The following is a 142,221-nucleotide window of genomic DNA, read 5'->3' on the forward strand; positions in this document are numbered from 1 at the left end:
CAATCTCATTCGCATGGCTAAACTGTTCAAGTTGGGATAGGCATTCTGTGGACAGGAACAAAACCTACTTAAGTGTATTGATGCATCCATTTCCCATATTTACTCATCTAAAAGAAGATTGGTGTGCCTTCAGCCTTGCCCAGAACATTCAGAGCATTCCCAGGACAGAAGCTCTGTCCATCACAGACACACACACACACACACACACACACATACATACAAAGACACACCAAGAGCCTTTGGGTGGTGGGAGGACCTGAAAGACAGACACGCGTATACAGGAAAAATACGCAAACTCCATACATATGCAAAGCCCTGGCAGAAAACACACCAACTCCCAAACTGAGCCAAAGCTGATCCGAGAGCCGATTTCCGAAAATGTCCCCGTTCACATACAGCTGAGGTTCATCCTTGTCGTAGAACATGAATTCCAGGCATTCTCTCTTCTGAAAGTAATTTCACGAATTGCGAGATCCCCCCGGGGAGCAGTGACACCAGTCTAGCTTTCACTGAAAATAACACATACGCGTATTTATATGCAAAATTAACATCCATTCATCTCCGAATATCTGAGACCCCAAAACAATGTGAGAGAGTAACTGTACCCTATTTACAAACCTTATGCATGGTCTTGCTGTCTGAGCTATTTTACTAACAATCGAGGAGCTGGTGGAGAGGCACAGCAAGCTCGGCTGACAGACTGAAGGAAGACGACTCCTCAGAAAGCAGCGGGATCAATCGGCTGAGATGGTGAAACATCTCTTCTGCCGCGTTTCTGGAAGTCCAACGAGTCATTCTGATCAAACGTGGTAAATACAGAGGCGTGCTGTTCCATCTCTACAAAAGAGAAAGCAATCTCCTATCATGAGCATGTGGAGATGAGGCCATCCTCATCAGTAAAGTCCATCTCCAGACAAATATTGCTGGGATTTGAGAATCAAGGTGGGCTGTTGTGGTTCCTCTCGTGAGATCATTTGAACACGAGCTGAATGTGACAGATCCAGAAAGGTAATCTCTTTGGAACAAAAACAGCTGCTGTGCAGCACAGCACAACTTGCAGCAACAGCACTGGGCTTTTTCATAGTTTCAGGATTTAAATACCTTTACATGCAGCAGTGTGATGTAAACAGGGTGAATTAAAGGAACACGCGACGAGTGTGGCTAATATGGTCAAGAGAAAAGACATTTAATTGTGTGGGGCCAATCCCTAAGACGGCATTTAAACCTGAGTACACAGTAGAACTGAAAATGGTTTAATCAGAGATGTCAGTTTAAACTAAAAATTACAGTAGAGGTCATTTAAAACTACACAGATCAGTCCCTAGTGGACAAAATATATTAAACTTTAAAAACTTAAACATAAAAATAATATATATATATAAACTTTATAGTAACTTCTAGTACTTTGGTAATCCACACAGACAAGACAAAATTAAACTGAAACCATAATGAATATTTCCTGTATTTACCATATTGTCCATGACATTTACTTCCATGTGGGAAAAGCAATTTATTCAGAAAGATAATGATGGAACTAAATGGCTAAATGTAAGATATTGTTTTTAAATGAAAGAGGATTATTAGCAAAGTGAAATTTTATTCTGCTTTTCTCTTGGGCCTATAAATGAGGGAGTTTTTTGGGAACATATTTAAAATTATGTTGCTATTTAACTAGTGGCCCTGAATTTCCCATAACTGTATGATCCTGCGTTCTATATTACTCACATTTCATGCAAACAGGTCATGGAATACATTGTCTTAATAATAGTTGCTCTTTGCTTTATCATCATCATCCTATCAGGTGAATGTAGGACCAATAAAAGAACGCTTTCATATTTTAAACAACATCCAACGATGCACAGCAGTGGATCACGAAGCTCATTCTTTAATCCCTTTTCATACCATTAATTCATCCTGCCTCCTTGCTAGTCTTGCAGCAATAAGTCAAAAAGAAGAATAGATTATAAGGAATTCCATGACTCGGCTCCACCCCTCCATAAAAGTATAGTAGCTACCTCTGCCCAAACATACAGAAGGATGAGCAGCAGACTGCAGAGTTAGACTAACACTGCAAATGTCACACATTTTATGGGTTAGGGTATGCCTGGCATTTTCACTATTCCTACTTAAAATGCTAAACATTTTTTAAGGACGACGACAACTGCTTCCTTCGAGAGAAGCAATCCTGGCTATATTTTTTTGTACTCTCCCCTTTCCTTTTAAAAGTTGAGTCAGTGCCGTTGTGTTCAAAAAGAAAGCTAATTTGTGCACAATCTTTTGTGTCTTTTGAATTCACAACATGCTTCAAAGAACCGAAGAAACTCTGGAAATATCAATTACCGAAATACAAATCTGGATGGCATCTTCTCCTTAGCTGAGGCAAAAAGAAGGAAACAGATGTAAGACCCATTAAAATATTCTGTCTGAGTACCAATTTCAGCAAGTCAAAAGAGCCCAGAAATAGGACTGATCGTATAGCAGAGAAATAGAAAAAATGGTATGCATCTAAAGCAGGAAACCACAATACCATTATCAATATTTTCTAGACCTTTTCAATCCCAGTTCCTAATGAACTGGTTGCCGGTATTTTCTGCCTGAGGCACCCACCAAATTCTACACACCAGATTCTCGTCAGTAAACCAGACTGAAGTTTAAAAAAACAAGCCCAGGTTATCTTATCAGGCCTTTTAGATAATGAGCAACAGTAAACCAATCTATAAATCATTCTTGCTTGTCTCCTTGAGGGAATATAGAAGTGTATACGTTTACACTATCAATAAATCATTAGCTTGTTATGTATAAAGACACTTGCATCTTAATGAAGGATCTGTTACAATTCTGTGCAGAAACACATGTGGATTGTTAAAGGGAAACCGGCTCAGTGACACCAGGAGAAACCCTTTCCTTTGATTCCATTTTTCATCCCATCCTTTCTGTTCTTGCATTATCTCACCAATACCGCAGCCAAGGCTCCTGAAGCAGAAAAGGTTATGGGATTGGGACTCGGAGGTGGTTTTAGGAATGTTACACTCATCAAAAGCACATCAGAGTGAGATGCACCTACAATCTCTGCAAGAGATCGGTTTTATTATAACATTTTGACTGACTCCTGAACAACTTTCACTGGGGAAAAAAAAGGCATTTTCTTCCTTAAAATCGTATGTTTTCCAAAACCACTTATGCAGCACAGGGTCATTGTGAGCCTGCAGCGCATCTCAGGAAAGCTCAGGGCAGAAGGCAGGGAATATCCTAAATGGAGTGACAAATCATTGCAGGACACACACTATGGGACATGGAGAGACCCCAGCTCAGTTAAAGCACTTTTGACTGTGGGAGAAAACTGGAGCACCCAAAAGAGACGTATACAAACAGACAGGATATGCTAATTCCACACACAAAACCAGGAACAGACATTAAACCCACAACCCTAGATATGTGAGGCCACCATTTAAGATTTCAGAGTTATGAATTATTTGTTCATTTTGTACTCTGATATATTCCTCAGTGGTATCGTGCCTAGGAAGGTACTGGAGTATGTTACTTCATAAGTATTTTGCATATGATATTAACACTTCATAAAAAGACAATTCTATTCAGCAAAAGGTGAAACAAAAATACTTTAGATTGCAAATGTTACAGTATCACTAGCATCAAATTTCTCCAGAGTCTGTAACTCACCGACTTCTAGCAGCTACCTTTCGGGTATTTTGTCAACCTATATTATACTATACCTTTTAGATTCTGTCTTGGGGTGTTTGTATCACGGCTAAGCTGGCTGCTGGTCACCTGTGTGCTTCCTTTGGCGTTTCTCCTGGTGTCACTGATCTGTCTTCCCTTTAACAATCCACATCCTTATACATCTATAGATATAGATTACAAAAATGTCCTAAGCCAGTCCCAACTGTGGTCACAGCTACATAATGGTTTGGCTCACCTAGCACCCTGGTTCACACATAACATGGTGCGCACACTTGCGCTGTATTGGTCCAATCAATTACTTGATGGTTGAGATTTCTCATGAATTTATTAAACTTTTCGGTCAGACTTTACAGGTAGGCCACAGCAGACATGAATTACACCACCCTAGCTATGCATGGTATCAATGACAATTTTAAAATTCCTTTTAGGGAAACATTTTTCCTGGATAATCAGAACAATTATTTCTTTTTGTAATAGAGCTCAGATGCAGTATTCTTTTCAGCATTCAGATTGTCAGAACACAAAGGCACACTAAGACAGATTAAACAGACAGCTCCTTCAAGCATGCACAAGCAGCAGCAGTATGCCATATCTGATAGCTTAGCAACTGGACCTTGTCAAAATATCCAGAAAAAGTGACATTATACTTCTTAACTTTTCATGTGTACATGGTCCCGCTTTTTAAATGAATGAGGTTGCAAAAATTTACGTCATTTTAAATACTATGTAAAAACTTTAACAGATATTAAACATGAGATAAGCTAATTGTCAACCAGATTAATCTCTGATAAAAGTAAAGGAACAGAATCCCCACACCCATCTGTGACTAACTAATGAACTATCCTTCCCCTAATGACACAAAAAGTAAAATGTTTCCTTTTATTGAGAAAAAAAGATAGTTTCAACAATTACAGTTCTTTTAGTACATTCTTTTAAACTTCTTTTTACAAGAAAAAGGCACTAAAAAGTATCACAGGACAAGTAAATTGTAGAAATAATTGAGTGTCTAACATAAGTGCAACTGATTCAGAATGTATGTCAACACAAAACTCAGGAAAGACAATTACGATGCAACTTGAAGATAAATGTGTATTTACATATAAATAGCTTGAATGGACAATTCAGCTTTTAAAAATATTCAAAAATAAATAAGCAATGCTACACGAGGTCATCCCAACCTGTTTTACAAAAGATGTGGCAACCAGCAAATTATAAAATATTATTCATTATATTTTAAAATATTATAAGATTAGCCACAATTCTTTATGGCTAAACTGACTCTGCGTTCTTGGTCAGAAGTACAAACTCAAGAGCTTTATAAAAGCTGGCCATTCTCTATTCTACATTAAACTAGCAGCCTAAAGACAACAAAGTTGATGGTTCAATTATGATCCTTTATGAAAGACATATTATATTTGACTATTAAGTATTTCAGGGAATACATGAATATATACGAGTACAGTATCTAAACAAGAATCCTTCAATTTAAAAAGACAAAATGTAACTAGTGTTATATTTACAAGTTAACTTCAGTACCAGTGAAAGAAGGTTAATAGCAGTGCTAGTTGTGAAACAACATGTTTAAAGACCAGTAGGATTTCGTTATATCAGGTGAGTTGTAGATCGACTGAACGTGTGGTATTTTCTCTCAAACAGGGATGGCAGGTTGACCATGGACGGCGAATGGACAGCCTACAAAGGGAAACGGAAGCAGGGTCAGTTCATCAGCTGACACAGCTTCACCAAAATACTAATACACAAAATTCCTACACTAATACCAAAGTTAAATGTATACCAGCTTGCATTTAACGTCATATGATCGATTTACCAAATGTCACCAAATACATAAAAACTACCATTAATAAATGGAAAATTCAACTAAAACCTGATCACTTTGTATTCCAATATACACTGGGTGATGCCTTTAACGGAATGCATAATTTAAGATCCTGTGTTTGTATAATAAGAAAATCACAATGTGACTAACATTGTCAGTATCATTTTGGGTCAAAGTGCCATCTAATGTGGCATCCTCCCTTCAGCCCTGCGCTCTGCTGTAGTCAGAAGTCTTGAAATAAAGCCTTGATTACATGCATATGTAGGAACGACTTGAGATGCACATAAAAGGCTATGAATAATGCATGGTGATTATGCAGCGTGCACAAGGTCACTGGCTTAAAATGTTTGCAGTTTTTGAACTTCATTATGTCTGTTTAGCTCAGTTACAAGCTTTAAAGGACGATGAATAAATGTCATCAATTTGGCTCTTCCTCCCCACATGCATCCTTACAGAATGCGAAGGTGAGAATGCCGACAAAAGGTCATTTACTTTGCTCCTATGGTCTAAACTGCCAGGGACCTGGCAAAAACATTCTTGTGAAGTGAATTCTGCCTTTACAGGATTGTGTGATATAACTATTCTTAGAGTCTTGAAATACTAGTACAAATGACCATAGAAAATAGCTCTTAAAGGCAAAGGGCAATCTAGGGGCCAGCTCCGCCACCTGAAACCAGACATACATCCACAAGGAGTACTGTGGTATCACAGTACTTTTCACTCATCTGTTTGAAGTTGATTTAGCCAAGCATCAGATAGCAATATACAGTGATCCCCCACCTATCACAGAAGTTACATTCCAGACCCATCAGCGATAGGTGAAAATCCACAATATACAAATATAAAACTTTTTTTTTTTTTATAGCTTAAGCCTTAAAATACCCCTGCCACACGCTTTAAACACATGTAAACTCATTAAAACACACGTTGTAAACACATATGATATGTGGATGTCATGCTAAGGATATGAGTAACATAAATCACAAAAAGTTTGCTCACAACAACCAGACCACAAGCAAGGTACGCGATACGCAGAGAACTGTGTGGAAAAATCTGGGATATAGCGGGGGCGCGATAGCTGAACTTCGATACAGCGGGGGATCACTGTACATCAGTGCACCCACCCTAAAGATGTGAAAATGCTCCCCGTGCAGAAACCAAGGCACCAGTGCACATCATTCTACACGAGTGCATTCCACAACCAGTCCCAGACCAGGAGCAAGCGGCCAAAACAGTAAGGCTCACGTCAGCTGTGGTGGCTACAGCATCGTTTCTCTGTGGAGGACAGTGCCAGGCTTTTGGGAGTAAGGCCGGAGCAGGTCCTCGGGAGCTCCAGTAGGAGGCGCTGCTGCTGCTGCTGCTACTATTGCTGCTAAGTCTGGGCTGGCGTGAGCACAGTGGGCCTGGCCCCACTGCGCATGAGTGGACGTGCCGTCCGGGCTGCTAGCAGTGCGGATACAGACGGGGACTCGCGGGCGGGGGTTATACTCCAGGGAGTTGGAGCGCTGCACGATGCTGCTCCGGGACGAACTAGCGAGACTAAACGTGGAGGTGGAGCGAGACATCTACAGCAGGGATGAGGGAGAGAGAGAGTTACCTGGCAGGAGGGAGAGACCCTCTGTCCCATGAAGCTTAAGAGCCTTTTAGTGCAGGAACACCGTAAAAATTTACAATGGTGTTTTTTTTTTTTTTTTGACAGCAGGAAAAGACTGCCTGTCCTATGACAGCAGCATAAAAGACTTCAGAGGAATACGAAAAGAAAAAAAAAAACTTGCAATAGTTCTTCTGTAGCAATATGTAAACATTTAAACTCTAGAAATGGGTTTAGCATGGAACATGCATACATCTAAAAGGTCTTCAAACCATGACTGAGAAAATCCCTAACTGTGATATAAAGTGACACGAAAGTACAACATAGGTACTTTATCCCTGCAGCACAACAGGGTAGTGTTTACATCCTCTATCTTTTTCCCCCCATTAGATAAGTACACTTATGCACTGGTGGGACCTTGGGGTTCGTCAGATCCCCTGCATAGGTTGGGGTCCAGGCCCTCATTCAAAGGCCTAATGCTGATATGACTATTATGGCAGCCGTGAGATCTGAACCCCCAATCTTCCAGAAACGAGCACCTGCTGAGATTCTGCCCATTTGCTAAAGCTAGTCCATCTAGGCTGCGAGAGGCGACATTAGGGGGGAGAGATAAGCAAGGTCCCAAGGTCCACCTACCCCAATAGGCACCACACCGATAGCAGTTTGCAGTCTCATTCACGTCACACTTTTTAACCAGATAATATATCATAATAACAGACACCTGAGTACAACAAACTATAAAAACCCAGGCCTTTCATCAGACGGCGAACATTCAGTGGCACGCGCACGCATGCACACACACAGGTCTTACAGACAGCGTAGAGGAGCCCCCCAGGCGGCCCCTGGACTCTGGGGCCACAGCAGGACTCCTGTCATCTGGGGTACTGCTGGCCACAAAAGCCCTCTGTATTACTCGCCGGGGGGTCTTACTGAAGGAAAACGCCCTTGTTACCTGAAAGAGACACAAACCAACATCTTAAAGCCCACACCATGGCAGCAGTGATACCGCGTTAAAAGTTACTCCATTAAAAATAACGGTAACACTTCACTTGATGGGGGGCAAATAATACAGTATCACACTATTAGTAATAATAATAATAGTAATAATTAAGCACAAACACAGTCTTAGTTACATACAGATGTCATGTTAATTCATCATTAATGAATCGTGAGACGTTTTATCACATCACGTTTGTTACTAAATGTTATTTCTGTGAACGTGTGACCTACTGACAGAACAAGTCATGAATAACACATGACATACTGATCTCCTATTTGTTCATCATTAATGAATCAATTATATTTGTTATTTTTGTATATTACAGCTGTTAAGGGATGTTACGGTATACATACATGATGTTTATGAATGTTTTATGAATACTTAATGATTACTTGTATGAAGGAGTACTGAACTTGTTATGAATGCAATATAAAAGCATTATGAATGTGCAGTTAATGTAAAGCGTTACCTATGATTCTATATATAGATATTAGGTTTTGGATTCCACGAAGGGGCGGGCACTTTGGCAGCACACTTTACCTTCTTCGATGTTTTTTTGATGACCCTAGAAGCTCGACTCAACGTGCTGTCCATATCCTTCGTGTTCACTTGAACGGAGTCTGGGTGCGTGCACTGAATTAGATCTTCCTGTTTAAAATAGAGATAGAAATAAATAAATACAGCAAGCTTTTGCTGAGCTGCTGAAATGCAAAGGAGCGAAGCTCTGCTGTCTGGTTTTACAAGCACTGGGGGCTTGTTGGTATTCCAAGAGACAAGCCAAACGAACAGACCGGGGGTTACAGGAGTCATACATTGCCACCGTGTGGATTCATGCAACTGATGCATATACTGTTCTATCCTCTTATTACAATCCTTCCAAATTATCAAGAAAAATATGTAAGACTGAGATAAGGATTTCCTCATTTAAACTCGGACCCCCCAAGAAAGAGATCCACAGCAGTGGGGAGTACAGATAAGCTTGAGAGTATCTAAAACATCAGGCCAATATATAATTCAGGCCTGTTTACTTTCCGCTTCAGCACAACCAGCCAAATAAGACTAAAATGTACCAAAATTACATGCATCTTACTATACTATTTATTTACAGGCATGTTTCGGTATCAAAAACACAATCAACAGCATGTGAAGAAACAGCTATATAAAATAAGCCTTCCAGGGCATTGCTCCTGATATTCTGAGTTGGGCCTGGCGTAGAGGTCATGACCTCGCGCTTCCGCGGAGCCGTAACAGAAGGATAGTCACCGCGTCTGCCTTGCATATGGTGTTGGCCACGTGTCGACACAGCATCTTCAACCAGGTTGACTTGACGGTGTCCTCGGCCACTAGCTGGAAGCTGAAGAGCAGGTTGTCCTGCTCGGTGGGAGGGTGTACAACCAGAGCGAAGGCGTTGTGGCAGTCTGTGCCAGGAGAGAGCGTGCAGGATGGTGAGCGTGGGGCGACGGGCACAGTACTGCACCTTCACAAGAGCTAACCAGCACGTGCTGAGGAGAGCCATAAACACTCAGGGGCATACTGCAAGGGGCGGAGGGCACATATGCACGGCACGTTAACCGAACGCCATTACATAAAATATCTATATTTCCGCCATGACAAATTGCTTTTCTTTGGAGGCAGCTATATCGGCCTGCTCAATATTCAACCAGGACGCTACAGTCGCAGGTCTGTCAAGAAAATCTGAAAGTCATTCATCTCACCGTGTAATTAAATAATCCAGCTCAAGGCTGCATATCCCTTTTTGTGGTTCCATCATTATTATTTATAAACAAACCTCAGCATCTTTATCAGTAAAAAAAAAAAAAAGCAGCTTACAGATGTCGGGAAGCAAAGCAAAATGTTTTTAAACTGGGGATTTCTTGATGAGATCACTGTATCACAGCAGTTAAGTTACTAGAAATTGCAAGAATAAAAAGGAACTAAAAATTTTATTTTAAACCTCAAAGGTTTTGTAGAGAACATAAATTATTATAGACAGGTCTTACTTCTTTGACTGTTACTGAAACATCTTTTAGTCGGGTCCGTATTTCATCATTCTGAATAAAAACAGTTTTGTGCTCTAAGTGTATGTAACAGTGTAGCAGAGTGCAGTGGGGGAAAGGTCTTCACCATCAGTCTCCTGCAGGTCCAGAACCCTCCTGATCTGGGACAGAGGCATAAGAGTGATGTGTTTGAGCTGGGCAGGAGGGCGAGTCTGCCCGACGGGGCTCCTGAATGTGCTGATCACTTTGTGTCGCTTCCTGGCGATCTGCAGGTGAGAGGCAGCAGTGTGATCAGACTCATCCGAATGCACGGCGTACCCCACTCAGGGAAATCCGGTAGGGTCCTGGCAATCAATAGGGCCCTAATAAATGTAAATGATCCCGATCATTAGCTGATCTCTGTCTGGTTCTGGCCCGGACCCGACGTATGACAGAATAGCAGGAGTGAGATGTGAAAGGCGAATACTGCAGAGTTAATGAGCAGCAGGAGCATGACGTCCACCTTTGCGGTGCTCATTACCAATGAGTAGCAGGAGTGTGACGTCCACCTTTGCGGTGCTCATTACCAATGAGTAGCAGGAGTGTGACGTCCACCTTTGCGGTGCTCATTACCAATGAGTAGCAGGAGTGTGACGTCCACCTTTGCGGCGCTCATTACCATGTGAGAGCCACACTCTTGAATCAGGAGACTAAGAATTCGCATTCGACTTAACTCCATTCTAATGAAGCACTCCACTAATTAGGAAAAAGATAAGCAGTGTCAGCAGCTATAGATTGCACATAAATAATTCACACTTAACAGTGCTGCTCCCTGAATTTGCACTTTTAAGATTTTAAGCTCAAAGTCCAAGGTTTTTTTTTTTTTCTTTTAGAGGAACAACACAGGTGGGATTAAATCATTCCATCCTTGTCAGCATCTGAAGCAATATTAAAACATTACACTAAAATACAGAGCAGCATCTGAAGAACAGAAGAGAAGAGAAGGGCGCTTACCTCAAGGCAATCATTGAAGAGAAACAGGGTAACATGTTCCCCTCGATCGCAGGGTTTGTCTCCTAAAGCAATGGTCTCTACTCTGTGGACGAGGCTGCGATGCGAGGACAACAGATTGGCCTGCAAAAAGCAACATTTTTTTGTTTCATTCAAATATTGGACGCATCTTGATTCAGTTAATTCAACAACGCTGCTTCTACATTGCATGGTAGGGCAGCACAATATCACATCACAATACGTGACATTTATAAAACAAGAGATTAAATTTACCCAAAATAATATCTATTTGGCTAAAGTTTATCGATCAATAGAATCTGTCAAACAAGCTGGTAGTGTTGCCATGAGTTGTGTCATGACACAAAGAAGGCTGACAAATTATTACGAACACGCGCATGACAATACCCTGTGCAGCCCTATTGCATGGAAATCACATTTTTGCTTGATTCATTCATGAATACTGTTGCAATACACACTCATATAACGACCTAAATTATCCACAAAACAGCTTATCATAGTAGAAAACATACTTACAGGACAACCGTCAACTTCATAAACGACATCAAAGATCTGTTTTTGGCCTTCAGTCTTTCTCTTGTCTTCATTTATGTGACTAAACAAAATTAATTTAAAAATGCATTAATCTCACCGAAACGGCCAGGCTAATTCCCTTTTACTGCGGGGGGCAGGCATTTGGGGGCTAGTTTAATGTCTCCAACCTTGGCTACTGCAACTTACGTCATAACTTCCTTGAGTGATTCAATTGCCTTTTCCAAAGTGACTTTGTCTGGATTATCATCTGATGTGTGCTTCTTAATATCTGAAAGAAATGCACAACAAATGTGTAACATAATCCATCATCAATAGAATGCAGGTTCTCACTTCATGGAGACGTTAGCCAGGCTAAACCTTGAGTGCCCACCCGGCGTTTCCTACACCCTACGTGCGCTTACCGTTTAACAGGAGAGCCACGCTTGGCAGCCTCTGGACAGGGCGGATGAGAAGCTCCACCAGAGTCTGACGGCCACATTCAGGCTTCGCCTGGTTAATCTGATAAACGGCCATTCGGTAAGATCACAAGCAACCTGGTTGGTATCGGTCTCTCTCTCTCTCCAGATGTACTGAAGTACTGACCTTCAGGAAAGCATGAAACCTTGGCTTCTGCTTCTCACACCTCACTATGGTCTCTTTGCTCATCTCAAAGAAGTTGACAAATGGAGGGTATGCTTTCACCAAATCTTTGGACTATTTTTGCAATGGAAAAAAGAACAGGTATTACTTAAGAAATAGCGTGTATATTTACATACAAGCATACAATAACTACACAGAGTTCATGAGAATCCTTTATACTTACATATTTCAAAATAATGTCTCCAACACTTCTATTCTCAGACCAGTCCATCACAAGGTCTTCTAGGTCAGCCTATAAAAGACAATGGACCTCAATGCCTATTTAATTGTTCCTCATTTGCCTTTGACATTAGGGTAGAAAGTACCAACCTTTATTCTGGTATGCACTTCATATATATCAGGGATACTGCCAAAGATGGTCTTTATCTCTTCCTGGGCCAAAATTGGACCTCCAACTTGACCCTCTTTTTCCAGGGGATGTTTAAACAGCTGGGGGGAAAAAGGTTCCGAGCACATGAAATAACAACATTAATATTTAAAAGCCACTCCTCGTTCCATTTGGCAGGTTATGCATCCTGAGAAATGTACTCCGATAGGGGACGTTCTTTAACTGGAGTATTCCAGCCCAACAAGCCAACACACAGCAGATCATAAACAGAGGAGATGTTCTCCAAAAAAAAAAAAGTGCGATATGGATGCCTCAACCACCAATGATCAAAACCAGAAAGTGGAAGCTATATGGATGTATTCTGGAAGCTGTACCCAACCTCCAACCCGCTGGTCAAAACCCCCAGCGGGACAGCTAGTCGAGGGAAAAGTCTGACAGCTATTGTTCCAGGAACCCCGCCATACATTTATTTTCACGGCTTCTCCGCCAGCTCCATGAGCCCCACTGGCGCACCGACCTGCAAGACTGTAGCCAGGATATCCACATAGTTGCTCTCCGTTTGGTACAGCTCCTTGGAGACCTGCCATCTTGCAGACTGCTTCAGGGCGGTAGAGGCGGAGCCTTTTGAAAGCTTGGAGTTTTCTGCCAACCGATCATCAAATCAAGCAATGTGAACAAATAGCATGTCATTACCCCCCCCCCCCCACCCCCAAGAGCCAATACTTAGAAAAGCACAGCAGTCTCCTCTTAGCAGAACCGCATGTCATTCCAGTTGCCAGGGCACACGGCTTACACAGGTACACACTTGTATTAAATGTACAACCTACACGAGATGTGTTTCCTCAGCTAGTCCACCTGTCACACTGCAGGGAAAGCCTGACTATTGAGTAATCTGACAGTCTCATGCTCCCGTCTCTTAGGAACAATTTAGACAGCGCGGCGCTGCTCTGTTGAATAGGCAGGGCGCATCTCTGCATGGGTACATATTGCCTTAAAGCACAAGGGGGCTCTTGAACACATCCAATACTTTTCCCAAATAAAAAGTATATGGCATATTTTTTATTTTTTTTTAAAAAGTATCAAATCAATGATAACTATACTTAAGCAGATCTTCCTGGCAAATATTTCTCTCCCCCTTTAGATTTTGAGTGACACGCTTTTAGCTTATTTAAAAGTGTTGGGAAACAGCAAATTTAAAGTGACCTGCACAGACGCACCATGCTCACCTCACGTCTAAACAGGAAGCCCTCATGACAAAAATAAAAACCCTACCTGGTGATACCGTGGTTCTCTCTGACAGACAGCTATCAGACTTTGAGGTGCTAGCACGACAATATGTCCGCCCTCTTTCTAATCTGCCCTTGTGCTCTCAGGCGTTCCTCCCCGCTTTGTGCGGGATCACCTGCCCTGTCCTGCCATCTGCACTCAGCTGTAACATGGGCTCTGCAAACAGGCAGAGTTCCTGCTCTCAATTTTTAGCTGCGACTATCGACAGTGACAGGCTGAAGCAGACTGCTGAGTATTACCCATCGGAGATTTCGTGCTACCAAAGTTGACGAGCACCAAGTCAAAATTCTGTAGGCACATGGGGTACCTAGGTGATATGTTCGTCCTGTTGTACCCTCACCTAACATGGCCCTGCATGTCTCTGGGGTGTTAGAGATGTCCAGCAGAGAGCCCATGGACAGCGAGTGCTCTGCAGACGGCCTCTTGCGGGGCGGTAAGGGCGAGATCTCGGACTCCTTAGCCAGCTGGGCGAGGGCATCTTTCAGGCGACGTCTCTTTCGGTTGCTGTTGGGCGTGTTGAGCGACAGCAAGGACACCGTTTTCTTCATGATGGGACTCTCAGGCTGATAGACAAACCAACAAGAGGCCAATTCAATTCTGGCACTCAGGGGAAACATTTAGTACTGTTAAACTATTACACAATTTATAAAAACTAGAACACTGAGCATCTCACGCAGTATCAAGGCTGGCTCCATAAGCGCCTACACACAATGTAATGAAGATGGAATCGCTGAATCAAAGTCAAGGAGGGCACAATATTCATACTGAATATGAATTCAGTACTGAATACTGTGCATTAAAAAGTTAACATACCTTCTCATAGAAATACATGGATTCCTCTGCCCTGGCATCCATCTGTATGCTTCCCCAGAACCACTTCAATAAGGAGACTTACATCAGTAAAGACGTCAGCTTAGTAAAAACCACCAATTTTATTCTGGCTTAGGTTAAACATAAGTTACTGATAATGTAAACTCCAAAACAGATAAACATTCCCATCCGGCAATTTTTGGACAGGCAAACTCATTTTTATATAAATTCTGGCAGGTATTTCAGAGAAACTAAGTATCACTAAGAACAAACACAATATTTGCAATTCAGAGCATTTACCTCCTGTTTCACAACGCATAATTTTTTTGATGGCAGAACTGGCAGATCCTTGATTGAGTTCTCCTCTACGACCATGTGAGTACAATTTTCAGCCCCAACCTCCAAGTAACGGCCACCTTTAAGGACAGATGGGGAGCCGGTTCGGAAACGGATACAAAACTGGCGAAGTTAAACTAAAAGGTCACGCTCTATTAGGCCTTCCTGAAAATTAGGTACTTGGCATGCTGTGACTGATGCAGATTCAACAGACAGGAATCAAAACGGAATGAAATGCACGAGTTAATACCGTATTTTAGTGTCATCTCCTCCATACTCCTCTTCTCCTCCTCAGAAAAACCCAAGAAGCTCAGCACACAGTCTTGAAAAGGTGAAACCTTGAACTCAGTGCGGAAATGCTCATCCCCTGCGTTGAAATGCCTATTAAAAAACAAACAATAAAAAAAATATAAACAAAAATAACATGTGAAAGTACAATAAATAATCACAAAAAGAGGCTGCAGGATGTATAATCCTTGAAGTTGAAGGTGGTCAGTCCCAAGGAACTTAGCAGAGCTACTCTCATGCGGTACTTACACCTCATTTCTCCGTTCCCAGGCCTGGTAGATCCAAACTGGGGTTAGGATCGGTGTCCCCATGCACACAGCCAGCTGCCATTGATAGGAACAGTACAGCACAGCAGTCAGAGGAGAACGCTCCTTTTGCTTTTTCTCGACTACTCAGAATAACTCTTAATTGCCGAGTCCCCAGTATATTTTGTGATCTGCACGTAACGACCTCCCATAAATACAAACCCTGTACTTCTCGCCATGGGTCGAGTTTGCAATGAGGTGAGTGACTTTGGAACTGAAATCCTTGCGGATGGTGCCTCCCATGTAGTGAACGAGGTTGACCAGATGTACCTGAAAAAATGTAATACAGATTCAAGCGTACTGCACACCATTAACAGCTTACGGCTGGTTAAGACGTTTGCGTAGGATCTACGCCGTACGTAGCCGCATAGCTGCGTAACTTGCGCCATTGTCTGACGCATGATTCCCCAGAAATGTAACTACAGACTTCGGGCTACGGCATAAGCTATGTGGTTACCTATGGAGTAGAGTCTATGCAGACGTATTAATCAGCAGTAAGAGCGACAGGGAACTGGAGTAAGTCACATTTTCATTACTTACGACTTCTTCTTTCCTGCGGAAGCCAGTGAAGCACAGTGTCAGATTCATCATGGTGGTAGAAAATAATGGGCGGGAGGAGAACATCAAGGGCTGGGAAACGAGAGGCAACAAATGACATTTTTGTATACCCTCTCCTTGTATCCTGTTTCTCATCACTCAGAATCATCATATAATCCATGATAAAACACTCAACTTACGGGAACCATTCATGAATGAAGATCTAAAACTACACAACATGAAACATAATAGAGCAATAGCACCCAATTATAACACACCTCCTTCCTCTGAGCACAATGCAGCACGACTGGCGGACCCACAATTCTGTTGTCATTTTTATGCAGGTAACTGTAATCCGGAGACTTAAAATCGGCCAACACGAAAACGGTCTCAAACTCGGCATTTTCGCCATCTCCAAACTCCCTCACGTCATCTGTCTTTACACAAGGCATGTTGATATCCTGTATGAGAATGAGAGAAATCCTTCTGTTAAACAAGAGCATGTGACACGCATGAATGTCAATAGATGGAATGAATTCATTTTTTTAAAAATCATACATGCAATGATGGCAAAGAAAGAGCATTATGCCAGTAGCAAAGACCACTTACTCATGACACCAAAAATACATGATTTCACCATTTGGAAAAGGAAACAAAACTCACAGAAAGAAAACAGAGACAAGTAAAAAGTGATAACAGATAGCCGGTAGTTACCACAAAGGACAAATTTAACACATTTGAAGAAATAAGCCCCAGTTTTGTGACGCAAGCACCCGGACCAGTAGTGTGTTAAATGACATCATTAGACAAATTCATCTCCAGGTGTTAAGAAAGGGAACCTTGCCTTCAGTGGTGATGTCCCACAGATTTCCACAACCACCATTTTTGTCATTTTTGAAGTTTCCATGCAAAGTGTTACGTGATGAAATGGGATTTAAGCATGCAATGCTCCAATTCAGACATACCATATTGACTATAGATTTTATCAACTTCTCGCCAGACTCATTGCCCGGTTCACCTTCTTTAATCTTTACCACTGGAACTTCCATTATTTTGATGGCCTGTGAAAATGAAGGGCTGACATAACCTACAGCACTAAGCTCACATTCACTCGATGCAGTGCCTTCAGTGCAATACAGGAACTAAAAATGGCCAGAAACCATTTTCCTGAATTTTGTGAATTAATACAGGTGAGAGCAAAAAAAAAAAAAAAAACATTTGTGCAGAATTGTGCTCTCTGAGCTGGTCAGTGGTACTGTTGTAGAATCAGGGGGAAAGACAGTCATAGTCCTTATCAGAAGCTTAAGGCTCTCAAATATGTTTTAATTTATGGGTTAAGAACAGCATTGTTCCTCTTTCCCACCCATCAGACCCTCAAGTGCATAATTACTGTATCACTGTCTCTAGGTTTGCAAGGGTCAATAATTCACAAAAAAACATATCTTTCAATATCCAACCGATGAGTCTCTCTGGCTGTTATACATATTCTTCTGACATAAAAGAGGTAAAGAGTGTTAAATTCACACCAGTCCAAAGGAAAGGAAGCCATTTCAGTTCTCTTATCTCCAAAACAAAAAAATGAAAATTAAATCAAATCTGTCCAGCACAATATTACATTCAGTGTTCGAGGGCAAAAGTAAAGTGGTGTATTTGTGCTGAACTGCCAGGTAATACTCAGATAATACATCAATTGCCTGTCGCTGTTACTTCTGTCAATCCGTCTTCAATAACCCAGAAGTTAACTTGCTGACATACACAATTTTCAAACAAGTCCTCACACTTTGACATCATCATTTGCAGTAGGTCTAATATGATGTAAAAATCCTATCATGGCCTCATTCTACAAAGGAAGAGACATTTCAGCACCTCTTTACCATTCTGCACACCACTCAAAAATGGCATGACAGCAGTAAAGACCAGCTTGAGAAATACAGGTGACTACAATTATTACCTTCACTGCTTGCAGAAGTTCATCACTGTTGCCTGTATCTCCTACAAGTACAACTCTGGTTTCAACGTGAGGCAGCACATCTGTAAGACAAATGAAATGAAGATTTCATCATTTCTGATAAGACGGCAAGCAACCGGGCTGACGTCACATACCACACATCCTCTAATGCAGCCCACCAAATAGCTGAATCGTTACTCCGACAAACCATGCAAGACACAAGCAGTAATTACCTTTGGCGTCCTCTGCAGAAAGACCAAGAAATACATGATCCTTCGAGAGTTCAGCCATCCTGGAGTCATACACACTGGAATCCACCAGCAAACTGCGGGTTGTCCCCAGGGTCTCTGTACTACTGTCAGCCATGGCCTTGGGACAAGTCCAATAACCTGCTCTTATAAAAGGGTGGGGTGCGCTAGTTACTGGAAACAGGCCCAGAAAACAAACATCTTTGCTGCAAAGTCTTAAAAAAAAAATTAAATGTTTGAAATTTTTTGATCCATTCAAAATTAATATATTACAAATTATAAACATATATTTAAAAAGTATACCTTCTATAAAACTAATAATCAAATCAGAACCTTACACCGAGCTTTCAATTGATTCGTTAAAATTTTCTATTGATTACATTTCGATATATGAAAATCACACGGATTTAAACTGTGCACTTAATCTGTATTCATATAGACTGGCTTTTTGTATAGTGCACTATCAACAGACATAAATGGGAAAGACAAGCCAGTAATCTATAACGAAAAAGCTAAACTTGCCCTCATACCCATCAACATCCCGTAATACCGAATATGTCTGACTACCAGTGCAGCTACTTAAAACGTTACAGTGCCGACAAAATATACCGATAAGGCGAATGGCAGCCAAGAAACTAACAGGTGAAAGGCTTACCAGAAGAGAACTAATAAACTAGTGTCCGGTTTAGTCGACAATACTGGCCAATCAGGACAGGCTGTTGGTTAACCAGAAGTTGAAATGCTAGTCAGCTTTTTGTTTTGCTCCATTGCGATATCAACAATAAAGTAACTCATACGTTTAAAAAGGATAAATGAATATGTAAAAAGGTTAAACTCACCAGCGGCAATTGTCTAGATGCACTCTTCCCCAGGACAGCAAAACCACTGCTAGACTTTAGCAACTAACGTTACCTACAATAGGCACTTGTTAGCCAAGTAAACACCAGAGACACTTTCTTTTTTAGCCAAAATGATAAAAAAAATTACAAGAAAGATGTCAAGAAACGTTGAAATTAAGACTCTGTTTAAAAAGCAACCGCGACATATATGCATTTAGGTATTTTTTTAACTAGCTAAAAGTACACCATATTACTGTCCGATAGCCTTAGCACTACCACCTTCTCTAACATAAATTCAAAATTCAAGACGCTCACGATTGGCGGACGCTGATTGGTCGAGACGGTCAGCATGGCGGAAATTTGCTGAACTGGGACGCTGATTGGTGATCTTCAAACTGAAATGGTGACGTCTTGCCTGGCTGTTTGAAATTGCGGCGCTGTGTAGTGTCCGATCGCATTGAATGCTTGTTGTTAGGGTATTTCCTTATTTTGTATGGATTATGAGCCGTTTTTAGTTTCATTCTTTACTAATTTTAGATCTGTAAAGTCAGCATGTCTTTTAGATAACAACAACCACAGATATGATCTCAGCTGTATCTTTACTGGTTTAGAAAAATATCGGATGCTGCCATAGATATATCTGGACAAGGCACAAATAATAGACTTTAATATTATTATTAGAATACCGATAAAGAACTAAGACATTGTTTTATAAGTTCAACATTGAATTGATTTCCCCTTTCGTTTTTATCAATACCGGTGGGTAGCCTTGGGTTAACATGATTAAAACCTCAGCGGTTACTGACAAAAGGAGACGTAAACACTGGTATTAATAAAACATGTATTTCCTTGCATGTTTCAAAATGTACAGGAAAAAAATAATTGACATGTTTTTATTTCAATGTGTTTTCGTTAAAAATCAGTCTAAACAGTCTGAGACAAAGTTCAAGGAGGGCTGAATATACGGTGGGTCTACTTTGACCTGTGCTTTTAAAATTTTACTTCAGTAATATATGCAATTTGACTCCCAGAATAGTATGAAATCTGAATGAGTTGTACATTTATTTTCTGACTTCTATGGAATTGTAGGTATACATGAATGCCAGTTATTAAATTAAATATGGAGCAATTGATGAAATTGGGGTAGTATACTTTCAGCCCACTGGGAAATTTTTGGCACAAGTGGTCTGGTATTAGGTACACTGCAATTTTACTTACACTTATAATGATAGACCAGGTAAAAGATCTAATGAAACAAAGTAGACTGCACTCTTCCTCAATATGAATTTGAAATCAAGTTCTCAAAAATCATTTACATAACCGTTTTCATGTGTGCATTACAATCTATCATCATTTGTTGCGATAAGGAAAACTTACATTCCACCAAAATATCAAAAGTAAATCACAGAAACATCGTTTGCGGAACAAGAGCAAGATTGAGCAACAAATTCAAGTAATTGTTTTGTCTGTGTCCTGGCATCCTGTGGTAATAAGTATACCTGCAGCGATTTTTAATATGAATAGTAATTTCTTACTGTGGTGTTCGTCTTTATCATGCCTTAAGGAAAATGTCTTTTCTTTTTTAAGAGAACATTCATTATAAAATACAGCATACAAAAAGACAAGGTACATTTAAAGTAAATGCCCACTATTAAAAAAGGTAACCAGTGATTTTTTTTTGTTATTAAACATGGGATGAACAGTATGTCTTTGAACATTGAACTTGAATACATGTATTCTTTAACCGTTATCAGACAATATATGCATATCAATGTAATACAGTATCTTGATTATTGAATAATATTTATTATGTGCCATAATCATTGTTTAAAGACACGTTCAAACCTCTGCATGTTCAAAGACTTAGAAACCTTGAAACACACTACTAGGAAAGAGCGTGACAGCAGTTTCAGAACAATGTTGAGCCTTTCCATGCATCAGTTCTGCTGAAACAGACATGTGCTTTCTTCACTTTTAACAATGCCTTCATCCTGTGTAATTACAGTATATTCCGTCTGACGTTGATGAGTGCATTTCAACCGGGGGCTTGCGTGGCAAAGGCACGGCGACATTGCTTGTGAAAGCATAAAGCACCAGTTCGGTTCATTGGTTGTTTCCTAGGGGATGCAGTAGCCTAGTGTGCTCTGCTCACGCCAGGAGTTCAAGCAGAGTTTGGAGGAATCACTCACACTGCAGCAGCTCAGATCAGAGAGTGGCCCGATGCACAACCTCAGGAGGGGTCGTGTGACGCTGACCTTCCACACCGGAGGTCAGAATGGAAGGCATCTCATATAATCTCCAAGTGCATGCCATAATACAGTCATAAGCAGATGTATAAATATGTCCGTAATGTTATTTTTTCCAGTCCCTGGATGCGTTCTCCTATGTCAACGTTGATGTTAATAAATTATTGAGGATATCTGAAACGCAGTGGAATGGAAGATCCGTTACTCAAACATTGTCATGACTCCCAGCTAGTACCAACTTTTAATTACTGACAGCACGGGGAAAATATTTTGGTCACTGTAGTGAAAGAATGCATTACCAGAGGGCAGAATACAACACAAGCAATGGGACAGCTGCAGGACTCAAATGATGCTTTTCAATCTGTTTCATTCAGTGTTATAAAGGTACAACAGCTCTAAGGTAAAATGATGTTCACAAACAACAATTAGTAATGTTCTGGGGAAACTGTGTTAAATTTGTTCCTTTTCAGCTCTCAAAAAGCTGTATGATTCTAATACAATATGACCACCTTGTGGCAGTTTTTGTTGTCTACAATGGAAAAATTAGCAGTTAGCAGAAGTGACTGTGAATATGAACTTCTGCTGACTGTGATCCAGACAACCAGTTATTAATTCTTTATTAGGAAGACATGAAAATATGAATGTGTACGTTCATGACAGCACTACATGGCTATAGATCAGAATGCAGACCTTCTGGGAAGACATTACAAGACCGTAAGACTCTCTCTCTTAAATTCATGATCATCATTTCTAACATCAGCGATCTTCTCAAATCCTGGACACAACTGCTCTCACTTACATATGTGTCTTTGTGTCATGGAGATGAGATGATGAGGTAGGAGAGAAGAGAATTTCCTCACAGGGATTAATAAAGTATCACTAGTATAAGTATCACAAGTATATTAATATATAATTGTTCTGCCTTAATTTTTATCCCATACAATCACCATAAAAGTATTATTTGGATTTTAGTTGAATCAGAATACAAATGTTGTGAATTGAAACTGGTCAAAGCATGCAATTTAAAAACTTAAAATCAATGATAAATGAAAAAAACACCTAAATAAATACAACCCCATTTTCAAAAAAGTTGTCATACTGTATAAATAGAAACAATGCAGTGATTTGCAAATCATATAAACCCATTTTAATTGAAAATAGAACAAAGAATGTTGAAACAGAGAAATTTTACTGTTTTGTGACATATACGAGTGTATGTTCAGTTTGAATTTGATGCAATAAACGTTTAAAAAAAAAAACGTTGGACCAGGGGCAACAAAAGACTGGAAAAGTTGTGTAATGCTAAAACAAAACATTTGATTGAATATCTCATAACTAATTAAGTAAATCAGCAACAGGTCAGTAAGATGATTGGGTATAAAAAGAGCCCCCCAGTGCAGTGAAGATGGGGAGAAGTTTATTACTCTGTGAAAGACTGTGTGGGCAAATAGTGCAAGAATTTAATAATAATGTTCATCAACCTAATATTACAAAGAATTTGGGAATTTCATCATCTACGGTACATAATATCATTAAAAGATTCAGAGAATCTGGAGAAATCTCTGTCCACAAGGGACAAGGCCAAAAACCTCAGGCAGCACTGCATTAAAAACAGACACAATTCTATAGTGGAAATCATTGCATGGATTCAGGAATGCTTCCTGAACACCATTGTATGTTGCTGCATCCACAGATGCAGGATGAAACTCTACAATGCGAAGAAGAAACCAACCTAAACACAATCCAGAAACGCTGTCGAGCTCATTTATGACGGACTGAGGCAAAACGGAAAACTGTCCTGTGGTCTGCCGAATGAAAATTTCAAATTCATGTTGGAAATCACGGATGCTGCGTCCTCTGGGCTAAAGAGGAGAGGGACCATCCAGCTTGTTATCAGCGGACAGTTCAAAAGCCAGCATCCGTGATGGTATGGGGGTGCATTAGTGCCCATGGCTTGGGTAGCTTGCACATCTGGGAAGGCACCATTAACGCTGAACAATATATACAGTACAGGTTTTGGAGCAGCATAGCAATCATCCAGACAACATCTTTTTCGGAGAAGGCCTTGTACATTTTAGTAAGACAATGCCAAACCACATATTGCGTGTATTGGGCATGGCTCCGTAGTAGAAGAGTCTGGGTGCCTGCAGTCCAGACCTGTCACCCACTGAAAACATTTAGAGCATCATGAACAAAAACTATGACAAAGGAGACCCTGAACTGCTGAGCAGTTAAAAATCCTCTATCAGGCAAGAGTGGGACAACTTTCAAAACTCCAGCAACAGGTCTTCCCAAACATTTACAGAGTGTTGTTAAAAGAAGAGGTAATGCAACACACTGGTCAACATGCCCCTGACTTTTTGAAACGTGTTGCTGGCATCAAGCTCAAATTGAGCATATATGTGTTCTAAAACAACACTTTCTCAGTTTCAGCAGTTGATTTATTGTCTTTGTTCTATTTTCAACTAAATATGGGTTTATACGATTTGTGAATCAATGCATTCTGTTTTTCTTTACATTTTACACAGTGTCCCAACTCCTTTGAAAATGGGCCTGTAACCGTGCAATAAAAACAACTCTCTAGAATACCTTTTCTACATGTCCTCGGTAAATAAATAGCATGCAGAATAAATTCCAAATGAGTTCAATCATATGACATGCATTTGCCTCATTTTGCACTTCAGTAGCCAAACCAAATGATAATTTACATGATATTACACTGTCAGAAAAAAGGGTACAGCCTTGCTATAGTTTTGCAAAGGTACAAAGAACATTATTGTTCCACCAATGGTACAAAAACATTCCTGAGTATATTTCTGTACTTTAAATTAGACTAAAAGGTATATTTACCTACAGCTACAGTAGGGTACATGTGGAAGATCCATTAGGGTACAGCACCAGTGACAACTAATTGTACTCTCAAAGGTACAAATTGGTACCTTTTTTCTGAAGCTGTATGGAATTGGAAGTCCCCATTTTCTTGCAAGGAATATCAATATAGTTATTGTCGTTAGTTTTTTTTTACTGTTCACTTATTGCTGGTTGGGCTTGTTTATTGGGCACTCTGTCACTTGAAAATAATCAAATAAGCACGCCTGAACAAAAGCTTTCCTGTATCTTGGGAAAGGGCTCAGCATAGAACTTTAGGCAGTCTTTCCCCACTGCTTAAAGCAGGTCACTTGTTTTCACAGCATACATCATATTATTATATATAGTAACAATCCAGCCCTTTGTGGAAAATGTATTTGAAATTGCAGTCGATATAAACCGGTTTTGACAAATTTTTACAATATATAAAGTGCATTATAGGCACAATGTATATCATACTCACCATAAATATAATTTTTAAAAAGAAAATCAATAATTCTATTTTTTTTCTTACCAGCATTCTAATTAGATAGTCAGACAAACTGTAAAGTATGGGAACAGTACAGCATATATCTTGTATTTTCATCAAAAGAATGTGGCTCACAATGATTTTGGGGGGAAAAAAAAAGTATGTTGTAAAAAGTTTGCTTTCTTTATGTATCATCAGCTTGGAAATGTGTCATAAAGCTGTGTAGACAGCCAGTGTGCTCAGTGCGACGAATAAAAGCTGAATGTGCCATCCTTCTTCGCTGGCGAATCCCTGAGGCCTGTGTTTTTATACAGCTTAGTGAATAGGATGTGTGGCCTGTACAAAGCTGGAATGAATGAGTCCGTCTTGCCATTACTCACCAATGCCCATTTTCAGCTTCTTCTAGAAAATGCTCTAAATCTCCCGACTCCATAGATAGATCTGGCGCTCTTTTCTCATCATACGTCAGCTGAACTGGAAACTGATCCCGATCCCCCTAACAGGTAGGAAAAAGGGAGGAGAGTACAGCACGGAGTGGGTGAAAGACGAAGAGGCCCTGCTCTGTTTTCCCTCCCTTGAGATCTAAAATCATCCATCTCCACCACTAATGTTGTGGATTCCTAGGGTTGCACTTCCATTAAAACTGATTCTAGGCTCTCTCATATATCAAAGTGATTATAATTAAAGACAAAATCCTGTCCCATGAATTGCTCAGCACACCCATGCCAGCTTAAGTCTTTTAAATGTCAAGTAGTCACTCTGTATTAACTGGGACCAGCAGTGGTGTGAAATAATTAACAGGAAAGTCTTTTCAAGGGGATTTTGGTGACTAAATGAGATGAAGGCAGAAAAATGGTGAATATACCTGTCAGGTTTTATTTAAGAGAACTTACATTTTTATTATGAGATTCCTCCTCTGGCTCTGAGGAGTTTGAAAGCTCCTCAGCACTAGAAAGAATGGTTTCAAAGTCTTCAGTGTCCATTGAGGGTAAACACCTATGATTCCACCCTAAAACAATCACAGCAACACCTGTAAAGTTTGTCTTAGTAAAAAAAATAAATTAAAGATCCTTGCCTGCAACAGGTAGACATTCTTAATTGTTATGTTTGTTTACATGACCGTAAAGGTAATTTTTGGAGCATATACTACAGAAGCATACTGTATGTAGAACTTGCTTCGACAATGATGAGAATCACATGATGCAGGAATAAATAAAGAGTGGAGGTGGGTTTCACAAAGAATGCAGATGGGGGGGGGGGGGGGGGCAGGACAAAAATAGAAGACAGCTGTTTCAGTTTCACATCTTGGGTATGAAAGGGGATCAGGCTCAGGGTCTGGGAGTATTTTCTGGGGCCAAGAAAAAATGCAACTCAGTCTCAGAGGTGGAAAGTTCAGGTCCAGGAACTAAAAATCCAGACCAAGATTTTGTTTCAACCACCCAGTTAAGTTATCTTTGATTGTGACTCTATATTCAGGTTGTTGGTTGAAACAAAACCTTGGTCTGGATTTGTACTCTCTGGACCTGAACTTTCCACCTCTGCTCAGTCATATAGGACTGGTAACAAGGCACAGGTAAAGTGAATGAATGAGTTCATCAGTCAACCCCAGGATGTACGGCATACTACAAAAATAAGACTCGACGATGAGAACCCTCACCCCCAAGGGAACAAAAGGAACACATTTGCTGTTTCTGTCTCCGATTACCTGTTTGAGAAGTAGATCTAGGTACCCCTGAATTCGAATCTGCAGCACTATTACGTTTGCTTTCCACTGCGATTGCCCCCTTTAAAGTGTCTAAGAGGAAAAATAAATGACTCACTTTGCTGACAACTGTTAAGTTAAATTTAAAATTCTGGCAAAAGCACACAGATCCACAGAAAATAGAAGCATGCCCACTTCTGCCACATTGTGCGAGTTTAATCAGGAGATATAAAACCACTTTCAACTTGCGCATATCCAATATATACTTACGTCATGCATGACATAGTAAAATATAAAAACATACCATTGCCCAGATTCCACCATTAATCACAAGGACACGATCATGCAAACATGGCCAAGAAGTACAGTATATATACCTTCATATCCTAGTGGTGTGGGATCACTCTTAATTTCATGTCTCTTGGATTTAAGGTTACCAGAGAGTGAACCTGCGTGAAGTAATGCATCCATGTAAAAAAGTGGGGAAAATTGAAGAATGGGTTATGTTAGGTTAGTGAACATTTTAATTGAAAATACTTAAGAACGCACTAGTAATTTGCCATTATTTCTTACAAGTTACTGAAATGTTTGACAGGATGAGAGAGCTCAAGGAAAACAATAAAGCATTTAAATAAAGTGATTCTCATTAAAATTCCAGCAACTGCACATGCAATTTGGCTGTGAATGTCATCGTGCATTCCAAATGTCAGCTCATCAAAATTCACCGTTCGTTCTTCAACGAAGGTATTTACTGTTACATTCCATGGTCATTTTTTTCCGATTGTAGAAAGATTTTTTTTCCATCGTTTCCATTTAATGAATTTTTAAAAGGTGTTAAATGTGGTTTGCTTTGATGGAGAACAGATCTAAAAAAATTTGCGAAACCTTTTTTTTCCTTTTAACAAACCATTTATGTCTTAGAAACTAAAAAAGGAAGGTGTCTAAAAGAAGAAAGGGGTCGAGTTGCAGGCAATCAGGTACCTTTTGTGCGCCTAGTAGCAGAGGCACTGATAGAGGAAGCTAAAGAGAAGCGACGTGTCACATCGACCTCCTTAGCTTGAGGTTCTAAAGTAAAAGCAGGGTAGAGTTAGTAATTAGTCAATGTTATACGTATATGAGATGAGTTGCAGTGGCACAAACACCCCCAGTCCAAAACATACATTTATTTTGGCTAACATGTCTTTTGAAGAAACTGATTTTGTAAAGTGTGATATTCGCTTGTAAATCTTATCACATGCCCAGTTGTCTTATTTTCCAAGCAAACCACAAGGAGCCATACCAGAGGAAGTGCTCTCTTGTCATCTCTTGCAGGAAACCGACAATGAGGGAGATGTTAACTTAACCAGTGACACCCCTGATGGAGATGCTAACTTAACCAGTGGCACCCCTGATGGAGATGATGGAGATGCTAACTTAACCAGTGGCACCCCTGATGGAGATGATGGAGATGATAACTTAACCAGTGGCACCCTTAGAATTTATTTGTAGGGGTGGCCAGATGGGACCACTGAAAATCTTGGCACACCAAAACCGAAAACCACAACTGAATTTCAGAAATTCTAGTCAATGCGAGAGTTAAGGAATCACATACTGATATATTTTGGTTTCTTATTTTACAGTTAATTTATTTTACATGTAGTCATTTTGTAGTCACTTCAGGGGGGCACTGGGGGACCATCGATTGTATCAGAGTGCCCGTGTCCACTCCTGTCCCACCTCTTGATGGTGCCCTTGAACTTAACCTCTCAGCCTATGAGCTACTACAAAATAATACCAGGTATGCTGCATAACTCTGAGAAATGGGCGTTTAGTGGCAGCCCAAATTTAATGCACACCTGTAATGTAAGTTTTTGAACATCCTGACAACCAATTTTGATATTGATGAGAATTTTTGATAAATACAGCCAAGATTTTTACTTGACTTCGTGTATGCATTTCAGTCCTCCATCACCAAAAGTTCAATAGACCCTCTATTACAAAGCATTTATTCATTAATCGTTCAACTGCAGCAGTTTCCTCAATGAATTGTTCAATTACTGGTAATAGTTGATCCATCGAACTCATGAAATGATTGCCAGAAGTATGTGTTTCCCTTAACATTCATCACTCAATACATGTTACAAAATCCAGCAAAAATATTAAATGTCCAATAGATATACGCAATAGCTATGATTATATCTTGCTTTGTTTGGGATAAATCCATATTACAGTCCACCATTACACTGGAACATTTCACTATGTTTTCTGTGACCAAAGAATACCTTGTTAAACTCAAGTTGTCAATATCCCACATGACTATGTTGCGCTACTTAGAATGAATGCAGGGACACCATGTCACAAATTACAGTTTGAGAGCTTTCAAAAAACACATAGTCAAGAAAACATCTGGGCTGATGACATGGTACTGGAATGCTGTGTGGAGGAGGTTTATAAACTAACAGATATCAGATGAGCTATCAATGAGCAAAATTCAACCGTGATAAAAGTGATGATTAACCACCAGTGTTCAAAGATGAGTGTCACTTCAGTAGATCACTCAGAGAAATAGCGTTGCTCCCATTGTTTATATAATAGCCTTGACATATTCTTACATCGAAGCTTGCTGAATCACAGTGCATTTTTACTTTGGTCTGGTATTGTGCGTTCAAAGTCAGCACTTGATGAGAGGTGGAAAATGCCTTGCACGACACTCATTTTGAGATGGCTGGATGTCAGATGCAGCGAGGGAAGAAATGGGATGAGATGCAGCCATGACAATGAAGATAACGATGTTATCACCAGTCACAAAGAGAGGGCCAGCTAGGTTTTACCTTGGGGTAGAGACCTGCGGTTGGACAGACCCTGCAATGTGAACCGTTTTTTAGCCAGTGCGGCCCGCTCTGCGTTATGGCTGCTAGTAGCATCAGCTAAGGAGGGAAAGGGAGAGGTGGAGGAAAAGGCAGGAAGAGGGTTAAGCCAGCAAGCCGGAGTTTCTCCAAGAGCCACTTCCAAAGCCAAGCCTAGAAGAACTCGCATGTTTTTTTTCTTTTTTAATATATATATATATATATATATATATATATATATATATATATATATATATATATATATATAGAAAAAAACTTCCAACAGAACTGGAAAATTATTAGTTTATTAGTTATTAATAGTTAATTATTAGATACTTCAAGGTATAATGGCGTTTAATGACAGCCCAAATTTAATGCACCCTGTGCCTTCTTAGGTGTAGACGGCATCTTAAATGCAGATGGGATGCATGAAATCACGCATGTCCTTTCAGGCTTGGTTTTAGGAAAAGCATGCATCAATTCGGCCTCCTGTGTGCTGTGAGCGAGGTGCCCTCATCAGGATAGCAAGAGCAGTGCAGATGATTTCTTATAAAGGAGGCAGAAGGGACAGTAAGGTGAGTCACAGCTGCCAGTCAGCTGCAAGTGATGATACCTGAGAAACACTCAAGACTTCATTCCTCCTCCCACAAACAGTAAGAATTCAAGGAGCACCATCATGCTCCCATACCTCCCCCTGCTGGCAGCTTTGTATATTACTACCTACAGGACTTGGTTTCTTTTTTAAAATATTCGTTTAGATCTTTTTGCAACTGAATGTCGACAATTCTTTATCTCTTTACTTCACAAATATAAATATTCTCTGTATCTCTTTAAACATGATGTTTGCTATAGTTCATACTATGCAGTAACTCAATATATTCCTCATCCCATTTCTCACATGCAATCAATGTCAGAAGTAATAAGCATAATTATAATGAAATCTCGCATCATTAACAGAAATTCAAGCTATGTAATATTGTAAAGCTATGTTGTGCCTGGGGCATTTCTGAACGACACCTACTGTATCCCACCTAAACATCTCAAGGTATGTTAGACACCGTGTTCACTGTGCCGTGTGACGTCTGCATGTTCATCCTGTTTGCATAGAGACACCCGTGACCCAAAGACCGCATGTCCTCAGGCCCTTCGTCAGTGACTATGTGACTGCAACATGCTGATGTCCTGCTTTCAGCCTAATGGTTCCCACATGACTGTGATCAAGTGGATAAGAACTTATTGATTATACCCGGAATCCGTTGAACATATTCTGCTTCCTAACAGATAAGGGTAAAGATGAATTTTGACCAAGATGACGCAACACACCTCAGAAGTTTTATTTCCTTCCCTGACCTCGCAGACAGATAGCTTCTTTGGCTGTTCTTTAATAAACAGATATGTCGTTTTGCTCATCTGGGCCGGGGAATGTGTGTTGGTGGCAAAGGTTCAGACAGACTCTCTGAACATAGCTTATAACAGTTGCCGAAAATATGTAGAACAGGTGGCTGGGGGAGCCTCGGTGGGCTAGGACGGGAACCATCTTTTGAGGTCAGCGTTATGGGTCTTGACCTCATTATAAAACCTCGAACACTGTGCGCTCTAGTTGGGCTTTTGGTTCTTTACCATGCTTGTACTAGTTACCATTAAAAAAAGCGTATTTAAGATGGCAAAGGACAAAATGGGCAGCATCTCCGGGACCTGTCTACAGCATGTGGAACAAAAGCTCTGGACATTGCAAGTGTGCACAATCAAAGACGAGGTTACCTCATTGACAGGAGAAACTGTTTGCAAAAAGTAAACATATCTGCCTTAATATGTTAATAGGTTGCCAATGGAACTTCAGTACGTTACACAGCCATATAATGAATCTAAGGTCACTTTTTCAAGATTTTTTATTTCAGTTTGTACACAGAACACCATACAGAGGCCAAGGGGCATAATACCCTGACAGATTCAGGGGGGGCAGCACTTCATTGGGGTATATATATATATAAATAACATAACATTTGGGTAGGGGGGCCCATGGCGGCATATTGTCAATGGGCGGAGAATTTCCAGCTACACCCCAGACATCAAGTGAGGTTATTACCTAAACGAAAGCTTCAATTAAGCATATCAGAGGCACACGAAAATATGTTTGTGTCAGACCTCTAGTACTAACTTTTCCCCCTTTCCTGTAAAAGTGTTCCAATCACTGTATTATTCTCTATGAAAAGTGAAATAAAAGAATGAATATATTTAATACTGTCATGGAAAATAAAATGATATCTTAGCTAAATGCCTCCGGGCAGTCACTCTCCTGTACTGCAATTGGGGCAACTGTCAAAAAAGCTTAAATTATTGCCACTGCTAACTTTAAGATTACGTGACGGATTTTCTTCACAAAAAAGGAGACTTTTGTTTTTTTAAAAACCAATGGTGCAATAATTAATTTCTATTACACAAAGTAACTCCAAGGAGGTTACGGATCTGTTTTTATTTCAGAGTAATCTGATTTAATTGTTTTAATTGTCAGTGATAAAAGATATGCTGTTACCAGCAAAACAATTTAGAACATTCCATTAACCCTATTTGATAAGAAGCTCTTATTAGTGATGCTGGAAGGCTACAGCATTTGTGTGGCTTTCATGAAGGTCAATAGCCTCTTCACTGAATGTAAGTCTGGACCTGGTAAAATAGTCAGTAGCCCTGCAAAGTATAGTGCATACAGACCATCTGTCGCAGCCTCCATAACTCAGCATCTCTATAATTCAGTAAGTTACATGTGCAGTCTGAAATTTAAACTTGTGACATTTGAGATTATTGTTGCTCTGATTTACTCAAGGAAATAGAAAAACTCATGGGAGTATTAAAAGCCAACACACAAAAAAATGTATGTGTATATATATATATTAATAGACCTATATTGTCATCCTCAAAAATATCCCCTGTTAATAAACTTAGATATGACCAACTAAACTCCAGATGACATAAGTGGCTAGTTTTCCTTCACCAGGTATAATCCTTGTGATTAGTTTGGAATAAAGAAATATGATGCAGTCTCAACAGTAGGCAATGAGAAACTTTCATAAGATCCCTGTCATACTGTTGTGGAAGGGCGCAGATCACTTGATGAGTACATGTTCATTTCAACCGCTCACAATATTTTTATGACACTTGGACCATCATTAAAAAGGGCACAGGCATCTGGAATCAACATGACCTTGTCAAGGTCAGGTCCTCCCACTAAACAGGGTGTGAAACCACGTGTAAAGTAGTCAGAGAGACCACCGATGAAGCTGCAGGCATATTCTTTTTTCAAACATGTACATTTCAGCATGAAGTAAAATCACAGGGGTTACATGGGAGGAACTAAGTCGATGTGCCATATTAATATCAACATTTGAGATCATGCTTGGGCGGTATTTAATTTTTTATATCGTTAAACCGTCCACACATTATACCATGGCACATGGAAAGTTATTTAGCGATACAGTTCTGGTATTATGAAATTTTGTCCAGCCAAGCAGAGGGAATAGGATTCAACAGAAGGAGATAATCAGTAAGTTCTGATAAAAGAATAAAAAAAACTTAGCCAAAAAAACTTGTTCCTCCATCCATCCATTTTCCAAACTGCCTATCCTACTGGGTCGCAGGGGGTCCGGAGCCTATCCCAGAAGCAATGGGCACGAGGCAGGGAAGAACCCAGGATGGGGGGCCAGCCCATCGCAGGGCACACTCACACACCATTCACTCACACATGCACACCTAGGGGCAATTTAGCAACTCCAATTAGCCTCGATATGTTTTTGGACCGTGGGGGGAAACCAGAGTACCCGGAGGAAACCCCACGACGACATGGGGAGAACATGCAAACTCCGCACACATGTGACCCAGGCGGAGACTCGAACCCGGGTCCCAGAGGTGTGAGGCAACAGTGCTAACCACTGCACCACCATGCCGCCCCATGATTGTTCCTTTTCAAGATTATCTAGTATGTGTTAAAAAAAAAAAAATCAGTGTAAAGTTTACCACCACTGCTTTTGCAAGAGCTCTACAGGCATCATAATCATATTCATTCTTGTTGTTAGACTCACTCATAGACAGTGTGGCACATTTGTGAGAAATTTAACAAAATAAGTGAGGTGAATAGTGAAGAAGAACTGGTCACTGAAAGACATTAGCCTTCTGCTATATGAAAATGATTTGGATTTCAAGAGCGAGGCTTGTGTAAGCTATGCAAGAAAAAAGATAAAATGTGTACTCGATCAGTATGAAAAAAGAGGTCTTGTGATTTGTTGAAACAAGAATTTCTTGGTCTCACTGCAAAATATTATGCAATCATAACTCAAACACAGGCATTTCTAAAAGAACACCAACCCTATTGTAAGCAAGGTGGCCTTGGCATTATTTAATGAGGGCATTCCTTTTGTGGGGGCGCTGGAGCACTTGAAGAAAGCGCTAGAAGGGAACCTAGGTGACAGCTTCTTAAACAAACCCTTGTGACCTCTGCCAGACAACTGAAATTGGAGAAAGTGTTTACCTTTCAGCACAATAATGACTCAAAGCAGAAAAACAACGGTGAAGAGGATAAAGGACAAAAAGGTAAACTGAGTGCAGTGGCCCAGGCAGAGGCCTGCCTTCAATCTGATTGAAAACCAGTGAAGTCACTGGAAAAGGGCAGCAAAACAGCAGGTCCTCTGAAATTTGACTGAGCTGCAGCCATTTCATAAACCTTGCTGTGCTATGTTGGGGCTTTAGCAACTCAGAACGACTCATGGCACTAAGAGAAACAGAATATGCTTCTACCAAGTAAATGTACACTATTAGCCTTCTCTGGCATCCTGTTTAGAGTGCACCTTGCTTCATGCCCTATGCCAATATTTCCCAATCCCATTCCTCAGGGATTCTTCGACGGTCCATGTTTTTGCTGCCTTGCAGCTCCCAGTAGGACTCTCTGGCAAGGAGCTGGGAGGGAGCAAAAATGAAGACCGTCTGAAGGTCCCTAAGGACCGGGCTGGGAAACACTGCCCTACGCTCCCTGGAATAGGATCCAGGTTCCCTTGTGACTCTGCCCAGGATAAACAGTTAGAAGACAGATGGACATAAGCACTGTACATGCTGTGTATGGCCTATCTGTCATGTATGGCCTAGTCACAACTTCGTTTTGGAAAATTATAGTTTGCTCATACCGGAAGTTTCAGAGTGGAAAAATGAAAGGCGTATGCCAAGGACATCCAACTATTTACCAGGAAAATGCTTGGTAACACTTTACTTGAGGGGGCACAAGGAACTTAGTTACTCAGTTACTACTCAAATACAAATCATGAACTAACATAGTAACTGCATGATATACATGAACCATTATGATTGATTAATGATCAACAAACATGTGATCAGTGCATGATGAACACGTAGTTTCTGGTTAATTAATACATTAAGTAAGAGTGTACTACTACAGTACTTGTACCTTAAGTAAAGTGTTATCAAAAGCTCTGGTTTTAACTTTATAATCTGTAACATCAATGTGCTACCAACAAATGAACAAAATATCTACTGTAAATCACTTCTCTTCCAATGAACAATTTCACCTTTCTGCTGTATTAGGATTGGGGGTGGGGGAGTCATGAGGTTGCTCTTTCATGTACATTTGGTTTCAGACAGAACCAGGCGACACCCCCAGTTTTGCAGGAGAGCCCAATATTGCGCACAATCCATTTAACCAATCCTCGGGACAGTTACAAGTGATGGGGAATCAGCCATTGCTGCTGTATTTGTATTCAGGGAAGGCAACTCAATGACCAAAAAGTCGGAATGTGATCATAATTGAAGTGCATTGCAGTGGCGACGTTGTTATGTAGTCTGAATGTCTCACCGCTGAACAAAAGATCTCTGGCAAAGCTTGCATGGGCAACTCACTGTCAGCTGAGTGTCTGCGAGCCATACAGTACGTGACGGCTGATTATGAAAGTCCTGCCACGCTGGCCAAGGTGCAGCCTGATCTAAGTCAGGCTCCCCCAGGCAGTGCTATCCTATCATTAATTAACACCTGTCACATCTTCTGTAAAACCATGGTCATTATCAAGCCCTCTGCAAGGTGAGTGGCTCAGAGGGCCACAGTACCCCAAATGCTACAGGTCAGTAATGTCCTAGGGAAATATGAACCAGCAAAACAGAATATTTAACCCTGTGTCTGAGTCGTGAGCCTGGAAACCGCATGGTAGACATTAATATCAACTGAGCGATAACTGCACGTCCATCCTGTGATAAACAGTAAGCAACATTCGGGGCAGATTTGAGGATATCTTACCTCGCTTCTGTCTCATTGTAGGAGTGGGATTGCTACTTCTGAACCCTGCCTCCGAGCTGGAGGAATCGGACTGCTTGAGGGCGGCTTTTCTCATGTTTCTGAGGAATGGACAGCCAGCAAAATGCCATTATCGCCGCCTGCATCTCTGCACATTCGCCGTTCAATTACTGCATATAATGAAAACGTCTGGCTGGGGGGGGGAAACGGCGTACCGTGTGCCAGGCGTCATCGCGGAAGCTGGGTGCACATTCTCTGTGATCCTCTGATGCAGCTGACTGGCCTCTGACAAGAAGAGAAAATGTTATTGGAGCAAGGAAATAAGATTGAGGATGATGACTTTCACTTCAGACCTAGTGTCAGTGTGGGAATTCTGCCTAAAACACGCGGCGGTTTTGTTATGGAAATAGCTGTGAGGCAATGAAGCATAAAGAAACAGAGAAGCAATTTGCCGGCTTGTTTAAGACAATATGGATAAAATTTTAGATATATACTTACACTACCAGTCAAAATTTTTTGCACACACTGAGATTTTCTACATTTGCATGTTACTCACTTAACATTAACTAAAAATACACTTTATATTCTTTGCAAAAAAATTACAGTATGTTCACCATTGGAGTATCTTGTAGTAACTTGAGTACCTTACAGTATAGTACAGTACCTTACAGTGAGTATAGTTTATATATATATAAATAAATAACACTTTTAGGCAGTGACAGAGGCCGTATTTTGTATTGCTGAATGCCTAAATATACATGATTCATGGTATATTTACACTCCTTATACCAAATATCCAAGGTCAAGCTGACTCTCTTTCGCAATGATTCTGTTGAAAAAAAGCCATAGTGTACAAGCAATGATTGAGGCTATAAGAAAAAAAACCCAGGGAAGGGGAGAAATCAGGCTCAAGACCCGTCTGATGGGTGAAAATCTACCGTTGTGATTAAAATGTTTCTTATTGAAGTCTATGATGCAGTTTGTCGTAACGTCAAGGTGGGAATTTAACCGCAACTGAAACCATCGGCACCACAACCACGGAGAAATGATGGATGGAATATTGTGTAAACTCCGAGTTGGCTTGCTCCGATAGACGATGCTACTGCTGACATCAGATTTTTAAAATGAAATGTGGCTCTTTAATAATGAGCAGCAGATAACAAAATGAATTAAAAATGAAGTACCTCGGCATGCCTCAAGCTGCCCTGTCAGAACCTTCCTGATCTCGGACACCCACATGTTTTTCACGTCCACGGAGGATGCCTGGGAAGAGACACACAGCTGTGACTGCTTCTCCATTATATAAGAGGCACAGCTGCTCTGTGCTGCTGCTTCCCATGAGCTAACAGCGCCCCACAATGGCCAGATGTATTAGTACAAGATGCTATTTAAGTGCCAAACAATCATAGAAGTGAGTGGTGGTTGAGTGGCGATTCAAAGCAAAAACTGCCTCATCCTTCCCAAAATTAAGACAACAATAACAATATTAATAATAATATTAATAATAATTTCAGCTTATTATTCTTCAGCCCAGGGATGGGTAACTGGGGGCCTGTGGGGCGCATCCAACCCCCTCCGCTTTCCCCCAGCCTGCTCGCTCTGCACAGATATTAAATACACGTTTTATAAAAGAACAACAAAAAAACATTTTTAAAATAAATAATAGCACATCATGCTGCCTGACCGCTAGGAGCACCTGGAAACAGTGACCGGGAGAAACGTAAAACACTAGGCGTTAGTCAGCTATCCAGCTGAAATGACAATTCAGCGTGAATCTGTTCTTTCTTAAGTTGATTGCCATCCGAAAGTTACTGACAAATATCTTTATCTGTCTTCACCGCTTCAGTTTTCTGTTGTGCATTACATTATGTGCTCTTTAAAATCGCTTGGTTAGACGTAAGCTTGGCCGGTATTATGGCAGCATAATTAGATCCCTCCCAAGGCTACCTAGTTTTGTACTTTGCATAATTCCCGATGCACTTATCCTTCCTCCTTTGTATACATTTTACATTATACTGTGGTATACGGTGTTTTGGCGGGATTTTCAAACAATATGTCGATTTCCTATTAAAGTACAGACCTATGTGTGCCTATATATTTGACTGATTTTATGCTGATTTCAGATGTTTTGCAGCCTAGCTACAGAAAGCTCTAAGATTCAATGTTAAATATATTACATCACAAAATAAATACATTTAAAAATGGTTGCAGTACAATTTTTTATTCCTTACATGTGCTGGCCTAATATCAAAGTGGCTGATCTTTCAACCAATCTGACTGGCCCATCATAGCTGTTAATAAATTTTATGGAGTGAAGACTATAGTTGCCCATCCCCGCTTTAGGCCCTTGAGTCTCGTGGGGTACAGTCAGATTACATCTGAAACTCTCTTCCATCTGGCAGCAGACGTCATACCTGAATTATGTAGACTTCCTCCCGGCCATTATACCACACCTCGAACTTCCTGATATCACCTTTGACATTTTCAGTGATTCCAACGGCACTCATCTGAAATGAAATGCAGAATCAAAGCCACACTAATGCAGAGATGCCACAGTGAATTATGTTGTCATACAATTATGTTTCATATATGTTAAATTCATTGTTTTGAAAACTAGACACATGCAGTGCAGTGATAAGTTTAGAAGCAGCTTAAAAGGTGGGGTGGGGGGTATGCAGGACAATCCCAAGGGCCCTTGAGTAATAGGGGCCCTAACAAATTTGAAACGCAGTTCAGTTGGTCTGGGTTGGCGGCCCATTATGGTATGCTTAACTCACCAGGCTTTATGGTATGTCAAGATCTCTACCGGCACCCCCAGTTAAAGTGATTTAAAGGCACAGTCATTGTTTTTTTTATATAAAAATTAGAATAATCATAGGTGCTCTTCTCCAGATATGCAGCAGTAAAATGTGGTCATAAGCTGGCTTTACCTTGAGTGAGTGCTTAAAGCCATAGGAGGGAGATTTCTCATGGCTTTCTGAGGTCTCCTCCCGCTTCTTGCAGAAAAGCAGCATCTTGTTGTAGAGGAACAGGTGCCGCTGCATCGGTTTGAAGCGGGCCAGGTCCTTCACCTTGCTGTGACCCTTTTTGTGGTCCGTCCATACGTTGAAGGAGCCCTGCATCAGCAGCTTGCCCAGATCATAGATGTTCCCCTGGGATCAAAGGCCACATCTTACTTAAATATTTAAACATTGAGCTTCACTAACACCCAAAAGGATAACAGAAACACATCAGCACAGAAAACCCCATAACAAACATCAAAGCGAATGCTTTCTTCACACGACTCTCGGTTCCCCGTCTCCGGTGTGTGACCTTGTCACTAGCACGCACCTCAAAACCCGTGATGGCGATCTGGTGCATGGAATCGTTGACCGACTTGACGATGTCGAGCATCGTTGCCAGGGCCTCCTCCAGCTCCGCTGTGCCTGCTGAGTTTTTACTGCACTTGAGCATTTCCTGATTGAGGCAGCAGAGAACTCAAGCTTTACTCACATTATGTGCACACAGCAAAATGCCCTTTTCCAGCTTGTGTGATTTGTGCATGATCTTTCATGTAGAACACATGCCATATATTCAGTAAACCAGGAAAACTGCTGACCTTACACACACACACACACACCCTTAGGCAGCTAAAGAGATGTTTGTTAAAATGATTTCAAGCTGGTGTAAAACCATGTTATTAAGGCTGTCAAAATGTGTTAGCTTAGCCATTTCAAAACTTCTGCTAAAATCATCCCAGAGTTTGCAGCAGCCATCCAATACTCCCACGTAGTTTTTGACTCGACCACTAGCAAACCTCATATAGCCAATCAATACCTCATTGACTTTAACTAGTAAAATGTATTAATTACGTGAGCTGGCAGTGAAATGTGTGTGTGTGTGTGTGTGTGTGTGTGTGTGTGTGTGTGTGTATGTATATTATATATATATATTACATTTCAATACGTTCTTTGACTAATTGCACATAATTTTTTTACTGAAGGGAATTTCAGTATATATTTCTGCACCGTAAAACACTGCATTGTGACAGTTAATGTTATACATCAGCTTTTGAGCTGCAAAAGCAAATTTATACACAATACCTCCATAATGATGAGCGCAAAAAATTAACCAAATAATCCATTACTCAGCTTCCTATAGTCAAATTACTACAGTCACATTATTATAGTCAAATTCAGATTGTAGGATTTGGCTACATTGAACATATGTGTAATATTAGTTATATAACGAATTAGTTATATAATTAATATTAGTCAGATTAGTAATTATATTAGTAATTAGTAATTTTTTATAATGAACACATTCAGTACACTTAAACCTGATTGCAACACTCAAACCTCTTATAGCATGTTTTCATGTCTTTTTAAAGGAAGCTTTTAAAAGAAACCTAATTATTTTGTATTAACTGCTCAGCTATTTCAGTTCCTGTTTATCATATACTCTATGCAAACTGCAAGCGGATGCCTTGACCTTAACCACAAAAACTGTAGATCCACATGCCTTGAGCATGAGTTGGTACTTGGTGATTCTCTGCACGGGTTTCAGCAGGTAGGCGTCCAGCGAAAGCTTATGGTCCAGCTTCTTCTGGCATTCCTGCAATGACAGCTAAATGTAACTTCTGTTACATTCACACTCTTTATCACCAGTATCATCATCATCCTCACTTCATCACCATTGTCTTCAACACATTGTCATCACCATCACATCCCCATTATCATCTCCACCACATTACTCACATCACCAGAGTATTAACATCATCATCACCATCATCACCATCATTATCACCATCATCATTGCTATTGCTGTGATGCAACAAAGGAAAGCAAATGGTGACCTGGAAGAACGTGCTATCCCCACACTGCCTCCACAGAGCTTCAGAGCGTGGCTTGTTTTGACAGTACTTTTCATAGATCTGCAGGTCTTCCTTCTAGAGAAAGAGGCAAATGGAAGCAAATGGAGCTTCACCCTTCATCCCACTCAGCCTCTATTTGTAGGCAAGCAGTTTTTCTCATGTCTGACTCACTCACCTGTTTCAAAAAACATGTTCCCACCATTTCCGGATTTTCCATGCAGTTTTCAAGCTCTTTCAGAAATGTCCTATTAAGACAACGACAATAATAATAATAGGGGGCGGCATGGTGGTACAGTGGTTAGCTCTGTTGCCTCACACCTCTGGGACCCGGGTTCGAGTCTCCGCCTGGGTCACATGTGTGTGGAGTTTGCATGTTCTCCCCATGTCGTCGTGGGGTTTCCTCCAGGTACTCCGGTTTCCCCCCCACAGCCCAAAAACATGCTGAGGCTAATTGGAGTTACTAAATTGCCAGTAGGTGTGTATGTGTGCGTGAATGGTGTGTGAGTGTGCCCTGCGATGGGCTGGCCCCCCATTCTGGGTTGTTCCCTGCCTCGTGCCCATTGCTTCTGGGATAGGCTCCGGACCCCCCACGACCCAGTAGGATAAGTGGTTTGGAAAATGGATGGATGGATGGATGGATGGATAAATGAAAAGCAGCGAAGATATTTACTGGAGCTGTAAAAATTTGTATGCTGGGGTAACACTAGGTTACATGTCAATTCATTATCATATAAGTATATATATATAATTAACGCCTTTAAGTGCACTGTTTCTGTATATTGTTAAATATCACTAAAACTATTCAGGACAAAAAGTGATAAATAAATATTTAAGCTATACATTGAAGAGCAAAATGACAATCTGTTTCAGGACTAAAGGATTAAATATTATTCAGACGGAACACAAAATGAGCCCTATACAGATTTACATGAAGTATGGTGCTTTGAGGATAATGCAGGTTTTGGTGTAAAGGTTAAAATTCAAGATAAACCTAAATCACATGGTCAGATGTCTGGAGCATTTCCATGTTGTATAGCGTTAGCTTAGATAATTATTCCATAGCAGAAACTCAATAAACACACCTGAAGCATAATGGGTTGGACTTTAATCGAGCTTGAATGAGATATGCATGTGAAAGTGACAAGGATGTGTCAGGTGCTGCAGATATCAAATACGACACCCTTTAGTGTCACGTATGAGGCCTTTTTGTGACTCTGCCGCTGACTGTAACCCAATACAACCTGTGATCAAATGACCATGGGAAATATAATATCGATGTGGAGGTCATGAAATAGACTGATCTGTCTCCAAGAACCCTCTAGAACATGGTCGGCCTTGTCCAAGGTGAGTCCTCCACCATGTAATTTACTTTGATTAGGCGTTACCAACTGGCAGCAGATCGATCGGTAGGATACATGCAATAAGTTTAATGAGTTTAACTGTTCCAATTTTTTTCCAGGCGTGAAAAATACACACAGTCATCAGGTGTCTCAAATAATGCGTGGCTTTGAAATGTACAGTCTATTTTTTTTAAATAAACCAACCCTGCTGAACACCCCCAGCATTCCACGGTCTGGTAAAATACTCGCTGTGATCCAGCACTGGGGGGTTGAAAACCCTTAGCTTAGATGCTCATTTTTTTATACTTTTAGACTATTACAATCATGCAGATGAACTTTGTTAATTACAAGTGAAACTGGAACCTGTACAAACCATTTTTACGAGTGAGATTCCTTACCTCTTGTGAAACTCGTAGATTTCTGGAAGGTTACCAAACAGGACTTCTTTTTTGTTTTCAAGAGCTGCTGGCACTAGGTGGGATAGCTCAGAGTTATCCAGTTCAGCAGCATACCCCTACAAAGAAAAGCATTACATCCTTAACCCCTAAGCCTGGGAATGCCTACATGTGGGTAACTTCATCACTCAAATAACAACCAAATAAAATATGCTTAAGAAAGGCATCGGAAAATAACACTGCTGTACCACATAAGATCCTTCTCATCGAAAATGACAAGGATTTCACTTTTATTCTTTTCTTTATTTCTTTGAGGTGTGATTGCTATTGAACTACCACTATTTTTTGTCTAAATACAGGTAAAAGTAGTTTCTTCCCAATTAAATGAAAAAATGTACCTGTCCGGCCACATACCTTTTTGCGTTTCATAAAGTAGCATGTAAAAATATTTCACATTTTATCTCACAGGGCCCAGGTAACAAGCCAGTATTTTGTATACAAGTAGTACAGATACATATGTATGGTTCGGGTGCCACTGAGGAGAAGTTTAGGAACTGAAGTGGTGTTCATCTAGATATCCAAGTAGATATCAGTAACTTTTTGGAGAACAGAAGACATTTTTACTAGTTTTTATTGTGTTACTCGTAATTTTCATATGTTCTTATGTTAAATGATATTTTTTGTTCTAAGAAAATGTGTGCTTACTACCCAGATACATAGCATTAAACATTTCTTTTCAGTGACTAAGACTTTTGCACAGTACTGTATAATCTGAAAAATGCCAGGGGAGGGTTTGAATAATTGTCATGACAATGTCGAAATTAAATATTCAATTCACATACCTCTATGATGCTTTGCAACTCTTCAACATACAGTCTTTCTGTTTCAATCAGCTCATTCATGATGTGTCTAGGAAGAAAAATATTTAGTTCATTAGCTACAAATATAGTTACTATAATGATACCTGATACTGGAGAAACATCTGAAAAGGAAGTGGTTGGTGTTTTCAATATGAATCAAACTATGTACAGTGTAGTGTGTGTGTGTGTGTGTGTGTGTCTTTGTTTGTGGTCCAGGTAAACATGACATTGTGGGGACCAAATGTCTCCACAATGCGATGACAATCTATTTTGGCTTTGGAGTATATTTTTTTCAGTGTCCCCAAGGAGAAACTGATTTAAAAAAAAATAATCTGTAAATGCAAGTGTTTTGTATTTTGATTGGTTACTGATGGTTAGGGTGGGGTAGAGATGAAGTTTGTCATAGTTGAGATTGGGGTTATGCCCTTAGAAATAAATACAGTCCCCACAAAGATATAGATACCTAATCTGTATGTGGTTTCTTTAATAATAACTATAAACATCTAGCTTAACATCTAAACTTGTAGCTTTGGGCAGTTGTTGAACTAAATATAAATACAACAGAACTATCCTAGAACTTAAAACGTTAAAGTCATGAAAAGGGCTCTAGCAAAGCAAACACTTCTTAATTGCGAATTGTATAATTTTTATACCTAAAGTCCATCGAGGTGGTCAGCACTATTTAAGGTGCAATCACTATTTGTTGTTCAATTGACGAAAACAAAGCCTGAAAGCAAAAGCTGTGCACTTCTACATTCTTACTACGTTAGTGTGTATATAAGCTATATTATATATATATATATATATATATATATATATATATATATATATATACACACACAAAAAGGTCCAGCATTAGGTGAACCCATCACTGGCCTTACAGAAACCGTAAAGCAATGACGTTTCCAGTAAGTACAACTTTTGCATTTAAAATGCAAGCTAAACGTATGCTGGATAACTAGAATATGTTTGCCATACATAAGAGCTATATGTCGAATGCCCTCTTGTTATCCAGCATATCACGAGCACACAGAAGGCATTCGACTGAACAGCGAGTGAACAAGTTAAACACTATTTACACTATAATGAAATTACGCACAGAATAAAACGCTTATGGGATTCAGGTGACACAAACTCTAGGGTGACTGCTGCTCATAGAGCTAAAGGACAGCTAGTCACTCCACTCCTTGAAAGCAAGAGACAGGACAAATATTTTTAAGGGAACCGGTTATAGGTGTAGGCAACCAAAGATCTCGAACCGAAAAGTATCTCCTCCTTCAGGCTCAGGCAGATGAAGTGGAGGCAGCCCAGGCAACAGCCAGAAACACTAAACGCAGCGATAAGAAAAGCTGCTGCCTCTTCGTGACTCGTCTGTGTCCGTGGTAGAAAAAAAAAAAAAAACTACGCTACGTTTCTAAATTGGATTTTGATCACTACGTCCATCATATAAATCGGGGAAAAAATAACGAAATACCTGTTTACGCAAGATTCCACCCTATGGCTACAAGTTTGCTTTATTGGTAAGTGTCAATTTAAATCAACATTAAGTGCCTAAATGCATAAGTCAGTGGTTTCAATAGCTGATCATAAGTTTAGCTGAAAGTGTTTTATGTATTACCACATCTTAAGGGGGCACAAATAATGTAGTAGTACACGCATATTTAATGTCTAATGGAACGGTAACTGTTAGTTACGTGCTGATATCGTGCTTGCATGTTCATCAGTAATCGATGACAGTTCATGTATTTAATGCAGGAACTGTATTAGTTCATTATTTATTCTTCAGTAGTAACTCTTATTTGCGCTCCCTAAAGTAAGGTGTAATCGAAGATTATTATATGGTTATTCATTAATGTTCAACTTCGAAAACATGCTTTCTGTCAATGATTATGACATTTCCGATGTTACGCTTTGTAGGATCAACTTTTGTTTCTGTGGTAAACAAAAGGGTTACCTGTTTATGTACTGTCATTAAATTGAACGAATCATAATTTTTATTAATCATATATGAAATTTCAGTTAATTCAATAAAGGGTTTCAAGAAAGATTTCGCATAAATATCACATTGATATTACAAAAAACGTCATTGAACAATATTCAATACACATACTAATTAAGGAAAATAATGAGCTGAATAATAAATCTGTCTGTTACTCAGTTTAAAAAGATTTTTAGTTACATTGAGAAATATTTTAAGATTCACACACAATAAGATCAGAATTATGTGGAAACCGCTATTGATGTGTAATTTCCTAAATGAAGCCACACCCATTTCTGACGCAGGTTTTTTTGACCACACAGTCGCAGTCTTCACGCATCCTACACAGTATGGAAAAGTATGGAATATGATCAAGGTGTTTTCCATGTCTGGATAATTATGGAAATATTTTGGTTTTTCCTTACTATTTCAACAAAATGGCCTAATATATATTTAAAAAAAGGAATATTGTCTACGTCCACCTGAGCGTCCTGTCTCCTCCATAGCATGACCCTGACAAATTTAGACTATTAATCGTTTGTCTTACCTCTCATTCCTGCCCTCATTTTAATCACTCCCAAATGCCTCTAGTTAGCTACCTCATTAGTCTCGTTTATATGTGCTACCCAATTTTGTGTTCCTCAGTCCAGTCATGTTTAATTAATTAATGTGGCTTGATAGCTATACGTCTTATCGATTGCAACTGCATTTTTTGCTGCATATGAACCTGTTTTATTGATTACTTACATAAAATACCTTTCCAAATGTTTTAAGAGATTTTTAACAAAAATCATTTACATTTAACTTCATAATATAACCAACATGTATTATTAGATTAGAAATGCATATTCAGATTGATAATTTCATTAACTTAACCCAGTGGTTCTCAAACTCGGTCCTCGGGCCCCCACTGCCCTGCCCTTGTTTTCCAGCTATCCCTGCCCTACACGCTGCTGATTACCTGGATCAAGTGTGTTCAGTCAATCAGAAGCTGAAAGACAGCTGGGACTTGTTGATTATTCACTGATGCACTCATCTGCCAAGATTCATTTGAATTGAAATATTTGTAAAAATATTTCATAATATAAAAAATTGGTGTTTGTGATGAATTTATATTAATTAATCATAGAAAATGTAATTAGATATTTTTTTATTGCTTGACAACCATACTTTTTATGCACAGTCCATTCCATTTTAGAGCACCATAATATTTGGAACCATGGAGTTTAAATTAAAGTAGTTGTTAAAAGTTACCTACCATTTGGGTTAAATGTCACCTGATTTGAATTTCAACAACTGAATTAACACCCCAGATGTGAATTGTTCAACCTGAAATATTTATAAAGTGAGCCACACCCTGCAAACAATTTTTAAGGCTGCTACATGGATTTGTACAAATATTTGGGGTCAATTCTGATTGTGCTTGAACTAGACTAACTAGTGTGCATAAAAATATGAAAAGTTATGGGAACACCTTTAAACAGTAAATATGTTCCACATATTGTCTGAAGGGGGTAAATCAAAATGAAAATGGGGGGGGGGGGTCAAAACTGTTACAAATATTTACTTTTGTATTGTGGGACGTTGGTCAACATTCTCAAACTTAAACCTATACACCGAGACAAAACAAAGAAACAAGCCAGTCAATGTACAGAAAGGACAATTAAAATGCCCTATTACTCTGAATGAGGACAAGTAGAACAAGGGACTTCTATATTTAGAGATAATAAATATTGTGTGTGTGGTCTTTGTCTGCAATCTAATTTTTTGTTGTGACAGTCTAAATGAAAGGTTGATTTTTTTCTACTTACAGGTTGCTGTTCATTCCACCAGACAACCGGGGAGATATAGAATAAAGATATAGACAGCCTGCGATGCATGATCCAGCTATGTTTGGAATATGCAGGTTTGTACTGGGAAGTCATCTGGAAGAGTGAGGAGGCAAGGTGTTTTAGATATCACCCATGGTCATGAGGATGTACAATGTCACCTGTGATATTTTTTTTTACTTCCTTTAATCTCAGCCAGGAGTTTCTGAAAAAGAGCATAAGTGAACCAGTGGCTGCCATACAAGCCCAGTCTATAGCACCCCCACCTCTGTGCTTTGGATTTTCGACATTTCCTTTTCATCTTCACACTTTGCTCTTGCCACCACTCTGATGCAAGTTGATCTTAAGCCCCTTTCAGGCAGGCATTGCCACCCTGAACTTCTCTAGATATTAGCTGGAGGGGCTGTATGTGTCAACGCAAATGTCTGAATCAATCAGGGATTTTACCCTGCTAGCTCCGTAGTACCAAGTCCGTGGTTATTTCCAATAGATCCTATTTGTGAATGGAGCAGGAAATTATCTGCAGAATTCACTGCATGCAAGTGGGCGTGCTGATGACATTTCTGTCGTGCAACTGGCATGAAAACTGAAGAGTACAAACATCCGGAACATCCGAGTGTGAAGAAGAAGAGTCATTTATACGAAAATGGATAACTGGTAAGATGATGGGAATCGGGAATTTTTGTCAGTAAACAAAAGGCTGAGATTTCCACAGCACACTTTTTGTACCATGTCCTGCCTCCTGCATGCACTACCCAAGCGCCACCCCTCGCCTAAAACAAACGGAGTACTTCTGGTAGGTGTAAACACATCTGACATAGATAATCTCTAGTTGTGTGCCACATGTGTGAAAGGGCAACTCCAGAAAATGTCTGGAGATCATGTGAGAGAACAGCTTTGGTCTCATCTGTCCACAACACCTTTTTCCGAAACTCCACTTGTTATTTCAATATGTCTTGGAAACCTGTAGGGTTGAACTGACCATCTGCCCTACCCATCATTTTTCCAGTGTGCCAATGGGTATGTGGCCAGAAAAACTCCCTCTCCCCACTGGCAAAAGTAATCACTCACCTAAAGTTTTCATGGTGGGGGGGGCATCCCTGTTTGGAAAAGTACATTTTGGTGGACCCCAAAGTCCAGTGCTGATTGCGAATCCCAGTCCAGCATAACTTTTGTCCTCAAGTTGACAAGTGGAAATACCAGCTTCCAAAGGTTATCGAAAGCCTAGAATACAGGCTAGATGCTGAAAGATGCTGTACCACTTAAAAAACCTGGAAACAATGTGTCCCAAACATTATGGTGGCCTGAAATCGGGGGCTGCGTATAAAAACTGATGTAATTTCTACCATTTTATTAAATCTGATAACCAGATTTTTGAGTTGAGTGAGTTGATTACAGATCTAAACGTGTGGAGTCCAGAGGCAAATAAAAAAAATTAGGTCCTTGTCCCAAACGTTATGAAGGGAGCTATATGTACTGTTTAGCCCTGACAACATTTACTCATTTATCTGATTCTTTTATCCAAAACAACTTACAGCAGAGGGAAGGGTGTGCTCCCTGGGAAACCTGTGTGTTGCTAATGTAGTGCTCTACTTGTTGAGCTATAAAAGCTATACACTGTATTATATATATACTGTACACTGGATAAGTGGTTAGAAGTCAGATGGTTGAAGGACAGATGGGCAGTGTGATGGTTTTCTGACTTCTCATCCAGTCTTTACTCTTCTTCAGAAATCAAGACAGCATGACATAACCTCAGAAAAACATAAAGTCATCCACAGCCAATTCAAGCACTTCAAGAGCCAAATCTGAACACTGGAATAGCTGTTTGAAAATGGCATTTTTGATGAACCCACGGTATTCAGAAAGTATGTGTATGCGCTGCATAGAACGAATAAGATGAAAGCAATCTCAGTTCAACCTTTTTTCTATTGGACTTGACAAGGAAGCAGGAGGAGGATTTCAGAATGTTTTTAAAATTAAGAAAATTTAGGAAATGTAAAATATTCCAACTGACAGTCATATTGTTTGTTTTGTCTATTACAAATGTCTGTTGGGAGGACCTGGATCAACGTGTAGTCAGCCACCTAAAGTCGTACTTATACCGTTACTTGATCAACAATTACAGTTTCATAAACAGCAGCTTCTTCACTAGTCAGGAGAAGGCCCAGAGCATCAACACCTACCCCTACTTGATCAACAATGAGCACAAATGTGAAAAACAGGACGTGCTACTTCTCCTATTCGTGAAGTCATCTCCTAATAATGTATATAGGAGGCATTCTATTCGCTCAACCTGGGGCAATGAGATGTACATCTTGCAGACTCTGGGCGTCAGAATGAGAGTGCTGTTTGTATTGGGCGTGCACAAGCAGCACCAGCAAAGGCACTACATCCAGCGAGAGCTCATCAGAGAGGCTCGCAGGTATAAAGACCTTGTCCAGCAGGACTTTGCTGACACGTTCCACAATCTTACTGTCAAGCTGGTCCTCCAGTTCCAATGGGCTTACACCTACTGCAGACAAGCCAGGTTCGTCATGTCAACCGACGACGATATGTTCATACACATGCCCAACTTAGTGCGCTATCTGCAGGGCCTGAGCAGAAGGGATGTGCAAGATCTCTGGGTGGGTCATGTGCACAAGGGATCCCCCCCTGTCCGTCACAGAAAGAGCAAGTACTATGTGCCTTATGAGCTGTATCCATGGATTTCCTACCCAGACTACACAGCGGGGGCAGCATACGTGGTGTCCAGGGACATGATGCACAAAATCTACCAAGCAACCATGACTCTGCACACTATGCTGCCCATTGATGATGTTTTCATGGGCATCTTTGCCAGTACAATAGGGATTTCGCCCCAAGATCATGCTTACTTCTCAGGTGAAGGAAAAGCCCCATATCACCCTTGTATCTATGACAAGATGATAACTTCTCATGGACATGTTTCAGACATCCACTACCTCTGGAAGATAGCAACTGGTCCGCAAAATGTGAATGTGTCCACTGGACTCATGGGGAAGCTGTACTGTACAGTTATGAAAGCAGTGCTTCTGTGTAAACCGTACAGCACCTACTCCTGTATAGCAGCCTTTTCATAGCATTCACTGCCCTTTCACTCCGTGACAAAAAGGGTTTTTGTAAAGTTTTAGGTTTACATCTCTAGTAACTAACCCACCTTTATACCAGCAACCCATAAATAACTTGTTCTCAGGCAGTAGCAAAGGTTTGAGTCTGTAGCATTTCTGTTAAAATGTCTACCTGATCTCAAGATAAGAAGGACAGGATATCAGGGGTAACTATTAGGTTAGAGAGTTGTGCTCACACACACCTTGAGTTTTAAATTCTATGACTTAAGGCATGTAAACTCAAAGTTTCATTCAGAAAGATCAGATAGAAGCAGCCCAGTACATAAAGCTATATATTTTATTACAGATCTAAAGCATAAAATTGGGTCTTCAAAAATGTGTCATTTAATAGAAAAATAATCAGCCAGGCCCTAGAGCAGCAGGGGTTACGGGCCTTACTGAGGACCCAGCAGTTAAATCACTCTGCCAACCACAGGATTTGAACCAGCAAGCTTCTGCTCACAGGCAGAGTGTCTGAACCTGCTGAGCTACACATGGTGTGAAAAGGACCCCCTTCCCTAGTTGGCAAAATATACCGTTGCTCCTCGGTAGCTGCCCAGATTATTTCCTTTGTAAAAGTAGCTCTCACTGTGAAAAAAAGCTGGAGGCACTGCTTGGGAGTTTACATCCCATCCACACTGTAATATACCGCAAGCTAAATATCAGTTGAAGGAGATACAGACAGTAATAACGTAGCAGATGCTTTAGCAAATATTATTGACCAAGGCTTTGTGAATTCATGCTAATTGTTTTAATAAAACATTTAATGAAAACATAAGGTAAATGTAAATTAACCTACTGGTTAAAATGGTGCAATCTTTTTTCTAATTATTTGTGTGTAATTAGAACTGATTCAGTGCTCAGCTACAATTAAGGCCATTTCAATATATTTTGTGCAAAGCTGATGAACTGTTTTAAGATTAAGATTGTTGTATGATTGCACATTTTCCATTAAATGGGTGCGTGATTATTTAATAATTCATCTGGTTCATCTGCAAAACGCAAGTTGAATATGTTAACTAGCTAGTTAACAAGGGTGCTACTGCTTCTATGGAGAGTTCAGCCATAATTGACTTTTGATTATTGATTGATTGTTGAAAGCATTCATAAAAATATATAATATACAAATGCAATATCCTTGTGAAAACAATTTTTTCTAGAAATCTAACTTCAAGTCAATTATGTGAGTATATGAAAGACACTATAGAAGTGTACAGGTACATTCAACAAGAGAAAACACACAGAATGAATGTCAGTGTCACAAATGAGACTGACACCATGCCTGTAAAGAGTTAGTTTTTACCTTCTTCTGCTTGACAAAGTTTCTTCTGTCTCGTTGGACACTAGTGCGTGACTCGTACCTCCCTGGCTGGCTTCGTGCATGACTTCAATCTGCAAACAAGTGGCAAAAAACCGGCCAATTTAAATGATCAAGGACTTTACTGTCTATCAGTCAGACTAAGAGAGAGAATATGACAGGGAGGACAGATTAACTAAGCCAGACACATTGCTGACTTTTGTTTATCATATTTATCTGTAAAGTTGTTCTGATAGATCACCGAAAAACATTTAATGCCACACTTTAGCTGTCATGTCCACATCAGTAATGAACTTTAAAACACCAGCTGCACTCTTACACCAGGAGAGTGACATTTCAAAGTAAGGTCCTCAAAGGCTGCATCTGCTATCTCGTTTATACAGAAGGCCTGAATTACAAAACAAATAAATGAATCAAAAAGCACAATGGCAATTAAGAAAGCACAATGGCATGTCACAAAGAAGTCATCAGAAATTGCTACTACAATTAGAAATCACAATGGTAACTCAGAAAATACACCGAAATAGTAAATAATTACTGAATCTCTCGGTCTTGCACTGATTGGACCCTTACTATACCTATCATAAAGAGAACTCTGAAATTGTTTTCTGAATTGCCATTGGGTTTTCTGAATTGTTGTTCAGTTTTCTGATTTGCTGTTATGTTTTCTAAATTGTTGTTCAGTTTTCTGATTTGTTCATTTGTTTTTGCCTTTGAGGGCTTCCATATGTGTATCCTTAAACTTATACAATGAAGACATACAATGAAGTATTCCTCCTTGGAAAGGCCCGATCAATAACGGCTGCAATGAAACCAAATCTGACTCGTCTTATAAAAGGAGAGCAGTAGTATGAATGAATCATATCCAATCCAACGGAGCCACTTTTCTAACGACTGCCAGTCTTTAAGCTGGGTACCGTACTTTACCTTAATGCCTTTGGATTTGCGGATGTTTTTCTTTTTTGCCAAATCTGTATCGGCAAGCTGCTTTGGGGGGCTGGCCTTCTCTGTAACCCTGTGGTTTGGTGCTGAAAGAAAACAGATCAGAACGTGAACAAATATGTAAAGCAGGCAACATTCTACCCCACAGTCTAGATAATTAATAATTGTGTTATGCCTGAGCAGCTATGGTTTGATTAACCTGTGGTCTGTCTTACCTGCAATCACGTGCTGATTGCTACTACCTGTCGGTTACCTGTAAAGGACCTGGCCTGATCAGGCTGGATATCATTAGCGAAATGTCTGTAGGCTGTGGTCTCCCTGGATTCCAGGAGATCATTAAAAGGAAGGTGTGATCATCAGCGATATTCAGGGAAGGAGGAGGACCCCATGGTTTCACCAGGACTGCCCACTCTATCCCCCACTAGAAGCCCTGGATTAATACCACCTAGTGCTGAGGGAGTGGACTGCCAGACTTGAGCTATGAAGGACTATTCCAGCCGGAAAAAAACAGTACAGACAGAAGCTGGAGAGCAACTTTGGCAGCTCTGACCTGCGACGCTTGTTGAAAGAACTGCATGCGATAATGGATTACAGAAGCTCGACAGCTGCATCTACAGACATCTCCGCCTCACTCCCAGATGAGCGGAACAGCTTGAGTATCAGTGTGTGCCAACATCTTCAACTGGTCCCTGTCTTTGTACACTATACCACTCTGCCTAAAAGATGACCACAGTTGTGTATGTGGCAAAGAAATGTACTGTTACAGTATCTGCTTGAACAACTACCGTCCCATTGCTTTAACCTCCATAGTTATGAAGTGCCTGGAAAGCGCAACCTCAACATCCCCTCAACCCTGGCTCCACTCCTCTCCGACATGAGATCCCTGGATAATGCTGTCTCCCTCACCCTGCACACTGCTCTGGGACATTTTGATTAAAGCAATCCTACATCAGGACGCTATTTGTTGACAACTCAGTTTTGAACAGCATTATACCTCCCAAACTGTTATAGCTGAGAGCTCCATCTGCGACTGGGTGTTTTCACACTGGCACTTTTTAGCCCTGACTCTGGTTGGATTCCCCCCTTGGTTTGAGCAGATGTAAACATAGTAATCGCACTCAGGTGTGACCCAAAACAACCACACTGATACCCTTGAGAGGAGGTGGTCTCAGTCTGGTCACAAGGAGAAGGAGAAAGGAACCAAGGTCTTGGTCTAGCAGCGAGGTACATTGCCTTCTTGAAATCTGGGCAGATGGCTACATCTGTCAGCTCCTGAAAACAACTCACAAAGTTTTCAAAATGCTCAGTCAATGGCTGAAGTAGAGAGGATTTGACCAGTCCACTGAGCAGTGCAGTGTGAAAGTGTAAAATAAAAACTGAGGCAACAACATATAAAAAAATATAATAAAAATAAAAATAGATATTCAGCTGCATAGCCCAGGACCCTTATTTACTTTCTTGCTCCTGCCACTGACACATCTGACCAATAAGCAGAATGAACGTTCTCACATGGTTTGTAGTGGTGCATTGTTGCTTCACATGGATCTTCCTCTGATGGAAAGCAAACCAAACTGAGGGAAAAAACCCCAAGTTTACAAATTCATCAACTAAATCGGACCCGAGAAAACCGGTGTGAAAACGCCTAATCAGACTTCTGCATAACTAATCTTCTGCATTGATTCCACATCAACACTGGTGTCTCACAAGGCTGCTGCCTCATCCAGCTGCTATACAGTGTATTCACTGTGTAGCAAAGCATGAAGGAAATAGCATCATCTAATTTGCAGACATCATCACTGTGACTAACCTCATCAGTGATGGTGGCAAGGCTGCCTACAAGAAGGAGGCAACAGACCTGACCACCAACACTGACACTATAAAGGAGATCATAGTCAACTTCAGAAAGATCGGAGGTGTTGATTCCTCAGTAATCACCAATGGATCTTCCACTGAGACAGTCAGCAGCTTCCGGTTCCTGGACGTCCTGATTGTTGACCCTGGTGACCTTCTACCACTACACCACTGAGAGCATCCTGACTGGATGCATCATGATTGGTAATACAACTGCTCAGGACCTCAAACTGCTACAAAGAACCGTCTATACTGCCTCAAAGATCATCGGAATAGATCTTCATTTTCTGGAAAAGGACTTTGCTTATACAGTAGTGTAAAGCTTATTTAGCCAGCAAGAAAAGGGTGAAGATTACAGGTTTTATCATGGGGGTAACTTACGATGGCCGGTTGTCCGAGGAGTCTTGGGTGAGGACCGTTTTGGGGAAGACTCTGGCCGAGGGGCAACCGGCTGCACGGGCCTGGTCTGCTTGGCAGACAACTTTTTCAGACTGACATGTCTTTTCTCGAACATCTCCTGTACATCCTCGAGCCTCTGCAAGGACTTCCGCACATTGCTCTAGAAGAATACCATCCAAGGAAAAAAGAATCAAAGAGAGACTGAACATGAAGCTTAAGTTATCCATCTAATTGTACTTACATCACCTACTTCTAGTCTTCTCCCTGCTCTTCAGCCTACATGCACTGAATTTTTATCTTCAAATCTAAGTAATGGTTCTGACATCTGGCATTGGTGCACATTTCACACGAAGTTTCCAGCAGATATACCTTGACCTCGGTCGTGAGTACAATCTCATACTGGTTGTAGAGGTCCTTCAGGTATGTCAGCTGGTGTTCCTTCGCGGTTTCCAGGAACCTCTCGATGTCCTGAAGGGCAGCCTCAGCGCCCTCCTGAGACTGACACTTGTCCACAGCCTGGGACGCCAGCAGGTATACGCCAGACTCACACCAGTGGTTCACCTGCAGCAGACGACAGGTTGTAGATCACAATAAACCACACAATTTCATAAAATGCGCACGCACCATAATCCTCATTAAACCTTAAGGCCAAAATACATTATCACGGACATCAGCTATGTACCTTGAATCCTCCATTCATGATAAATATAAAAATTCATGTTTACCCATCTTCTTTACCACTAACCCTAGGGGAACAAGGCCACAATGCTGTGCACTTAGCTACTTTGCTATCCCTATTTCAGCCAAGAGAATCAAAATAATGCAATGCCATCTTGTTCAAGAGAATAATGAACAATAGGCACTGGTTTGCAAGTTATAGGCTGCTACGAGCTGTAATTCATTGGTTAGAGGTTTCAGTGCTCTTTTGAAGTCATTCTATTTAGCTAGCTGTACTCTGGCATAAAATTTCTCAAAGGAGTCAGTACTTTGTATTATAAAACATGAACAAAACAGAGGTGACACCTGATTGTTTTTTGTTGTTACCTTATCCATCAGTTTATGGATTTCATGGGATTTCGCTAGTATGTCGTATTTCCGTTTGGCCTCATTGGTAAAGTCATCGTAGATTCGCCTCAGCTCCACGCATTTGGGCCGGATGGAGTCAACGGCATAGTGATTGCTCTGTATCAGCTGGTCACCATGCAGAGCATGCCTCTGTGCCCTCTCTAAGGATTCCTGCAACACAGAGGGGACAGCATCACCATCACCAGCTACAGACAAAGGGGGAATGGAAGCGTGTATTATGTTACACACACAGCACTGCAGCACTACATATTTGTTTGTTTGTTGGTGGCGAGCTATTGTGCTAGGACTTAATTAAATTATGTTATGCTGCTCGACGACATCAATAAAAATGTGATCAATAAAGCATTATCTTATCTTGAATAGGTGCTTTGACCATATACTTTGTATAAAAAGTGTGAGAGAGAAATTGCCTAGAGGGATATTGTTGTAAACGGCTTTGGAATGTATTTTTATACTAATGCAAGAGTACCTGTGTGTTAAAGAGTTGACACCCAAGAATGTAAGCTAAAGATAATTAAGAGTTAACCTTAGTCTGACAGTTCGCTGGAACCTTAATCTACGTAGAATTCGCAGAAATGTAGGTTGGGGAGTACAGGTGTCAGTCTGGAGCGCATTTATCAGACAGCAACAGGGAGACACTCACGAGATAAGGGGGGGGGGGGGGGGGGGGGGCGGCGAGGATCGTACACAAGTGACACATGAAGATACATGCTGCATAAAGTATATACATGCTTGCAAGATACAAACTGCAAAAGAGATATATGTTTGAGTGCATGTGTCCCACCCCAGCTGGAATAATCTGGTTCGAGGAGGGGCTGCGAACTATCTGTGTCCCACTATAAAAGGTATGTTATCCAAAAAGTTATTTGAGCATAACCACAGAACTGACAGTGAAGTGGCTGCTCCCTGAATTCAGACAATAAAACAATGTCATACTCTGCCACACCAAGTGTCATAAATTTCAACAGTGCTAACCACTGCACCACCATGCTGCCCCTTAGAAATACATATTTTATCGTTTTTACTACACTGAATCGGGTAACCAGTTCAGAAACTAGGTCAAAAATTATTTATATACAGGTGATCAAAGCAGTCATGCAGTTAGATTACATCGTAGTATTCACTGTTCGTTATACACTGCTTTTAAAAATCAATAAAATATTAATGTGGCTTTGGTTGGAACAATATGATGCAATAAACAATGGCAAAATCTGCAGGTTCTTTAAAAGGATCAAACACCTAAGACAATATTACACTGACTTCAAATAAGGACTATGTGACAAAGAAAGGGTAGTACAGGGTGTACAACACATCAATGTTTTCAAAAAGCTTCATTCATGTGTTGAAAGTTTAATAAAGTCAACCTGAGCTTTCTCTTCCAAGGACTTGAGGTCCTTCAGCAGCTGTTCCACACGCGTGACACAGTCCCCGATGTCACTGAGGGCAGCCTGCGTCGCCATGAGACCGTCCAGTGACACTTTGACCTGCCGAAGAACAGAGTGAGGTGATGCGGACAGACGAGATCATTGCCCCCTATGATCCTCAAGGACGTCCCGGTGGTTCTCGGTGATAACGTACATCTCGGAAGTCCTGCTCAAAGTGTCGTAACTGCAAGCACTGTTCAAGCTTCAGGTGATGTTTGGACCAAAACTCCTCAAAGGCATTTTCTGTCTCGTCCAGCTGTGCCAGCAACCTGAAACATTCATGAACACATTAATGGGAGCAGCTGATGGAAAAATAGTGAATTAAGCTTATTTCAGTAATTGAGACTAATTGAATAATAGGTACAAAATCATGCATACAATAACAACACTAATTATAATCACAGTAACAGACCCATTCCATAATGAGCTATAGGGTTTAACCAACCTCTCCACGGTTATTACATTCTCAGTCTCATCGGGGTTGAGTTTATTGTTTGGGTTCTTCTTTGCTTGTTCTCTAATACAGGACAGCAGGGTCATTCCTTCCTTTAGAGCGTGTTCAAGCTCTTCCTGTTGCAACGAAAGAGGAAAACTGTAAATGTTATTTAAAACGACAAATGAGTCATGTGCGTTAAGCAGTGTTTCAATTGTGTGAATAACTTAAGATGAAATTATATGACTTTAGATTTGCAGAGAAAAACACTACCAGTTACATGCCTTTTTTACATATTAACAGTCTTTCTGATAATGATGACAATGTTAAGAATAATTTATACTGTATCATGCAATACCAATTGCTTTTAGCAGCAGCAATGAATGTAGTGACTTATAAGTCACCTTTATGTTGGTTGTAGAGTGAAGGGGGTCTGTTCTTCCATTGCTTAAGTGAAGCATCAACACACCTTTTTGACTTAAACACACATTGACGCCCAGGTGTATAATCTAAACGTCTCAAATATTATCCGGCTCTATAAATTAGCTAAGGCTTTTATCCAAAAGGATTTCCTCAGGAAGCTATAGTCGAGGTTCTCCTGGGATGTGACCCTAATTATCAGTCGTATTTACCACTACATATTTTGCATTTATAAATGTAATACTGCTTGAAAGCATAGGAGACTGACTGAAGCTCTTACCTAAACAGCTTATTAATATCATATGTAGTAAATGTCTCTAATATGCATAAAGAACCAAAACAGAGTTATTCATTAATGGACCAAAGCAGACGGAGACCAAAGACCCAGATTCTAAAATGAGCTCTCCTGGAAGGTTCTGCTCACCTTGAGCTTGTCGTGTTTCTCAGTGTGGGCAGCCAGAAGGTCTTTGGTGCACTGTACATCATTGGGGAGCTCAGTCTCGGCTAAGTCTGTTCCAAATTTCTGCAGCTTCTGCGCTGTGGTCTTCACAGTCACCGCAAAGTTCTCTATGGCCTGTGCAGCCACAGACAAGGTGTGTGATATGGGTAAGGCGGCAGACAAACTGCATTATGGGGCATGTAGTTAATCATTTTATCCCCCAAGTAAATAATATAAAAAGAAACCATATTTAGTAATGACAGCCTTTCTGTGCCTGTGTTAAAAACAGGTTAGCCTAAATGGCATTTGCTGCTAATGTAAAACAATTTTCAAAGCGCATTAAGGACCCTGTAAGAGAGGAGGGCGGCTATCTCTGTGTTCATTCACAGTAATCCAGCACACTTAAGAAATAAAAAGTTACATTGATTGGCCATTTACTGAAGAGACCTTGTCTGGTCTAACACTTAATGCAGTTTCAGTTAAATACGTGAAATCTTTGGGACCGCAGGGAACACAGTTTCCCACAATGTGAAGATAAAACCCAGGCAAGTTTCCTCAAGTGTGCCAAATATAATTCACGGCACAGCGATATAGTCTCCCCTCCGTGTCTGTGGGTTCCACATCCGCAGAATGAAGCAACTGCAGATTGAAAATATTTGAGAAAAAAAAAAGAATTCCAGAAAGTTCTAAAAAGCAAATCCTGAACTTGCCACTCATCAAATGCTAAATTAGATCCATGTGAATGAAAGGAGAGAATGAATTTATATTTTCTCTATTTATAATTATATTTTCAATATGCACTATAATGGTTGTGTCAGTACTGAATATGTGCATGCTTCTCTTTCTTGTCATTATTCCCTAAACCAGAGTTTCTCATACCAAGATGCCCAGACAGTCCACATTTTTGCTCTCTGGGGTTCCCGAAGACTGGTTTGAGAAACACTGCTCTAAACAATACAGTTCACCCTGAAACAAGCTGTTACACAACATGCATTCAGCGGCCTGGGACCTGTTGGTTTGCACTGCCAACAGGTCAGAGAGTATGCGAGTGGATGGACAGGGGAGGCACTGTGCCCACAGACTGACAGGCCTGCTCGGGTGGGGTTAGAGCTGGGTGGTATGATTGAGTGGATGGACAGAGGAGGCACTGTGCCCACAGACTGTCAGGGCTGCTCGGGTGGGGTTAGAGCTGAGTGGTATGATTGAGTGGATGGACAGAGGAGGCACTGTGCCCACAGACTGGCAGGCCTGCTCGGGTGGGGTTAGAGCTGGGTGGTATGACTGAGTGGATGGACAGAGGAGGCACTGTGCCCACAGACTGTCAGGGCTGCTCGGGTGGGGTTAGAGCTGAGTGGTATGATTGAGTGGATGGACAGAGGAGGCACTGTGCCCACAGACTGGCAGGCCTGCTCGGGTGGGGTTAGAGCTGGGTGGTATGATTGAGTGGATGGACAGAGGAGGCACTGTGCCCACAGACTGGCAGGGCTGCTCGGGTGGGGTTAGAGCTGAGTGGTATGATTGAGTGGATGGACAGAGGAGGCACTGTGCCCACAGACTGGCAGGCCTGCTCGGGTGGGGTTAGAGCTGGGTGGTATGATTGAGTGGATGGACAGAGGAGGCACTGTGCCCACAGACTGGCAGGCCTGCTCGGGTGGGGTTAGAGCTGAGTGGTATGATTGAGTGGATGGACAGAGGAGGCACTGTGCCCACAGACTGACAGGCCTGCTCGGGTGGGGTTAGGGCTGGGTGGTATGATTGAGTGGAAGGACAGAGGAGGCACTGTGCCCACAGACTGGCAGGCCTGCTCGGGTGGGGTTAGAGCTGGGTGGTATGACTGAGTGGATGGACAGAGGAGGCACTGTGCCCACAGACTGGCAGGCCTGCTCGGGTGGGGTTAGAGCTGGGTGGTATGATTGAGTGGATGGACAGAGGAGGCATTGTGCCCACAGATTGGCAGGCCTGCTCAAGTGGGATTAGAGCTGGGTGGTATGATTGAGCGCATGGACAGGGGAGGCACTGTGCCAACAGACTGGCAGGCCTGCTCGGGTGGGGTTAGAGCTGGGTGGTATGACTGAGTGGATGGACAGAGGAGGCACTGTGCCCACAGACTGGCAGGCCTGCTCGGGTGGGGTTAGGGCTGGGTGGTATGACTGAGTGGATGGACAGAGGAGGCAATGTGCCCACAGACTGGCAGGCCTGCTCGGGTGGGGTTAGAGCTGGGTGGTATGATTGAGTGGATGGACAGAGGAGGCACTGTGCCCACAGACTGGCAGGCCTGCTCGGGTGGGGTTAGAGCTGGGTGGTATGATTGAGTGGATGGACAGAGGAGGCATTGTGCCCACAGATTGGCAGGCCTGCTCAAGTGGGATTAGAGCTGGGTGGTATGATGAGTGGATGGACAGAGGAGGCATTGTGCCCACAGACTGGCAGGCCTGCTCAGGTGAGATTAGAGCTGAGTGGTATGATTGAGTGGATGGACAGAGGAGGCATTGTGCCCACAGACTGGCAGGCCTGCTCAGGTGAGATTAGAGCTGAGTGGTATGATTGAGTGGATGGACAGAGGAGGCACTGTGCCCACAGACTGGCAGGCCTGCTCGGGTGGGATTAGAGCTGGGTGGTATGACTGAGTGGATGGACAGAGAAGGCACTGTGCCCACAGACTGGCAGGCCTGCTCGGGTGGGGTTAGAGCTGGGTGGTATGATTCCAAATTCCCCGAAGGCATGAATGGTTTGTATGCCCTGCTATGGATTGGAACCCCATCCTCGGTTATTCGCATACAATTTCTATCACTCTACCAGGTCCTAAATCCGAACCCAAGGTGATAAGTATGAACTGATGTAACTGTGAAGTCCGTCTTAACTGTGGTCAGTCTGTCTGCATACAGATGTGACCATTTGTTTCAATTTATTTGTACAAGGTATATAACAACTATTTACATAGCATTTACATTGTGTGTCATCTAGAGATATAAAATATACGGGAAGATGAGCATAGATATGCAAATACTATGCCATTTTATATAAGGAACTTAAGCATCCAAGGATTTTGGTATCTGCAGGGGGTCCTGGAACCGATTCACGCAGATACCAAGGCATGACTGTACAGGCAAGAGGTTGGAAGAAATGCTCACTGTCCGATGGCTGATCCACTGCTTGTGGCAGTACTCCAAGTTTCCACCCAATTCACACGTTAGCTGAGCTTTATCGATGTAGCCATGCAGATCTGAGACGGAGTTCAGCATGATGATCTGGGAATCAAGCAAGACCAGGAGAGGAATTTCAATCACGAACAAAGGCAGTGGGCAAAGAACAACTGCTCTATATCACCTTAGTTACAAAACCAAGGACAATGCAATCAAATGCAATCAATGCAATCAAAGTATAATGTTGAACTAAATCATTGGGCAAATTCAACACAACCTAAACTGTGGCATTACCATCTTGGCTGTGACAATACACCCTGCCCTTAACATGGACATAAAAGCAGCTACCTAAAGCTAATATGTATATACTTTGTGATTTTCACTATGGTCCATTACTGATGTCTCATTATATGTGTACTATATAATACATATTATAATAAAAAGATTAAGCAACAAATTATGCTAAAAGTGAAAAACACAGAGGAACATAAAGACGATAATGAAGATGTTGTGCATGATTTTGCGACACAACTGACAATGATAGATAAGTGATTGAAAGCAGTGCACTATGACATTTCACTTGAATGTAGATCTTATATGGGCACGTGATCTCCTGCTGGGGTCATCTGTCCATCTCTTCATATCCCAGAGTGACTTTTAGAAACCATAAAAGGTGCTTTGATGCAGCACGGTGTGACCATACTACGACACATCTCTTACGGTTTCTAGAAGTCACTCTCGGAAATGGGGTAAAATAAACTCAACTCGGGATTTATAATAAATTTTAGGTACATTTTGTGGGAAGATAGTGGATGTTTCGCAGGAGACAGGATGTCTCGCAGACATTATGAGTGGAATTCCAAGCACATGGATGTGAATGAAAATTTGAGACATATGAGAACAGTCAAACGCATGCTTACCGGTACCTTCATTTTAAAGTCGTCACGATGCATCCTGATGCCGATGTCGGCGATTGCTCTCTGAATGAGGCGGGATGGGCGCAGCACCAAAACCAGCTGCAGGTTTCCTGGGAATGCCCCCTACAGGCAGCCACAGAACAGCATAACGAAAAAGATCAACTGAAATCCAGCAACTGTTCTTGAACAAATACAGCAATGGAAAATATTAAGAGACCACTCAATATTTTAACCAAATCTGCATTGTTAAATCCTGATTTAATTGTGGTTCTGCTGGCAGGAGGCTACGCTGAGAAGCAGGCTGCTTCCAGGCTCAAAATTTCTAAGACAGTAGTACACAAGAATAAGGTGAAGCAGGAGACACTGGGAACAAGCAGTAACCAGCCAGGTAAAGTGCAGAAGTGACATTCTAATGCCAGAGATGACCGTCAGCTTATCCGACAGTTTCTCATGAATCGGAGGATGACATCAAGTGACCTTCCAAAGGAATGGGAAACATTCAGTGCAGGTGTGAAGTGCACTGCTAGGATAGTTTGTATCAGGCTCCTAGAAGCAGGACTAAAGTCCCATACAGCAAGGAAGAAGCCCTTCATTAATGAGAAACAGATAAGAACCAGGTCACAGTTTGCAGAAAAAATGAAAACATATAATATTCACAGATGCTCACCCATAAATTGAGTAAAACAAAAAAATATGGTCTCTTAATTTTTTCCACAGCTGTATATTGAGAAATTACATAGGAATTATTACACAAGTAAAAGTTAAGCATTGTCAATTTTTTATTTCCTACCACTTAGTGAATTAAATGAACAAAATGTGATGGATTAAGCATTAAAGACGTACCGCTATCCGGGCGAGCGAGGTTCTCACAGAGCTCCATTTGTCCCTGCGCCGGTCTATGATTATAATAAATCCAATGCTGGCTGCATCCATACTGAAGGGAAAATAAACACGTATGCTGGGTCATGTTTTTTCAAACTATGCTTATACATTCTATGATACCGTTTTTTCAGTGAAATGATGGCATTGGCTTGGAGCCTCATCCCGGGCCGCAACACAGAGTTGGAAAGTTCCAGTCCACAAAGTACAAATCCAGAGCAAGATTTTGTTTCAACCAACCAGTCAAGTATAAAGTGTGACATTCACATATTACTCAGCTGGTTGGCTGAAACAAAATATTAGTCTGGATTTGTGCTTTCTGGATCTGAACTTCCCACCTCTGCGCACAGCATTCCCTTGAGGATACACCAGTCCATTGCAGAGAATATTCTCACCAACATATTATTATGTGCTGAAATGTTTTTGCCTGCTGGGACTACATGCACTTGCCTTACTGCAGCAACGTCGACATCCTGAGCCCGTTGCTAAAGTGCTTAAGTTCCATGCACTGGATTTCTTGGTAGCACTTTATCTAAGTGGCCAGAGTCTTGCTCTGTTCCCAGAAAAAATGTGATACTTCCAGCTAGTTGTCTGCTAAGAGATCTGGCAGGCTTTGGATAGTATAAGACTTACACAGTGACCGGGCGGAAATAGGCTCAAGGAAAAGATTGATCTCTGTGAGTCAGAAGGCTGCACTCTGGCTGCTCGTATGCTCTGCCCTTCTCTTAGCTCCATGCTTGGTTTCCCGCCAGGACGTTCCCAGCAAGCCCACCATCCAATGCGCAGCAGATGGAGGGAGTGCCACTGTCAGAGCTGCCCCCTCCCACGGAGAGCCAAGGTGTTGCTTTCATTGTTATATTTTGTATGCTATATATATCCATTCCTCACTAACGCTACCTGGGAATGCTTGTCAGATATGTGACAACATTGAGGAAGTCTTCATCCGGAAGATCGCAGAAACCAGAATATTCCGGGAATGTGATTATCGGAGCTCCGTCTTTTCCTCTTCCCCCTGCACGGTGATGACAAAGACGAATGTTGCTAATGTTTTTTTTTCTGGCTTCACCCATTTTGTTCCAGGATCAGACTGAGGTCATACAAGCACCCTGTCGTAAAAAAAATGTCAAGAACCTGAGAATCACACACCTCTAGATAGTTTTAACTGACATATTGTTGTTGTTGTCTGAAGAAGCTTGAGGAGCTCATTTCTAAAGGCTTCGTATGAACGAAAAAGACAAAAGACTTAGAATCCGTACTCATACTTACGCAAAAATTTTGTCATTTATAAGGAAACATTTATCCTGAAAAAGTTTGCGCAGTTACGAAAAGTTTTGGAGGAAAAGGCGACACTCAAAACTTTCCTTTTTCAGAAATACCTGAAGTAGTACTCTGTATTCTTACTCAGCTCTTTTCCGTGTGTGTGTGTATGTGTGCAAAAAGAAAAAAAAAACTTTTGTCGCACTTTCTCAACAGTGTTCGGATAGATGGTATTCATAACTTGGGTCCTTATTGAGCTAGTATCGGAAAAATTAATTGCAGCGTCTTAAAGCACTTATGTAAGTTGTTCTGGCTAAGGGCGTCTGCCAAATACTATAAATGTAAATGTAAATGTAAATCTTGAGTTCAGATAGAAATGTGCATCTTGCTGAAATACACGTTAATAAATACAGAAACATTTTCATTATGCCTGATATACCCAGGGACGGATTATGGGTTGTGTGGCCCCTGGGCAAAACGTTCGCGAGGGCCCCCCCCACCACCACCACCACAATTCAAGGGCCCTTGGCAGCCAAACGCCCTCCCTATAGGGTCATGGGCCCTTGTAGGCAGAGGATCAAAGAATGCAGGCCCTCTAAAATAGACAAACGAAAATACATTGTTGATAAGCGTTGCAAATTGTTTTGGGCTAGGGGCCCCACGGGCCCCCTGCACCCCAAGGGCCCCTGGGCAGCGGCCCCGCTGGCCCGGTCCGTAATCCATCCCTGGATATACCACTAGCATTCAGCAATTGATTTATTGATTTATGTTTTAAATTACTTTATATATACTAATATTACTGCGTATACTCTAAGTCTTACATGTAAGCACCATCACATGTGCCCCACCGTGTAACGGATATAAAAAGGTCCGTGTGTACGTCACACACAGCATCATCATGCCGTATTTAACTTAAAGAGCAAGTATTAAAGATCACAGTCATTAATTTTCTAGTGATGATTTGATCACATTTAGAGATGCTGTAATTTATCACTGTTCACTACGTACGGCTGTTCGTATGCAGGACTGATAACTATCAATTCTGCTTACCGGAAATTCCTACACACTTATTTAGGACTTGTTCTACACACACTTTCATAAATGAAACCACTTGATCCGGAAAAAAATCCTGTGATGGGAAACCGCCTATACACGTGGCTAATTTGCATAGCCAATTTAGAATAATTCTAGGTTGGAATGGGGAGGTTTCCACGACGCGTGAGATTTATACAACTGTGTAAAGATGCATACATCAGTTTATACAAGGTTTTATAAATCTGACTTTACGTGTTCCTACGAATATTTATGTTTTCGTAAATATTTCTGCAAAGATGTGTGAAGATTTTATAGGCTTAAATGAGCACTGTGATCTATACCATCCCTTCTCAAATTTCAACCTGTTTGCATTCGTATTACCACAAGATGGCGATATTGTGCAACACAAAATTTGATTCACATTGTACTTCTAAACATAATACAGCAAAGCAAGACAAATAAATAGAGAGAGATTATCCTGCATACACTTCAGAAAGTGCACAGTTAATGTTGGCATCTAAATAGCTAACAGGCAAACAAAAATACAGGCATAAAACTTTCATGCAAGACTTCCATAATCATGAGGTCCCCAGATTTGGTACCTGGAGGTTGCAAAACGCCTTATCTCAGCACCACTATATGCCTGATGTCTGAGATGTAACGGATGAACACACTGCAGTACGCTGTCTCTGGTATTCTAACTGACTCCCACGCAAAAGGCCAAATGCATGGGTAATCCTGTTGTTTCAGTGAGCACCATACTATCTACAATGATTTAATAATTCCAAAACCTCGATTTAACTATCAAGCAATATTTAATCTTTCAGTGAAGACTGAGTCTGGCCCCCGAGAATTTCGGTGAGAGTAGTGCTTCCACATTGCAGATTTGTTTTTGTGATTTTGTTTCCAAAATAAGAGCGAGAATAATAAACAAAAGATGGGCTGGCCCCCCATCCTGGGTTGTTCCCTGCCTCATGCCCATTGCTTCCGGGATAGGCTCCGGACCTCCCGCGACCCAGTAGGATAAGCGGTTTGGAAAATGGATGGATAATAAACAAAATAAATACGTAAATTAATCAGATAACAGTCGTGAGTTCCAGTGAAGTCTGATCCCTACTTTACCTGTAACAGTTTCCATATTTCCTATTCACAGCCTCTACTGTGCTGGACATAGCAGGAATCACTGCAGACTGTGCATGACAACAGCATTTGCTGAAGTCTAGCATGATATCAGCTACTGTTCCCTTTCAGGCGAAACCCGAAGCAGTTGGGTGTTATTCCCAGTTTCATGTACTCATTACAGCTCTTAGCTGCTTTTAGACATAACATCAGTAATGATGGTCTGCACTGACTTGAATCCTAGGCCCTAATTCTATAGGGATCTTTTGGGGGTTAGACTTTTTCATCAAAGTGAAATCAGTAACAACTGCAAAAAACCCACTCATGACAAGACCAAATGCGCATTTTAGCTGTACAAGATACACTTCAGTTTCTAAACTAATCATGCTTTAATTCAGCAAAAATGAAAAAAAAAAAAAACATTTATACTGACTTTTAAAGCAATTTGCATTTCAACCTTACGCAAGAAAAAAAAAATGAAAATGACAGATAAGCAAAGAGCCAATTTTTCCACTATCATCCAAATCCTTTATTTCTCTTTGACTTCTCAATAGTGTTCAGGCACGACAAATGTTACAGTAATCAATAATCTGACAATGATTTTTAATGAGCAAACTGTAGCTCAAAAATGTTTTATGGTTTAGAAACGCATATAACGATTGAGTTAGAACTGCTAAACTGGTAGGATTATGGTTTCATGTTACCACACGTAAGCAAATGTGTCTCTTTGTTCTTACTTAGAATGATATACTAGGCACACAAAGCAGTCACAGAGATATGCATGCTGGTGGTGAGGTGGTGCTTACCTGACAACAAGGCAAACTGCCTTCTGAGCTGCTCAATGATGTCCTTTGCGAGCAGGGGTCTGATCTCCTGCTGCATTATTTCATCTGGGAGAGAGGAGATGAAAGGGGAAAGGATTAAGTTACTGGGAGGTTGTAAAAGCACAACAGGACAAGCCTGACCACCACAGTCCAACACACAAGAGTGGGGAAAAAAATGAACGCTGAGGTTCAATAAGTCCATGTGTAATATCCATGTGCATCTGGCCCTACAGAACTCCATGAAGCTGGATTCCTTTGGGTCTGTGCTCCATCTCACTATGGGGGAAATTATCAACCCGGCTCCGACGAGACTGAGCACAGATCGTCAGGCTGCTACACCCAGTGAAATCACCTCAACCCCCACTGAATGAGATGTGTTAGCGTAATGTTAATGTAGCCTAATTGATACATATCCTCAAGTTTGGTCACATTTGAATGGTGTCAGTGGGACTGGTACAATGGTCTTGGCCTTGAAATAGTTTATCATAATATTATAAAGATATAGAAAGTCAAGCAAATCTTGCATTGTTGGAAGGCTCTGCCCCCTTGGTGAACAAAGAAATTTAACGACTCCCCCCATTAACATTCTAATCGATTGCCTGTTTGGGGACAGGGGCAACCAACAATCTTAATTAGTATAGATAATGATCACAACATTCTGCAGGGTCATTCCATTTTAATTCAACAAACAGCATTTGCATTACAGAGGTCAGAAATATTTTTTTATATAATGAAATGAGGTAAAAATACACTTGAATCTGACCAGGCGCTTGGCCAGGAATAAATTCCGTATGGTTCGTAGGGTCCATAGGTGCTTCTCAGTAGAATTTGCCAACCGTCACACTTATTACAGGGGGTCAAACCTGTTATTTTACTACAGGGCTACATGCCTGAATTTGACCATACCATGGCTAACTCACAGCCATCCTCCAGTACCTGAGCCAAGGCCCAACTTGTCACACATTGTGTCTGTGGGTTTGCTCTATCCGCGGTCGGCCAAAAGCGACGTCTATGTCACACTACAACCCATAACAAACAAGCTTAGTTAAAAGCAAGAAAAGCCTACAAGGAATCGGGACAACCTAAATTATTTGGTGATCACAGACCAAAAGATTCTAAAACTAAACTATTTGGAGTCAGATATAATTAGGTTTTGTCTAAAAAGGTAAGCAACTTTGCAGGAGTACGCAGGAGGCTCTACATGTATTCAGAGCCTTCAGATGTCCTTGTTAGGTCAGTGGTAGGCTCCCTACATCTCCATACCTCCATACCAGATAGAAAAATGCACTGAAAGATGACTCGTGCAACATGAAACCTCAAAGTTCCACATTATAACTTACATTTTTCTTTGTGATTTCCAAATAATGCTGTAAATATAACCTTTTTTAAAATTTTCCAGTAAAACAGCACATACATGCTTTTACTGCATTCTTCTTAGGCCTTTGTAAGGATACTTACTAAACCACATCATTCTTCACTCAGATAGACTAGATTGTAGACAGTGTGGCCTAGACACAGGACACAGCTGCTCCTTTGTGTGGATGATGGGCTTAACACATGATACACTATATCAAGAGCTGAAGACACTCCCAAATGAGTCCAGCTAAATAAAGGCGCTAAAGTGAGGCAGGAAATCATAAGGTCTCCATATGTCAGTCTTTAAGGCTTTTTTTTCAGAGTCAGGAAGAAGTCATTGAGTTTCAAGTAACAAGTAAGTCTCAAGTCTTATCACTCAAGTTTCAAGTCAGGTCCCAAGTCAAAGCTCAAGTCAAGAAAGTCTAATACCAAGTCAAGTCCCAAGTTGACAAATCAAATTCTCAGGTCCTAACCTACAAGTCTGAATATAATTTATAATTATTAAGTTAATGCCACAACAAAGTTCTATACTACATAGTATGAGTGTTACTTGAAAGTCTATGCCTTCTTCCCACCTCAGGCTTTTGTGTAATACACTGATGTACATTCACTTCATCCAGCTGTTTATCCTGGGAGGGGTCACAGAGAGGCCTGTAGCTTAACTAAGGAAAATCGGGGAACAAGACTGGGGTGCACTATGGGTGCCAGTCCGTCACAGGGCAAATTCAGACACCCACGTACAAACACACGCACACAACGTTCAATTCAGAGATGCCAATTAGCCTAACTGAATCTCTTTGGCCTGCTGGAGGAAACCAGAGTACCCAGAAGAAACCCACGCTACACCATGAGAATATGATCCACACACACACATAGTGGAGGTGTGATTTAAAGGCTCAGCCCGAGAGGGGTGAGGCATAGTGCTACCCACTGAGCTGCCATGCTGCCCGCATCCCTATGTGCTACTGGCACATCTATTGTATCTAGCATATCTATTGTGATGAATTGTAGTTTGAATTTATCTATCTTATGCTAAGTGTCCAGAAAGACATGTTTCAATGTCCTTCATTACGTTACATTTGCATGTGACCTTGTGCAAGTATGAGCTAAGCTTTGGAAAAACCTGAAGTGAAACAACAACATAAAGAAGTTATTAGACACAGGCAAAAAGTCCATATCTCTTACCAATGAGGGGATAATAATTTGCTTCAGAGTTGCAGCAGGCATGAAAACACCAAGCTAACAGGAAGTTAACAACAGCTGACTAGGTGTCTCCAGCATACTGTCTGTGACTAAGCTGTGGAGAGACCTTTTCTTGGATGCAATGGCCCTTGAGACCAGCCTAAAAGATCTTCCAGCAGCACACATGCAAATTCTGAATGATCAAGGGTCAACAAGGGTCTTGCTCCAATGCCAACATTTTTATTTGTTAGTCGAATGCTAAATGTAAATACCAATTTTAAATGTGTTCCACTTAGAAAACTTGAATAAAATCTATTAATCTCTTCTTCAGTATAATTGAACAGGGAACAACGGAATGAAGAACCTTTTTTTGGTAGTTATCTGCTTATTGACGTATAATTAATATAAATATTATTTAATAGTATAGACATATGTTAATGAAATTACCAGGTACTTTATATAGCATGCAACAAAAATGTTTACAAATAATCCCTCACTACAGTTAAATCACAAAACATTATTTATTATTTTAACGGACATACACACGTTTCAGCTTTGTTATTTTACCATAAAATCATGGGGGAAAATGTTCAGCTAGATTACACTGCAGTAAAACACTTCCCCTACTCTAAATGAAATGGAGATAGATGGATGGATGGATGGATGGATGGATGGATGGATCCATCTTTTATATTATGAAAATTTTAAAGATCTGATTTTTAGTAAAATGCCTCTCATAAAAGGAAATATAACATGATAACAAATGAACAGCCATTATATGGTCACTGTATTGCTTTGAGAGCCAATTAGCTGGAAATAGACTAGACCTCACAGCACCTGCCACCTGCTCCCTGAGGGAAAAAGCCCAGCATATGTTGGGGAGGGAGTGGCACATGGCTCCCTGCTAAATGGAAGAAACACTGAAATCCCCCACTTAAGATTTAATCAAAAGCAGACTGGGATTGGCTTTAAATATTAAAAAATGTTTTAACGTGCAATCATGAAGTAGTGCATTACTGAGTCAAAGATTTTAAAATGTATTCATCTATTTTGCATAAGCTCTCATCTGGAGTCGGGAGATGATCCCCGGAAGCAGAGAGCGTGAGGCAGCCGACACCCTGGAAGGGATGCCAGTCTGTCACGGTACATGGCAAACTCGGTACACGTAATTTACAGGTACAGATCCACATGTCTCTTGCCTGTGAGAGGAAGCCCACTTAAACGGAAGAGGAGTTCAAACTCCACACAGAACCAGGAATCGAACCCATGGAGTTATCAGGCCGTAATGCCACCCAATAAACCATCAAACCAAAACTAAAAGATCTCCAAATATAATGAATGAAGTTTGGGTTAAAACTCGACTTACAAAAGGCCAAAACATCTTGCCGGTACATAACAGATTTGATCCAAAAAAAGTCACAGGCCTGCAAAATGTGAAACTGATTACAACAAGGGTTACCCAAGGAGTCTAGATGTCTTCTGGGGCCCCTGTACGCTGTCCTGAAACTAGAGCAGCAACAAAGTGCCACACCACTGGAGAAATACACTTCAGTGTACAGCCTGCGTGTTGCTGTGAATCAAGAGAAATATCTTGCAAATCTAAACCCCAAGGTCCTCTACTGTATTCTCTTTAGCCCAGAGTTCATTAGCCCTGAGTAAATTATTCAGGGAGGGCAAAACAGCAGTGACATGTGTCTAATGAAAATCATTACAGAAAACTCAACTGCAGTCAATCACTCTTTTGGAAATGACTAAGAAATCAAATAGCTGGCACAAAAAAACAGGGAAGTTAAAGGCTCCCCCGCTGGAATCGGTTTCCTCCAGTAGGGCAGGGCAATTAATCAAAAATGAATCAAAACCTCTAATTGACATAATTTTGTACATGTTGATTTCTTCGTTTTTTTTTTTTTTTATTCTGTTAATTCTTTAAAAAAAATCTGTTAATACTTTCCCCAGTGTCTGTTCCGCATATAGTGATCAACCACTCATATGTATCAAAAACTCATATGTATCCAAAAAAAGTATGCATATAGTAATCAATTAGTCACCATACAATGTTTATTTAGGGTCTCTTTATACATCATAACATATGGAAAAAAAAATCTAGTTCTTTTTTTATTCTTTTTTGTCTTACTTGCTTATTTTGCCGTGCGGTGACCTGTATTGATTCTGCTAGCTACCTGAGGCTAATGCTGCATGCATAGAAAACATGATGGGAAAAATAAAGTCGTTTTCTCTCAATTACCAATAGAGTCTTCAAAGTTTATGAAAAACTGCCAAAAACGCGCCAACAAGATGCAGTTGTGAAACTACAATAAGCTATATTTTATTGTACGGTACTGTGCTGTATTATAGCGTATTTAAATTATACACAGTTCAGTAGGTAATTTAATTTGAGCAGTGTTGTAATTTGAAAAGTTTTTGAAATAGCTGTACTGTATTTTATTTGCAAAAAAAATGCAAACTTTTTATTTTATACTTTTTTTAGGGAACTTGCTTTTTTTATTAAAACTAAAATGTGACCTTTTTCATAAGACATTTTCCTTTCAAGCGGTTTGTGCTTTTAGTTTGAAATATTCAATATATAATCAGAAATGGTTAATGTCTATGTGTGTCCATCCATCCATCCATCCATTTTCCAAACCGCTTATCCTACTGGGTCGCGGGGGGTCTGGAGCCTATCTGGGCACGAGGCAGGGAACAACCCAGGATGGGGGGGCCAGCCCATCGCAGAGCACATTCACACAGTCTATGTGTGTTTCCTTCAATTATTTAAAAAAAAGACAAATACAGTCTTTCATTAGAAAAAAATATCCCAGCATTAATAGTTGTCCATATTTGACCATACAAACCTTGTCAGTGTAATATGAGGGCAAAAAAATGAACAAAAACAAAATATGGCCTACACCTGTCCTCCAGTATCTTGGCAGTCCCACATTCTAGGATTTCAGAATAAAGATCGTTTAACCGCAACCCAGTACAGCATCCAGAGAAACTGGAAGAATGTGTGTAAGACCATTAGGCTTGTGATGAAAAGAATAACTTGCAAATGAACAGAATCCCCTCACAATACTCATAAAACCTATTACAAGCTTTACTTATTTTTTGCTATCTATAAATTTATCTCAACGTTCTGAAGTACTGATGCATAAAAAAGCTTACACAGTATGTTGAACAGTAATTACAAGTAGGATGTGTGCACTAATTTAAACACAAATATTTATTCTTACATATTTTAAGAATTACATATTTGAAAATATACAAACAATATATATAAATATGAATATTAAAAACAGGGACGGTAATAATATACAGTACAACACCTCACTAAATGTTGAAATCATCTCATCCATCCATCCATCTTCCAAACCGCTTATCCTACTGGGTCACGGGGGGTCCGGAGCCTATCCCAGAAGTAATGGGCACGAGGCAGGGAACAACCCAGGATGGGGGGCCAGCCCATCACAGGGCACACTCACTCACCAGTCACTCACACATGCACACATATGGGCAATTTAGCAAGTCCAATTAGCCTCAGCATGTTTTTGGACTGTGGGGGGAAACCGGAGGAAACCCCACGACGACATGGGGAGAACATGCAAACTCCACACACATGTAACCCAGGCGGAGACTCGAACCCGGGTCCCAGAGGTGTGAGGCAACAGTGCTAACCACTGCACCACCATGCCGCTCCCGAAATCATCTCATGTGATATTCTATTTATCTTCCGCAAAAACTATTTTGGTTAACGCACAATTTCTCGATACGTTACTTTTTGCGTTGCAGATATATATGACTCAATTTCAGCATGTTCTCAACTCACTTGGGTGCACATAGCATAATGACATCATCAACATCAGCATCAGCAAGTGCTGCAGCAATACCCACTGGAGCGGAAACGCTTGCCCTTGATGTTGGGAATGAGGTAACAGCTAAATGCATTTCACTAAATAAGCTGAAAATTTATATTAGGAAACTAGGAGACAGAGAGAGAGAGAGAAAGACAGAGAAGACAAGCAATGGGAAGCTTCACCCCTCAGAACCCAGATGCTTGTCATTTAAGAATCAATATTTACAGGGAAACCCCCTGGTACAATGGCCCAGCCCCACCTTGAAATCGAGCGTGATATCATATTACTGCTAATGAAACAGTATTAAAACAGGTTCATTGTTACATTGATTAACATAAGACTATTTTAGTAAAGTGCTATTTCCCAAATTATATTTTGCTACTAGTTACATTAATATCACAGCTCCATCTCAGATTTTTTTTCCAAGAAAGCATTGAAATTTAAATGTTACCATTTTGCCAAACAGCTGATCCACCCCCTGAAATCACATTCAGCTGTCTGATACTAAAACCTTCCAACAAAGAGGAACTCAATTAGTCAGAAAATCTGGACAGCCGTCGTTTCAAAAGCCAGCCTGAGTGGATGGAAAGCATGTGATCCACAAGGAACAGCAGCCAGCGGCACGAGAACGGCAGCAAAGCAGGAGCGCTACACATATGGAGGACGACATACTTCTCGCAGTAGCAGATTCAGTCTTCTGACACACCCACAGGAAGAAGTAGTAAGACTCCATCTCCTCGGCAGAGATGCACACTGTGGAGAAGGAGTCTTCCCAGGTCCGATGCCTGCATGCCAAGCGTGCGGAGGGGAAGGTCTGATAGCAGGAAGAACGGGCATCCATTCTGCAGCCGGGTGCCAAGATATCCGTATGCCTATCTCTGTATGCGTCAGTCTGTGCGAGCATGTGCCTGTGTGCTTGTGCCAAGGTCCGGCTAAGCTATGCTGCTGTCCCTGGCAGCCTCCAGGAACCGGTCAGCTTGTGCCCAGTGGAGCCAAGGTCAGTGTGGCGCAGTGAGAGGAGGGGAACTCGAACTCGGAGCGGCTTCCCGTTGCCATGTTCTTCCAGACCGCCTCGGTCATTTCTGCAGCAAGCTCAAACTGCCTGCTTCCCAGCTGCCTTCTCAGGGTGTGTCTTCCTACTGTAACCCCCACCTGAGCAGCACCGAGGCACCTCTAACCTCCACTGCTGACTCCAGCCATCCCAAACTCCCATTTCTCATCTCACTCCCCCCGCCACGTCCCTCCTGTTTCCACCTTCCTCAGCCTGTCTCCTGTTTGAGATTCACTTTCCATGTCCCGGGGAGCACGGCATCCTCTCTCCACAACCCAGCGCTGGCATCTTCACCGACATCATTCCTTCCCTCACAGTATGGCTGCACAATAACTGAGGATAAGCAGTTTGTCTGTCTTAATCCCTTTAAACCTGGATTACATAACAAATGGAATTACACTACAGGGAAACATTAAAGGGTACTTTCATTGTCAGTAAACTACACTTATAACATGTAATAGTATTATAACCATTTACTGTATTGCATGTTGCTAATTAAAGTTATACTGATGTCCCTAATCACATTACCTGGGATCTAACCTGTTTCTTACTCAAACCCAAGCTCTGTCACTTAAACCAACTCCCAGACAGAAATTTCCTTAATACTGAGCTCTGTATCCCCTTCAACAAAGACAAACTAACACAGTGCTACTTACAGAAGATCCACATTCACGCCTGTTTTACAAGTACAGTACGGATCATTGGGACACAGAAAATGACACACTTACACATTTTGGATCCCATGTCAGGACGTGGCCAGGTACAATATCCCAGCAGCCTGGAGAGCAGTTGAACAGATGCGTCTGGGCTCTCAGTCACTGCTTCTCTAACAGCCCTGCCTCTTCACATATCCTCAACGACTGCAGAAAGGCCTTCCCTTTCCTCTCCCACCCAGCACATCGCTTTGTTTCATCAGAGACGTTACACAAAAACAAAGACATCCTTTCATTTCACTTTGATGATAAGAATGCATAAAAAGATAAAAATATGTTTTAACTTATCAGTTTTTGCATCATGCAGATATTATTTTATGCAATCTTGTAAGCACTTAAAGGTACTGTAACGGGGGTGACTTAATGAGGTCTGTTAATGTAGACTCTACAACAGGCCCAGGAAAAACATGCAATTTGTCAAGCAAACACAAATGCAGATGGAGGGCTCCCAATCTATCACAATCTCTAACTGCTGTAGTGTTACTTATATGGTTGTATGTTGTATAATTTAGATCTCTGATTATTTTGAGACTGCTGTAATACAGCTGTCCTAAAGAGTATTTATATTATTATACATGACTCAACAAAACTCACCAAATGCTTGCTGCACTATAAACTAAAAATAAAAGGAGTGACTGAGCACTCTGTAATAGTCTGCAATAAAAAGAAATGTTTTGCACTTGGTTATATTACAATCAAAGCACATGAACCCAACCAGTATCAAATGTCCAATATTACCTGAAATGTGAACGGTTTCCCGAAACAATAAAAACGTCTATAAACCCAGTAACACTCATACCTTTGTGATCAACATGTCTCACCATGTAATGATGTGTACAGTGAGTTGAAGACAAACATACTGACAATTACATATAGCAAAGAGCCTGTAATCCCATCCAGAGATTCACTGTGATCTTGTACTCAATAAGTGGTTATGAATGGATAGATATAGCAAACAGGCTTTTTTTTCATTACTGTCCCTAAACCAAATATATTCACATACAAAATGCAACTAGCAAAGCTTAGCAGGACCTCAGTATACTTCAGAACATTTTTTGGATGCCTTCCCTACTTGGAGGCCCCAGAACTGGGAATCACACCTCTAGCTTTGCCATTTCCTTTCTGACCACAGCTCCTCCCTTCCTGCCCGTGGTCCACGCCCCAGCCTTGAAAGCCCTCCCAGTTCTGGTTAGCACCACTTGCCTCCTTAAGAAGAATCAAACATCTGCTTCAAAGGCTTTTTGAGTATCACATACATCCATAAGCCAGAGACTGAAATAAAACGTGTTTTATTATTTCCTCATATTGTAAATTTGCAAATGCATTTTCAGTCCCACTAGTTGTGACTGTTGGAAGCAGGACAAAATACTGTAGTTACTGCCCAGCACCTCCTTGTGTTTTGTGGTTTGTTTTTGCACCCTCAAGATGAGAGAGTAATACTACAAAACGACTAAGGCAATTAATGAGAGTTATATAAAAAAAGATTAAGGAAACCAGAAAAACATTCAAAGCTTCTAAGTACCAAAAGTTTGTGCTGAACTATTTGTGTTCAGGTCAAGATTAGATGCAGTCAACACTGCATTTGTTGCAACATCAGTCTGCAGTATTGACTACAATGGCCATATTTCAACAAAAAGCAAACGTTCCACTTAAATTTCTCTTTAATAATACAAGCTTATGATGAATGATCAGAGTCAGTGTAGTCTCTCTCTTCACAGTACAAGCATGGGAGAGAAAGCAGAACCGAGATCATACACAGTGCGCCATAGTCATTCATTTTTCAAAAACAAATTGATGCTACCTGGGATTACAGCATCTCCTTTAGCATTAAAGGATTAGATCTACCAATGATCAGAGAGATTAGCTAAGCATGGAAAGCAAGCATATAACCCACTCTATTTTCCCTAACTTGGGGATAGTCTTGAGCTCTGTTGACCTAGACACAAATGCTGAACTAATCTTACTGAGCAGTAGTCTGTTTGAACTGCATTTAGGTCAGCCCTGTGATTTACATCTATAATGGTTGCAAGCACTATTGTTCCATTGTTCAGCCGGTTAAAGACAAAAGTTGGCCTCTGACCAAGATCAGTAAGGGAAGGACAAACATTTCCCAAGGATGCAGGGAGCAACACACAACGCAACAGTGCAGAATAATGTCATAACCAAGGCTGTGATTAATATTAGAGTTTTGGGCAAAGAGCTGCAGAATGGATAATGTTAAGGACATAATGAACATCTCTTACCACAATGCATTTCCCCAACATGTCAATGTCATACTTTCATTGACTCTTATCGAATTATTACTGTACTGAGGATACTGAAAACTCACACTTGATTTATACATGATTTAATTCAGAGCTTATTTTTTGTTTTTATTTTCTATGTATGTCCCCATGGATAACATCTTGTGAGCAAATAATGAATATCAATGAAAGTATAATTCCTGAGAGATGTATAATATAATACGGTCATTTTCGCACATGTCTCAGCCTTGCATACAAATTCTCATCCACTCCTGTGGATTCTGCTATAACTATTCAATGCCACAATTACAGAAGGGAAGAATGAAGGAAGTATCAAAACTATGTGAGATAATGAACAGAAGTGATGACATTAGATAGGATCATGGTAGAGTTTTTCCTCCTGCCCTTCCTGTTATCCCTATTTGAAATGCTTTAGAAGCTTTTACAGATTTATGTTTTATTTGATTTATCCATCATCCAACCATCTATGGAGGAGAGGGTTGGGGAGAGATTGGAGCCTATTCCGGGGTGCAAAGTGGTTCACTCTGGGAGAGACGCCTGTGTATTGCAGAAAACACACAGTCAAAGACTCACAATCATGCCCTACAAGCCACTTAATGCAGAATGCAGAAATGCAGTGCTCATAAAGAATAACTCTGTGTATATGCATCTTGCTATTAATTGCCTCTTGCTTTATGTAGACTCTCTGTAGCCATGTTGCCTTCAGTGCCCCTCCATATACCATAATCCACTATATTTTTGCTGTGGGTATGCCCGCCATATAGTGGCTGTGGCTCGCTACTCTCAACTCCCAGCAATGGACAACTTAATGAGTTCGGCATGTTTGGTTAAAATGGTTTCTACGCAATTCTCATGAGACTCATATGGCCCATAGGAGGTGTTTATGATACAATTTATTAATGTATTATTATTTCTTATTGAAAATGCATTAATTACAGTATTGGCCACTGTTATCACTGTTCTTATTATTCAATTAATTTTGTTTGGCATAAGTTACTAAGTTTTGGAGCTGCATTCCCATAACCCTATTTCTCCCATTGGATATGTGTACTTTAGTATGCGATTTTAGTGAACTTGGGTTTTTTTCAGGAACACATTATTCACATTGTAGAAGAACTGACTGTAATGATAAATTACATTAATGACAAACTCATACCTTGATGGAATTTGTGCAAAAATAGTGTCTTACAACTGTCAATTCTGCAAAACAAGTGTTCAGGCTATATCACAATACTCACAATATTCAAACGCTTATTAATGTTCATAATCATGATATGATATTTTACTGTTATATCAGCCAACCCTACAGAAGACTGACCTGAATGATTGGTTTAAGAAGAAGGATGGATGGATGGATGGATGGATGGATGGATGACTGACTTAAAATCAAATCAAAACATTTTCCTCTTATAAAACCGATGCATCTAAATTATACCTATTCGACCACAACTTCAAATTGACAAACATACATTTTGCTCAGTGGTAAAGTTCTAATTTATTATTCATACAACAGTGTTATCGATTGCTCTTATAGTTATTCAAAGATTAAATATTTATGAAAAGTAAAATATCAGATATAAGCCCTTAGATAAAAATACTTCCATCAGTAAGGGGCTTTTATCCGTTTAAATTTAATCCTGACGAGTGATAAAGGGGAAAAAAAAGGGTTTCATGCACTTGTTTTGGTTACATTGATTAATCCAGATGCTAAAAGGCTATTTAGCATGGAAATGTTAAATTCGTCTCATACGCAGCTTTCCACTTTGTGGGACATCGCTAAAGGCCACTATACATCAGACTAAACAACAACATGTGGGGGAAGTATTTTGTCTTGTACAATGAAACATCTATTCACTCTTCCTAGAAGATCAATAGTTGACTATTAAGTGAAATGTTATCTGCATATCCCCTCAGCCTACCTGACACATTAGTGTAATCCACACTCCTCTACAGTCTGCTTGCATGCAATGATGTAATCTGCAGTCATTGCAGAGCATGTACACCGTAAACATGATTTCAATTATCCTCCACCTTTGTGACTCACAGAGTTCATACAGCAATATGTCTATGATAGTAATGCACTGAGTCAGAATGATTAAGATTAAATCATTGTCTCCTGATATAGATGAACATTCTACGTTTTGGTTATCATACAATTAAAAACAAGAGTACTACTATACACCTATACTGTCCTTCCAAAAGCTTATTAATACACTTCTACTTTAAATAGAAAGAAAAGATGATGAGAAGGAAAGCATACTGTATCTCTGACCAAAAATATTAATGGAAAAAATATATTGGCTTACTCATTTCAAATGTTCAGGTCAAATTCCATATACTTTAAAATACTAGGGAAAAACACTGCTTATAAAATATCATTGATTAATACTTTGAGGATAATATTACCTGACTGGACAAACTTAAAGTCAGCCGAAACCTATGACAATACCGAGGAATGGGTGTAGGCAGGTAGCTAGGTAGGTACTGCATTGGTCCTCAGAGGAAAATTTTCTGCAGTAGGTCAGGTTACACACAGCAGGTTTGACAACAACACAACACCAGCGCGATAAGTAAGCACAACATACTTACAAGCAGCATTAGAGCATACGTCTACTGCAAGCTGCTCTTATAAATCAATGTGGCCTGATGCACATAGTTTGTGCGGGCATTGGCTATCCCTGTTTCTATGGTAACCACAAGTACGTCCCATGGGGCTGGTTGCATCCATGGAGACGATGATAGATGGTATATCATAGACATACAATCAGTCTAGCATGTCACAATAACCTACTTCCCCAAGCTTTCCTTGAAAACCTGCTCAAATAATATATATGGATTATGCAGTTTCTTGTAATTATTTTCTGATATACATAGCTTTTTTTTTTTACCAAGCTCAGTGATTTCTTTAATTCAATCTATGATCAAAATTATAATAATATTAATATGATATGGCACCATAATGTGTTCATAATAATTTAATATAACCATTTATATAAATCAAAGTTTTTATTTATGAGGTTTTCAATACAGAAGGCAGCGCTGAATTTAGATACGTGGACAGAACATCATCTTACCATACAGTTGTCTTCCATTGAATGCACAGCATTACCTCGGAGAAAATATATAATAGTTTTCTGATCGACACTGATCAAGATATTTTATGTCATACAGGAGCTGCTCGTTATGTAGATGAGGATTAGATTCTACGGAGAGTAACAATGACACGCACAGTGATAATCAGATAAAATGACTGATGCAAAAACATTACAGCCTGACTAACAGAACCCACAGACCACTCCTCATGCAAACCGACTATGAGGATATCACTGTATTGTCTCCGCGGCCGTGCCTCCCTGGGTCCCACCCAGGTGATACCGGTAGCAGTACACGAGCCCGACTACTATGCGGTGTTTCCCATCGCCACACCGCGCGCTTCCAATCGGACGGGCAGAGGCAACCGCACTCACCGACATGGGTGATGACACAGTCCACCCGCTGCTGGAGCTCCTGCAGAGACATCTCTTCCTCCCTCAGCCAGTAGAGCATCTCAAACCAGCCGCTGCATCCACTCTGAATCCCGGCGCTAGAGGCTCCCAGCTCACATGAAGCAAATGCCACTCCCAGTCGCAATCACCCGGGGGGCTGAAAAAGAGTTGCTGACTGATACTGCACGGAGGATGTTCCTTGTGTTTTAAAAGGAGTTCTGTGTGTTTTTTGCCAGTGTTTTCCTCTATGTGTGAATGCATCCACGCAATAAGAGTTACATTTAGAAGGATCGTACCTTGTTTCAAACAAGAGGCTGTCTAATTACCATAAAAGCTGAGTCAAATGCCAGGAAGCAAATCAGAGAGCTGCTACCTGTCTCGGGGGAGGCACGCAGCTCTAATGGGATTTTATTGTGAATCCCAAGCTCTGCAGGATAAATGGAACAGTGCTGATCTCTCCCAGACAGCGGATGATCTCATGTTACCCAACCATGCAACTGTTATGTAAAAAAGATGCTCACTTTCAGTAAATTAATATTCACACTGGAACTAGTTAATCTTAAAAAGGGGATACCTGTAACTGGAGAATAACATCAAGGATATACTACCCAAACCTTTAACATACCTAGAAGGAATACCTTCTACTGCCATATTTTCTTTCTGCATCTGGCTGGATTGTGTATATATTCTGATTTAATTTGTACTCAGATTTAGGACAACGATTACGCCAAAACGCTATACTTGTAGAAAGCTTCCATTGTGTTTCTGCTTTGTGTCACACTCAGCAGGAAAAATATGTAAATACATTATCAGCGTAGTATTATTCTGAGGTGCCCCAGGGACCGTGACAAATTCAAGGGGTGGACGAACGCAGGCAGCGAGCGAGTGATCTTAAATGAACAGAGGGCATGGCAAACTGAAGAGAGTGGCGTAAAGGAAACCACAGGATCGCTCATCAGAAAAAAAGAATGATAACCTTTATTCTTACACGATATAAATTAAAATTATGCATCAAAAGCAGACTTTAAATCGGCCACAGTAGCTTTACTGCTCGCTGAGAATTTCTTGGCTGTAATAGAACATCGCAAATATATTCAAATTATAAATAAAATCGATTTTTATAGACTTAAGTAGGAAATTAAAGGTGATATCCAATCAATTCTATCTTGACGTTTTATTTTCATGTATATTGCACTAAAAAAATACAGTACGGAAGATGTATGGGTGGAATTTTTATTTATTTATTTATTTAGAGTAAGGTGGGACGCTGAGGTAACACAACCCTCACCTTATTTTGTCCTTATAATTATACGGTGGTTAGTTAATCATTTGCGGTATGTGATTGCGTCTTTGGAATATATGGTATTATTAAAGATGCATGTGAAGTGGAACATTAAAGAATTTGAATTAATATTTCACCTCTTCATAAATAGGCCAGTAGTAATTAAGAAACTTGGGATTACTGCATGTATGTAACATAATATGTACAAAGTTAAGAAAAAATGTAGCCGTTACATGAATTAACGGTGAATACAGGTAGCGTTTAAAGTATATTAACGAGAAACAGGTTTTGGTTTAAGCCGTTTACACAAAGAGCGACATAAACGAATATGGTCAATATTGTAGTTTGCGATATCTAAAGTGAGTTAATTAATTCATAACGAATTAGTTGAATAATTAGGCTATAGTTATATAATTAAATTCATCACTCAACAAGTAAATTCCCAGAAAAGGCGGAGCGGTGTGTTACTTCTCCTAATCACATTCTACTATTAATGACTGTTTTCTTTTATCCTTTAGCAGCCTTTCCGACAAGCGTGTTTCACTCCGGTCTTTTAAATGCAAAATAATATGGCGTTAAATTAGTGCCAAAATTCGTGCGCATAAAAACCACGCGCGCATGCGCTTGCGAGCAAAAAATCCATGCTCTCTACGCGCTCGCGATTGCACAGCACTCACTCGCTCGACAGGAAGAATTTTGACACTTTGGAGGCGGGAACAGTGGCTAATGGCTCCGCTTCTTTGATTGTTTTTTTATATTGACTACGATTGGCTTTTTGCTTTGGTAGAAGATGAAGATAATTGACCAATGGATGTGGGATTCACACTGTCATGATGTCGGAGTCTTACACTGAGTTCACATCTTTTAGAGATTCTGTTTTCATATTCCACGTTAAGGATTGGAATCTTGTGTGTCTTAATTAAAGCAGAGCTTGAAATTCAATACGGTATAGCTGGTATCTCGTGCAATATTATTTATCATAGTATGCTATCATAATTTTTCCCGCTTCGTCTTACCGTATATAAAAGAATGGGCCAATGTGATTGCATTGTGAATAACAACACAAAGCCAATTTAATAAATTCAAATCCTGGTAAGAGCGATCCTCAGATATTAGTTCTCGGGTTAGTGTTAGCAGGCGAAACCACCTTAAGTGCTATCTGTTAATGTTTATTAAATTAGCATTAAAATTGAGAGGTTTATAATATCTTTTGTCCTTGTAGCTGCTAAATACACTCATTATTAAAGCCATAAAGTTGTCTGCCTACTACATTGGAATCTCCACTGAGTAAGTGTTTTTGATGGATTTTATTTAACTTTATTTGACTCTGGTCCTTAGATCTAATGTCATACTTCTTCACTTATATTGTTTGTGAAAAGGTTTACCACGGTCAAACAGAGCAGCCACTACATCATCATACATGAACAAGCACCTCACAAAACAAAAACATTTCATTTTCATGACTAAAACTTTTGAATGGTAGGCCTAGTGTGTGGATCAGAGACAAGATCTTGACACCTAATTAACTATAATTTGTTCTGTGAACAGCTCAGATACCACCTTCTCGAAAGTCTGCATAAAATAGAAATGGGATTCAGCGCGACTCCACTAAATTTGGATTACCTGGAGTTCCTTTGTCATCAGGAGCTGTATCTTCTGCAGGCCCTGTCTAATCACATTGAAGTACCTCCTGCTATCACCCTGGCTTTGCAAGAGCTCTTTGACCTTGTGAGGGCACATCTGGAACGTCCAGCCCCATGTGTCACACAGGAAGTCACTGCCACCAATAGACGACCCAAGATTTTGATTGATTGATTTCCACATTATTGTCGAGGTGACTATTCACTTTGCCTCTGCTTTCTCCGACATCTTCCTGATTCTGCCGCCAACAAGGGGCTCATAGGGTGGAGACTGAGGGTGTTAAACAGACCAATCTTACTTTTGTCACTGAATGCAGCAAATAATGTTGTATTTATCTGTCAAAAGTCCAGCACCAGGAAAAGCAACAGAGAGACAATAGAAACTGCAATAATAATGGAAGTGCGCCGCCCTACAGGGATGGAGGAGTGATGGGAGTCCAGGTGGTGGCTAAGCGCGCGTGGGGAGAGGCGTCGTACTGTGAGGCTTCATGAACTTCCGATGGAGCAGTGCTGTCATACAGCGGGGAGCCTGAGAGGGGCACTGTGGCCGGGTGCGAGAGCCCTGGGTAATGAGTTGTAGAGCTGCGCAGGAACTGAGAGCCCAAGCTGTTGGACATTCCACTGGACTGGGAGACTGGGGTGAGCGAGGAGGAGCTCATTGACCACAAACTGGGATACTGGCTGTGTGTGAGCAATAGGGTGGAGATTAAGGAAAGACGTTAAATCAGCATGCAGTGTTGCCTGGAAACAACAACAAATATACTACAGTGTCACTGTACTAAAACAATATCAAAATAATGCCTATTTTTTATTCATTTTACTTGTAGAGTGCAAAGTACAAAGGAAAACAAAGAGTAACTATGGTGAAATAAATCAAAGCATGTCCCAGAATGCAGTGATGGGCCTGAATGGATCAGGACAGAAGAAGGTGAAAGACCTGTTAACGAGGCGAGACGATGCAGACACAGGCCAGGATGTGGGTATAGGCGAGAACAAGAGGGAAGACGGGGGCCCGAGACTCAGCATGGGGGCAGGTGGGGGAGGGGAGGCACGGGCTCACCTGGAGCTGCTCCCGGAGGTGCCGCTATGACTCATGGGTAACATGCCGGAATGGGACGGCACCTGTAGGCTGGACCAGTTGTCATGGGACGGCAACATGGACAGACAGGTAGATGAGCTGTCTGAATAAGCAGCTGCAAGTATAAAACAATAAATGAAGCAGGTATGTGGTGGGCAGTGTTACAGCGTCCTTAATATGGTCAATACAGAAAAGGCACGTCATCATGTTATGTATATACTGCCTCCAGTTACTTAATGCCTAACTTTAATACATTGATTGGTTTGTTCACTGCTGTAGCCTGTGTCAACTTTCGTTTCAGACAGATGTAAAGTCCTTTCTGTTTTTGTTCTGTGGAGTTTTTTTTTTGAACAGCATATGGCTGAATTCTGTTAAACCTCAGATTGAAGAAAATTCTGTTAATTGAAAAGCAAATATCAAAAACTCAGTCCGCAGGAATGTTTTTCAGTAGATTTCTGTGGACTTTTGGAAATTTCCCAAAATTCCATCGCTCGATTACATAAACACTGAGTGAGATTTCATTCCCATTACTGCAACGTATGAAGAGGATTATGACTTATTATTTTAGGTTATCGCACTGAGTGAGTTTTGGAAATTTGCTCTTCAGTCGATAACTGAAGCAGTGCTGTCAATGCAGAGGTTATATGCGACGCATATCAACAGAACTGTATGTTTATGTCTTGTCTTAATTATTTTGATTAAATGTCTGACTATTCCCAATATGTGTGAACATACTTGGCCAAATAAAGCTGATTCTGATTCAGTCAGAGGGTAATCGTCGGTGTGATGTACTATCGTGGTGACCCACACAGAGAGCTTAGGACCATGATTTCAGTGTTTGCTTGTGTGAGGGGACAGGCAGGGCGGCTGCTCACTGGGTGATGCACTCCTGTGGGTATAGGGGCTGGGATAGGGTACGGAGCGGTTACTCCTCAAGGAGGAGTAACAGTCACAGCCGTGGGGGGAGGAGAGGGAGAGGGTGCTCCCAAACTGGGGGTGTGGGTTTGATGAAGAGCAGAGAGACCCTGAGCCTGGGATGAACCAGCTGCCTACTGAAACTAAAGCGGATAAAGACAGAAACTAGAACCTCAAACTAAACAACACAAACAACAATATCAAGTTATATTCAATCATTAAACAGTTATATATTTAATCTAAACAATAGTAATAAATATCGTTCCGATTCAAAATATCATTTACGGGTGAATCTGATGACTTGCATTGGGAAACAGGAAACGGGCCAAGCTGCAGGGCCAGTTCAAAGGCATAGTGCGAGGCGCCCAGAAGGGGGCGCGGTCTGGGCGGAGTCAGCTAAAGAAGAAAAAGGCCTGACCTTTTTCTGGATGCTGTGGACTGTGTTTGTGTGTGAGCTGCAGCTGCATGTTCCTTACATTTTTTTTATCAACACCAGCACCGTGAGGTTTGGCCTGGACTGGGTCCTGTCCTGCACGGTTGAAGGCATGTTGACTGATGGTCAGCCTGTGTTCTGTTGGATCCCACAGAAAGGAAATGGGAATCTCATTTGGATCGGATACTGACAGTTGAAAAAAAAAACTCATGTCTGTGTGTTATGAAAGAATATCAATAAATGTTTCCGAAATGGGATGACTCATTTGGTAATTATTTATGGCTTATGTTATGGCTGCCAATTTACAGTCTTTACTGAAGTCTGACTTCTTTTGAGTCACCTTTAATATAGATTAGACACTCTCTATGCAATGTGGAATACTTATATAGATGGTAAATGTTTACCTGCTTGCACAGAAGGTTAATTAGGTAATTAGTGTAAGTGTGTGTGTGTGTGTGTGTGTGTGTGTGTGTGTGTGTGTGTGTGTCCAATCGCATGTATGTCCAAGGTCCATAGTAAAAAATATACACTGATCAAGAGATGCCCGAAAGTGGATGAAATAGGACATTAGTGGGGGTATCACTTAGTGTAACGGGTGCAGGAAAATGAGCAGGACTGCAAGCCATATAATGACCCACTGTCCTTATCTAGCTCTTAATATAGCATGCATACAGTGATGTATCTACAATGGACAGCTACTATAAGCAGATAGCACAGTACAGGTGCTTAATCTGTATGCTATTTCCATCCATCCATTGTCCAAACCGCTTATCCTACTGGGTCACGGGGGGTTCGGAGCCTATCCTGGAATCAATGGGCACGAGGCAGGGAACAACCCAGGATGGCCCATCACAGCTCACACTCACACACCATTCATTTACACATGCACACCTACGGGCAATTTAGCAACTCCAATTAGCCTCAGCATGTTTTTGGACTGTGGGGGGAAACCGGAGTAACCGGAGGAAACCCCACGACGACATGGGGCGAACATGCAAACTCCACACCCATGTGATCCAGGCGGAGACTCGAACCCAGGTCCCAGAGGTGTGAGGCAACAGTGCTAACCACTGCACCACCATGCTGCCCCCTGGATGCTGTTTCATTGTATAAAAAGAAACTTACTGTACTGTACAATAAAGTATTTCACCACTGCTTCTCCCTCAGCTCCCACTGTTTGCTATCACATGCATCTTTGGATTTCTTAGTGCAATCTGTGCTTTATTTTTTTCGTGAAATGTAAGTGCAGTATCTGTTATTAAGTGCTGTGGTTTAATATGTACATTATTATTTCAGCACTGTGTATACTGTCCTTAATGCCTTGCCTCTCTCGTATAACTTGAGATACGCCCAAATTGACTTGCAACAAGTGGTCCTGGTTCCAAATGCGGAAGGCGATGGATACCTGTACTTTATATGCTGTAGTGTGCTGGGTGTCAGACATTGCAATGCACCTTGCTTTGATTTTGACCCGTTAGATCAGAGGGAGGTAATCTTATCCAGAAAGGGCTGGATATGATGGTTTTCACTGCAACTCTCTGAACAGCGAACCTAACGGGTATCCCAATACCTTGATCTTGCTAGCATATTTAAATGTGTACCTATTCAGGAATAGAGTGGTGAAGGCATTCAGAGGAGGACTGATGATTATCAGAGGGAACAAAGGGGCTGGGTACTTGTCAGTATCCAGTAGAACCACCAGACTCCTACACTGAATGGTTCTGGATGTGGCACAGACGTTAATCCCTCTGTATTAGGGGATCCGTCTCCAGTTTGTACTCTTCTAGTTAATAGGTAGATTATCAGACAGATTTTCGCCCTAGTCCAGTACTCATTGACAGCCTAATACACCGTGTTTCAGTTTGTCTTGATAGTCAATACATGTCACAGGATGTACATTACTCAGATGGGCAGGCCCTCTTACATATGATGGAAACACTACAACAACTTAAGAATAAGGGTCAGAAGAGTGAAATACATATAATGAGTGTGTAGCTCAGCAGACTAAGACTCTACGGCTGTGATCAGAAGGTCGACGGTTCGTGCTCGGAATTGGCAGGATAGCCACATGTCCACAGGCTTTTGAACAAGACCTGAAAACCCTGGGGGCCTCAAGGTAGCAGTCTCTTCACTGTGACCCCCAAGCTTGTTCTTGCCTTTATGAAGAGCAAGATGGGGCAAATTATTAATCCCATGGGGCCTCAGCAGAATTACAAACCAGTACAAGGAAAATAGTTTTTAATTTTACATACTACCTTCTGCTGGCCTTATGAGAATATTCAGATTATCATTTTTCCCCATAATTGCAATTTTAACATTAAATTGATGATTTTCCCCAGTCCTGTGGCCGCTTTATATGGTAATTATTGATGAAAACTATTTTGGAAAGTGAAACAATATTAAAATTGCTTTATTGCGTAAAAAAAACTGTTTTTGTTTAGTAAAATAATGTTTTTTCGCTCTTTATACTGCCGTCTTGTGGCAAATTTAAGTACTGCAGTTTGAAAATAATTAAATGATTTCTTCCCGAAATTGCAGTACCTACGTTTGGCCACGAGATGGCAGCAAGAAAATAGAAAAATTATTTTCCCACGGTCTATTAGCAGCTTTGTGTGGTAATTATTTGTATTAAAAATACATTGGACCAAGTCAAATTATTTTAATGAAGAATTAACATCAAAAAGCTGCTAGTAGACCGTGGGAAAATAATTTTTAACTTTTCTTGCTGCCATCTCGTGGCCAAAAGTAGGTACTGCAGTTTGAAAACAAATGATTTCTTGCCGAAATTGCAATACCTACTTTTGGCCACGAGATGGCAGCAAGAAAAGTTAAAAATTATTTTCCCACGGTCTACTAGCAGCTTTGTGTGGTAATTGTTTGTATTAAAAATACATTGGACCAAGTCAAATTATATTAATAAAGAATTAACATCATAAAGCTGGTAGTAGACCGTGGGAAAATAATTTTTAACTTTTCTTGCTGCCATCTCGTGGCCAAAAGTAGGTACTGCAGTTTGAAAACAAATGATTTCTTGCCGAAATTGCAATACCTACTTTTGGCCACGAGATGGCAGCAAGAAAATAGAAATATTATTTTCCCACGGTCTACTAGCAGCTTTGTGTGGTAATTGTTTGTATTAAAAATACATTGGACCAAGTCAAATTATATTAATAAAGAATTAACATCATAAAGCTGGTAGTAGACCGTGGGAAAATAATTTTTAACTTTTCTTGCTGCCATCTCGTGGCCAAAAGTAGGTACTGCAGTTTGAAAACAAATGATTTCTTGCCGAAATTGCAATACCTACTTTTCGCCACGAGATGGCAGCAAGAAAATAGAAATATTATTTTCCCACGGTCTACTAGCAGCTTTGTGTGGTAATTGTTTGTATTAAAAATACATTGGACCAAGTCAAATTATATTAATAAAGAATTAACATCATAAAGCTGGTAGTAGACCGTGGGAAAATAATTTTTAACTTTTCTTGCTGCCATCTCGTGGCCAAAAGTAGGTACTGCAGTTTGAAAACAAATGATTTCTTGCCGAAATTGCAATACCTACTTTTCGCCACGAGATGGCAGCAAGAAAATAGAAATATTATTTTCCCACGGTCTACTAGCAGCTTTGTGTGGTAATTGTTTGTATTAAAAATACATTGGACCAAGTCAAATTATATTAATAAAGAATTAACATCATAAAGCTGGTAGTAGACCGTGGGAAAATAATTTTTAACTTTTCTTGCTGCCATCTCGTGGCCAAAAGTAGGTACTGCAATTTCGGGAAGAAATCATTTAATTGTTTTCAAACTGCAGTATTCAAATTTTACCACAAGGCGGCAGTATGAAAAGTGAATAAAAACGAAATTGCAATACCTACGTTCGAACACAAGATGGCAGCATACTAATTTTCTTATTTTCTTGCTGCCATCTTGTGTTCGAACGTAGGTATTGCAGTTTGAAAACAAAAAAAACGAAACTGCAATACCTACGTTCGAACACAAGATGGCAGCGAGAAAATAGGGAAATTAGTATGCTGCCATCTTGTGTTCGAACGTAGGTATTGCAATTTCGTCAAAAAATCATTTAATTATTTTCAAACTGCAGTACTTAAATTTGCCACAAGACGGCAGTATAAAGAGCGAAAAAACATTATTTTACTAAATAAAAACTGTTTTTTTTACGCAATAAAGCAATTTTAATATTGTATCACTTTCCAAAAAAGTTTTCATCAATAATTACCATATAAAGCGGCCACAGGACCGTGGGAAAATCATCAATTTAATGTTAAAATTGCAATTATGGGGAAAAATGATAATCTGAATATTCTCATAAGGCCAGCAGAAGGTAGTATGTAAAATTAAAAACTATTTTCCTTGTACTGGTTTGTAATTCTGCTGAGGCCCCATGGGATTAATAATTTGCCCCATCTTACTCTCTATAAAGGCAAGAACAAGCTTGGGGGTCACAGTGAAGACACTGCTACCTTGAGGCCCCCAGGGTTTTCAGGTCTTGTTCAAAAGCCTGTGGACATATGGCTATCCTGCCAATTCCGAGCACGAACCGTCGACCTTCTGATCACAGCCACAGAGTCTTAGTCTGCTGAGCTACACACTCATTATATGTATTTCACTCTTCTGACCCTTATTCTTAAGTTGTTGTAGCGTTTCCATCATATGTAAGAGGGCCTGCCCATCAGAGTAATGTACATCCTGTGACATGTATTGACTATCAAGACAAACTGAAACACGGTGTATTAGGCTGTCAATGAGTACTGGACTAGGGCGAAAATCTGTCTGATAATCTGCCTATTAACTAGAAGAGTACAAACTGGAGACGGATCCCCTAATACAGAGGGATTAACGTCTGTGCCACATCCAGAACCATTCAGTGTAGGAGTCTGGTGGTTCTACTGGATACTGACAAGTACCCAGTCCCTTTGTTCCCTCTGATAATCATCAGTCCTCCTCTGAATGCCTTCACCACTCTATTCCTGAATAGGTACACATTTAAATATGCTAGCAAGATCAAGGTATTGGGATAACCGTTAGGTTCGCTGTTCAGAGAGTTGCAGTGAAAACCATCATACACAACGGCCCTTTCTGGATAAGATTACCTCCCTCTGATCTAACGGGTCAAAATCAAAGCAAGGTGCATTGCAATGTCTGACACCCAGCACACTACAGCATATAAAATACAGGTATCCATTGCCTTCCGCATTTGGAACCAGGACCACTTGTTGCAAGTCAATTTGGGCGTATCTCAAGTTATACGAGAGAGGCAAGGCATTAAGGACAGTATACACAGTGCTGAAATAATAATGTACATATTAAACCACAGCACTTAATAAACAGATACTGCACTTACATTTCACGAAAAAAATAAAGCACAGATTGCACTAAGAAATCCAAAGATGCATGTGATAGCAAATAGTGGGAGCTGAGGGAGAAGCAGTGGTGAAATACTTTATTGTACAGTACAGTAAGTTTCTTTTTATACAATGAAACAGCATCCAGGGGGCGGCATGGTGGTGCAGTGGTTAGCACTGTTGCCTCACACCTCTGGGACCCGGGTTCGAGTCTCCGCCTGGATCACATGGGTGTGGAGTTTGCATGTTCGCCCCATGTCGTCGTGGGGTTTCCTCCGGTTACTCCGGTTTCTGTGTGGGTCACCACGATAGTACAGCACGCCGACGATTACCCTCTGACTGAATCAGAATCAGCTTTATTTGGCTGATTCTGATTCAGCTTTATTATAAAATAATTCAGACAAGACAAAAACATACAGTTCTGTTGATATGCGACGCATATAACCTCTGCATTCACAGCACTGCTTCAGTTATCGATTGAAGAGCAAATTTCCAAAACTCACTCAGTCCGATAACCTAAAGTAATAAGTCATAATCCTCTTCATACGTTGCAGTAATGGGAATGAAATCTCACTCAGTGTTTATGTAATCGAGCGATGGAATTTCGTGAAATTTCCAAAAGTCCACAGAAATCTACTGAAAAACATTCCTGCGGACTGAGTTTTTGATATTTGCTTTTCAATTAACAGAATTTTCTTCAATCTGAGGTTTAACAGAATTCAGCCATATGCTGTTCAAAAAAAAACTCCACAGAACAAAAACAGAAAGGACTTTACATCTGTCTGAAACGAAAGTTGACACAGGCTACAGCAGTGAACAAACCAATCAATGTATTAAAGTTAGGCATTAAGTAACTGGAGGCAGTATATACATAACATGATGACGTGCCTTTTCTGTATTGACCATATTAAGGACGCTGTAACACTGCCCACCACATACCTGCTTCATTTATTGTTTTATACTTGCAGCTGCTTATTCAGACAGCTCATCTACCTGTCTGTCCATGTTGCCGTCCCATGACAACTGGTCCAGCCTACAGGTGCCGTCCCATTCCGGCATGTTACCCATGAGTCATAGCGGCACCTCCGGGAGCAGCTCCAGGTGAGCCCGTGCCTCCCCTCCCCCACCTGCCCCCATGCTGAGTCTCGGGCCCCCGTCTTCCCTCTTGTTCTCGCCTATACCCACATCCTGGCCTGTGTCTGCATCGTCTCGCCTCGTTAACAGGTCTTTCACCTTCTTCTGTCCTGATCCATTCAGGCCCATCACTGCATTCTGGGACATGCTTTGATTTATTTCACCATAGTTACTCTTTGTTTTCCTTTGTACTTTGCACTCTACAAGTAAAATGAATAAAAAATAGGCATTATTTTGATATTGTTTTAGTACAGTGACACTGTAGTATATTTGTTGTTGTTTCCAGGCAACACTGCATGCTGATTTAACGTCTTTCCTTAATCTCCACCCCATTGCTCACACACAGCCAGTATCCCAGTTTGTGGTCAATGAGCTCCTCCTCGCTCACCCCAGTCTCCCAGTCCAGTGGAATGTCCAACAGCTTGGGCTCTCAGTTCCTGCGCAGCTCTACAACTCATTACCCAGGGCTCTCGCACCCGGCCACAGTGCCCCTCTTAGGCTCCCCGCTGTATGACAGCACTGCTCCATCGGAAGTTCATGAAGCCTCACAGTACGACGCCTCTCCCCACGCGCGCTTAGCCACCACCTGGACTCCCATCACTCCTCCTTCCCTGTAGGGCGGCGCACTTCCATTATTATTGCAGTTTCTATTGTCAATTGTGAACAAGAGGGAAGACGGGGGCCCGAGACTCAGCATGGGAGCAGGTGGGGGACGGGAGGCACGGGCTCACCTGGAGCTGCTCCCGGAGGTGCCGCTATGACTCATGGGTAACATGCCGGAATGGGACGGCACCTGTAGGCTGGACCAGTTGTCATGGGACGGCAACATGGACAGACAGGTAGACGAGCTGTCTGAATAAGTTGCTTTTCCTGGTGCTGGACGTTTGACAGATAAATACAACATTATTTGCTGCATTCAGTGACAAAAGTAAGATTGGTCTGTTTAACACCCTCAGTCTCCACCCTATGAGCCCCTTGTTGGCGGCAGAATCAGGAAGATGTCGGAGAAAGCAGAGGTAAAGTGAAAAGTCACCTCGACAATAATGTGGAAACCGCTTATGGTGATCATGCCTGTGTGGGTGAAATGGATCACCACAGTATAAGCGGATGATGATTATAGACGATTTTTCCCTTTTTCTTTATGTCTGGCAGTTTACCATCTAATAGGAATTTTTTTTCTTTGGGATGTGTCTAGGTCAGATACGACCAAAATATTTTTCTTATTTCAGAAATGAAAAAAAATATTGCTCTCAGATTCTGTTCAGTTGTAGTTTTTTAAAATAATGTACCTTGATTTGTGTTTGTTTAAAATGCCATTACCTGCTGCTTACTGGGCCGCTGAAAATGTCTGGCCCAGCTAAATTTCTTGGTTTGAAAATCTGGCCCAACTACTTTCCAGACCTGGACTAGCCCTACTGAATCATACACTAATGTTATTCTGTTATGTGGGCTGTTGTGATAGGGAGATTTGCAGGATGCTGCACGACGGGTGGTGTCCCTGCTGCAGAATGCCATCTGAACCAGCACCTAGAGACAGTGAGGGTTCTTGTTATCACCTTAATATTGTATATACGCAATCTGTTATTTCTTAACTAATTTAATTGTAATGTATTCTTCTGATATGTTGTGCACAGCTAACAAAAAAGAGAAAAATGCAAAACCAAAGGAAGGCTTTCTTTTCTCTTAAAAGTCTTTTTTCTAAACCAACTGAGAGTCAGTTAGAGGGGTGTTCATTATCAGTATTGTTGCTGGCATTTCTGAAAATGTGCCAATTTTAGTCAAGTGGCTACTTTTCAAATGCAGTCCCTGGCCAAGATGAAGAAAGCCATTAAGTCGGGTTAAAACAAAGTTCATGAATACTACATGATAATATTAAGCACTGACATAACAAACAACATTTTTACATGCAAAATATACAGGAAATATACACTGCAACAGGCTAGGATAGACAAATAACCAAATACACTTGCTAGCCTGACCACTTTAGACCCCAGATTAGAAAACTGGTGAATGATCATATATTTTTTCCAAGTTTTGTTTACTTTGCTTTCAAGTTCTCACAGATCCAGCCAGATCCCGCCTTCAGCGCGCTCGCCCCGCCCATTACCTTTCCGGAAATCCGGTATCGTAGCGGAAGTTGAGCGTCCACGAAGCGCTTCTGGCGGGAGTATGACACATGTTCGGAGCTCTCAGTGTAAATAACTCGCAGTTGTCAGAATCGTATTAATATTATTTCGATCGACAGCAGGGTAAGAATAATTAAAATGCAGTAATATAATGAGACATGTAGTGGATTGGAGAACTCTATCCTGTAAGCTTGATAAACGCTTGGTAGATAAACTTTAGAATTAAGCAGACTTAACGTACGCGGCTACATTTCAAATTTAATTTTAAAAAATAATTTATCAATTATATAATGCTAAGACGTAAATACGCGTGCATTATCTATATGGTTCAAATGTATAGAAATCTAACAGTTGTCTTTTTTTTTCGTCCATCCATCCATTTTCTGTACCCGCTTTGTAAAGCGACTATTTGAGCGTGATCGCCGTTGTTTGTTCCTCTGCTGTTGTCTCGTTACTGATAGAGGCCAGCCTTTTTGATTTGTGAATATACGTAAACTTTGACCTTTTTACCTCGTGAGCTACGCAGTTGATGTCCTTTCTCATTTAAAGCTGAACCATGCAAGCTTTTTTGAAAGGAGCGTCTACCCAGAGCAGTAAAATTGCCAAAGACAAATCTGCAGGGTCCAGTGGAGAAAAGAAGCAGAAACCGGTGCCTTGGGTAGAGAAGTAGTAAGTTGTATTACCACCACGATCACCCCGTTTTGGATTACATTAGAGTCAGTTAAATTCATCGTCAGCAATACAGATGAATAAAAATCTAAATTAATCTGAAAAAATACTCCGTACTAAGCCTGTTTTATTCAGTTATTAGTTATTATATAATGGGAAACAAATAAGGAAAACATCCAAAACTTATATCATACGCGCTAAATACCTTTTATATCGTGCACAGCTTTAAATGGAGCAGTTCAACTTGTTTCCACAAGTGTTGTGCGGCATATTCCCGCTGTGATGCATGTTTGCTTTGTTAACAGTAGACCGAAGTGTGTTGATGAAGTTGCCTTCCAAGAGGAGGTGGTTGCAGTGCTGAAGAAGTCTCTAGAGGGCGCCGATGTGAGTTTCATTTTTTTAAGTTTCGTATTATTTGAGAAAATGATCCAAAGCCTTGGAAGTATTTTAGGGTAATAAAAAAACTATTTTTAACGCTTGAGTCCAGTTGTCATTTAGTAGAAGCTGTTTTATTTGTAGTTTGAAACCGAAAATAAAGGGGACCAGGTGCATTTGCAGAGATTATTTTCCAAATGTTCTCACCTTTTCATGCGTGACATTAGTCTACTGGATATTGAAATAATTTTTATTTGCCTGTAGGATATTGTCCTAACTTGTAGTTCAAGTTTACATTACATTGTCATGGGTTAAAAAATATGCTGTACAAAGAAGTTGAAGATATTGGAAGACTTTTGTTTAGGTTGAGCTAATCTTCAGAGAAATGCTTAATTATCCTTTCTGGGTGCAACACAGTGGAAAACTGTTTGCAGCAGTTATAGCTACTTCAGTTTTGTGGCCGTTTTAGAATCCAGATTAAGTGTCTATTGCACTATTAATAGGCAGCGATCTGGTGCTCAGCCATGCTTTGTGGGAAGGTCGTGAAATAGGAGCCCCGTGTCGAGAGTATGGCTCACTGTACCTGATATTTGGTTACGCCAGCCCAACATTTTCATGTATCCAGCTCCTAGGTGGTGTGCACAGTACAAATTCATGACCAGCTTTGCTATATGAAATGTAAATGCATTGAATGCATTTTTAACATTTCGCCTTAATGACTTATTTGGTCACCAGTTGAAAAAATAACTTTGACAAAGTTCCCTGGATTTAACATGTCCTTGTCATATTTAACTGAATTGTGCATTTTCATTCTACATTACCTGTAACGTGTTACCTATATACAGCCATGTATACTGTTGTCATTTTGCTGTAGTGCATTTCAACTTACTGACATTTTTTCACCATTATAGCTCCCTAACCTGCTATTCTATGGCCCACCTGGTACCGGGAAAACCTCAACCATACTGGCTGCAGCACGGGAACTGTTTGGGTAAGGACCAGTCACTGCGTGATTTTCATCTACAAATGCACAGTACTGCATTTTGCTGTCTGGACCAATATTATGAGTATTATTCAAAAGTCTGCTCAGTCTTTTATGACAAGAAAATGTCTGTGCTGCTTCTGCTGCAATTAAAATAAATGCCTTGGAAAACAAGCAGTTTTTTCATTAACACCGAGCTGCTCTGCTAATGAATTGCACCCAGACCTGAGCTGTATCGGAAGAGAGTTTTGGAGCTCAATGCCTCTGACGAGCGAGGTATCCAAGTGGTTCGGGAGAAGGTGAAGAATTTTGCCCAGCTGACTGTGGCAGGAACACGATCCGAGTGAGTGTTGGCTCCTGGTAGCTGGTGTTACACCTCGTTTAGACTGATTCTGGATGCATGTAATTGTTAACTCTTGTTTATGGTGTCAAAGGGCAACCACGGGAATCATGGACTGGTATTCTTGGTTTAGTTAAATCACTGTGTTGCGAATACAACTCTTTGCATTCTATTGCCGTGTTTTCTGATGGCAGACTAGGGATTTTATCTCATTTTTTTTGCCCCAGTGGGAAACCCTGCCCCCCCTTTAAGATCATAATCTTGGATGAGGCCGACTCTATGACTGGTGCAGCACAGGCTGCCCTTAGAAGGACCATGGAGAAGGAGTCCAGGACCACGCGCTTCTGCCTCATCTGTAACTACGTCAGTCGGTGAGCTGGCATCAAGTGAGCTCAGACACATTATGGCAACCCTATTCTCTGAGGGTTACAAGGAATGCTTTCCTTTTTTTCTGAAGTGTTGGCTGTCTTTCAGGATAATTGAGCCCCTGACATCTCGATGTTCAAAATTTCGCTTCAAACCTCTCGATGACCAGGTCCAAGAAGTTAGACTGTTAGAAATATGTGAGAAGGAGAAGCTGAAGTATTCCAAAGAGGTATTTGTATTTTAAATGTTGGGTTTTAGCATCTATATGGCATTATTTCAATTAATCTCACTCCATTGAACTGTTGAGTTCTGACATGTTTTCAATTTTTTCGTTTGTCATTTAGTTGCATAGTATTTAATCGTCAATTTATTACAATGCAAATTGTATTTTTTTTCCCCCGCAGAGAGAGAAATTTTTCTAATTTTAAATGATATTCTCACATGGAAAATAAAAAATCTTTTTGTTTGTTTTTTTTTTTTCTTTTGCTTGTTTTGGTTTTCTGTAGGCTATTGCAGCCCTGGTAAAGGTGTCAGAGGGAGACCTCAGAAAAGCGATCACTTTTCTTCAAAGTGCAGCAAGGCTTAATGGTGAAAAAGAAATTGCAGAAAGTGAAGTCATAGAGATTGCTGGGGTGAGTGCTGTTCGAGTTGCACAGTAATTACTCATAGAGCAGTTGTACCAACCGCTTACGGTTTATTCTTTTAAAATATGGTCACGAAAAGCATGAAATATAACGCAAGTGTAATTTGTTTTTAGGTTTGCCCCCCAAAGATGATCAAAGACCTACTACACATTTGTTACAACAGTACATTTGACAAGCTAGAAGTTGCTGTGAAGGTAAATTCTCAAAATGTACTTTTCTGTGTATATATTTACATTGATGGCATAGGCCAATTGCCAGTGACTCTCAAGTTGGTTAAAATTATGACATTGTGTTTGTAAAGTGTTTGTAAACCTGGTTTAGTAGTTGGCCTATTTAAGTTGATTATGCTTCCAGGGTGATAAAAGGTTACATCTTTCCCTCTAGCCCAAGTTTTATTTGTAATTTAATCTAAGGTGCAATGCCATAGCTATAAAAATCGCTCCTGTTCAAGGAAGATGGACTGGAGTATTTTGATAGTCCGACTGATACTTTTGGAACCAACTCTGGAAGTGGCAGCCACGGTTTAGGTGCCTTTTTGTACTTATTTGCATTCCTATCTTTATACATGATGTTCTGTGAAGTGTTCCTCCCTTATGTCTTGTGACTTTATGTGCTTCCCATGCAGCACCGAACCACAAAACATTCTGGTTTTTCCGCATGTGTTGGCAATTAAGTGCGTTCTGACGCTGTTCCGATCACATGCTGAAGTTGAAACGATTCAATGTATTAAAAAAAATGCCTCAACACTAGATGACTGTTGCTTTTGCAGAACTTGATAGATGAAGGATATGCTGCCACACAGATTTTACATCAGCTTCATGACATAATCATAGAGGAGAGCCTGAATGACCAGAAGAAGTCCATCATTACGGAAAAAATGGCGGTAGGTATCACTGAACCGGTACCACAAAGGGTCCCTTACCTTTATGCAGTTAACTAAACCCGGTTCCTCTAGCATTGTAAAATGGTTCCAACAGCATTTCTGGGTTGAGAAATGTACTCTTATCTGGTTTGGCGAAAATTGCTCACTAGAAATTGCATGGATTACAGTCATTGGTATCTGGGAGATGTATTGGGATTGGGGACATACACCATATGAACCAGTCCTATACAAGTCTTAATCCCTACTAGCTTTAAGGTAGGAGACCTTGGGACTCACCATCAATCTCCTTGGGTTGTGCTTTTTCTGCAGGAGGTGGACAAATGTTTGGCTGATGGAGCAGATGAGTACTTACAGGTGCTGAGCCTGGGTTCCACAATAATGCAGCAAGCTGCTTAGACCAATTAATCTCCTGCTCCTCTCTCCCACCCCCTGGCTGTTTTTTTATTCTTCCAATATATAGAGAAAATAAATGTCTGCAAAACCTCCACTCTGGTCAGTAATTATCTTGAGGACTAGGCACCTGCTATGTGAGTGAGTAAGTCTCTGTATAACAGCTGCTGAAACTTAAGCCGTTTGGACCCAAGCTTGCCACTCCCATTAAGGTTCACACTGTTTTAATGGTTAAATTAAGGCTAATTCTTAAGTATGCTACACAGGAAAGGAATTCACACTAACTCCTTTATTTATGAAGAATGGTTTATTTGAACAACATACAACACTGATGGGTATGTAGCAAATCAGTGCAGCTCTTAATGGAAGTGGCACAGATCGCAAGATGCAAGTACTGCAGCTAGTTTAGACTTGTTCAGCTGGATAGAAGACTTGCCAGTGCTAACAGGCCCCTGAACAGAAGTAACCAGTTTACCATTGTGAAAGGTGGGTAGGAGAGAAAAGCTTCTCACGAGAGTAACAGTAGTTGTGTGAAAGACTAGTTTACGCTGCACAAACTGAACACGGAAATGCTGAATTTGGAAGGCATCTTAACCAAGATTTACTACAATTGGCAAAAGTTAGCTTGACAAAATTGGCAGACTTAATACAGCACTTATATCTCTTAGTCCACAAGTAAATTATTAAGCGATAGAGAACATCTAATACACAAAGCTTGAATGAACTAGGAAAAAAATACCTAAATATATTTAAAGACTCCATGTCTTTGTATACCACCGCAGCAGTCTAACTCAAGAGGATCGAGCCTACAACCCTCCCTCACAAGAGCTCAACACCAAAGTTGCTTCACTTTGCAAATATCCAAATTTCCGATCCACATTCAGCATTGAGAAAAGATTCAGTATTTTTCCAATAAAATAATTACAATGCACGTGTTTATTCAACAGCGAGCACTGCATAAAATCTCATCCCAAAGTTTAAATCAGATCAGCCACGTTCATAGGCATCTCCTCAACAGTAGTATTGTAAAAAGTCTCGATATCCCGAAGAATCCTCTTGTCTTCTTCAGTAACAAAGTTAATAGCGACTCCTTTCCTGCCAAAACGACCACCTCGACCAATCCTGTTGAGAGAAGGCCGATTAAAAGATTTTCGCAGAGAGTAGAAAAACGTGCAACTAAACAGGGGGAAAAGTTACCTGTGGATGTAGTTTTCCCGATTTGTGGGTAGATCATAATTAATGACTAAAGAAACTTGCTGTACATCAATGCCTCGAGCCTAGAGCAAAAATAAAAATTAATAATCCATGCATACAAGGAGTCCCAACACTGACACCATCAAAAAAAAAAAAAAAAAAACACTAAAAGCCTGTTTGGTACCAAGGACAGAAAACAATCAGGTACGTAACCTTTTGGCATCCTACTTCAATCTGTGTGAGGGGTCTTTAAATCAGTATGTTCTCAGTAACATGTTAGCACATTTAAAGTATCTTACCAGCAAATCTGTAGTGATCAAAACTCTGCTAGATCCAGATCGGAACTCGCGCATGATCACATCTCTTTCCTTCTGGTCCATGTCTCCATGCTGCGGAGCAGTGAGATTAAGGCTGATTAAATTCCTTATATCAGGCCTTTCTGCTTGTAAAGGAGAAACAAAGTCAAAAATGAGAAATTTTGTACCAAGGCAGAGACTGTGAAGTCCCTCGCATGCATTTTCTCAGTTAACCAGTCAACCTTTCTTCTTGTGTTCAAAAATATGACAGCCTGAGTGATTGTGAGTGTCTCGTACAGGTCACAAAGTGTGTCCAACTTCCATTCCTGTAAATGAAAGATGATTCAAATACAGAGAAAAGCTATTCGGCCCACACAGCTTTGTGACAAGAGAACCCTTGATATTTAAAGCCAATTAATCTTAGTTCAGACACCAAGAAGATACCCCATGTGTTCTGAACTCACTCAGACAGCATAATAAAAGCTGGAGCTTTGATTGAACATTGTACTAAGTAACATCTTCCAAAAAAAAAAAAATCTTTCAGCACTAACCTCACGCTCTACATTGATGTAGAATTGCTTAATACCCTCCAAGGTAAGTTCCTCCTTTTTCACCAAGATACGAACTGGGTCTCGCATGAATTTTTTGGTCACCTCCAACACATCAGCTGGCATTGTCGCCGAGAGCAGCACAACCTACAAAGGGAATTCTCTTATAATGCATGAATATCCACAATTTCCCTCTTAAAAATATGAGGCTAACTGCCAGCAAGTTCTGGAGACAAATGCCTGCCCTTTGCCACATCCTCTGCCAGACTTAATTTCCATTAACAGATTCATTCATTTTCACATTAAAAATGCCTTTATTGCTTACTGTAATGTTCAGACCATGTGACAGCACTGAGCACATCACTATGAACATACTTACTTGTATATTTGTGCTTAATTTTTGGAAGATTTCATATATTTGATCCTTGAATCCCCGGCTCAACATTTCATCAGCTTCATCCAAGACAAACATCTTGATCCATTTGGGAGCTGTAGAGAAAAGACCGGTTGGTTTGGAATTCCAAACAAATAACTGCAGTTCAATTCAGAAGGCATCTCCAGTTCAAGCTAATCCCGGAAGACGGAAGATGCTTATGCTATGTGTGAACACACACTGAGTCACAGATGACACTTACACAAATACCGCCTGTTGAGCATATCAAAGACTCGACCAGGGGTTCCGACTACTATGTGAGGAGCCTCTGCCTGCAGTTTCTGCATCTCATTTCGGACATTGGTGCCCCCGATGCAAGCATGGCAGGTGGCACCCATGTAGTCACCCAAAGCCAGAATCACTTTCTGAATCTGGGGGAAGGTTAAAGTATATGAAGATGCCAGCCAGTTACCAGCCAGAAAATACAAAATGTCACTTCCAGCTGTTAAGAGCAGGAAACCAGAATTAAAGACAAGGCGCAGAGAGCTGTCAAACCAAGGCAGTCATTGAGTTGTACAAAGCCACCATGTTTCTGCTGTTTGAATGAGTGTGACATTTGAGTTTAATATTAACATCCTGGCCATAATACAAAACAAGCACCTTATAGGTAACCTTCTAAATATGCTGCCTTGATGTGAGACTTTCATGTATTGATCACAAGCGTAGGATACCTGTTGGGCCAACTCTCTGGTGGGAGCCAGAACCAGAGCCTGGGTCTCCTTCTGGTCTATCTCCAGTTGCTGAAGGATTGAAATGGCAAATGTAGCTGTCTTGCCAGTTCCTGACTGGGCTTGAGCAATGACATCATAACCTAGAAACAAACACAAATGCAAGAGCAGATACATAAATGTGCTTCTTACACAAAAACAACAGTCATTTGGACCAACAAGTAGTTATAGTATTACTCCTAAAGCAAATTAACTTTTCCTTTTAATACACCTACTCACCTTAATACATAGACACTCAAATTGCAATAAAATGTTCACAATGGTGCTATTAACATGAATTGGATGCATGTTGACATATATGAATGATTACTGATACATTCACAATACTCTCTATACCCCAAAATAAGGTGCTAGCATTTTTCCCCTCTCCCCCTCAAAAAATATAAAAATAAACAAACATGTGCCCCACCAGCTCATACCTTTAATACAAGGAATAATGGCTCGCTGCTGAATGGCTGATGGCTTCTCAAAACCATAAGCATAAATACCCCGAAGGAGGGTCTCCTTGAGGTTCATGTCATCAAAATTGTCCGTAATCTCATTCCAGTTGCTCTGTGGAGGAGAAAAGGATGTCAAGTCACCCAGGTTTACCAGCCCATAACAGTGGTGAATGGAGTCTTGGTAAAGCTCACCTCAATGACACCATCAGGTTCCATTCCCTCTGGGCCCCCATGGTCTCTGTCTCTGGAGCTGTCAAATCCAAGGTTTGATTAAAGCCACTCAGATGTCAACACTGAGACCTAAACACAAGGCCTAACCTCACACACCATTTGCTTTAATAGCACCTACAAAGGGCACCAAGGAAAAAAACGTATTCTTTGATGTGCCAGATATTCCATGACGTTGAAAAAAATTATAAGTCCATAACGCACAGCTAAATTAAAAGATTTTAAAGCGTTTTAAAGGCAGACAGATTACAAAATTCGTACAGGCAATGAAGAATTCCACCCTGACAGGCGACCACTCCCAAATGTTTACGCAACGGCAACAAATGCAAACGGATACGATATGTAACGCCGACACAAGAAACGCAACATGTATTTAACAGTACATGCATAATGCTGGGTTAGTCAAAGCACTAATCTGGTCAACTGTCACTAATCCATGTTATAAAACATGGCATAAACATGGCTAACCGGCCCCAAATAAAACCAGATGGTATTTGGTATGCGGGCATTACTTTAATTGCGGCGATTTCTTAAAAACTCGGGAAATGCCATTCAACATTGGGAATGTAAATTCAGTTGTATTTTGTACCGTAACTGGGTGGGCTGTCAAGGCCTACCATGGCTTGGTAACGTTATCGTAAGCTGTCCGCATCGAACACCTTGTTCAACTATAGTTAAATGTAGACTCGAATTAAATCAGACATCAAAACAGCGACTAACAAACAAGTGAACAAATTTCTCAATCAAAACCCAAAGTGTCAACCGACACATCAAGCAAGAAGCTGATTTAGGTAGCGAGTTAGTCTGCTAGCTAAGTAGCCCCAGCCCGCTCCAGGCCACGGTCTTGGCTCACGTACCAGTACCATCCAGTGTACACTTTACATGCAGCTAGCTTGTCAGATGGCTGGCATTCTGGCTATACCTCATGCAATATGGCACTCGTACGTTTAGTCCTGCCATGCATATTTTAAGCATTTTCCCCAAGAATTTTATTATACCTGTTATAATCCGCAGAACCGCTTGACATGTTCCGTCCGAAGCTATAGTACTCTATTGAAAGGAGGAGGAATTAAAGAGCAAATCATTTCATCTTACCGGGACTTCAGCTTCCGGCAAATATAATTCCTAAAATTGTACCGCAGTAACACAGCGTTTATTCATTATTCATACGTGTACTTATTACGTTTGTAATACCTCAAATAAAACTTAATACGTTGGTGCAGATTTATCATTTTCATCGCAATACATTTCGGAACTATATGAACTGGCGGAAGGATATTTGCAGTAAAAGCAAAAGGCGTTAAGATAGCTACGGGGTCTCTTACAACCCCTACACAGGGGGACACCGGAAGCCCCACTAATATGAGCTAAATACTGTACAGTACTGATTTACAGTATAGAAATACATGGTCCGGCTACATAGTCCATTCATTTGACACCTTCAGGCAAAAGTTTCCGAACATTATTTTATTAAGAAATGCACGTTTTAAATTTATTGAAAATGAAAATTACACAATTAATATATTTAACATATATAACAACACGTTTGTAGAAAATTTGATGGAAATTTACTGAAGTGTCATAAAATTCACAATTGCTCATTTGCGTTTTGTGAGCAATAATCCTACCTGTTAAATATAGTAAGGTAATTTATTCTTGCATTTTACCTTTATTAAGTTGTAATCCTTAATTTATTATAATTATCTTTTTTTAACAAACAACATTCATGAGGAATTTATTAGAACTTCATGCATTTTACAATGCAACAAATTGCATTCTTACAACAAGTCTATATCAGTGAGGTCTCCATCTTCAGGGGAAGGCTCAGGACTGGTCTCCGGAGGAACAACAGCAGGAACATAACTCTTCCAAGGTTTTGATGGACAATTGAATGTACTTATGGACTCGGATGGTGGGACTGGTTTGCAGTTTGTGGGCGTGGCACGTTCCTGAGATTCTTCTGAAGAGTCTTCTGTGGCATTTTTACTTGGACCTGGTGCTGGGGCTGTGCATGGTGGTGCCACAAGTTCCATGCTGGGAACTTTTCTTAAAGGCGACCAGCCTGGTGGTCTCCTCTTTAAAAAGATATTCTACAATTGCAAATAAGAATGCTAGTTGTAGGTCACATAGTTTCTTAGTTTTACATAAGTTATTTAATATAAACAATGTGAAAGAACGATATGATTTATTTTGAGGCTGGGTATTGATGAAGCTGTATTATGTATAGCTGCCTAATTTATATATACAGTACTAATTAACTCACCGCATGAAGACCAGGTGCACAGTTAATATGAGTTTCTGGCTCCTCACGTCGCCAAGGGGCAACATACACAGTGGAATTGCAGTGAGAAAATTCCTGCAAAGCATAATGTTGCAGGTATTATTTTACAATGGTCTTTTCCATTGATTATGCTATAATGCTACAGAATGGTCATTTAAACAATAAAAAGCATTATGCATTGTTCAAAGTATAAAAATAGATTTTAGTAACTGCCTTACCCTGTCTTCTTTATTTCGGTGACACTCATCTGTCAACTCACTGAAGTCAGTTTTTGAGCAATTGCTTTTGGCCATGTCAAACTGAAGGTCATACCTAAATCCAGCAACCACCTATGATAAATTAAAGCATAACGATAAATAAGTAATTTGCAAAGCAATTATTAATTATTCTTTATAAATAGTCTTTATTGCATTACGAAAGTTAGAAAACCTAAACACACAAGCAACACGATGACATAGGTAGGACCTCAGAATCAAGGTTCTGGATGATTATAACCAAAAAAATATTTGCAGCGACTGTGAGAAGGGGCCTATTATCTGTCACCCTTCGATAGCTCAGTTGGTAGAGCGGAGGACTGTAGAAGCTTCACTGTAATCCTTAGGTCGCTGGTTCGAATCCGGCTCGAAGGAGGATCAATCTTTAATGAATTTCCACTTTGATAATTGGGGAAGACGGTGGCGCAGGAGATAGTGCTATTGTTCAGCAACTAGAGGGTTGCAGGTTCAAGCCCTGGTATGGCATGGTATGACCTCGCATGGCAGCCTCCGCCACCGGTGTATGAATGGGTGACTGTGAGGCATGAAATGTAAAGCGCTTTTGAGTACTCGTAGGAGTAGAAAAGTGCTATATAAATGCAGTCCATTTACCATTTCTAATGTGTGTGTGTGGAACACCATCCCACAGGCATTTTAATGAAAAATTCAAATATCTATAATGCAAATTCTGTTCTTAACATAATTTCATCACCATGGCACTCCTTTAGTAAGGGCATTCCCCTTTTTGTTGTCCTGCTGTTACCTGGAATCCGCAAGTAAAATAAAAAAATCCAAAGTCCTTTACTTACATGGCCCAGGAAATGTATATGTACAACAATTATTATTACCCCAAACCTTATTTATAGTATTAATAGTAGTAACAATAGGAAATTAATACTATTATTGGTACCGACGGCTCTTGAAGTGGAGAAAAACAGGTGCTGGTGCTGCAAAACCATACATTGGACAATTAAGTAACTCGAGCAACAGTTGAATAGAGTTCGGCAATCTCAAAAATTGGAAGTGTTTCCACAATTTTGGCCACTAGTGTATGTTATAGTTCATATATGTTAATATGAGTTTTTTCTTTTCCGGCTGAAGGCTGAAAACTAACCTGCCGTGTTGCAGAGCGGACTTCGTTTAGCACAAAATGATGTGTGGAGTTGTTGCCCATGTTAAATTTTGCCACTGAATATGCCAGTGGCTCCTTCAGATCCTCACTTGCTGTATTGATGACTTCAGGGCAACCCAGACAGGGCATGTATTTGGCATCAATTGACTCTTCAGCTGAAATGATAAAATTCTTACCAAAGAATTCTCATGTTTTGTGTTTTCCATTAACCTGTTTTTACAGCCATCCATCCAGCTGCTAACTGCTCACCCTGGTCATGCACACAGGGTCACTTACCTCTAGCAACACACATAATTAAAAGCACCTCTTGGTTTCCCTCATTGTTACTCCTGTAGACTTTTGCTTCACACAGGCTTGGTGTCTGGTAAATGGTAACATTAACATAAAATTCAGTTTTGAAAATAATAATAATAATATTAATCAATAAGAAAAAAGAAAACATTATGCTTTTTAACAGTGCTTTCTTTTAAACAGGCATGGACCTGTATGGGTAGGTAGTTGCAGTCTTTCCACGTTTTGTCTCCCCCAACTGGACAGTCAGATTCCCTCGCTTGAAAATCCACAGAGAAGACAGTTCCTGACTCATTCCCTTCCTGTAAACAAGATGTCACTGATCTGTAGTTAATTGTCATAGATATAGGCACATTGACATGGCCAGAGGCCCCTGGGATATGGGGGGAGGGGGGTTAGCGACCGGGGAGGCCTTATTGAGGTCTTGGGGCTTCAGTACAGGTAAACTCGTGCATTGAAGCACCCCCCATCACAGAACAGAGCTTCTTGCAGGCCCGAGTTACGAAATACATCAAAGGTTTAGCAGCATATTAATAGGGGGCCCATCGCACATTGGCTGGGTGACCAGATAATCGATGTCAGGGGGGACACTTTGAGTCACTTTAGGTTTTTCAAGCTACTTTAAAACTGAAACGCGCCTGTACTTGGCTAAATAGTTCAGTTCTCCTTGTGCTTTGACTGGTTTGTTTCCTTGATTGAAAAACTCATACAGCTGTTTCAGATTAACATTAGTGACACATAAATGATTATAGAAGACTGACCAATTAGACAGTGTGTTTTTGCTGTGCGCTAAGTGAAATCCAGATCGTTTTAATTGACATGGTAGTTTACAAATCCCGTCTTAGCTAGCAGTGTCCGCCCTACCCACTGGTCAACGGAGGGCATTTAGGGAACAGAAAATCTCTCCTCTCCATTTAAAACCCGTAAAATCACTGTTATTCTACGGTACTTACTACCAAACACATAGAGCTATTGAGATGATTAAACATGATGTCATTCTAGATAAAAGAGTGAAAGAGATTTTTTAAAGATCACAATTTAAAGTAATACAGAGCTACTTACTTTTTTGGCTGACACAATTTGGTAAAGAGCAAACTGATTGCCAAGTTGAAGGTTCTTATTATGCTCTACTAGGGCCACATCCACAGCGCTCTCCACATCTTTGTCATCACAAAAAGCTTGTATCGGCTCTCCTGCTCGTACTGGAGCCCAAAGCAGTAGAAACATTCCACAAAGTAGCTTCAACCTTAACATTGCGAAGGTACCCACTTGAAGGACCAGGAATCTTGTTTTCAGTTTAACTGCAGTGACCTCCACAGCAAACAGTGCTGCTTCAATAATGATTGATATTATGGAGTCCGCTACAACAAATCAGACACAGTCCACTCCCCTAAACCAGAGCTAGTCCAATAAGATGCAACAGTGCATACCAGAAAGATATTCTAGCATTGAGTGGACAGAGTATATGTTTGCTTATCACTGGAGCTTCTAAGCTGAAAAGAAAAGTCAATATTACACTATCAGGGATCACAAGTTAAACTTACATTTGAAATCCTCTTTCAGGCAACAACGCAAGCTAGAATGCAACTATGCGAAATAGCTTGAGTTTATGTTCATGTCAACTTTATGTTTCCGATTTTTGTCTTTGGGTTACACCAGCTATTTACTCACAACTGAACCTTTACAGGCACCTTTTTGTCTATGATAAAAGTAAATAAATTCTTAGGAATCTGGGTATTTTGATAGGAAGGAAGAACTGCTGAGTTGGGGTGTCGCAGTCTCTCCCACAAGGAAGCGCCAGAGAAGAAAACTAGGATATTTTCTTTTATTCATTCAAACCAAACCAATCAAATAGTAGCTAGAATCATACACATGCAAAAATGATCAGAGCCTAGTGAATATCACAACCACTATAACACAGCACATCCATGAAAAAAATTTCTGAATGAGATTTTGCATTAAGCACATTGGCAAACTAATGTCATTTGTTTTAGGAAATATTTTGTTCGTGTACCTTTGACCCACCTTTCACTGCCAAGCTTGCTTGCTTAATATTCCCAACCCTTTATCTGAATTTACAGAGCTTCCACACGGTAAATGTACATAGGTTACATACTGGGTAAATGCGTGAATCTCAGTATGATAAACCATGTATATTACGATAACCTGTGAAATTGGTACATCACAAATGCAAAGAATGTAAAAATTACACTCTGTACTCATTCCATAACAGAAAAAAAAACTATCCGAAAATCCAACACAATATTATATCCCACAGTATGGTAAATTGCTATTAATTTATTTGGACCATATATTGTCAACAAGGCGTTGTTCCTTCTTGGTTGCACAATGTTAAATTTGTATATACTTTCTAGTTATTTATCTTTACATAAATTCATAGAATAACATCATAGTAAATTACATTAAGAATAAACCGGCAACATTTTTAGCGCTTCAGTGTTACTGTGGGAATAAAGTCAAGTAGGACCCATTGTAGTGATATACAGATATGGACAAATTTGTTAGTACCCTTCCACAAAAAACACACAATTATTTCTGAAATAACTTAAAACTGACAAAAGTTTAATGGCATCGCTTATTGTTTATTCCATATTTAACACAGATCAGCTTTTGATTATTGATTCAGTTGAATCTTTTATATATTGAAACAAATGAAAACAGACAGACAAAATGATAGTACCCTTAATTTAATGTTTGTGGCACCACCTTTTGTTGACTGCCAACAAGCAATCTCTGTAAGTTACAGTGAGGCGTCTGTATTTGGCAACAGGTAGTTTGCTCACTTTTCCTGAGCAAACTGCTTAAGCTGTGTCAGGTTTGAATGGTGGCGTCTCCACACTGTAGTTTCCAGATCTTTCCATAGATGTTCAATAGGATTAACATCTGGGCTCATGGAGGGCCATTTAAGAATAGTCCAATATTTTTTTCTTAGCCATTCTTGAGTGGGTCATTATCCTGTTGGAGGACCTTATGACCTGCAACTGAGGCTGAGCTTTCTAACACTGGGCAGCATGTTTCGCTTCAGCATGCCTTGGTAGTCTTGAGTCTTCATTGCGTCCTGCACAGATCCAAGGTTCCCCCTGTCAGATACAGCAAAGCAGCCCCAAAACAAAACTGAGCTCCCTCCATGTGTCACAGTTGGTATGGTGTTCTTTTCTGTTAAAGCTTCATTTTTTCCTTCTATAAACATACTGTAGAGCTGATGCGACTTGCCAAAAAGCTCCAGTTTTGTCTCATCAGTCCAAAGCACATTCTCCCAGAAACTTTGGGGCTTGTCAACATGCATTTTGGCGAATTAAACTCTGTCTTTTTTAAGTTTTTCTTCCTTGGTCTCCTTCCATGGAGCTCACTATTGTTCAAATGGCGATCATAAAGTGACATACCTTGACCTTAGAGCTCAGCTTGAATGGTTTTGGATGGTTTCCTTGGCTCATTATCTACCATCCACACTGTCCTTCTGATCAACCCGGGGTTGCATTTCCTCTTGCGTCCACATCCTGGGAGGTTGGCTACAGTCTCATGAACCTTATACTTTTTTAATAATATTCGCAACTGTGGTCACAGGAACATGAAGCTGCTTGGAGATGCTCTTATAGCCTTTACCATTAACATGGTTATATATAATCTTCTTTCTGAGCTCCTCAGTCAGCTCTCCCCCTTGCTGTCTCTGGTCCATGTTCAGTGTGGTGCACACTATGATACCAAACAACACAGAAAGATGTTCTTTATCTTGAAATAAGCTGAATGGCTGATGAAAACCTGTACTAATTAAGGCTAAATACTTAGTTTGAAACATGCCTGTAATGCAAGGATAAATAGTCTCTTTAGGGGTACCAACAAATCTGTCCATACTATTTTAGCATATCTTTGTAAAATAATCAACAAATCATTTCTTTTCAATTTTATTGGTTTACTCTATCACATACTGAAGACATGTAGGTATACATTAGACAATTGCTTTTAATTGAATCACTTTTCAGGTGATCCAATTAAAACCAAATTTGTCCACATCTGTATGTCTCTAAGTTTACTTCCAGTCTAAATAAGTGAAAAAAAAACATTCCCATCTTTTGACACTAGTAAATGTAATTCACTGGGCACAGTAATAAGATCCTTGCTGTTGCCATTAACGTTACCAGCCATGGCTGTTTCTTGCCTTCCTACCACAATAGCTGACGGCACAGCGTCCCACCCCTTCGAGTGATTACTTTAGTTACGCTTGCATCTTCCTCAGCACATATTCTCACCACACATCACAGCAACAATACCACCAAAGGCAAAAGCTACGTGGGCTTCTCAAATGACTAATTCCATACCTAAGATCAAGCAGGATGAAGCAACACTTATGTGCATTCTGCTTTTGTTCGGTGAGTTCTTGTTCTTTGTCTCTTTGTTCACATTTTGAATATCAGAAATCTGGCATGCAGTGTATTTGAAATACATAACCTAAAATATTTAAATTTGATGATAACTGCACAGGAAATATACTGATCTTCGAAAGCAAACAAAAATTGGACAATGATTTGAATAATTAGCTATTTTCTACATCATTATGCATGAATCAAACTTTATGAAGTTTTAGTTAAACTGAATTGCCATAATAATACATGCATACATGCCACAAATCATGAAGGTTGAATGATGGTTTCAAATCACAATACAATGACTATCAACATGACTCAATGGCAGTTTGGCCTTGGCACATTTTAATCAAGAAATGATATTACAAGGACTCAATTACAGCAGTCTTTCTAATAGTGCTGAAGTGAAGAAATTTAATGGGCAGTGTGTCAGATTTCAATGCAAGAGGTAGCTTGTCTGTAGGTTCATCTAGCAGCCATTTTTCTGAAAGTCCCTCATGAACCACTGTCACTGCAGTTACAGGAAGCTGGTCTGTAACACTCATAGCCCCCAGTGAGGCTGTAAGCGAAACTGTGCTCGTGAACAGCACCTTAAATCAGCTGAGCTCGCCAAAGAAGCCGGTTCTCCTTCCTAAGGAATCCATTCCTCCAACTGGAGACTACAGCCTGCGTGACCACAAGGGCAATGTGTGCATCAAGGCAATTCTGGGAGCAGAGTACATCGTTACTCAAGGGAAGGTCGGTCATGGAGCAGTTGCCCAGTGTTTTCTGTATTTCAGCATTTCTGCCTGTGTGACATCACTAGGTTAACCACATGAATTCTTTAAAAGAGGAACCTTTGTAAGTGATAACAGTAAAAAGAGCACATTCATGCATTTTATTTGAAAACTAAATGTGTATTGTATAACTGATATAATATACATAAGCACAAAACCCTTATTCCAAAAAATATTCAATGTTTCTCTCTAGTATTCACATCCCAGTCATACCATATTTTTGAAAAGTTGTTTTTTTTTTTTTTGCAGACAAATTTACATTTCAACCTTGACCCAAAGTCCACGATAGCCACAGGATTCTGTGGAGACAATACTGCTCTTTTGTCTCTGAGTTTTGATGGTGGGAGTATCGAGTTTAACTTTGTTAAGGTATGTGACATTGAGCAGCTACTTCAGGTGTTACTTTCACTACTAATCTTCTCCGTATGTAGATTCTTTGAGAGCTGAGCTAAGGTGGTAAAACATGAAGGCAAAGGACCTCCCACTGAGGCAAAGCTTGCTTTCGGTATAAAGCTATCTCATTCTGTATAAGTACTTGCAGATCATATTGACAATGGAATAAACAATGAATGATGCGCTGATAACAGAATATGGCCGTTTTCATCCTCAGAAAGGGAAAATGTCATACGTGTCTATATTAAGAGCCAGTTTGACAGCATCTCGTAACTGCACGGATTGCACGAGTGAGTATTTCTTATCATTCAAGCTATTAAGTCATTCATTAATTTGTGATCTGGTTCATGGTCTGACCGATGGTTTTCTTTATAAATCATATCATTACTGCTCTTAGGAGAAACATTTACAGGCGCCCTCATCAATATGAAACTGTTTCTAAGCGAAAATGGACGCAGCTATAAGTGCTACAGCGAAGACACTCTTACGATGGCTAACAACCTAAACATTAAAATAATGAATATGAAAATTCAGGGATTTCAAATAAGCAGTGGAAAATTCGGAAAAGGTATGTACTGCCTTTGATTCATTTGCAGGTGCTTATATCGTCGTTTTTTAACAAAAAAAAATATTATAAATATTATTTCTAAAATTATGAAACACGCACCGTTATCAAATACAAGGACTGGCGGTCTTTTCATCTGCTGTCATCTCATACTCGTTTCAGAGAACGAATGTTGGCCGGATTATGTGAAAAGGATGGTGCCCGTCATCCTGGGAGGCACCGGCGTGGGCCTCTGCCTTATCGGCATCCTCTCGTGGCTACTCGTACGAGAACGCCGAACCCAGGGCTACCAAAGAATATAAAAACCTTTTTCACAGATATACAATACTATACATCTTAGTATTCAGTTAAAACGTTGGTCAATGAGTGTGTCTGTAAAAAGGATGTTATTATTATTGTGAAATGGTGTTTATACAGTCTAGGCAAAATGATCCACCTTGCTATGCAAACAGTATATAAACTTCAACATGCTCGAAGAGTTTCGAATAGGAATTGACTTTTCGTTCTGCCCTCAGAACATTTTTATGCAAGTAAAATTCCCACGAGCAATAAAAAATGTAATATCTATTTTGTAGTTTCTTTTGTGTGAGAACATATTTCTTAATTTGAAATCACCTCTCCAGTTTTATACTTATTTACTCATTTTCATTTTTTGTATAGCGTATGTGAATGATTCTCATTGAATATACAGACTTTGATCAGCAATAATGAGTATGAACGAAACTAAAATTAAAAACTCGCGTACACTATATATTGCATAACAGAACAAAAGCCAACACTTTACTACAATTCTGCACGAAACTGTATGTGTAATAAACTGAGATTTAATATGAGATCCACTAGCACTTAGATGACAGGCAACCATAAAATATTTTACCGGAGTTCATAGAATAGTGAGGAATCACAGACAGTTAAATGAAGATTAAAAGGGTCATACGAAATTAACTGGGTATTGCATATGATTTATTCTACCATTTGATAGCTAAGACAACTACATTTATTAACACTGCTCACCAATTAACACATATAATAAAGACTGAAACGAGCTTACATTTGCCTGCTGTTTACATACCCGTACACTGCATGAGCTCTCCCAAAGGTTTTCTGATATTTTACCGCCCAGAACTATTAACTGCGACTGGCTTAATACCACGTCACTAACCCCGGAAGAACACGCTATCCAGGCTAAAGCTAACGCTAATACAGCATAACTGCGACTCATATCTGTTTAAATGCTGCCACCCGAATTCGGTATCATGACCTTCCATACAGTTTCAGTTAACACTAAGAAACCCAGCTGTCGGTATTCCTAACAGACGATTAAAACATTTTCATTTTACGTTGTTTTAATAAAATTTCCCAAAGATCCATTTGCCCCTGCGACGCTCCAGAACTGCTGGATTCCATTTTTTTTATCGCTTACGTCACAATGACCACGCCTTCGTTTTTAATTGGCCGACGCACCTACGGATCCCGAATAGAGACAAACTATTTTAAATGTGTCAGATTACTTAAATCTGCATGAAGTCCATTTTACGTGATCTATTGATTTATCATCCATTATCATTTATGTAGTGAGAGGAAATTTAACAAATACATTAAGTAACTGGAAAGGTGCATAGACTCCTGCAATTCGCTAATCGTCGCCTCAGCGTCATCATCTCAGCCCAGTGGCAGCAAAAACATGGCTGCTGTCCTCAAGTCACCGACCTACCAGGGTCTCCGATCATTGTTGCAGAAGTAAGTGCTATTTGCTTGTATTTTATATTAAAACATTGCGCTGAATAGGGTAATTTTTCCATGTATTTTAGCATTACACTAAGGGGAGTATGTACTAATTTATAGTGGCCTTAACATTAACAGTCTTGTTGGTTAAGTAACCTAGGTAATATCACTAGGTAGACTAGTTAACCATTTAAGTTAATGTTTACAATAGAAACTATAACGTGACATAACCCAGCAAAACCGTGGGACCTCTGAATGAATGACTTCTGCTGCATTTTCTTCCTCAGGCATAGCTAGTTATTTGTGTTTAGATATAGGTTGAAATTTCAAGACATTTTGGTTAATTGCATCATTATACTTGAGAAATAAAAGAGACCTCCGTCGCTATACACCTATACTGTACATAAGGCCTCTTTTCATTTTCAAACTAGTACTTATGGTTGAAGTTATATCTATTGCTGAAATGCCCTTGGAAGTTAATGTCATGAACATAAGATGATTCTTTCATTTGATATTTTGCTCAGACTGTACTTTATATGGGGGCGGCATGGTGGTGCAGTGGTTAGCACCGTTGTTAACTTGTTTGGCTTTTCTTTAGGAAATTCCTATGGGCCGAGTGTCCTTTAAGATGTGCCTCTATAGGTAAGGGATATGAGAATCTTCATTTCATATTCCTGTATGCTGAATCAGTTGACATAAATGAAGAAAACTACAGAACAGAAGCAAAACTAATATGTTCAAATTAAGCAGTGCTGGACTGCCATCCTGTCCAGAGTGTTCCCCTGCCTAGTGCCTTTTCCTGCCTGTAAATGGGTGGTTATATTAAGTCTGAATAATAAAACGATTGATACAACCTTTAAGTATAACAAAGTAATATAACCTGTTTGGTTAAGCTGGCACTTAAAAACATCCATTTATGAATGTAATGGAGATTTATATATGCACATAAGATGGCCTAGGCCAGTGTTTTTCAGCCCAGTCCTCAGGGACCCTCAGGCAGTCTGTGTTTTTGCTCCCTCCCGGATCCCAGCCAGTCAAGCTCATGGGATACCTGGTGTGTTGGGAGCTGGGATGGAGCAAACACATGGACTTGGGTGTGAAACACTGACGTAGGGTACAGACATGGTATCCTTGGTGGTGAGTTTTGACCGCTGGTTCTCTTTATGTGAATCCAGGGGTCAGCAGAATCGAGAAGGTGCTCATTGCCAATCGAGGAGAGATCGCTTGTCGTGTGATGCGAACAGCAAAAAGGATGGGAGTGAAGTCGGTGGCAGTATACAGTGATGCTGACCGGCACGCAATGCACGTGGCCATGGTAAGGAGAGAGCAGAATCAACTTTCTTGTTGGTGTGACTAAAATATTTAAGTAAATGCATATTTTACGAATATTTCACATTATATCAGAGCACAAGTAACATTGGTTTAGTGATTTTTTTTTAAACCATACCTAGAAGTTAATTTATGCTAGTTTAGTATTATGTGTCAGTGGTTTGTTGTTTATGATATAGGCAGATGAAGCATTTCATATCGGTCCAGCCGCATCTCAACAGAGTTACTTGTCCATGGAGAAGGTCTTGGAAGTTGCGAAGAAGTCTTCTGCACAGGTAACTTTCAGGTGCTTTTCTATTGTGTGAATATCAGGCATAATTCTCCTGTAACCATATTGTGATGTTGGGAGGTTAAGCAATGGCATTCCATCCAGTGTGCACTCAGCATTAGGGTAGCTGGCATAGGCACTGGGCTGGAAGATCGATGGTTGGAATTTTCAGCCCTGTGTTTATTCTACTTGCAGAGAATCTCTACAGATGGCCCGTCTTGTTTTATAATCCAGATTCTCTTTGTATCAAGGGAGTAACATTAATTAAAGAGTCTAAGTGCTTTTTTTTCCCTATACACTTATATCCTAAAGGTAACACCACAGAACTGCAAATTGTTTACAGTCCTTAGGACTACATTGCTTTTAATTCCCTTACTGCTTGACTAGGTAGCCTATTGCTGGGCCTTGTGCTTTTGTCGGTAGGCAATACACCCAGGATATGGCTTCCTGTCTGAGAACACGGAGTTTGCAGAACTTTGTAAAAAGGAAGGCCTTATCTTCATTGGTCCTCCATCGTCTGCCATAAGGGACATGGGAATTAAAAGGTATGACTTTGTGAGTGCTAGTGCTCATTCTTTCTGCTGTTTTTTTCTTTGTATTTTGAGGATTATGTTTTAAAATTTTAACTATTAAGTTTAAGAGTAGCAGTTATTGGTTACAGTAGTTTGCCCACAGAATGTTCTAGTTCATATTATAATACTGTCTTCATAAAGAGTGTGAAGTCAAAATAGCATCAAAACAGAAGTTTTTGCAAATAAATAGATTTCATCGTCATTCATTTTTTTTAAGCACCTCCAAGCACATCATGTCAGCAGCAGGAGTGCCCATCATTGAGGGTTACCATGGCGAGGACCAATCAGATGAGAAGCTTGGAAAGGAAGCTGCTCGGATAGGTTATCCCGTAATGATAAAGGCTGTTCGTGGTGGGGGTGGAAAGGTATGGACTGCAATGGGATAATTATGAAATCAGGCTTTTTGTTAATTTGTAACATTGTCATCACCCCACAATGGTGAAACGTGTTCTTCCCTATGCAGGGAATGCGCATTGCACATTCAGCCTCGGAGTTCCAGGATCAGCTGGAGTCTGCACGGAGAGAAGCTCAGAAGTCCTTCAATGACGACGTCATGCTGCTGGAGAAGTTCGTGGAGAATCCCAGGTAGCCGCTGCTGCCGACATCCGCTTCGCTCGCATCTTCACTCTTGCATGCTTTAATTGTTCTCTTTACGTATCAGGCACGTCGAGGTGCAGGTGTTTGGGGACCAGCATGGGAATGCGGTGTACCTGTTCGAGAGAGACTGCAGCGTGCAGCGGAGGCATCAGAAGATCATAGAGGAAGCGCCGGGGGTATGGGAAGCCTCTATGCTCCGGGGACCTTGGGTTCTTTGGTTAGGGTCTACTGCTTCTGCTTTGTGTAGGTAGTTGTTCTCATGTTGTTAGTGTCCGTGACTGAAGCTGTACCCAATCTTTCAGCCTGGCATTAGTTCCGAGGTGAGGAGAAAGCTGGGCGAGGCGGCAGTGAGGGCGGCCAAAGCTGTCGGCTACGTGGGAGCAGGTGAGAGCCGAAGCTGGATGAAGCTCCCTCGAGCCATTTGGGTGAGAATGACCTCCTCCCTCTGTCTCTCTGCAGGGACTGTGGAGTTCATTATGGATGCACAGCACAACTTCTACTTCATGGAGATGAACACCAGACTGCAAGTAGAGCATCCCGTGTCGGAGATGATCACGGGCACGGATCTGGTGGAGTGGCAGCTTAGGGTGAGAGACCCCGGGCTGAGGGGAGGTTCACGGATATGGGAGTCTCATCCAGGAGAGCTTGGAAGGCCATAGAGAGGATTCAAAAGTCAGGCAGCTGCAGGCATTTGGGCAGCATTTGCATTAAGGAAAATTTTTATTAAAGGAATTGCCAAAGGGTTCAGAGCCTACGGTAATCAGAGTTTTGCACAGCTGGTTTGTGGATAATTTTTAAAGATGATTAAGTGAGTTTGAGTATACCTTATAAAATGTAAATCCTCTTGTCTGACACATGTACCACTTGTAATTTAATTCTATACTCAACCACCTACAAAAACAAATTTTCTTCAAAGCACTAGAATGTTTGTATGTGTCTGTCAGTTTCCCTGAATTGGATTTAGCTTTTTTGTTTACTTTACTATCTCTGAGATGATTTGTGGTCGTCCTTAGAACTTCTTGGCGGGCGATCACTCCTGTGCTATATATTTAGTTTTAACAAATCTGTGGATAGCTTTATATTTAGGAGCTAATAGTGCCGTGTGCATGTGCCTCCTGTGCTCTCTGATCACGTGACCTGCCCCGCTGGTCAGGTGGCTGCCGGCGAGAAGCTGCCCCTAAGTCAGGAGGAGATTCGGCTGCGGGGCCACTCATTCGAAGCCCGCATCTATGCGGAGGACCCCGAGAACGACTTCCTGCCGGGGGCGGGCCCCCTGCTGCACCTTTCCACACCGCAGGCGGACCAGCAGACGCGCATCGAGACCGGCGTCAGGGAAGGTAGGGAAGACTGATCCTTGCCATACAGGCGTGGAAAGCGAGTGCCCCACAAATACAGTAACCATCCCTTTGCGCGATCTGCCGGCCAGGAGATGAAGTATCCATGCACTACGACCCCATGATAGCCAAGCTGGTGGTGTGGGGGGAGGACCGGTCTGCTGCCCTGAAAAAGCTGCGCTACTGCCTCCGTCAGTATAATGTAAGGCGGGGGGCGGACTGTACCATCTGCAGGGGGTCTGTAAGGGGCAGGTTGTACCATCAATTGACTTTGGCTTACCTTTTACTAAGCAATTGATGTATATACTTAAAAACACTGAGGGTTCTATTTGAAATATCTGTGTTACTGATGACATTTAGTGCTGAAAACCAAAACTTCAGTCCTGTTGCATCTAATGCCCTTTTCTGGCACATCCTGTTCAAATTTATAATTTGAATGACATATTGCATTTTTTTGTTTTCTTTTTTTGAGTGTCAGTATTGTAATTGTTCTTGCCATTTGGTTTGATTGGGGATCCCATTAAATGTCTCACATTAATTGGCATTAACTTAATGGTTTGTTCTAGATTTGATAGCACGTGGAAATGCTGCTTCCAATTTTGCGGTGAGGGAGAACGGGAAGGCGGATTGTGATGTGATGCGCTGTCATCCTTTAACCCGCTGCTCGCTCTGCCAGATTGTGGGACTCAGCACCAACATCGACTTCCTGCTCAACCTTTCGGGCCACCCGGAGTTCGAGGCGGGCAACGTTCACACCAGCTTCATCCCCCAGCACTACCAGCAGCTGTTCCCTGCTCCCCAGCCCCCTCCCAAGCAGGCAGTGTGCCAGGCGGCCCTGGCACTGCTGCTGCGAGAGCGGAGCTACACTGAGCAGTTCAGGGCTCAGTCTAGTGGTGAGACTCAGCTTCCCATATGGCGGTACTAAGAGACAGGAGTTTAATGCTAAAGAGAAGTTAGCGCCCATACCATTAGCGACCAAACCATTAGCGTTTTATATTCGGCATAATGTTCTGAGGTGTCGATCCTGGAAATCCACTAACATGGATGCAGCGTGACTGAAAATTCCTTGCTGGTCTCTTTCACAGACCAGTACTCGCCTTTTGCCTCCAGCAATGGGAGGAGGATGAACCACCTTCAGAACAGGAGCGTGACGTTGCAGCTGGGCCAGAACAGTAAGTAAACATGCCCCCCCCCCATGCACAATTACCAATGTACAGTATATCCACCCACTCTGAGGTTCACAGGGAATCACGGCAGTTTCTGATCAGGCAGTCGCTAAGTCCCACAAAGCAACACAGCGCCCCATTATATTGTGCGTAGATCCCTGCTGCTTCAGACAGGCTATGGTATAGTTTTCAGGAAGACACAGAAGTGATATAAAGTTTCTAAAATAAATGTTAGATCCCACCCCACCCCCCGTCTCCTTGCAAATAGCGTTTGAGTTATACATACAATGTTCAGCTGTTTTTAATTCTATAGCTTTTCAGCTACTGACCACCGATGATCAAAGTTGATCTAATCATGTTGTCATCATTTTAAAGTGTTTTTTTTTTCTTGTAAAGTAAATTTAAACTTTACTTTTGCAGAAGTTGAACTGGCTGTTACATATAATGTAGATGGAACGTACACTATGGAGGTATGTTTTGTGATTATTCATTAATGATTCATTTTAAATCATCATTCAATGCAGCATTGCAGAATGTATTTTTTTATGATTGCAAAGAGGCCCTCAGGAAGTTACACTGTCTTCTGTGGGCAAATTAAACAACAACAGTGTGGTTGTGGTACGAGCCTTTTATCTGGTTGGATAGCGCTTCGCTGGGCTGCACCAAGTATCTAGATCAGTGTGTGACCCACAAGATTAATAAGGAAATGGACACTAGACTGCAAAAGGCCAATTGAGTCAATCTGTACTTTAATGCAGTGTTTGCCAACACGTTTTTGCTCCCTCCCAGTGAACTGCCTGGGGGTCCCTGAAGATCATGTTGGATAACACTGCTTTTAAATTATGGCTTCTCTTGTAGATTGAAGGGGAGTCATTTCACGTTTTGGGGGAGGTGAGGGCAGAAGGAGAGGCTTCCTACCTTCACTGCTGTGTCAACGGCGTTATGTCCCGGCCCAAACTCGTCATCCTGGGAAACACAGTGCACCTGTTTTCCATGGTGAGTTCCCGCACCCCCCCCCCACCATTCAAGTAATGCCTGAAGACACGACCATCCCAAGAATACTACGCTCCCCCCAAGAGCAGCAGAACACATATCGCCCATTCATTTATTTGGAAAACATTTGAGTAGCACAATTTTGTTTTATAAGAAATGTAGTGAAATATTATAACGTCTTTAAATAGCTATTGCCACGGAATGCAACCGTATGTACACTAGTGGCCGAAACACCTAACATTTTTGGCATTACGCTTTAAAACTCAGTACACAAATATTGGAGGTAAAAGTTTATAAACAGTCAAAGAGTGTTACAAATATACATCGGACAGTATAATAAAGTTCTGCAATCCCTAAAACTTGGAAGTGTTTCCACAGTTTTGGCCACTTGTGTAGTTCTTTGCACTTTCCTGGGCGATTTCCTGTGTCACCTGTAGAAGGCTGGCCCACTCCTGCTTCCCCTAATTCTCTTAGTGGCACACTTCGCTAATTTGAATAGTTGTCTTACTAGGTTCTTGCTTTCTTTGAAGGGTGTTGTAGACCTCCTGCCCCAGTACTGCTTACACTTCTACCTGGGCATTCATTGAAAGCTAAGCCTAGCTACACTTATGCCTGGTCGACTCTTTGACAATTTGTAGTGTGACATTTATCGTACTTGTACTTGGACAAAAGCGCCTGTTTAATAAATGAATGTCAATGCAATTACATCTCAGGCACTGTACTCCTCCCCTAATCCTGCCCTCCCTCTTGCCTCCTCAGGAGGGCAGCACACAGGTGTCAGTACCTGTGCCCAAGTTTCTGGAGGGTGTCAGCAGTTCGGGGGCACAGGGTGGAGCCGTGGCACCCATGACTGGGACCGTGGAGAAGGTAGCACTTTCCACCTGAAGTTATCAAGCTGCCTGCCATTGATGAGTCTGGCTGGTTGTTTCATGCTGCTTTTTCTGTTTTGTGGAGTAGCACTGGCTTCTGCCAAAAAATGGATGCCTAATTTGCTACTTCGGAGAGTGATAAATGCAGTGGAATCATGCCTTATAAATATTTACTTATTATTGTTTAGACCAGTGTTTCCCAACCCAGTCCATGAGGACCCCCTGACAGTCCGGGTTTTCGTTCCCTCCCAGCTCTCTGGGAGGGAGCAACAAACGCAAACTGTCTTCCAGGGTGCTGAGAGGGAGCAAAAATGTGGACTGTCTGGGGGTCCCGAAGGACCAGACTGGGAAACATCCGTTTAGACTCTCCTCTGTATAACAGTGTGAGACAGACATGCTGTTTACCACATACCAGTGGAAATAGCTTAAGATTGCAAACCAGCCTCAGGATTAATGTCTTCCTTTTAAAACTACATAGACATTCATAGCACATGGCACTCCTGTAGAACATAGATGCAAATAGAGTACTTTTTCATATTCCCCTCATACAGTGGGTAATGTACGGTGTGTTTGTCGTCATACAGGTGTTTGTTAAGGCTGGCGATAGAGTCCAGGTGGGAGATGCTCTGGTGGTGATGATAGCTATGAAAATGGAGGTAAGGCGCTGCTCGCATGAGGTAAACAGTGTGCAATCTTGAGTGTGAGTGTCAGATGTGCCATGTTCTCCTTACAGACAAGTGTGTAGCAATGCACTGTGCACTATATTCTACGATTTACAAATATGCCAGCATGTATTGTAGGGGTGTGACAATGCACCGTAGCACGAAATCATTTATTCATGTTAACGCAGAAAGGCGCAATAGGTACAATCTCAGTTCTGCTTTGAGATTTTGTCTGAAGAGTTCGCAGAATAAGGAAAATACTGCAAGAAAAAAAGAAATGGTTTTAAAACCACTTTTTTTTTTTATAAATGTACATGTCTAAAAAGGAATGAAGAACAGATCTTTTTTCAGTCTTATATCTTGTTTATACATTAATGACATCCTGATTTTTATTATTTTTCCATCTTATTTTGTTAATAATATTTCATAAAAAATATTAAATTAAATATTTAATAAAATATGTTGTGAATGTATAGAACCGCGAGCCCTGAATCATCTAAGTGTATTTCAACCTTTTGAGTCACGGCACATTTTTTATATTGAAAAAATCCCACGGCACACCATCAACCAAAAATGTTACAAAATGACACTCTGTAGCCTAGTAATGACAAAATAGTCTCTCAATATATTTATACTCACTTAGTGTGAAACCTGAGCCTGTTTGGATGAACACAAAGCTGATATCCTGGCAGGAATTGAAGACAGACACACGAAGCTCTTCCTCAGCAGCTCTCAGTCTCTCTCTGTTTTTAGTTTTTATATGAGTCAGGCTTGAAAAGCTCAGCTCACACAAATATGTCGTGGAAAATGGAAGTAATGTTGAAATATAGCTTTGTTTAGAATACATGACTATTACAGCACAGACACTTGACAATGGCATACTCGTATTATTTGCAAATAATTAATTTTCAAAAAAGTTTTTTAGACTAATTAAGTGAAATCGGATAATTTCCCACGGTGCACCTTACGATCTCTCACAGCACACTAGTGTGCTGTATCACCATCCATCCATCCATTTTCCAAACCGCTTATCCTACTGGGTCGCGGGGGGTCCGGAGCCTATCCCGCAAGCTATGGGCACAAGGCAGGGAACAACCCAGGATGGGGGGCCAGCCCATCGCAGGTGTGCTGTGTCACGGTGGTTGAAAATCACCGATCTAATGAACCAAATCATAAGTAAAGTGTATCTTCACACCCCTACAAACAGATGTGGCTCAGTTTCAGCTTTCAGTTACTGATTGTGAATGTTAGCAGCATTCAAGAGAAATGTTGCACATAAAAATGCGTCCTTGAAGCCCTAGCATTGCTCTGTGAATGTTCTATGAATGGTCTATGAATCGTCTATGAATGTTCTATGAATGCTCAAATGCTGCTATGAATGGCTTTGACAGGCCCGGTCTGCTTGTGGACACAACTTAGTCTTTTCTTTCTTTTTCTGTGATTTGCTTACAGCACACAATCCGAGCACCAAAAGCAGGTGTCATCAAGAAGGTTTTCTATAAAGAGGGATCCCAGGCCAACAGGCATGCCCCTCTGGTGGAGCTGGAGGAGGAAGAATCCAGTGTGCAGTGAATCCCATTTTGTGCGTGAAATGGACAACATGGGTCAACTGTGTGTTTGAAACCGACACTTTGCTTGGGATATAGGGATTAGACTGTAAAATGTATGGTTTTGCAAACCCATGGACATAGACATGCACATGGCCCACGTTTATTTTCAAATTGCAGCCAGTTGTCGTCTTATGTAAGGAAAATGTACATAGTTTCCAGTGGAAACCAACTAATTTTTGACCGCACAAAATCCACTTGTAATAATCATCCTGTAACTTTTGCTGTGCCCTCGCTCGTCTTTCATGTTGTCCAGGTTTCCATGGTTACTGGTTCTCCCCATAATGGTTTTGTGCTTTTCCCAAACCCACAGTTGTTTTTTTTTCTCTTCTCTTAATACTGTTGGGAGGGAGAAAGATGTACAGTGTAGCCACCAGTCATTACTCTTACTGTCATCACTGTTAATGTTACATGTTTCATCTTAAAACACCGACATTACTTTCTGAAACTTCTCAGTGGAGGCCATATTATATCTGAACACACAGAGACCTTTCGCCAATGTGAAATGCAGTCTAGCTTATGAAGACAGGGGCCTTCCAGGACAAAACTTAACTTTATAGATTATGTTATAACAATTGGAACCCTAAAATACATAGAATGTGCCTAATAATTGAGGTGTCTAGTCTCACTTTTTGGAAAATGTGAAAAAATTAAGTGTATAGCAAGAATTGAAAGAGCAAAACTAGGGTTTTTGGGTACTGTGTATAACTAAGGCCTTTATACACTTGTTAGATTTACCAGTGAAGGGTTGTTAGTTGCGGTAATTTTCATTCTCAAAATTGAACATTTTCACAATTGTGTGATTTGTATGAAATGGTGTAATAAAACCACTACAGCCTTTCTTCCAGTAGATGGTTTACAATGTGAAATGATTTAATGTTTATTCAATACATATTAATGACCATATCTCTCCATTTGTAATATTTGTTCAGGTACAATGACAATATAATCACTCGCTGACATTTACCATCTTACATTCTGTTTGGTTAGTGTATTTAAACTTGCTGCCTCGAAATAACATCTTTAGGAGGTTCTGTATAAATTAACGTCTTTTTTTATGGGGGGGGGGGGCAGTAACAGTGGCAGCCCTGAACACCTCCCCATGAACACCTCCCCTTGAACTTTTCACTGCCACAGTGCGCAGTGGCTGTTTCTCATTGTCATGCCACACCGATGCATGTGGTTCCTGAACATCTCTCAGTTACTGTCCTGGGAACAGATACAGGTCATAGCTGCATGTTGCTGTATTACCTGCCATAGCCAGTGTTTGCATGCATTGCATGCTGTTCAGAGTCACCTGGAGCCTGTCCCAAGCAGCACACTCTACGTGGGATGCTGTTTCAGTGCAAGGCCGTAATGCACACACTCATACATCAATGCACAGATGCCAGTAGCCTAACTGCATGCCACTGGAATGTGGGAGGAAACCCATACGACAACTGGGGAGAACTTGTATTCATTCATCCATCCATCATTTTCTGTAACCACTTGTCCAGAGTGTATCCCAGAAGCTGTGGGCGCAAGGCAGGGAATAATCAAGGATGGGGCTCCATTCCATTGTAGGGCACAGACACACATCACTGAAAACTTATATTTAAAAACTGAAAATAAAAAATATTAATCTGGCAGATGGTCGTAATAAAATATGTTTTGTTAAGGGTCTATCATGCAAAAATGTTCCATAATAGCCAGGATAGGGTGATATATGTATTTTTGTATCCTAATGAAGTATCGTATAGCATTTGGCAGCATATAATGGGTGTAGAACACAGAAAGTTGCTAATTATCTGACACTGGTACAGATTCAAACAGGGGAAGACAGGTGTGGTCCAGAGTAAATACAGTAGCTTGTTTGTTGTGTCTGACAACATGCGGCCAATAACACAGTTTTAAGTTTACATAATACGGTTTAATTGGGGCCTGTTTCACAAAGCAGGATCTTGCTTAGCTGGATCTTGTCAGATTTAAGGTACACCACTTTAAATGGATTTTAACTTTGTTCCCTCACGTTCAGCCCAGACCACCTTAAATCCGACAAGTTATCCGGCTAAGCAAGGGTTTTGTGAAACAGGCCCTTGGTGTACCAAGTGGTGCTGAATCAAAGCAGCCTTTACACAAATTACTCAAATAGTATGATTAGTGTTAAAAAGAGATGCAGTTAAAGGTGTAAAAAGGATGGAATAACGCTTTTGGTTGATTAATCAATTGGCACTCAAATATATTCCATATGGTTAAATGACACTTGATGACAATGCAATTAATGCGGTGATTCAAGGGCATCTGAAAGCTGGGGAGGAGCGGCACCCCTGAATAATCGGGTTACAGAGGCATTTGAACAGGCCGGATATTTAATAGATCCGGCTGTTCCCGTTTCAGCCTAAGGGAAGGGGGGCAGGGAGTGACACTTTCTGTGCCCGGTGCGGTGCCGGTGGCAGCGGCCACGTTGAAAGCGCTGCCCGACCTTCTCCCCGTCCTCCCGCATCGGGCTAAATGGGCCGCACCGGATCGCGCATGAGCAGGAAGAAGTAAGAGGCGAAAGAGAGGAAGAGGGAGGGAGTCTGTCACTTTACAAACATGGTGAGTACTAATCCCGGCGTTCTTTCCGTCGCTCGCGTTCGCCCCGCTTTCATTTAACGCGCCGATATGCAGCCTGTCATATGGACACCAGCCCACCGGCCCGGCAGCTGCCACCGGTAACCGGCCCGGCTTCAAGTAGCTCCCGAGGTCGGCTGATTTGGCCGCCACGGAGTTGCCGGCTCTCGGCTGGTATTGTTAGGAAAAGCTGGTAAACAGAAGCAGCCGGTCGCCCTGGCGGACGGCCGTTCGCGTTGAGAAGGGAGGCAAAAATGGGGCTTCGAGAAGCGCGGTTGGCCACCGCCCGCGGATCCGCAGGCAGCTCGCCGGATCAGAGCCGTGACGTTACGGACGGTGTCATGATCGCGATCGCAGCTCCGGCTGCTCTGACCGGCCACTGGCTGCCGCCAGTATAACACACGGATGAGTCCATATATTGACCATCACGGACAGCTCTTAACCAGTCTGGCTAACCAGTCTCAGCCGTCTACCTCTCTCGTTGACTACTCGGGAAACCATTAACTGACTTATCCCATTGCCGTCAGATGTTTGGTAGTTAGACCTGCATGATTAACTGGACTTTCAATGATATAGCAGTAGATTCATTGATATAGCCGATTGATTCTTGCGATCAAATGAAATAGCAAAGTAACATTTTATTATCTGTATCTGGGCTGGTAAATGTGTGATGCAACTAGGTATGACTGTTAACGCAGATAAGTGCATCCTGTCTTCCGAGATTGTTACATGATATCAAAAAAGGACACCCTGATCAAAGATAATTTACTCACAGGACGCATTAATAAGTTAGCTAATTATTAAAACGATTGACATAATCAGTACAGGTACTACCCGATGTGGCACCTAAGGCCGATATCCCCGTCTGAGGCAATGTGAAATTAGCTGGCAAGTCGGCGCCCCCCTTAGAAGTTGGCGCTTTAGGCAGCTGCCTATGTCACCTATAGGATTGGCCTGCCCTGGAAGATAGTTATATTTAGTTTGACTAGATTTCGGTTATGCTTGGATCGGTATTTCAAAGAACATTCTTTTAACATGCGACTGCAAGGTATGTACGAAGTGTATTTAAGAAGTTTCCTGCCCAGCCTTTTCAGAGACACATTTGTGTGTGTCAGTATTTAAAATTGTATGCTAGTAAGCAAGAGTCCTGTGCGTTAACCTGGTATTCTGGTCTTCCCCAGAATAAGCTGAAATCCTCACAGAAGGATAAAGTTCGCCAATTCATGCTCTTCACCCAGTCCAGTGAAAAGACTGCTGTAACCTGCTTGTCACAGAATGACTGGAAATTAGACGTTGCCACGGATAATTTCTTCCAAAATCCAGAACTGTACATCCGAGATAGTCTGAAAGGAGTATTCGATAAGAAAAAGGTGGAACAGCTGTACAACAGATACAGAGGTGAGTGTTTGCCATTGTTATACTGGTAGTTGTGTGTGTGTGTTTTAAACAAAATATTTTAATACAAGAATGAATCCATTTGTTTTTTGATTAATAGTAGCTCACCACAATAGTTTAAAAGCATCCTTAACATAAATGCGGTTATAATAATTTAAATTAAGTTCCAACAACACAGCCTGAATTTCTTTGCATCAGAAAACCCCCTTGTGGATCACAGTTTAGATAGTTTCGTCTACCTCTGTTAAATATTTTGAACGAATACGGAACTCTTAACTCCGGGTCATGATCCATGTATGTTGCATCTTCAATTCCACTGTAAACAACATAATAGGCAATGCTAAGCAAGGAGTTTTAATAAAACTTCATTTCCCATCACAGATCCTCAGGACGACAACAAGATTGGCATAGATGGAATCCAGCAATTCTGTGATGACCTGGGACTGGACCCAGCAAGCATAAGTGTGCTTCTGATTGCATGGAAGTTCAGGGCAGCAACGCAGTGTGAGTTTTCCAAGCAGGAGTTCATGGACGGAATGATCCAGCAAGGGTAAGTGCAAAAGTGAGCTAAAAGAAGGTGGTAACTTGGGTGTTTCATGAAAATCTTATTAGTAATGAGTGATTTGATATTTTATGTTCTAACCTTTAGTGTATGTGGATTTAAGCATCACTTTGCTTTCGCGTTGTAAAAGACGCAACTGAATTGAGTAAAATAAAGACTAACCCAGTGTTCTGTTGTGTGAAAGGTGTGACAGTATAGAAAAGTTGAAAGCTCAGCTGCCAAAGATGGAACAAGAGTTAAAAGACCAAGGAAAGTTTAAGGATTTTTATCAATTTACATTTAACTTTGCAAAGAATCCAGGACAGAAAGGTTTGGGTATGTAGATATTGTTATTATTATTGTTTAATGTTTTTGTAAATTAATGTAGTATTACTGGTTCTGCATTCTACATTAATCTGTGTGTTTGTGCATTTTTCAGATTTAGAAATGGCAATCGCATATTGGAATTTAGTACTTGCAGGAAGATTCAAGTTTATTGATTTGTGGAATCAATTTTTATTGGTAAGTATTTATGTCCTTCAAATTACTTAAAATATGATGCATTAGCTATTTTGGATGCAAGTATGTTTGTTTGTTCTCCTTATGATAGTTTATTTTAGTTCCATGTCAATGTGGCTTTTAAGCTAAACTTTGATAGTAATATATGAGTGATATGGATATTATTTCGGGACGCGTTTCCTATATGCCTTAGATAGTAGTGTGCTTGAGTTTTGACCATCCCTTTTCTTTAGAATTGGAGTCATAACATTGGTCCACTACCTGCGCTAAATTTCGACAGGTACCTATAACTGCAGAATCCACATTCCAGCCTTAATCGACTCCAGGAAATGTCACAGACTTGCGGTACCAAGCCAGAAGGTGCCTTACGCGAAGCCTTAAAATCCTAAATCCCTAAGCAGAACCTCCTCCTTTCTCCTCAGGAACACCACAAAAGATCTATACCAAAAGACACCTGGAACCTCCTGTTAGATTTTAGTACCATGATTGCTGATGACATGTCCAATTACGATGAAGAAGGTCTGTAGTACTGTTTTTACATTACGCCCCCCCCCCCCCCCCCCCCGATTCTGCATGCCTACCATGATAGATTTCTCAGATTCATTATACTTTGTCCTTCACGGATGCAGCTGAAATGCTGCTTAATTTCAGCCCTGGTGCTTTTTGCGACCTGCAGTAGCTAGCAGTTTAATTGAGCCTTTTACCAATGATCTTAACTAGTCTTTAAGTTCCCGTAACTCGGAGTGCATGGGAAACAGCTCTGGAAACGGACAGGAACGTGGGTGCCTTCTATTTTAATGTTGGCATTTCCATATTGGGTTTAAAAAAATTCTCAATGAACTGAAAGACAACAGCCAAGAATGTATGTGGCTAGGGTTTGGAATGGATCAGAAAAATGCTGTACAAAGTACACAATGGCCACTTATTCAGTGCATCTCACAATTGCAGATAACCTGCTCCTTCAACCTCATATTATGTGGCTGAAACTGAATATATATATATATATATAATAAATAAAAATACAGCTAGCATATAGCGTTATGAAGCTCACTTACCACGTAGCACTGGAATGACTAAGATGTGTCATCTAAGTGATTTTAATCATGGTGTGATTGTTGCTGCCAAATGGGATATTTCCAGATTCTCAGAAACAGCCACTGTCGTGATTTTTTCACGCACTACAGTGTCTGGAGTTTATAGAGATGGTGTGATTAAAAATCATCCAGTCAGAGGCAGTTCTGTTGTGGGAAATGCCTTAATGAAAATGGCCTGACTTGTTAAAGGTAACAGAAAAGCCACAAGTATAAAAAAAATTATAAAAACTCGGTGTAATAGTGGTGTGCAGAAAGGCTTCTCCAAAAACCGTGAAACATCTACTCTTGACGTGGTTCCTGAAACAAAGCGGGTCCTTCATTGCAATATGTAGTGGTACCTAACAAAGTCATTACTGACTTTTATTGAGCTATTATCCAATTAAATTGTGAATCATTTTTCTGAATAATCTGCACAATAATTTTCGAATTATTTGTTCTGGCCACACAATTGAAATCTTTTCGGATGTTTTGGGGATAGTGGTGACAAAGCGTGAAACTTCTTCTTCTGGAATCCAAATTAAATCAATAAGCAATTAATTTGGGAGCACTGGGCATTCATGAGTTTTGCTCTGCCGTTGTAGGAATTTTTGTAATTTTAGCTACAGTCTATAATGACTAGAACAAGCTCAGTTTCGCAAAACATTACAGAATTTGTCACGTTACTTGACATCTACCGTATCACTGTCTATTAAAGCTCCATGTTTTTTTGTGGGAACACATTACATTGACATCACAATTATTTCGTCGTATTTTACAGGAGACAAAAAAGTTAGGGTTGATTAAATGACTACATATGAATTATGTTTATCTTTAATTGTCTAGAAATGCAGAATTTAGGGTGCCATGTCCACGTCGAGCATGTATAGGGGATGATCTCAGGGTAGCTTATAGTGCTGAGATTGTAAATGCTAATAGTTTTACGACAAAAAGTGTACATTCTATGTGTGGCTTTCGTTTAGCAAGCTTATCGTGACTTTTTTTCATTCGCCTTCTCTAGGAGCATGGCCCGTCCTCATTGATGACTTTGTGGAGTTTGCACGGCCAAAAATTGACACCAAAAGCACCACGGTTTAATGATTGCTGATCCTGTTTGATGAACATGCAGGATTTTCAACATGCGAACACCGTTGGCGTGGCAGTGAATAAAATATGGACTAGACTGAGCTTTAGGTCAAATCCTGTCACTCATCTCCCAGGATTAAAGCCGTACAGCAGACATTCTTAAGTCATATCTTCTCGATCATCTGATGGTGGTTTGGGCCTCTTTCTAGTACGGACCTCCTTTTTGTATTTCTTCCGGCAGCTGGAGTTTAGTCGATATTCTGGAACATCCTTATTCTTTTTCTACCAGTGTTAGGCTGGTGCCATTTGTCTGAGGCAGCCGTTACATACGTGGAGCACAGCTGCTGCTTAATCACAATGCAATGGGCTGTGAGGCAACGTCACACACTTCAAATCACTTCATTTTAATACTATGTTGAAATGGCTTTCCTCCCTATTTTAAAGTGTGGATTCTTCTTTTTGTTTTTTTTTATTTAATACCAGACATACTTCTGTTGTAGCTCAACATAACTCTACATGTCTGGCACATTGTTTCATGTGGATAATCAGTATATGCTTCTGGGTCACTAAATTGTCTGCAAACATTGATTAATTTTGCTTGTCTGACCTATAATGTGTTTCAATTTGCTTAACAGGTTTTGTATGTACAAGGACACACTTGATATAGGGTTTCTTGCAATGTTTTTAGGTTTGATTTTGCTAAATACATAGAATGGTGACTTTGTTACACAGCATCAGCTGCTAAAGAAGATTAAACTCCAGTCTGCTGTACAATAAGTGAAATGCCAACTGAGGAATCGGAGTTTGTTTAGGATCCTTCTCACGTTATATAGAAAAATGGACATTCACTTTAGTGTTGTATGGTTAGAGAGTGAAGGCTCCGGTGCTCACAGAATAGACAAAGATGCCGCCTTCTAGCACAACGCCGAAAATCGTTTAAGTTATTTTTTGTTTTAAAATGTCTTGTTTTTTTTCAATTTTTATGAAAGATGAATAAAATTTAGTCAAAAGATGCTTGTGACTTTAATATGCGTTGCTTGATTCTAGAATGTCCATTTGAGTGCTAAATCATTTGTTTTCTTATCTCATACATTTGTTAAAACGTATTGGCATTGAGAATTGTATGTTAATATATTTTTGAAACCCCCAGGTTGAATGGCTGAAGCTTAATCTAGAAGCTTTGTGAAATGTTTGCTCATCCTATCTGCTTTTCAGGTCACCAATCATTGTGCTTCAAATGTTGTCTTCTGAGCAAGATCGTCTAAATCATGGCTATTCAAATCACATTCCTCAAGAGCTGAGCCCTGCTGGTTTTCCAGCCTTCCTTTACCCGTGAGCCAGGTGTGAAGCTTCTGTGGCCAATCAGAGTCAATGATTATTAAACTAACTATCCAGGAGAACTGAAAACAAGGCCTGGATTTGGAATAAAAGTCCAGATTTGAAAAGCCCTGATCTAAACGATTCACCTAAAAGGAGTCCATCCAGAACTGCATGGACCCTGCAAGAATCAAAAGGAAAGCCCCTTGTACTAGGGGAAGTGTTTATGGGATTGTCCACCTGCACGTGAACTGCTTACTTAGTAAAGTTTTGCACAGTATGCTGACAGTCCTCTAGAGAAAAGATGATCTATAACAGGATGTACTAGTGAACGGTTAATGATTATAAAGATCTGTAGGTTTTAATTCTATTAAACTGCATTCTGTCTATTTGCAAATCCTCCAAGAAATTACATATTAAAGGGGTACAGCACTGTTACAATTACTGTGTAATTATACAATAAATTGACTGAAGCTTTTATTGTCTTTGGTGATGATAGAAACAGATACTTCTCCCTTCAGCTTCACACTAATACTCCTTTTCATAAAACACAGTCTTGTGGAACTTAACATTAAGTAACCAATCAATGAATAGTAATTATTATTACATCTGTAATTCAAGGCTGACATTAATACTAATATCAGCCTTTTGAGCAGCTGATGTGCCATTTACTTTAATACAGTCTGCCTTGTTTATCTAGTATATCAATACTTAAATTCTAATTGTATTTCTAAGGGGAACAGATGTTGACTGTTGCTATGAAATTTATGAACTTGTAAATAAAATACTGAAATCTATAGAAACAAATAGGGGGCGGCATGGTGGTGCAGTGGGTAGCACTGTTGCCTCACACCTCTGGGACCCAGGTTCGAGTCTCCGCCTGGGTCACATGTGTGTGGAGCTTGCATGTTCTCCCCATGTCGTCATGGGGTTTCCTCCGGGTACTCCAGTTTCCCTCCACAGTCCAAAGACATGCTGAGGCTAATTGGAGTTACTAAATTGCCCGTAGATGTGCATGTGTGAGTGAATGGTGTGTGAGTGTGCCCTGCGATGGGCTGGCCCCCCATCCTGGGTTGTTCCCTGCCTTGTGCCCATTGCTTCCGGGATAGGCTCCGGACCCCCCGTGACCCAGAAGGATAAGCGGTTTAGAAAATGGATGGATGGATGGATTATAATGAATATCTGTTGGGTAAAACTTTAAGATTTGACGCATGGTTCTTTGTGAAGCTTTTTTTCTTCATTGCACTGTATTCTGTCTCAACAGAGTGCACCATTTCTCAGGGAATCGGTTATGCTCGACTGAAACAAGGGTCAAGATGCCATAGTAACAGGAATAATAAGGGGGCTGGGAGATCTAGAAGACTGAACACAGAAAGGGACTATGCTTTCCCTCCCGCCTGTCTTATATGGTGGGAATTGCCTGCAGACGAGCATACTGTAAAGACAGATGCCGAAGGAGTTATGTTCAAGCAGGACTCGGCTGAATGATGGAGCCAGGAAGGCAAGGACAATCTTATCCAGAAAGGGCCACTGTGTGTGCGGGTTTTCGCTGCAAATCCCTAATCAAATTACTGATTAGATGACTGATTGGCTGAAGAGTCACACTCACACCTGAGTTTGAACAGCTGACCTAAAGGTTATCCCAAAAACCTTCACACACATCAGCCCTTTGCGGATAAGATTGTCCACCCCTGACCTAAACTAATAAAGAGAAAAACATGCAAATGAATTAAAACCTTTTTTTCCCCCTGAATCACAAACATGTGCGACACTTATCAACACCATTGTGAGCCTCTTCAGTCATGCTAGCACAATTAGCTCCATTCCCAAACGCTAATGTAGCAAACTTCTTTGACTAGGTTTTCAATGACATTAGCCACCTGACCCTTCCACAGGGTTTTTTAGAATACATATATGAGATGTACTAAAACTATAAATAACAATTATAAATATGTACACCAAACAATGGCCTTTTGCCTTTTGTGAGAAGGTGATAACAATAGTCCAGGACACCAGACACGGAACTGAAACACAAGCCAGGGGCTTGGCCTTTTGAGCATTCATACAAATGAAAACAACAATGGATTTTAAAAAAAAAGAACAGAAAATTCTGGCCCCATCTGTTTGGTGCTAGAAACAGGAGCCTAAGGGAAATTTTCCATTTGTTCGCTCTCCCTCTTCCTAGTTCATTATGTCTGTTACCCCAGTCAGATCTGTAAAGAGGGGTCAGCTATGTGTGTTTCCTCAGGTGACAATCATACGGTGCTGGTGTGACAGATATCAGCCATTGGTAATTCCATGTTATAAATAGTCATTCTCTCAGATCTACTCTCCTCCAGCTGATAATATACAAACACTTCATTTGAGTGATATGTGAATTTTTCTCAACAGAAATATTACCTTTGTTTACACGTTTGTTTTCTGAGTGAACAGTGTAGCACTTGCTTCAATAGTCCATGAGGTGACATGGTCACACGTCACCGGGAATGAAAAATGTCAACATTGAACCTCCAGGTATGTAAACAAACGCTTTTTGAAATGTGCTGAAATGAAACGAAAACACCAAAGACAAATCAACATGAAAAAACATAGGATGCTGTCTTATTGCCCTGTAAGATACACAGAGCACCCTGACTGTGTATCTAGCATCATGATGTTCGTGGTCTTGTGACAAAGGCCAGAGGACAGGCAGATACTGATCAGTATCACGCATATCCTCACACGTAATCACATCCTTGATAATAAGCGATCGGTGGTCTCCTGAACCTCAAACATCAGGGCAAACTCATAGAAAAGACATACGCATATTGTTTTAATCACTCATTTAAAATGTTCACTACCATGTGGTTGTTGAAATGGTTTTATGTTTAACATTTCAAACAACAAATGTATTTTAGGTGTTTGACCAAAATAACGCGGCAGGTAAAAACATTCTGTACAGTAGAAGAATACAAGTCTAAGCATGATCAGGACAAACCCAGTGCAGTTTTGATTTTGAGAATCATAAAATAGTTCCCTTTAAAGATAAGATTTTATCACCAGGCTGTCTGGAGTAAAGGCAAAAAAGAATTGTAAAAAAAAATGAATGCTTACTTCATAAGAACATTAACAAACACTAAGCAACTTCACAAAAAGAAGTGTATACATTATTTTCATGATTACTACTACATGTCCCAGAATAATTTCGTTACTACAGGCTGCCAGAACTACATCCACTGTCACTCCATCCGAAGACTTATGTTTTTATATGTCTTCGGATGTACATATACTTATGTGTGGAGTTTGCATGTTCTCCCCATGTCATCGTGGGGTTTCCTCTGGGTACTCCGGTTTCCCCCCACAGTCCAAAGACATGCTGAGGCTAATTGGAGTTACTAAATTGCCCATAGGTGTGCATCGTGTTTGAGTGTGCCCTGCGATGGGCTGGCCCCACCTCATACCCATAGCTTCTGCGATAGGCTCCAGACCCCCAGAAGGATATAAGTGGTTTGGAAAATAGATGGATGGACAGTTCATTACTTTTAATGCTGGGATGACTGAAGGATTGTGGCAGCACACCTTGGGCTTTGACGCCCCTTAATGGCAGGAGGTTGGACTGGCAGTCTCGTGGAAGTTTTGTACTGCATTATTAAAAGCTAGATTAATGGTAAATTAATAGAGATAAACTAATGACCCACGACAGAGTATGGAATCATAAAAAGATATTTTAAAATATTACAATAACCTAACTACCATTCACGAAAATGCCATTTGTAGCATATCCTTACCCATTGCAGTTCGTTATAAAACACTAAATAGACAAAACAAACATGCAAATTATCTATTAAGATATTTAATTTAATTATTTGCCACATGGTTACGAACTTTGGTTTGCTGGCTGGCGTGAGATTTTCAATTCGAGACAAGTCTGCACACACATTTACTTTCATGTAAGAGTTTTATCACTTTGTAAATAGTCTTTAGGGCTTGAAAACTACTCCGGCACTTTTGATGTGGCTAATTTTGGTATTATAATGGAATGACATAGATTAGCGTTAGTGTGACGTCAGATGCATGAGAGCTGGCAGCCATCAGACTATCTGAAATTGCAGTATGAAAGGGATCCGTCTGTTTCCTTTTAAGTATGTACTGATTTCCACTTTGTTTATCGGAATAAATTTGCAAAACGATTAATAAATTTTGGCTTTCACGAAGTCACTAAATAATGAGCCTTTTTATAATTTCCAGATTAAATAAGACCGGTTACCTCTTGCTCTTTGGTGTCATGTGTGGTCGTATAAAATTCAACTGTGTATGCTGCCACCTACAGTACATGAGGGTGATAATACCGTTGCCTCAAAAGCCTTCTGCATTAAACCTTTTTACCCATGGACACAAAGCACAAAACTGGTATAAGCAACAAATGGACTGCAGCTGCCTCCTGAACCAAAAACACAGTTAGTTCTGTGGGCAGAATGGTAGCTTGATGGGTTAAAAAAAAGAACAATATCCAATATTTTATATAGTAAAAAGGTGAGCCAGGTGTGTAGAAACTGAAAGGGGTGGGAAGGACGTGGTTCCCCCCAGTATTTAATTTAAATTACTACTGAACCCTCATGCCACTCTGTTGGTTAGACAGCTGTGCGTTTGTCTGGCGGACGCATCATCATGTGACTTATGGACTAATCAATGTCCCATGGAAATATGGCCTTTAGGTACATGAGTGCTTGAAAAAAGTCGATTTAAGTCTTAGAAGCCTTAAACTGACTTTGTGTAGTTATATATAAATACACCAATTAACACACACACACACACACACACACACACACAAAAGTTTGCAATTATATCTTTGTGGGGACTCTCCATTCATTTCTATGGGGAAAACTCTAATCCCAACATGACGACCTTAACCCCTACCCAGCCCCAACCTTAACCATTAGTAACCAAAGGAAATACGAGTTTTTTTGTATTTTTGCTTTTTTGATTCACAGATCTTTGTGGGAACATGAAAATTGGTCTCCACAATGTAAAAATAACAGGTTTTTATTAGACTGTGGGGGACATTTGATAATCCACATATACACACCACACACACACACACACACACACACACACCAGACCAAAACAGGTTCTTTCCCTAAGCTGTTTGAGGACTACAGAAATTCTATTCACTGTGAGTAGTGATGTGGCTGAAATGTCATTGCATGAATATTGTCACATAGAGATACTCTTGGATGCTCCTCATGTTCTAAACATAAATTAACTGAAACATACATGGGTTATTTTTATTTAATTTTTTTTGATGCTGTCTTCAGGAAATATAAAATGTAATAAGAAAACCACCCTCCAATCAACAATTGATGTACCAGGACACAGTGTGACGGAATGCGTGGTAGATATCTGGGTTCTGGGAGCATATTAATCCCCCGCTTTTCCAAGCCTGAGTGTCCTCCCTGTTTAAATCCCCCAGGCAGGTCCACTGCTTCTCATAAGCTCTGGATACACACCACTTGGAGTGGTCGAAAAAGGAAGAGAACACTATAGGCCCAGGGAGTTTGATTCTCTTTATATTTAGGGTGTGCTCAGGAAGAGAGCAGTTTGATGGCAGCTGGTGCTCCTTACGCTGCCAGGTTTCTGTTAAGAGGTCAGTTTTCAAAGCCTGAGCCACCCAACCAGTGTATATATCTGTGGTGAAAGAGAAATAGACGAACATGATGTTCACACAAATGATTTCTCAAAGGATAATCATCAGTATTTCAGTGATGGTCCTGTTACACAACTTGGCTGCTTTGAAAATGTTTGCTATAGAATTTATTCAAATTAATAGATATATAACTAACTTTGTTATTTAAGTCTTTATGCAACCACAATGCATGACAAATAACAAAGCAAAATAACTAGACGATCTGTTTTTAAATTATGTAATATAAATGATTTACCTTTTGTTGTGTTATATGTAAAAATATGGATTCAGTAGTAAGCAGATATGGAATATTCTGATCACTTTACTAATACATGTATTCATGTAAGTAGTAGTTTCAAATGAGGAAATAAAAGACACACTGATGGATTCACAGACTTTAGAACTCCTCTTTGCAAAAACAGTAGAGGTATTTTCATGGAAACTGTGGTTTAGCAACAATCCTGAGATCAACAGGTCCAGCCTTGACACTGGAACTACCAAAATGAGTCTGTGGTCTATTCGAGTACTTTAGGGGGCAAATGAGTTTTGGAGTAATTGTTTCCTGAGAGAAGATTTGAACATCACTTTCCAGTAATAACAATGGTCTTACCATCAACCCAGAAGTGTGATTTTGCAAAACTTAGGAAAGTCTCTCCTTTGGCTGACATTAGTGTCTGCAGTTTCCTGCCAGGGGTCCTTTGCAGTTGGGAGCCTTTACAAAGAAGAGCCAAATTGGACAGATCTGGCTGAAATATCTCAGGCAGGGAGCAATTGTACACACGGGGATTATAGTAGAGAAGCTGCTCGGCTGGAGAGAGTGGAGAGAATTGAGAAAGAACATACGGTAGAACAGAAGTGTCTTCATCAGGTACATGTGAAGCTCCATTCGACCGTTGACCTTCTGCTTACCTATTAGCGGGACCTGATGATATTTGTATGTGACACAGAATGCTGTCTGACCATACATTTTAGCAGACGAAGGCCAACTATACCCATGTTCTGGGGGTGGAGGGAAGTGAGGGACACTGTGGGTCAACCAGAATCCCTGAACCGTGTCGAAGAGGAGAGCTCCTGCAGAGGAGGACATGGCACGCACGTCTCACTACATCGTACATGACGCTTGTTTATTTTTCAGCCAGAGTGCAAGTGTGTTTAACCAGCATTGAAAGTCTATCTAATCAGATATATATGCCCTTTGTCCTACTCCTCCCCCTGAGACCTGGACCAAACCACACTGTGTAATCAAGGGGTGAAGGAGTGAGCAACAGGGGCACAGCCAGACCTGGGGGGCAGGGATGCTCGGTATATTTGCCAATCGGGTGCATTATCTGGTAATCATCACTCGATCAATTTGGACGCACGCTAGGATCGACTGATTGATGGGTCGGGCAGCTATTCTCTATATTTCGTTTTTGTTTTTTTATAAGGGGAGGGGGGCACATGTTTCCCCGGGTCACCGCTTACATCCCGCCTGGTGAGCAATAGTATGACATTAGACCTTGACATCCATGGTAGTAATCTGAACAAGCAGCAGTACCTTTCGTGTGTCCATAATGATTGTCATATTTCAAAAATGGAGGGGCATCGTTATAAAGCATGTATGCAGATCTGTTGGTCTGAAATGAAAAAGAAAATTTAAGTTGGATTAGAAGAAGTAAGTACTGAGTTCTTCATAAAGAACCTCACCTTATATTGCTGGCCCTGGTACAGCTGTCTAAGGGTGTTCCCCAAAGCCCCCAGACTGTCATTGACCAGAAAGTCACTGTACTGCCAGAGCTTCACCGATGAATCCAGGTACATGTAGTCAAGCCCACTTCCATCAGTGCCATTCTTGTGCTTTGGAATCTTGTAAATGATGAACCTATTTTTCAAAGACAGATATTGAAAGGGGCTATTATATGTCAGTTTTCCTTATATTGAAATCAAATATAAAATTTTTATTGCGGGGGAAGTCGCAGTTGTTAGCACTGCTGCTTCACACTTCTGGGACTCGGGTTCGAGTCTCCGCTCTGGTTTGGTGTGTGTGGAGTTTGCATGTTCTCCCCATGTCGTCGTGGGGTGTCCTCTGGCTACTCCAGTTTCCTCCCACAGTTTAAAAAAATGCTGAGGCTGACTGGAATTACCCAATTGACCGTAGGTGTGCATGTGTGAGTGAATGGTGTGTGTGTGAGTGTTCCCTGTGAGGGGTTGGCACCCCATCATCGGTTGTTTCCTGCTCCGTGCCCATAGCTTTCAGGATAGGCTCTGGACCGCCTCTGACTAGGGCAAGCTCTTACAGAAAATGGTTGGAGGAATGTCAGATTTGGGAATTCCCAAAAAATGGAGAACTTATGCAATATCACATTCATTCACTTAGGGGTAGAGAATATATCCATTAAAATTTAACCTTGAAACTATTGTCGAAATTCTAATTGTAATGATACATTTCTGTTTAATATCAGAATTTAAATTATCACACACAACTACAGTAAGTTCAGTGGAAGCAAAGCCTAGTAAAACTGAAGCCTAAAACAGAAGTGAAATTTACCAACCACACAAGCAAATCTTGCTGCTTGCTTATTCTTTTACTGCTTACTTTTGTTAACCTGTACAAATGGCCAAACATTGTCCCAAATAAACTGGTTTAAATGACATTATCTTTAGCATAGTTTGAATAACTGTTGGCCTGGTATCTATTCAAGATATCACATATAAACATGTTGGTCAATCTGCCTACCAGTCGACGAGATCTCCGGCCTCATTCCTACAGGAAAACTCTGCGACACCTCCAGTGGCACTCAAGAAAGCACAAACTAGAACGAGCCACATTGTAGAAATGATAACTAATGGCAAGCTATACAGAAAAGTAATGGAGCCCTGAAAGTGAGTTTGCTTTACAGAAAGGGAAGTTCACGTGGCATATTGACTTCCTCTATTATATCTCTTTGCAGATGTTACTTTTTTAAGATGCTGTACAGAAAC

At 40.7% G+C, this 142,221-nt stretch overlaps 10 protein-coding genes and 1 non-coding gene across 27 annotated transcripts; 6 read left to right on the forward strand and 5 right to left on the reverse strand.

Moving 5' to 3' along the window:
- Positions 1-4,564: 4,564 nt before the first annotated feature.
- On the reverse strand, positions 4,565-19,587 carry ect2 (epithelial cell transforming 2). 7 transcript variants are annotated; one of them, XM_048976757.1, is made up of 27 exons: positions 19,232-19,587; positions 19,048-19,108; positions 18,378-18,533; positions 18,148-18,227; positions 17,162-17,257; positions 16,475-16,657; positions 16,200-16,289; positions 15,822-15,929; positions 15,604-15,677; positions 15,317-15,447; positions 15,031-15,146; positions 14,734-14,796; positions 14,261-14,483; positions 13,151-13,275; positions 12,615-12,734; positions 12,469-12,537; positions 12,249-12,359; positions 12,068-12,164; positions 11,853-11,934; positions 11,649-11,727; positions 11,118-11,237; positions 10,252-10,390; positions 9,391-9,545; positions 8,668-8,775; positions 7,939-8,079; positions 6,782-7,101; positions 4,565-5,391 (listed from the first exon to the last, which is right to left on the reverse strand). In XM_048976757.1, the coding sequence occupies exons 3-26, from the start codon at positions 18,508-18,510 to the stop codon at positions 6,796-6,798; spliced, it is 2,949 nt and encodes a 982-aa protein (XP_048832714.1). In that variant the 5' UTR covers positions 18,511-18,533; positions 19,048-19,108; positions 19,232-19,587; the 3' UTR covers positions 4,565-5,391; positions 6,782-6,795. The 7 variants fall into 7 exon arrangements, with proteins under 7 accessions (XP_048832714.1, XP_048832713.1, XP_048832715.1 ...); XM_048976756.1 differs by having other exon boundaries at positions 18,378-18,536; XM_048976758.1 differs by lacking the exon at positions 19,048-19,108 and having other exon boundaries at positions 18,378-18,536.
- A 471-nt stretch (positions 19,588-20,058) lies between these two features.
- Positions 20,059-81,772, reverse strand: mcf2l2 (MCF.2 cell line derived transforming sequence-like 2). 7 transcript variants are annotated; one of them, XM_048976749.1, is made up of 33 exons: positions 74,554-75,066; positions 67,475-67,558; positions 64,155-64,269; positions 63,222-63,312; positions 62,382-62,501; positions 61,450-61,566; positions 58,304-58,453; positions 57,472-57,596; positions 57,181-57,295; positions 56,967-57,086; positions 55,561-55,752; positions 54,886-55,077; positions 54,499-54,676; positions 52,252-52,352; positions 51,310-51,398; positions 43,054-43,120; positions 42,215-42,330; positions 40,652-40,721; positions 40,459-40,551; positions 40,125-40,217; positions 38,955-39,080; positions 38,555-38,776; positions 38,039-38,131; positions 36,809-36,887; positions 35,840-35,909; positions 35,628-35,725; positions 29,327-29,422; positions 27,498-27,581; positions 26,894-26,965; positions 26,520-26,609; positions 25,708-25,823; positions 25,195-25,310; positions 20,059-21,651 (listed from the first exon to the last, which is right to left on the reverse strand). In XM_048976749.1, coding segments are annotated over exons 1-33 (3,723 nt in total). In that variant the 5' UTR covers positions 74,786-75,066; the 3' UTR covers positions 20,059-21,650. The 7 variants fall into 7 exon arrangements, with proteins under 7 accessions (XP_048832706.1, XP_048832708.1, XP_048832711.1 ...); XM_048976751.1 differs by lacking the exon at positions 29,327-29,422; XM_048976752.1 differs by lacking the exons at positions 20,059-21,651; positions 74,554-75,066 and adding an exon at positions 81,377-81,772 and having other exon boundaries at positions 25,191-25,310.
- LOC125708875 (lactosylceramide 1,3-N-acetyl-beta-D-glucosaminyltransferase A-like) lies at positions 44,370-51,328 on the forward strand. 3 transcript variants are annotated; one of them, XM_048976772.1, is made up of 4 exons: positions 44,370-44,591; positions 46,863-46,955; positions 47,078-47,535; positions 48,610-51,328. In XM_048976772.1, the coding sequence occupies exon 4, from the start codon at positions 48,846-48,848 to the stop codon at positions 49,977-49,979; it is 1,134 nt and encodes a 377-aa protein (XP_048832729.1). In that variant the 5' UTR covers positions 44,370-44,591; positions 46,863-46,955; positions 47,078-47,535; positions 48,610-48,845; the 3' UTR covers positions 49,980-51,328. The 3 variants fall into 3 exon arrangements, with proteins under 3 accessions (XP_048832729.1, XP_048832730.1, XP_048832728.1); XM_048976773.1 differs by having other exon boundaries at positions 47,369-47,535; XM_048976771.1 differs by having other exon boundaries at positions 46,863-47,674.
- A 13,580-nt stretch (positions 81,773-95,352) lies between the features above and the next one.
- rfc4 (replication factor C (activator 1) 4) lies at positions 95,353-100,110 on the forward strand. Of its 2 annotated transcripts, XM_048976774.1 has the most exons (11): positions 95,353-95,489; positions 95,916-96,035; positions 96,341-96,419; positions 97,322-97,401; positions 97,616-97,735; positions 97,960-98,103; positions 98,207-98,327; positions 98,605-98,730; positions 98,856-98,936; positions 99,512-99,625; positions 99,935-100,110. In XM_048976774.1, exons 2-11 carry the CDS (start codon positions 95,923-95,925, stop codon positions 100,019-100,021), a joined length of 1,065 nt encoding a protein of 354 aa, XP_048832731.1. In that variant the 5' UTR covers positions 95,353-95,489; positions 95,916-95,922; the 3' UTR covers positions 100,022-100,110. The 2 variants fall into 2 exon arrangements, with proteins under 2 accessions (XP_048832731.1, XP_048832732.1); XM_048976775.1 differs by having other exon boundaries at positions 95,364-96,035.
- Positions 100,111-100,592: 482 nt separating this feature from the next.
- LOC125708873 (eukaryotic initiation factor 4A-II) lies at positions 100,593-105,011 on the reverse strand. Its single transcript, XM_048976768.1, has 11 exons — positions 104,881-105,011; positions 103,847-103,904; positions 103,634-103,766; positions 103,158-103,297; positions 102,689-102,857; positions 102,433-102,542; positions 102,057-102,200; positions 101,694-101,831; positions 101,509-101,598; positions 101,213-101,292; positions 100,593-101,137 (listed from the first exon to the last, which is right to left on the reverse strand). Exons 1-11 carry the CDS (start codon positions 104,907-104,909, stop codon positions 100,993-100,995), a joined length of 1,236 nt encoding a protein of 411 aa, XP_048832725.1. The 5' UTR covers positions 104,910-105,011; the 3' UTR covers positions 100,593-100,992.
- Positions 105,012-105,334: 323 nt separating this feature from the next.
- kng1 (kininogen 1) lies at positions 105,335-109,210 on the reverse strand. Its single transcript, XM_048976781.1, has 7 exons — positions 108,903-109,210; positions 108,032-108,142; positions 107,826-107,910; positions 107,532-107,704; positions 106,382-106,492; positions 106,146-106,238; positions 105,335-105,972 (listed from the first exon to the last, which is right to left on the reverse strand). The coding sequence occupies exons 1-7, from the start codon at positions 109,092-109,094 to the stop codon at positions 105,661-105,663; spliced, it is 1,077 nt and encodes a 358-aa protein (XP_048832738.1). The 5' UTR covers positions 109,095-109,210; the 3' UTR covers positions 105,335-105,660.
- trnay-gua (transfer RNA tyrosine (anticodon GUA)) lies at positions 106,707-106,792 on the forward strand. The gene is given in 2 exon segments: positions 106,707-106,743; positions 106,757-106,792. It is a non-coding gene; the product is annotated as a tRNA-Tyr (tRNA).
- A 2,892-nt stretch (positions 109,211-112,102) lies between the features above and the next one.
- On the forward strand, positions 112,103-114,523 carry LOC125708880 (lysosome-associated membrane glycoprotein 3). Its single transcript, XM_048976779.1, has 6 exons — positions 112,103-112,228; positions 112,740-112,960; positions 113,248-113,367; positions 113,609-113,681; positions 113,789-113,959; positions 114,119-114,523. Exons 1-6 carry the CDS (start codon positions 112,162-112,164, stop codon positions 114,256-114,258), a joined length of 792 nt encoding a protein of 263 aa, XP_048832736.1. The 5' UTR covers positions 112,103-112,161; the 3' UTR covers positions 114,259-114,523.
- An 886-nt stretch (positions 114,524-115,409) lies between these two features.
- On the forward strand, positions 115,410-125,984 carry mccc1 (methylcrotonyl-CoA carboxylase subunit). The gene is made up of 19 exons (XM_048976766.1): positions 115,410-115,696; positions 116,280-116,323; positions 116,857-116,996; positions 117,190-117,285; positions 117,702-117,823; positions 118,068-118,215; positions 118,314-118,435; positions 118,512-118,623; positions 118,750-118,831; positions 118,907-119,034; positions 119,601-119,784; positions 119,874-119,983; positions 120,458-120,674; positions 120,867-120,953; positions 121,368-121,417; positions 121,806-121,943; positions 122,700-122,807; positions 123,394-123,465; positions 124,924-125,984. The coding sequence occupies exons 1-19, from the start codon at positions 115,641-115,643 to the stop codon at positions 125,041-125,043; spliced, it is 2,136 nt and encodes a 711-aa protein (XP_048832723.1). The 5' UTR covers positions 115,410-115,640; the 3' UTR covers positions 125,044-125,984.
- Positions 125,985-127,335: 1,351 nt separating this feature from the next.
- On the forward strand, positions 127,336-133,295 carry LOC125708881 (DCN1-like protein 1). Its single transcript, XM_048976780.1, has 7 exons — positions 127,336-127,655; positions 128,852-129,068; positions 129,447-129,615; positions 129,812-129,942; positions 130,046-130,128; positions 130,548-130,644; positions 132,217-133,295. Exons 1-7 carry the CDS (start codon positions 127,653-127,655, stop codon positions 132,291-132,293), a joined length of 777 nt encoding a protein of 258 aa, XP_048832737.1. The 5' UTR covers positions 127,336-127,652; the 3' UTR covers positions 132,294-133,295.
- A 5,553-nt stretch (positions 133,296-138,848) lies between these two features.
- Positions 138,849-142,166, reverse strand: dnase2b (deoxyribonuclease II beta). 2 transcript variants are annotated; one of them, XM_048976776.1, is made up of 6 exons: positions 141,977-142,166; positions 140,947-141,121; positions 140,798-140,876; positions 140,170-140,331; positions 139,871-140,068; positions 138,849-139,262 (listed from the first exon to the last, which is right to left on the reverse strand). In XM_048976776.1, exons 1-6 carry the CDS (start codon positions 142,066-142,068, stop codon positions 138,928-138,930), a joined length of 1,041 nt encoding a protein of 346 aa, XP_048832733.1. In that variant the 5' UTR covers positions 142,069-142,166; the 3' UTR covers positions 138,849-138,927. The 2 variants fall into 2 exon arrangements, with proteins under 2 accessions (XP_048832733.1, XP_048832734.1); XM_048976777.1 differs by lacking the exons at positions 140,947-141,121; positions 141,977-142,166 and having other exon boundaries at positions 139,871-139,972; positions 140,253-140,331; positions 140,798-140,822.
- Between the last annotated feature and the right edge of the window lie 55 nt (positions 142,167-142,221).

Source organism: Brienomyrus brachyistius, chromosome 15 (assembly GCF_023856365.1).
Source record: "Brienomyrus brachyistius isolate T26 chromosome 15, BBRACH_0.4, whole genome shotgun sequence".
In the NCBI taxonomy this organism is placed as follows: Eukaryota; Metazoa; Chordata; class Actinopteri; order Osteoglossiformes; family Mormyridae; genus Brienomyrus; species Brienomyrus brachyistius.

Coding starts and splice junctions, on each gene's coding strand:
- LOC125708873 (XM_048976768.1), bottom strand. CDS start 104,909: ATGTCAAGCGGTTCTGCGGATTATAACAG. Junction 102,543..102,688: donor GCTCAACAGGCGGTATTTGT/GTAAGTGTCATC, acceptor TTTTCTCTACAG/CTCCCAAATGGATCAAGATG. Junction 102,201..102,432: donor AATTAAGCACAAATATACAA/GTAAGTATGTTC, acceptor TTCCCTTTGTAG/GTTGTGCTGCTCTCGGCGAC.
- mcf2l2 (XM_048976748.1), bottom strand. CDS start 74,785: ATGCTCGCACAGACTGACGCATACAGAGATAGGCATACGGATATCTTG. Junction 39,081..40,124: donor AGTACCAACTCATGCTCAAG/GCATGTGGATCT, acceptor TGCCTCAATCAG/GAAATGCTCAAGTGCAGTAA. Junction 29,423..35,627: donor TACAATGAGACAGAAGCGAG/GTAAGATATCCT, acceptor TTCCCTCCTTAG/CTGATGCTACTAGCAGCCAT.
- LOC125708875 (XM_048976771.1), top strand. CDS start 48,846: ATGTTTTTAAAATTAAGAAAATTTAGGAAATGTAAAATATTCCAACTG.
- dnase2b (XM_048976776.1), bottom strand. CDS start 142,068: ATGTGGCTCGTTCTAGTTTGTGCTTTCTTGAGTGCCACTGGAGGTGTC. Junction 140,877..140,946: donor ACCAGGGCCAGCAATATAAG/GTGAGGTTCTTT, acceptor TTTTCATTTCAG/ACCAACAGATCTGCATACAT. Junction 140,332..140,797: donor TCATTATGGACACACGAAAG/GTACTGCTGCTT, acceptor CCTCCTCTGCAG/GAGCTCTCCTCTTCGACACG.
- rfc4 (XM_048976774.1), top strand. CDS start 95,923: ATGCAAGCTTTTTTGAAAGGAGCGTCTACCCAGAGCAGTAAAATTGCC. Junction 96,036..96,340: donor GTGCCTTGGGTAGAGAAGTA/GTAAGTTGTATT, acceptor CTTTGTTAACAG/TAGACCGAAGTGTGTTGATG. Junction 97,736..97,959: donor GTGGCAGGAACACGATCCGA/GTGAGTGTTGGC, acceptor TTTTTGCCCCAG/TGGGAAACCCTGCCCCCCCT.
- mccc1 (XM_048976766.1), top strand. CDS start 115,641: ATGGCTGCTGTCCTCAAGTCACCGACCTACCAGGGTCTCCGATCATTG. Junction 115,697..116,279: donor CTCCGATCATTGTTGCAGAA/GTAAGTGCTATT, acceptor GCTTTTCTTTAG/GAAATTCCTATGGGCCGAGT. Junction 121,418..121,805: donor ATGGAACGTACACTATGGAG/GTATGTTTTGTG, acceptor CTTCTCTTGTAG/ATTGAAGGGGAGTCATTTCA.
- ect2 (XM_048976758.1), bottom strand. CDS start 18,510: ATGGCTGACAGTAGTACAGAGACCCTGGGGACAACCCGCAGTTTGCTG. Junction 16,658..17,161: donor TAAAATCTATAGTCAATATG/GTATGTCTGAAT, acceptor ATTCTCATACAG/GATATCAACATGCCTTGTGT. Junction 10,391..11,117: donor TCTTCAATGATTGCCTTGAG/GTAAGCGCCCTT, acceptor TCTCACCTGCAG/ATCGCCAGGAAGCGACACAA.
- LOC125708881 (XM_048976780.1), top strand. Junction 129,069..129,446: donor GCTGTACAACAGATACAGAG/GTGAGTGTTTGC, acceptor TTCCCATCACAG/ATCCTCAGGACGACAACAAG. Junction 130,129..130,547: donor TGTGGAATCAATTTTTATTG/GTAAGTATTTAT, acceptor CTTTCTCCTCAG/GAACACCACAAAAGATCTAT.
- LOC125708880 (XM_048976779.1), top strand. CDS start 112,162: ATGACTAATTCCATACCTAAGATCAAGCAGGATGAAGCAACACTTATG. Junction 112,229..112,739: donor GTGCATTCTGCTTTTGTTCG/GTGAGTTCTTGT, acceptor CTGTCACTGCAG/TTACAGGAAGCTGGTCTGTA. Junction 113,960..114,118: donor CAGTGGAAAATTCGGAAAAG/GTATGTACTGCC, acceptor TACTCGTTTCAG/AGAACGAATGTTGGCCGGAT.
- kng1 (XM_048976781.1), bottom strand. CDS start 109,094: ATGTTAAGGTTGAAGCTACTTTGTGGAATGTTTCTACTGCTTTGGGCT. Junction 107,705..107,825: donor AATTATGTGTGTTGCTAGAG/GTAAGTGACCCT, acceptor TTATCATTTCAG/CTGAAGAGTCAATTGATGCC. Junction 106,493..107,531: donor TCCGCTCTGCAACACGGCAG/GTTAGTTTTCAG, acceptor AATTTATCATAG/GTGGTTGCTGGATTTAGGTA.